Raw genomic sequence first — 144,179 nt, 5'->3', positions numbered from 1 at the left:
AATGGGTTAAGTTTGTTACCCTTAGCAAAATGGTGATACAACACTTCCATACTTTGTTTAAAATCTCTCCATTTATTATTGCACTTTATGGGTTTTATCCTCCATCATTCACATCAACATTGAGAGGGAAAGCTAAGGTTCAAGTAGTGGAGGATCACATAGAACAACAAGAGGTTCTCCAACTATCCATGAAAAACTTGGTTATAGTACAAAGCAAGACGATACAAAAAGTTGATCAACATCGTTATCAAATGAAATTTTAATTGGGTGATTGGTATTTTTAAGTTTGCAACCATATAAACAAATGTCTCTTAAGCAACCAAAAAATAAAATAAATGGTATGTAAATGAGGGATTTATAGGCCACTTTGTCAACATAGATGTTATGTAGGAGTTTCTTATAAGCTCTGTTCTCAAACTTGTAGAGTGTTTTATCTACAAAAAGGTCATTATTCCTTTGTCCTCTGCCCTATACAAGGATCTTTGCTCTTCTATACTTTTTTTATGGTTGCAAAGATTTTGTTCATAATGGAAATTACATACAACAACAAGCTCTACTCCAAATTAATTGGTTGGTTATTTTCTTGGGTAACATGTGTTATCACTCTCATAATTCTTTTGAACTAAAAAGAAAGAAAAACCAAAGGTAACCACAAACCACTTTTGGAGATCAGGACCAAACCTTCCTGATGCTTAGAGAGGGCTCTCTCTTTAAAATTTCTTTTCTGTCTCCCTCAACTGATCATTTAGTTTAAGGACTAAGTCCATCAACTCTTCATGCTTTGTTTGGCTTTCCAAGACTTCTGTGTCTGGGGGTGTTGTAGTTGAGGTATCTTCAATTGATTCTTGAGGGTTGCATTGTCATCATTCTTTCTTTTGATTAATTGTTCAATGACCTTGATGTCTTTGGGATCATGTCCCAATTCAATTAGCAAGTCTTCTAAAGACTTGAGCCTGGTGTATTTGGCCTGTGAGGAGGCCTTTTTCAACTAATACTAGACTGAAATGTTATTCAGTGAATTCTGCAACTGATGGGCAGCTATGGCTTTTCCTGTAAGGGTGGAGTAAATCATTTATCCAGCCTACTTGAAATTCAATTTGGTCAATGTGATGAATATTCCTTGCCAATACTTCAAATTCTATCTTCTTGAAATCTGCTGATGTTCTTGGTTGTTGTACAGTTCGCTTTATGAAGGACATTTGCATCTTTCCTTCCTTGATGTCAAAAGCTGACATCAACCTACTTTGATTAGGGGGTGTAAGTTTGAGATACTGTGCATAGGATTGTGCACTCAGTTTCTCATTTCTCATTTTAATTTTGTTGACCTTGTCCTTAATGTCCCTATCTCTATCAGCGGGCTTATTGAGTGAGGAGACTTATACACTGAGTTGTCTTTCTAAAATTTGAGTTTTTGATGTAGATGGCTCCTATGTTTCTCCAGATGGAGTTGTGCCTTTGCTCATGTCTAACTCAGCATCAATTATTTCTATTGAGCCTTCTGTGTCTTCCTGTTCTGAAATAGGATTGAGCCTAGGCCTTTTGCTCTTGCTGGCTTCATATTGTACATTGGATGTGTCCATACCTGAGTTGGAGGCTCCCTCTCTGTTCCGTTTGGGATTCTTTTCCTCATTTTGAGGAGTCTGCAAAACAGTTGGGGTACTCATGGTTCCTTCTTGCTTTGGTACCTGCAGGAATGAGCAGCTGTCTCTCTAAATCAAACAAGGTATTTTCAACATCTACCTTTGTACTATCCCTGTCTATGAGAGTGTTTTCCAACCACTCAGATTGGTTGGCATATATTTCTATTTCAGGTATAGGGTGATGAATGTAAGGTCCCAATTTGACCTTTTGTCTTAGTTTGGTCATAAAACCTTGAGGGTCATACCTCCACATGAAACTGTTCTGAAACTTCATTTGTTGCAGAATTTGATTTTCTTCCTCTCCTGCCTCTCTAGAATTGCAAATAAAAGGGCCTAACTGATTTTTGACCTTGAGCTGAATGCTTTTCTTGGCTGAGACAAAGTTGATATTATCAGAGTTCATTATCTGCCTATAATATTCCAGAGCAAATAACCTCATGGGGAAGTATTTGGGCAATTTGTATGGGGCAAGCTGGCAACCATTGATTCTTATTTCGGTGTGATTTTGGTAAAGGTACCAGTCTCCCACCTTACTTTGCTTGGACAATTGGAGCACTCTCTTGATTTCTTGGCTTATTCTGGGTGGAGGGCTTCCTGTTAACATGGTTATGATTGGATGGACAAAAGAATCAATGAAGTCTATGTAGGTGTATGGTGATGAATACCTATGAAATAGTGGTGTCCAAAACATAACAAACTTGGGCTAGCCTTTAGTATCCAGCTTCTGGATGGTGAAGGGAAATCTGTCTGATTGATAATACAAAAACATGTGGTGAAGTACAAATGAGTACTTGAATACTCTCTCATTGTGCATTATGGTAAATTGTTCATGCATCCTTTCAGCTATGAACTGGGCATAATTGTACAAAGTAGCAGGAGGCTTTCCTGGGGTGAAAATGGACATGAAGGCCAGGATGAGCTCATCAACGAATTCATCTGTGGTATAGCCCAGAATACATGATATCATGGTTACAATTTTCTTGCCCCTTTCAGAGAAAATGGCAGAAACATATGGAGGGGCATCTGTAGGAATGTGTTGCTCTTCTACATTGAAAGTTTGGAATATTTGGGCCAATCTAGACGGACTCAATTTGGTGTACTGGTCTAACAAATCCCCAATGGAGAGTGGGGTTAGGTTTGGACCTAGTTGGACTTGCAACATCTCATTGATTAACTCAGTTGTAATAGTAAACAAGACTTTTTGGTCTGGGGACATTATAGCTCTCTAGTTGGGAATGTAACAAGCATGGCACATATGGACAATCTCAGGAAAGACATGTACTTGTGGAAACTAGTATTTGGGCAAATTGGAATCCCAAAGGCCAATGTCATCAGTACGATTTAGATATTTGTCCTTACTCAAACAATAAATTTTGAGTAGGAGCGTATAGGCACTTGTGTCTTTGATTTGAAAATCCTTGTCCGCCAGGGAAAGGTGGTCAAGGTCCAAATGGGGGGTTGTCACTGGTCTGACATCCATGGTGACGGGGGTAGCCATAATTTAGTTCTTGTGGATTTGAATTTGACAATATAGGTTTATATCAGAGGTTTGAAGGTAGTTTGGAATCTTTCAAAAGGGTTTGGGAACACACTTCAATTTTAAAGTAATTGCAATTAATTTTGCTTAATTAAAACACTTTAAGGACTAAACGTTTTCAAATTGAAAGGGTGTCTGGTAATTTCTCTTCAAATACCTAGAATTTGGGTGAATTAACTTCAAATTTGGTGTTCTCGGCAATTATAGAAGGTTGAATGGGCTCTGGTACAGACTGAGAGCTTGATTGGGGTCTCTACAACTTCTTCAGGAGTAAAATTGAGGTCAATTGGCGATTTTAGCGTTTGAAGGTGTCACAATGGTTTGCAGAGGTTTACAAAGAAATTGAGTGAAAAAGGAGAAATAGGGCTTCTCAGCCTTTTTATTGAACAACGGTCACTTTTTGGTGAGTGAATTATGAATGAACAGTGGGTGGTTTTGGGGTTGGGCAGGGAGGTGGTTTCCCAAGCCATCGCACCGCTTTTATGGAGGAGGCGGTATATTGGTGAGGTCACCTGATCTATCTTAGCGCTTGACATGTAGTAGATGGGGGCCTGGGCAATACCACTTTATCAGGCGGGTAAAGGTTGGATGTCCGGTGAACCCTATATGGCTGTGAACCGTTGGATTTTGGCGTTGAAGATCGGATGAAAATCGGGTAACAGATTTGCATGGATGAAATGGGCAGAGGTTTCGGGGGGCCCAAGGCTTTAATCCTTGGTGGTTTGCGATTATTTATGAGTTAAACAAGGATTTAAATGATCGGACAGGCTTTAGGAAGGGATTATCTTAACTTTACCAAGAAGTGGTGAGTTAAGAGGGTTTTGTCGGGGGTATGAGATAAAAATATAGTTTATAGCTAAACTCAGGGTTGGGGTATTATATACAGGATTTATTTATATATGGGAAAATGTATATCGGGAGCTATATTATTATGTTAAACGTCAATATGAAATGAAATGAGCGGAGTGGACATACCACTAAGCATAATGTAATATTTGTGCATTTTCTTCACATACACTTATACTTAGGAAAAAAAAAATTTGTGGGTATTTTGAATGAAATGGAATTTAGCATGGGGTTGTTTACATTTCATAGGCAAATGGAGTTTAACCTTAGGAAAAGGGGTTTTATTAGGGTAATGAAGGAAAATGACTTTTTTGAAGGGAATTCTAACACTTGATTTCCATAATTCATTAAGCCGAGGGTCCGGTCCCACCAAAAGTAAGAGAAATGCTCTGAGCCTTTATGACTTGAAGGATTTTTAGTACTAGAACATACTTGTAGATGGGGAAATTAGTAAGTATAGGGATGAAATGAATGAGGGGGAGTTAATTAAATCAACTTGTAAACCATTGTTTTTGCTTTCTTAACTACTCATGCACATTGAAAGATATGATTAAGCATGATAAATGTGCTTTTGTCCAATCAACTTTATACTTCAACAACCTTTCTTCTACTTACCCATTACTTACCCTAACATTTTTCCTTCATTTATTTGGGTACATTTATTCTAGCAAACCCTTATCATTCTTTTTTCTTTTATAAATTAAACTATCTAATTCTAACCTTATATCTTCCAAGGGCTTAGATTAAGTTGATGAGCTCCTTTTATTTTCTCTACCTACCTAATGATCTGCCAAGATTAAGTTATTTGGTCAGATTTTATTCTCTAACTATAAATATAAAATTCAAAGCATGAAATAGTCAATATTAAGTAGTTTGACTACCATGGGTTGTGGCATGTATGACAAGCTGCATACAACCATTATTTAATACAGTAAAGCAATAAAATAGTAGTGGATTTTAAACTTGCACACTTTCATGATCTGTTTTTGTGTTTGGGGTTCATATATTTTCATTTTTTGATATTTTCTTATTCTTTTTGTCCTTTGATATTTCTTTTAGGACACACCCTCTTTATTTTTTTAATTTTTAATATGGAAAACATTTGCAGAATGCAAATGTATGTACACTATTACAAGGCTTAACCTTAGCCAATTCAAAATTATGAATCCTATCACTATAGGACTATAACAGTGGCTCCACATGGAGATGGCATTTCTTAGTGAAATGTCAAGAACTTTAAAGATCAGTAGCCTTTGAATTGTGGCTGAAGTTACCTTGCAAGGTGTCCTTCTGTGAATCTGCATTATTGATACTTATGACACTAAATCTTTCAAAGCTTAGGTCCTTCTCTCTGGGCTTCAACTTCAAAGGATTACCATCCAATCCAATCTACACTAAAAAATTTTATGTACAATGATGCAAAGTAAAATGAACTATTGTAAGTCAATGGAAAAGTAATGCTTCAACATCCTACCATTAACATGTCCTTCGGGTAGATTTGATCCATCTATGTTTCTCAAGAAAAAGGCATTGTTGCCTCTGTAACCATAAATGACATAAGGCCCCTGCCACAAAAAATCAAATTTTCCATGCTTGTCTTTGTCTTCTCTCCTTGAATCCCACTTAAGGACATTGTCTCCTATGTGAAAATCATCTGCTTTAGTCTTTTTATCCACTTTCTTGATCTTTTCCTGGATTATCTATGATTTTACATATACTTCTCCTCCGTTCTGTTGCAGGTGTATTGTCTAATTTATTCTTCTCTGAATATCATTTGGTTCCACTTGTAATTCCTGAAGGATCTTCATGAATTGCACTCCCAAGGATGATGGGAAAACTGCATCCATCCCATAAACCCGCTGATAGGGTGATGTTCCAATGGACTTCTTAGTAGTCAGTCTATCTGCCCATAAGGCATTGACTAACTTCTTGTCCCATGTCTTTTTGTTATCCTCCAGTAACTTTTTTATGATATTGACCAGAATTTTGTTGGATGTCTTTTCTAGTCCATTACCTTCAGGGTAATAGGCTGTGGAATGACCAAGGGTGATATGGTATTTGTTACAGAAATCTATCATTCTTTTGGATTTAAAGGCTGCTGCATTATCAGTAATGAGCTTCTAAGGACATCCAAATCTTGAAAGGGTATTACTCTCTAGGAAGGTGATTATGACAGTGTCCGTGGCTTGCCTAGAAGGTATGGCCTCTATCCATTTGGTAAAATAGTATGTGGCTGTCAGTATCCACTTGTGTTGAGCTGAAGAGGTTGGGTGTATTTCTCCAATGAAGTCTAACCCCCATTGTTGAAATGACATCTTAGTGGAAATTGGTTTAAGAGGCAAAGGTAAAAGTTTCCTCTTTCCCTAAAAAATTTAGAATTTATGATAGGAGGTCACATGTTTTTTAACATCTGCAAACAAAGCAGGCCAATAAAAACCAACCCTTAGAATCTTGTCGTTAGTACTCTTCCAGTACAAGTGTCCTCCATAATCCCCTGCATGAAACTCTTGCAAAATCTTGTCAGCTTCATCCTTTAATAAACATGTTAAGAGAATACCACTACTGTCCTTCCAAAACAATGCATTATCTATAACAAAATATCTTAATGACTTCATTTTTAAGAATCTAGCTTTATTTCTTGTCGATCCAGGAGGATCTTGTAAGTTTAGTAATACAACGTAATATCTGCATACCATGGTGAATCAGTAAAAGGTTCACTGATATATGGAGTCGCCATCTCCTCTTGATCATCAAGGGCAGTAATGAAGTTGCTATCAAGGGCCTGACAGTTTGATTCAGCCATGAGTTTGGCTAAACCTTGGCCTTTGATGAGCTTGGTGGGTTTTATCTCTATGTCATATTCCAATATTGTGGCAATCCATTTGCCTCTTTTTCCTTCAGGCCCATTTTGAGTCAAAATGTCCTTAACTACAGAGTTTGGAACATAAGCAATAATAAAAGAGTACAGAATGTATACTTTGAAATCTTTGATAACCTTAACCAAAGCTAAAGCCTATTTTTCCATGATATTGTATTTGAGTGTGGCATCTCTTAAGGATTTACTAAAGAATGCTATTGGTTGTTCATATCCTTGATTGTTCTTTTGCAGCAAGACTGTTGCAATGGTGTGTTCTGAAGCAAAAGAAAAAATTATAAAATCTTTATTAAAGTCAGGACTAATCAGGACTGGAGTCTTGGTTATGTTGGCATTATGATACAGGTGTTGTCCTTGATGGAAACTCATACAGATGACAGTTCACAATTTAACAAGTTAACAACAAAGGATTACAGATCAGACTCCAGAGATTGAAGAAAGAGAGGTATACACTGGTTCACTTTGTCAAAGTAGCATATACACACAGGAACACAGAACAAAAAGATCGTATATGTACATACGCACTTTCACAGAAGGAAAAGTGTGTATGGAAAATCAAGTTTTTGGTCCAAGGTATTTGGTCCATGGTATTGACCCTAGGTATTTGGTCCAAGGTATTGGTCCTAAGTGGTTTTGGTACTAAGTGTTTTTGGTCCAAGGTATTGACAAAGGGCCTAAAGCTATATAAGGAAGAGAAGATCATAAGGCCATGAGTGCAAGCAATAAGATTCTAAGGAATACTTCTATCTACAGTATAATTTATGTTGCAGGGTTATGTTTGGGGCTAGATCTGAAATATTCATGTGCACCTTGAGTTCAATATTGGATCAGGAATCATGAGACTTGAAATGACTTATTTTTTAGTGATATGATATTGGTTGAGACTAGATATGATGTTTTGTGCCTGTTCTATTTGTTACTATCATGATCTAGGTTTGTTTGAATTCTAGAATTGCAACAAAGTTCCGAGTCAATATTTGCAGATCTGTACGCATGTTCGTCTTGGCCAAAGAGCGTATACATGTAGGTTCAGTTCTTTCAAGTAGTGTATACAAAAGAAAAGCTTCTTCTTAGATCTGACTGATATATCTGATCAAATTCTATTATTTTACTATTGTCTGACAATGAAGTCTTCTTAGATCTAAATGTAAAATTGAATGCATAAGGAGGTTGGCATTTGATTGATTGATTGTATAAGTGAGAAGAAGTGATCTTTGTCCCTGCCTATGTAAAACTTTGTAAGTTGACAGTAGATATTCAATATATTTATGGTTGGTTCAGACTTGATTCAAAAGTTTATGTTTGCAGTAGTTTTGAAGGTATACGTAGGTTTAATTCACTGAAGTAGCATATACACGCAGTTTGGGTTTAGCCAAGTAGCGCATACACTCTAATGCATGATTTTTGAGGTTACATCTGGTTATGAATGATGATGCAGGGTTCTGGGTTCAACACAATGTTTTGGTGTCAATGATATGATTGTTTAGATTAATTGAATATTGGTTGATGCAGTTTAAGTTTAAAAGTTTTAATGGGTCTAGTGTGAAAATTTGATGAGACGTGGCCTTTAGATTGTGGGGTTGTGATCCAGGAGTATCCAGTCTGAAAATTCATGAAACGTGGTCCCTGGTGGAAGAGTGGAGTTTTCTGTAGGCTAGCACCTACGTACTAGTAAACATATTAGCTAGTACAAGAGCTAGGGGGTTGTAGCTCCCTTCCAGTAGAAGCTGGAGAAAGAGAGAAGGTTGTAACCTTCTGCAGGTAGAAACCTACATACTGGTATGAGTCTGCACTAGTACAAGATTGTAAACATAATTTCTTATTATTAAAAGATGACATAGATGACAATAGCAGGTGGTTCTTACCCACATTGGGTTTCCACCTTAAATATTGGTGTTCATGTGTGTTGCTTATGTGTGATGTTTTATTCTGTTGATATTGAAACAAGATGATGGAGCTTAGTGAAAAGAGTCACCTTCACTAAGTGGGCCTGCAGGCAAATTATGGCGCAAGTTCTATTTTTGGATCCCAGCAGGGATGATCATAGCAGGAGTGACCACAACAGGGATGATCACAGCAGGAGTGATCACAGCAGGAGTGACCACAGCAGGAGTGATCACAGCAGGAGTGATCAAAGTCCATTTTTAGACTGGTTGTCCAAAATAGAAAAGTCAAATATTATTGTCTCATAATAATATTTGGACTATAAACTTGATCTTATTCTCTTGGAGCACTTCAGTTTGAGCTACAGATGTGGCACATGCAGCTGTCAGAAGGAAGTACACTTTCTTTTTGGGTCAGTTGAGTTGTTTCATGCATGACTTCAGTTAGAACTCAATCAGTTGAGTTTGGTGGAGTTGATTGTGGAGTTGATGGAGTTGTGTTCAGTTTGACTCATAATGCAACTATAGAATACATCAGCTAACTCAGTTGCATGTCAGTGCATGTTCAGTTCAGCAGGGACAGGTGTTAGAGGATCAGATTGCTATCAGTTGTGACTATAGTTGTGCATGAGGATTTGCACAATCAAGGGATTGAGTATGCCAATGAGTTTTCCCAAGTATTATGCCTAGTATTATAGCCTCTGCTCACGTCTTTCCCAGTGTGAGTGATTCTTTGGAGGTAAATACGAGTTTGGTTAATCCATTCTCATTCATTCTTGAGCAGGTATTGAGCAGTGGAGGCAGGCGAGCAGTGGAATAGATTTGGAGATCAAATCTGAGTTGTATTGTGTGTAACAGGTGGAGCTGGTACTGGATTGCTTGTGATAAGCATTGTAATTTGTAATGTTACATGGTCTCAATCATTAATATACAGATAGTTGGGGTTTTTAGCGAGATGATTTCCTCGGGTTACATACTGTGTTAATGTGTGAATTCTCTTGATGTTTTATTGTTATTGATGATGCTAAATTGATGATCAATGTAGAGGAGCTTATGTATTGTGTATGTATTCCACAATAGTACATGATCAGGAAAATCTCCATTGAATATGTGTTTATTATTCAAAATTTCTACATGGTATCGGAGCTGGTTGATTTGTAGAAAAAGTTCTACAGGATATGAAAGCGAGGATTGATCATCAGATCTACTATTCAGTAAGTGTTTACATTCTATTTCTTCAGGCAGAGTCTGTAATCGGGCCAGGTAGCCTCTGGATTCATCCTTCCCGTGGAAGGTGATATATCCATTGAATGCCCATACAGTCAATCTCTGTACGAGAAATATTGTGTTCTCACAAATTTTAGATCGGAAGCGATTGAGTTTGAGCTGGTGGAAATCGAATTTGCAACAGTGCTGTTGAAATGTCTTTCAATGGATTGCAAATGTTATTTCAAAGCAAGAGCGACCTGGTGCTCAAGGATAAACTGAGAAACAATAAGTGTGACAATGGATCTTCATCAAAGCTATCTGATGAAGAGAATTGCGCTTTGGCTGCCAAAGCAAAGAAGGGGAAGAAAAAGAAAGCTTCTCAGTCTGGTGCGAAAGGCAAGAAGCAGGACATGTCCAAGATGAAGTGTTTTCACTGTCACTAGCACGGACACTATGCCACTAATTGTCCGTAGAAGAAGAAGAACAAGCAAGCTGCTGGATTGGCAGCAAGAGAGGCTCTAGCCTCGCAGTTTGAGCTTGATTTTTCATTGATCACATGCTTGGTTTCAAGTGTGATGGGATCAGTGTGGTTCTTGGACAGTGGTGCGTCTTTTCACATGACGGGAGATAGAGATTTGTTTTCTGATTTGGAGGACAAAGATCTTGGAGTGTACATCGAGATGGGCGATGATGGTAGATACAGTGCAATCGGTATCGGTACCATTTCCTTTGAGAGGGAGTCTGGTAAACCCTTCGTATTGAAGGAAGTCATGCATGTTCCAGGGTTGAAGAAGAATCTTATCTCAGTGGCGATGTTAGAAGACAAAGGGTATGATGTTGTTTTCAATGAGGGAAAATCTTTCCTGCGTAGCAAGATAACTGGTGAGACTCGGAAGATAGGGGTTCGAGTGAGGAACCTTTATCAGTTGCATGTAGATGGATGTGCAACAATGGCAGGCAAGGCAGAAGGATTGGTGAGCCGGGATGATGGCGAGTTGTGGCACAAGAGATTGGGTCACCTTCACCATGGAGCCTTGAAGATACTGCAGCAGATCACTACAGGGCTTCCTAAAGGCACTCTTGCGTAGTCAGATCAGTGCAAGGGGTGTACTTTGGGGAAGTTTGTGAAAGCCACCTTTCACGAGAAGGATAGTTGCGCCATGACGATCCTTGAGAGAATTCACATAGGCGTGTGTGGACCTTTCTCAGTTGCTTCGAAAACAAAACACAGGTATTATGTGATTTTTGTTGATGATTTCTCTCATAAGTGCTGGATCTTCTTCATGCAGAAGAAGAGAGAGACATATTCAAAGTTCTGTGAATTCAAAGCACTGGTCGAGAAGGAGTCGGGGAAGAAGGTGAAGTCTCTTAGGAGTGATAATGGTGGTGAATACATCTCAGACGAGTTTAAGGATTTATGCAAAGCATAAGGGAATCGAAGAGAGCTCATAACTCCCCATAACCCACAGCAGACGGGGTAGCTGAGCAGAAGAACATAACGATTGTGGGTGCTGCACGGGCAATGTTGCATGATCAGGGCCTACCCCTTCACTTGTGGAAGAAGCATGCAATACAACAGTTTATGTGCAGAACTGTTGTCCTCATAAGATACTTGGCATGAGTACACTCGAGGAGGATTATTCTGGTAAGAAGCCTGATCTTTCTCATTTGAGGATTTTTGGTGCTAATGTTTACATGCATGTGACGAAGGATGCCAGGATGAAGTTGGAGCTGACCGCAGAGGTTGGGATATTTGTGGGGTACAATGATACACCCCACAACTATTGTGTGTATTTGCCAGACAGTGGTAAAACTATTGTGCGACGGGATATAAAATTTCAGGAGGAGAAATCCATGAAGTGTTCGCTTGAGAGGGAGCTACACTTACATGCAGATGAGGAGCTATTAGTTCCTAAGGATGAGCTTCAGGACGTGGATCAACCACAGGACGAGGTTCATGGAGTGGAAGAGACCACTCATGCAGTGCCAACCATCAGAGGGCGAAAGCGCTTGACAGAAGCTGAGCGACTGGCTCAAGATGCAGAGAAAGTTGTAGGACCACCTACAGCCCAACGCAGGCAGAGACAGTCACCTGATCAGTACATTGGATACATGGCTCTTATGAGCAAGTGTGTTGTGACTGAGCCATCCTCTTTCGAGGAAGCTGTGGAGGATCCCGCATGGGTAGACGCCATGGTGGAAGAGTATGATTCTATTGTCAGAAACAGTGCATGGGAGATTGTTCCTAGACCGGAAGGGAAATCAGTGGTGGGTTCGAGATGGATCTACAAAGTTAAGCAGGTAGCTGATGGGAGTGTGGAGAAGTACAAGGCAAGATTTGTTGCCCGAGGCTTTTCACAGATAGAGGGGATCGATTATGAGGAGACCTTTGCACCTGTTGCAAGGTATTCTTCCATACAGACGATTCTTTCTCTCTCAGTGCAGATGGGATGGCACATTCATCAGATGGATGTGAAGACTGCATTCCTCAACGGAGTCATTGAGGAGGAGGTGAACATTGAGCAGCCCGAAGGCTTTGAGGTCTTCAGCAGCGAGTCGCATGTGTGCAGGCTCAAGAGAGCGTTATATGGGTTGAAGCAAGCACTACGTGCTTGGTACACATGGATAGACAGCTATTTCACAGGACTTGGATTCTCCAAGAGCGAGGCGGATCCTAACCTATACCAGATTGTGGTGGAGGGTAAGTTGTTTATCATTGTACTGTATGTTGGTGATTTGATTCTAACGGGTGATGAGCTGTTGATACTGTCATGCAAGAAGGATCTTGCTACAGAGTTTGAGATGAAGGACTTGGGCCTCCTTCACTATTTCCTAGGATTGGAAATATGGCAGAGCAGTGGTGGACTATTTGTTTCTCAGGGCAAGTATGCTCGGGAGATACTGGAGAAGTTCAAAATGCATGGCTGCAAGCCTGTTGATACTCCTCTTCCTGGAGGTTGGAGGAATGAGGATGCCACTTCGGGAGAAGAAGTGGATGCCACTGTTTATCGACAGTTGGTGGGGTCGCTGATGTATTTGGTCAATACACGACCCGATATATGCTATGTAGTTAACCAGCTTTCACAAGCTATGGTTAAGCCTACCAAGCTCTTCTAGAAGGTGGGCAAGCATGTATTGCGCTACTTGAGAGGCACATCGGGATATGGTTTGTGGTACAGATAGGAGGATGAGGTGAAACTATGTGGCTTCACGGATGCAGATTGGGCAGGGAACCCAATGAACAGAGAGAGCACATCAAGAGGGGTCTTCAGTATTGGATCGACAACAGTTTCTTGGTACAACAGGAAGCAGAGATCCGTGGCACTCAGTTCAGCAGAGGCCGAGTATATGGCAGCAAGTTTGGCTGCATGCGAGGCTATATGGATGAGGAAGATCTTGGTTGGTTTGTTCGGTTCTCATTTGGATCCTACTGTGATTTACTGTGATAACTAGAGTTGCATTAAACTCTCGGCTAATCCTGTATTTCATGATAGATCTAAGCATATTGACATCAGGTACCATCATATCGGAGATTGTGTGCAGCAAAGGATCATGTTGCTTTCATACATCCCAACGGAGGATCAGGATGCTGATATCTTGACGAAGGCACTCACCAGGAGCAAATTCGAATACCACCGAGGCAGGATAGGGGTTGCTGATAATCCATATCTTGTTGAGAGGGAGTGTTGAGATTGCAACAAGATGATGGAGCTTAGTGAAAAGATTCGCCTTCACTAAGTGGGCCTGCAGGCAAATTATGGCGCAAGTTCTATTTTTGGATCCCAGCAGGGATGATCATAGTAGGAGTGACCACAATAGGGATGATCATAGCAGGAGTGACCACTGCAAGAGTGATCACAGCAGGAGTGACCACAGCAGGAGTGATCACAGTAGGAGTGATCAAAGTCTATTTTTAGACTGGCTGTCCAAAACAAAAAAGTCAAATATTATTGTCTCATAATAATATTTGGACTACAAACTTGATCCTATTCTCTTGGAGCACTTCAGTTTGAGCTACAAATGTGGCACATGCAGCTGTCAGAAGGAAGTACACTTTCTTTGTGGGTCAGTTGAGTTGTTGCATGCATGACTTCAGTTAGAACTCAATCAGTTGAGTTTGGTGGAGTTGATTGTGGAGTTTATGGAGTTGTGTTCAGTTTGACTTGGTTAAACTAGTTGTAATTAGTCTAACTGCAAATAGACTAATGATGAGTTGTTAAACTTATTATTAACTCATAATGCAACTATAGAATACATCAGTTAACTCAGTTACATGTCAGTGCATGTTCAGTTCAGCAGGGACAGGTGTTAGAGGATCAGATTGCTATCAGTTGTGACTATAGTTGTGCATGAGGATTTGCACAATCAAGGGATTGAGTATGACAATGAGTTTGCGCAAGTATTATGCCCAGTATTATAGCCTCTGCTCACGTCTTTCCCAGTGTGAGTGATTCTTTGGAGGTAAATACGAGTTTGGTTAATCCATTCTCATTCATTCTTGAGCAGGTATTGAGCAGTGGAGGCAGGCAAGAAGTGGAATAGATTTGGAGATTAGATCTGAGCTGTATTTTGTGTAACAGGTGGAGCTGGTACTGGATTTCTTGTGATAAGCATTGTAATTTGTAATGTTACATGGTCTCAATCATTAATATACAGATAGTTGGGGTTTTTAGCGAGATGCTTTCCCTGGGTTACATATTGTGTTAATGTGTGAATGCTCTTGATGTTTTATTGTTATTGATGCTGCTAAATTGATGATCAACGTAGAGGAGCTTATGTATTGTGTATGTATTTTGCAATAGTACATGATTAGGATAATCTCCATTGAATATGTGTTTATTATTCAAAATTTCTACATATTCTGCTTTTACTGCACTGTCTAATAAGTTTATGATGTATTGGTTTAAGCTCAACACATGACAAATTGTCTAGTTCTCTGGATATATGTTGTTTTCTTTAATCACAGTTGCGTGTACACGCTAGTTCACTTCACTGAAGTAGTGTATATAAATCTATTTGGGAAATAAAATTATTGATCTGATAATACTGATTCACCCCCCTCTCAGTATTATTTCCAACAGGTTAATGTTTCCTTAATAGCTTCAAAGGATTTTTTGGCCTCAAATGTCCATATAATTGCTGAGTCCTTTCTTAGCATGTTATTTAATTCCCTAATTAATTTTGCTAGATTTGAGATGAATCTCCTAAGAAAATTAATCTTACCTAGAAATGATTGTAGCTCTTTTATGTTTCAGGGATGGGAAATGGTCAAAATGGCTTCTATTCTAGTAGGGTCTATCCTAATCCCATCTTTAGATATGATGTGTCCTAACAACTTTCCCTCTTCTAGACCGAAAAGTGTCTTTTTAGGATTTAAAGAAATCCCAAATTCCCTACATTTGATAAATACTCTTCTGAGGTGGTCTAAGTGTTCATTGTCAGATTTAGAGAAGACTGTGATGTCATCCTGGTATACTACTAAGAAATCATGGATTTCCTTGGAAAAATCTATATCCATAGCTCTTTGAAATGTGGCACCTACATTCATTAATCCAAAGGGCATCTTCATGTACTTGAAGGTACCCCAAGGAGTAGTAAACGCAATTTTGGCTTGGTCCTTAGGTTGGACTAATAGTTGTTTATACCCAGAGAATCCATCTAACAGTGAAATCCTAGATGAGCCCACTACCCTTTGCAATATATGGTCCATTTTTGGTAAGGGGTAGTTGTCTTTTAAAGAGACCTTGTTTAAGTTTCTAAAATCTACACAAACTCTAATTTCACCTGTCTTTTTCCTAGTTGTAACTAAGTTTGAAATCCAGTCTGAGTATCTAATGGGGGCTATTATTTGGGCATCAAACATTCTTTTAACCTCTTTTTCTATGGATGGCATAAGGACTGGGTTTATCCTTCTAAGTTTCTGTTTGAAAGGTTTATTATCTTCTTTTAGAGGTATTTTGTGTTGGATTACGCTAGTGTCATGAGATTTTAAGTCTTCATAACTCCAGGCAAATACATTCTGGAACTCTTTAAACAGATTGATATATTTCACCTTTTCCTCTGTGGGTAAGGCTTTAGATATCTTAATGAGTTTTGGATTATCTTCAGTTCCTATATTAACCTCTTCTATGTTAGCTCTTAGAGATTCCATCTTGGGTTTCCTAGCTACATCATTAGAGTCAAACAAATCCTCTAAAGGTACTAATCCTTTAGGAAAAAAATTATTTTTCAAATTAAGAATCTCTGGATCATCATCCATTATTTCATCTATCTCTACATTCTCTAAACTATCTATTTCTACACTAGTAAATTTAGTTGGTTTAGCTATATTGAAAATATTTACATCTAAGCTGCTTTCTATATTATTATCTATTGTACAGTCAATATCTATCTTGCAATTCTGAAATTCACCTTCATTGTTCATGAAATCGTAGATCTGAGAGTCCTAGGAGAAAATCTGCCAATACTTAAGGTTGTCTGGTATAACAGGCCTATGTTTGACTTCTGTAGTGTACTGGTGGTTTGGTTGAAATGGAAATTTACAAGTACTAGCAAAGGTAGCCAGACTGTGGGCCTACATGTTTTGTTTTCTAGGAATGGCAGCAAAGTTTGATTCCAGGAGGTCCTTAATCAAGTCTAAAACAATATCCCTATATCGACCAAGCCTAGGGTTGTTGACAGAATATTCACCACTGATCTGTTTGATAATCAGCTCTGAGTCTCCCATGATGGAAACTCTTTTGGCTCCCAATTTCCTAACCAATTGTAACCCTAGAATCAGGGCTTCATATTCGGCCATGTTATTGGTACATTTGAAATTCAATCTGAAGGCATGTCCCTCAGCAAGGTTATTTTCCATATTATGGATCCACACTCCTGCACCAGCCCCTAACCTATTTACAGACCCATCAAAGTCTAAATGCCAAAGTGACTCATGGAATATATGCTCACTGTCAGCGGTTCTGTACTTAAGTTCTTTGGCTATGATTTCCTTTTTATCACTTTCTGCATTGTATAAGATGAAAGAGTCCATATTTGAGTGCATGGAGTATATGGGAAAGTTTTTTGGCTTTTCCTCACTACTAACCATGTACTTCATCAAGGTCTCCCTATATAATTTTCTTGGTTGGCCAAAAATGGATATGGTGGCATAAGACATATCCAACTACAAAGATCCCTACAGTTTTTCTCCCCATGAGCGAGATAGTAGCATTCCATATTTTGGTGGGATGTCTGCAACTACAATGTCCATCAGAATTCTCTTTGCAGGGCACTGGGCAAGAGTCACACATAAGTATTTGATTAGACCAAGGCATTTAACCTAGCTAGAGTCAAAAGAAAATAAATCCTTATAAGGCCTGGTAATATCTAGGTTCAGTCTTTCCATTATTGCCTTTGGCATGAGATTGTGGGATGCTCCTGAGTCCAACATAGTGTTATGCAAAATTTTATCATGAATGTTTAGGCTGATGTAAAAAGGAGGAACTCCCCCTTACTGATGAATTACATTGGCCTCAGGGCCAAACAACAATTCAGGCTCATCATCATTCAAATTAATAGAATCCTCTCCCTCTCCTATGTTCAAAGTCTTAGTTATCTGTGACCTATAAGATTCATTCTTTACCAATTCGGTCAAAGGAATTGATATCTTTAACTTAGCTATTTCATTTTTAACATTGAAAGGGAGATGAGGTTTGTTTGTTTGATTCAGATCTTCCTTAATGTGTACAGTTTGAGTATCTTTATTCTGTTTCTCAGTGGTAGGCATTTCAGTCTATGTTTCTACTATTTTGCCTTGATTTCTTTTATCTTGATTGTTTTCAATGATTGGCTCTATTTTTGTTTCAATGGAGGTTTTATCTACAATCCTAGGGGTTGAAGTCTCTGGTGTTCCCCTAGGGAGAATTTGCAACACCTTGTTAACTAGAGCTTCTTTTATTATCTTAGTCTGGGTTTGGATGGATCTTTTAATGGGAGTTTCGTTATTCTTCTTACTTCTCAAGCTATATTTTTTATGTACCTCATATATAGCTGACTCATATCCCTGTTTAAAATCAAAAGATTCACCAAATTCTAACTGCAATTGCTGAAGCATATTTAACTCCTGTTCTTCTTGGGTAAGAAAAATAGTGTCCTCTTCTGTGGTTTCCAATAAGCTAATTTGGGTATCATCCTCTACTTCTTGGTTTTGTGAATCCTTAACATAATTTTCTTGGAAGGGGGGCCTAATGTATTGGTCTGGTGTAGCATTTTTTGCAGTATTAGGCTTCTTCCTAAAGTTTGGGTTTCTTATTGGGGGTTGTTGTTGTTGATTCTCCCATTGGTTTTTCCTATCCATGTTATCTAACCTATCCATGATTCTTTCTAAACTTTTAGCTAAAACATCTACTTTTCCATCGGAAGTTGAAGCTTCTTCTTTAAATACAACTTTCTTTTCATTCCTCATTGGTGCTTTCTTAGCTAATAGGTTGGCCTCTACACTGACATCATTACTTTGCATTTGCTCAAGTGTTTCAGGATTTCTCTCCGTTAGCTGGTATGACATGTCAGCATCAAAACCATCAGGGAACTTAATTAATGCTAAGTCAGGTGGAGGCTTAATTTTGGTTGGTATTGCATTATAGATATTATTAAACCTAGTGCAATAGTCCTGAACTGACTCATTGGGAGCTCTCCTAATATTGTCATATTCAAAAAGTATTTGCAATGGGTTCTTCTTTCTCTCCCATCTATCAATGAATAACCTTTGAAAATTGGCTAAGTCTGCAATATGGTTGGCAGGAAAGGCTTTGAACCATTTCTTGACATCACTAGTTAAAGTTTGGGCAAACAATCTCATTTGGACATCTGCTTCATCTATTTCATGCAATTCAAAAAAGTCAGACATCTTGTTTACATGTTGCTGGGCAGTGTAATGACCAGTAGCATCAAACAGGAAAATCTTACTCTGATAATCTGCAGGCATGGGATGGAGTTGGGTAGGTAAAACAAGAGGAGCATATCTGTTTGCCATTGCTGTGATTCTGGTTTGACTTGGGGGTAAAGTTGTGGTGGTTGAAGAAGGGCTTGAAACTGATGGAGGTGAACTAGATGATGATGAAGATGATTGATTAATAAGTGGTTTAGGTGATTGAATTGTGGTAGATACAATTGATGAAGTTGTGGTAAAGGAAGGTGGATTTACAACGAGTGAAGTTTGTGAAGAAACTCCAAGGACAACAGTAGTAAGGGTAGCTAGTTCAGTAGATTGTTGAATGTAAGAATCACCTACATTACTTATCAATTTAGAGGCCCAAGCTTCTAATTTGTCAAAAGTCTCAACAACTAATTTATCTAAATCTGAATGAATAACCCTTTTTGATTCAATGAGTTGAACAAACTCAGGATCTAAGACTGTTTCGTGGATTTCATTCTTAGATTTACTTCTAAATAATGAGAGGTCAAATGACAAATCGAAAGGGATGTCCTCTAGAGTTGACAACTCCTCAGGGAGTGAATTGGATCTAACTAACCTCCTATTACTTGCTTGAGTTTCTGATGTTTTGGGTTGTCTTAAAATCCTCTCTGGGTCATCCACTATGGTTGCAGGGTTCGGATCTGGGTTTGCCCTAGTATAGTGAATCTTTTTAGGAGCCAGAATTTTAAGTTTTTAAAATGTTTTTATGAAATTTTCTCAAAACTTACTTTAGGTAACGACCTTAAGGGGCTCAAGATTTAATTTAAGGTTTCCTTAAAGTTTTATGAGATCGAAGTCCCTAGTATGGTTGCCAGAAATGTTATCACTCTGATAATTCTTTTGAAGTAAAAAGAAAGAAAAACCAATGGTGACCACACACTACTTTTGAAGAACATGACCTAGCCTTCCTAATGCTCAGAGAGGGCTCTCTCTTTAAAATTTAACTTTGTTTTAGTTAAGATGTTTTTAGGCTAGCTATGATTGTTCAAGGGGTTTTTCATTTATATTTGAGATTGGTTGGTGGGATTTGCTTAGATAGATGGATAGAATGATGTCTTTTAGACCATTGGGCTATGGAGTCAAACAATAAGGAAGCAAAACTGGATTAACTCACTAAAGGGAATTTTCAAAGGGCAAGATAGCAAAGTGTTTTTCAGATCTTTGAGACAAAGGGGTGAAAGGGTTTCACTCGGGGTGAGAGAGAAGTTAAGGGTTCTCAGACCCAGATAATGAATGAGGAATGAAGGGGTAATCAAGATCAAAGGGCAATTAAGAATCCTTTAATTTGGATATTCAAGAAATCAATCTAAACCAAAGAGAAATTAAGAATTCTTTAATTTAAATATCAGAAGAAAACATTTAAATGCATAACTGTTAAGACAAAGTGTAATTAAACAAGTTCTGAAGTATTATTCCAGTTATAACATTTAGATTTGGAAAAACATTAAAGATTATGAATAACTTGAGAAAAATGACAACAACACATGAGAATACTTGTCTGAAATTCGCTTAACACATGAATCCTTTGAAATGTCTGATCTTTATTCATGAATCCTTTGAAATGACTGGATGCTTCATTTACTTTAGCCTTTCATCTGATACGATTTGACTCTACTGATATGCCAACATTCTTTTACCATGTTGTTTTACATTTACTGTACATTAACCTTTTTATTGCATATTTCTATAGTAAATCAGTTAATTTCTCCCATGTTTTAGCATCAAGTAATTGGATTTTAGCATCCTCCTTTATGTTTCATCTACCTCTGTGTATTTGGCAAAAGTAGGCTTATTGATCAACAAGTGTTTTACCTCATGCTCGAGGAAAAACAAGTTTTCAAATGTTTGGTGGAGTAATTTTCCTGTTGGCAATGCCTTCATTGATTATGTATTCACCTAATATTTTTCTAGCTCTCTGATTTTCCTGTTGTAATCCTCCTGTGTCATCAACTTATCATTTATCACTAAGGGATTGGGTAATCCCTTTTCTCTCAAAATATGGAACTTATCCATAAATCTATTAATGGCTAGTTGCATATTCTGACACTTATCCTCCAAGTTTTGCATCAAGTTCCTCTTGGAGAGGACCTTTCTTACCTCCAAAATTGTCTCTATTCTGTCCTCTATTTCCAATTCCTGAAGCTCATACTTATTCTTGTTGTTAAGGAATTGGATAATTCTGGCAGCCTCTTCAGGCATTTGTCCCAATTCTGCTTTTACTTTCTGGATGGCCTTTGTAGCCAGATTTATCAAATATATTTGCTTCAAAATTACCTGAATAGATGGCCAAATATCATTGACAAAGTCAATGATATTGGCCCATAGTTGTTCCTTAGCCTACCCAAGGGGTTATTTCAGTGTTAAGTCCTTTTCTAAGGCTTTTAATCTTTCACTCATCCTGGTAGCCTTTTGCATTTCTTCTTTGCATAATTTTGGCAAGCTTGTGATTAGTTTCCAAGCTTATCACTTTCTCTTTGAGCTTATTCATATTTGTTGTCTGTATGGACATTTCTTCCATAGCTTTAACCAGTTTTTTTGCTTCTTCACCTGATGTACCTGTTGCTGATGTAGATGTTGTAGAAACCGGTTGCGTTGTGGCCATTGGAGCTGTGGGAGCCAATGAGGCTACCAATGTGGAAGGAACAGTCATGGTAACTGTTGGGATGACATTCACCGAGGTAGTGCCAAGATCAGTTTGATTTGATTGGATTAAGTTGTCCAATTCCTTTTCTGTCTCCCTCAACCGATCATTTAGTTTAAGGACTAAGTCCATCAACTCTTCATGCTTTGTTTGGCTTTCCAAGACTTCTTGCGTTTGGGGATGCTGTAGTTGAGGTATCTTCAACTGCTTCTTGAGGGCTACTATGTCATAATTCTTTCTTTTGATTAATTGTTTAGTAGCCTTGATGTCTTTGGGATCATGTCCCAATTCAATTACCAAGTCTTCTAAAGACTTCATCCTGGTGCCTTTGGCCTGTGAGGAGGCCTTTTCCAACTAATACTGGGCCGAAATGTTATTCAGTGAATTCTGCAACTGATGGGCAACTATGACTTTTCCTGTAAGGGTGGAGTAAATCATTTCTCCAGTCTGCTTGTGAAAGTCAATTTGGTCAATGGGATGAATATCCCTTTCCAATACTTCAAAGTCTATCTTCTTGAAATCTGCTGATGTTCTTGGTTGTTGTACAGTTGGCTTTATGAAGGACATTTGCATCTTTCCTTCCTTGATGTCAAACACTGACATCAACCTAATTTGATTAGGGGGTGTAAGTTTGAGATACTATACATAGGATTGTGCCTTCAGTTTCTCATTTCTCATTTTAATTTCCTTGAACCTGTCCTTAATGTCCCTATCTCTATCAGCAGGCTTATTGAATGAGGAAACTTCTACACTAAGCTGCCTTTCTAAAATTTGAGTTTTTGATGTAGATGGCTCCTATTTTTCTCCAAATGGAGCTGTGCTTTTGCTCATGTCTAACTCAGCATCAGTTATTTCTACTGAGCCTTCTGTATCTTCATGTTCTGAAACAGGATTGAGCCTAGGCTTTTTGCTCTGGCTGGCTTCATATTGTACATTATATGTTTCCATACCTGAGCTGGAGGCTCCCTCTCTGTTCCTTTTGGGATTCTTTTCCTCATTTTGAGGAGTTTTCAAAACAGTAGGGGTACTCATGGTTCCTTCTTGCTTTGGTACCTGCAGGAATGAGCTTTCATCAAGCTGTCTCTCTAAATCAAACAAGGTATTTTCAACATCTACCTTTGTACTATCCCTATCTATGAGAGTGTTTTCCAACCACTCAGATTGGTTGGCATATCTTTCTATTTCTGGTATAGGGTGATGAATGTAAGGTCCCAATTTGACCTTTTGTCTTAGTTTGGTCATAAACCCTTGAGGGTCATACCTCCACATGAAACTGTTTTGAAACTTCATTTGTTGTAGAATTTGATCTGCTTCCTCTCCTGCCTCTCTAGAATTGCAAATAAAAGGGCCTAACTGATTTTTGACCTTGAACTGAGTCCTTTTCTTGGCTGAGACAAAGTTGATATTATCAGAGTTCATTATCTTCCTATAATCTTCCAGAGCAAATAACCTCCTGGGGAGGTATTTGGGTAGTTTGTATGGGGCAAGTTGGCAACCATAGATTCTTATTTCGGTGTGATTTTGGTAAAGGTACCAATCTCCCATCTTACTTTGCTTGGACAATTGGAGAACTATTTTGATTTTGTGGCTTATTCTGGGTGGAGGGCTTCCTGTCAGCATGGTCATGACTGGATGGATAAAAGAATCAATGAAGTCTGTGTAGGTTTATGGTGATGAATACCTGTGGAATAGTGGTGTTAAAAATATAACAGACCTGGGCTGGCCTTTAGTATCTAGATTCTGGACGGTGAAGGGAAATTTGTCTGATTGATAATACAAAATCATGTGGTAAAGTACAGATGAGTACTTGAATACTCTCTCATTGTGCATCTTGGTAAATTGTTCATGCATCCTTTTAGCTATGAACTGGTCATAATTGTACAAAGTAGAAGGAGGCTTTCCTGGGGTGAAAATGGACATGAAGGCCAGGATGAGCTCATCAACAAATTCATCTATGGTATATCCCAGAATACATGATATCATGGTTACAATTTGCTTGCCCCTTTCAAAGAAAATGGCAAAAACATATGGAGGGGCATCTGTAGGAATGTGTTGCTCTTTTACAATGGAAGTTTGGAATATTTGGGCCAGTCTAGATGGACTCAATTTGGTGTATTGGTCTAACAAATCCCCAATGGATAGTGGGGTCAGGTTTGGACCTGGTTGGACTTGCAACATCTCATTGATTGACTTAGCTGTAATGGTAAACAAGACTTTTTGGTCTGGGGACATTATAGCTCTCTGGCTGGGAATGTGACAAGCATGGCACATATGGACAATCTTAGGAAGGACATGTACTTGTGGAAACTGATATTTGGGCAAATTGGAGTCCCAAAGGCCAATGCCATCAGTACAGTTTAGATATCTGTCCTTACGCAAACAATGAATTTTGAGCATGAGAGTATAGGCACTTGTGTCTTTGATTTGAAAATCCCTGTCTGCGAGGGGAAGGTGGTCAAGATCCAAATGGGGGGTTGTCACTGGTTTGACATCCATGGCGATGGGGGGTAGCCATAATTCAGTTCTTATGGATTTGTATTTGACAATACAGGTTTATATCAGAGGTTTGAAGGTAATTTGGAAGCTTTCAGAAGGGTTTGGGCACACACTTTAATTTTAAAGTAATTTCAATTAATTTTACTTAATTAAAACACTTTAAATACTAAACGTTTTCAAATTGAAAGGGTGTCTGGTAATTTCTCTTCAAATACCTGGAATTTGGGTGAATTAACTTCAAATTTGGTGTTCTCGACAACTGCAGAAGGTTGAATGGGCTCTAGTACGGACTGAGAGCTTGATTGCGGTCTCTACAAATTCTTCAGGAGTAAAATTGAGGTCAATTGGTGATTTCAACGTTTGAAGGTGTCGCAATGGTTTACAGAGGTTTACAAAGAAATTGAGTGAAAAAGGCAAAATAGGGCTTCTAAGCCTTTTTATTGAACAACGATCACTTTTTGGCCTGTGAATTATGAATGAACAGTGGGTGGTTTTGGGGTTGGGCGGGGAGGTGGTTTCCCAAGCCATCACACCGCTTTTATGGAGGAGGCAGTATTTTGGCGAGGTCACCCTATCTATCTTAGTGCTTGACACATAACATATGGGGGCCCAGGAAATACCACTTTATCAGGCGGGTAAAGGTCGGATATAGGGTGAACCCGATATGGCTGTGAACCTTTGGATTTGGGTGCTGACGATCGGATGGCAATCAGGTGACGGATTTGCATGGATGAAATGGGTAGAGGTTTCAGGGGGGGGTGGAGCTTTAATCCTTGGTGTTTTGCGATTATTTACGAGTTAAACATGGATTTAAATGATTGGATGGGGTTTAGGAAGGGATTATCTTAACTTTACCAAAAAGTGGTGAGTTAAGAGGGTTTTGTCGGGGGTATGGGGTAAAAATATAGCTTATAGCTAAACTAAGGGTTGGGGTATTATATACAGGATTTATTTATATATGGGAAAAGGTATATCGAGAGCTATATTATTATGTTAAACATTAATATGAAATGAAATGAGCGGAGTGGACATACCACTAAGCATAATGTAATATTTGTGCATTTTCTTCACATACACTTATACTTAGGATAAAATCTTTTTGTGGGTATTTTGAATGAAATGGAATTTAGCATGGGGTTGTTTACTTTTCATAGGCAAATGGAGTTTAACCTTAGGAAAAGGGGTTTTATTAGGGTAATGAAGGAGAATTACTTTTATGAAGGGAATTCTAACACTTGATGTCCATAAGTCATTAAGCCGAGGGTTCGGTCCCACCAAAAGTCAGAGAAATGCTCTGAGCCTTTATGACTTGAAGGATTTTTAGTACTAGAACATAGTTTTAGATGGGGAAATTAGTAAGTATAGGGATGAAATGAATATGGGGGAGTTAATTAAATCAACTTGTAAACCATTGTTTTTTCTTTCTTAACTACTCATGCACATTGAAAGATATGATTAAGCATGATAAATGTGCTTTTGTCGAATCAACTTTATACTTCAGCAACCTTTCTTCTACTTACCCATTACTTACCCTAACATTTTTTCTTCATTTATTTGGGTGCATTTAGACTAACAGACCCTTATCATTCTTTTTTCTTTTATAAATTAAACTATCTAATTCTAACCTTATATCTTCCAAGGGCTCAAATTAAGCTGATGAGCTCCTTTTATTTTCTCTACCTATCTAATGATCTGCCAAGATTAAGCTGTTTGGTCAAATTTTATTCTCTAACTATAAACATAAAATTCAAAGCATGAAATAGTCAAGATTAAACATTTTGACTACCATGGGTTGTGGCATGTATGACAAGCTGCACACAACCATTATTTAAGAAAGTAAAGTAGTAAAATAGTAGTGGCATTTAGACTTGCACACTTTCATGATCTGTTTTTGTGTTTGGGGTTAATATATTTTCATTTTTTGATCATTTTTTATTCTTTTTGTCCTTTTGTATTTCTTTTAGGACATACCCTATTTACATTTTTTAATTTTTAATATGGAAAACATTTGCAAAAAACAAAGGTATGTACAATATTACAAGGCTTAACCTTAGCCAATTCAAAATTATGAATCCTATCACTATAGGACTCTAACAACATGCACATAAGAACCAAATGGGAATGCAGAGGCAAATAAACCTTATTTCTCAATGGAATAATGACATGTATCCCAGTTGTCTAGTATGCCAATGGGGTCTTCTGAATTCTAGATTCTTTGCTTAGTATATTGTGAAAGGTCAAAACCATTGTCCCTCAACACTCTACAATGGCTAGTCTTTACTCCTTTCTTCATTTACTACCATTGATATAGAAGCATACAATAACTTTTGATAATTCCAAAGGCCTCTAATATTTGAACCACTACTCTAATTCGATTCTTGATCTTGCACACCTCTAATCTAGCCTTCATATGGAATCCACTTTTTTTGTGTCAATTAACTAAATCTAGATTCATTCCTTCCACTGATTCAACTTCACTACTCTAACTAGAATGAAATATTTAATTGGTTAATTCCTTCCTAGATGGACTTATCATACAACTTGTTCTCTCCAAAAAAAAAGAAAACTAGGTAGCAGGATATTTCACCCCTAAGTTAGATGTGGAAGGAAAAACATCCAATTAACATCTTTAGTCACCAAATTAAACTTTACTTGTCCAAGCCACCACTATTGTGAGCTCTTATTCACTCTTGTAGCAAAATAGGGAGAAACCTCATATTACAAGAAGATCTTGCACTACTAGGTGTTTGTTACTTTTGATCATTTCAATTTTTGTGTGATGGATATAATGTCCCTCTTCGAATGATCACTGCAAGAAAAAAAATCATAAACGAGATATCCATGGTATTTTGATGATAAAAGAGAGATTGGAGTTCACTCTTTGGGCATGCATCATCATTTTCATCATATTGATTTCGAGAGATCTTGTGCTTTGGAGTGTTAAGGGTGAAACCCTTGAGCAAATTGGTTTTGGTGGTGAAACAAATCCACCCTAATTGATCAAAACGAAAGATCACCCAAATCTTTGAATAGTATTTATTGTTGAAGATTCATTGCCATGTCATGGGTATAGCCAGAGATCATGGGATATTTGGGACATTTCATCATTGTCATAGTCTCCTATTTTCCCATCAAATCATGCCATTATCCATGGCTATTTATGGACTTCCAGAAATCTATTTTTGTAACTCAAAAGGTTTCTATAGCATGTAATTCTTGGTCATATTTAAAAAATAGATAAGAGTATATTGGCTAAGTTTGTTTGCTTTGATATTTTTTCTCGTGGTATGACGGTTAAGTTATTTTTTTAGCAAGAAAGGATTTCACAGTGGTATTAATAAACATAAATTTTATATTGCTTGAATTTATTCGCTATTATATTTTGTTTTGGGTATATTAGTTTAGTTTTGTAGAAATTCTGCTCTCTACACATCTTGTAGAGAAACTGTAGATTAAACTGATTATGAAATGTACTAAAGAAAAATACTCAATCTACTTCTATTATCAAACTTGTGGAAGGTTAATCGATTTTGAGCAAGATCAAACAGAACACATATAACAGAGAAGAAGATTCAATCACACATGAAACACAAAATAATACTCTAGGGAAAGCCTCAGCTAAAAACCCCACTATATGTATTATCATACAAGTGGAAATATCTCAGGATTACACAAATCTTTAGCTCTCAAGCTATCCAGCTCTCAGTACAATCCCTCACTGCTACTCATAGACAAAATAGACAACACATATGCCTTCCTTCAGTCCTCCAAGCCTCCTATTTCCTTGCGCAGTGTCTCTTGGGTCCTCCAGCTACAACTTGTGTGATTCTCACCTCACCACAACACTGACCTCTGAAATAACTGCGCAATCCTGAAGGAGATGATTCCTTATGCATGGATGAGTTTCCTTTATAGGAAAAATCCTCCAACTGATAGTACAATGTCCCTGTCTTTAATCTCAATTGGGTCTTTCTCTGAACTGACATACATTGGTTATTTATGAGAGAATATTCAGTTATCTGGAGAACACTAGTTGCATGCATGCATGCATGCATTAACTGACTGAACTCACAATTAGTTCCTCCAACTGTTTGGAACTAATTTAACTGGACTTAACTCCGTTAGTTGAGCTAACTAATTACAACTCAAATACAACTCATCCTTATCTCCTTAATTAAGGGATAACTTCCTCAATCAAAGGGATAACTGTTGCATGTCTTCACAAAGACTTCATGTTTGATTTTCTCCAACTAATTAACTCAAGATGAATTAATTAATTATTTTTCAAACAGCTAGTGAGACTAAATTCGAATTTTAATTCAAGGACAAATTAAAATTGGAATATATCCCGAAATGCTATTTATAGCAATGCTATTTTTAGCATTTCTATTTTTTGCTATTTCCAACAGAGTTGGAGTATATCCTGAAATGATATTTATAGCAATGCTATTTTTAGAATTTCTATTTTTAGCATTTCTTGTTGCTATTTTCAACACTCCCTCTCAACAAGAAAGGAATTCAACTCGAACCCGATCCTGAACCTTTGGAATGTTCTGCATGCAACACTTCTCTCAAGTGTTGTTGCTCTAGCAACTCTAGAAACAAAAAAAAATATCCAACCTGAATCAGAATGATGCCTCTGTCATCAAAGTCTCTAACTGTTATTACCTCTGTCGACTGAAAACTCTGCACCTCTGTGCTCTTCAGTATCTGACTGCTCTAGCCTCTGTCACTTTGATCTCTGACTGCATCAATCACACTGATTCCTCCTGCTGCATCCGTGCTACTGCTGGTCCTATCTCCTAGTACTGCATCCGCACTGCACCTCCTCTCATCATGTTGCATCGTGTTGCTCAATGTTGCACTGTAACTCAGTTATTGAGAAGTAAGTAACTGATCTCCCAACTGACCTCCCTGTTGGGCTAGAAACACCCTCTGATGTTGAAGCTCCCTCTACTGCTGACAAGTGCTCCCTCTCTGACCTCTGTGCTACTACAACAACTCCCTGCATCTCACACCATTGTACACCTCTTTGTGCCATCCTGCACTAGTGCAACACTCCTATGCCTCTTGCATTGTTGTAGCCTGCTAGCTCTGCGCTGTCTTGGGACTCCTGCGTTGTAGCTCTCTCTGCCGCTCTATCCGCATCTATCTCTACCCACTCAGCTAGTCCTGCTACTCCTTGTTAGGGCTCCCATAGCAAGGTCTAATCAAAGAGGCTAGGTACCTCAAGGATCTTGCCCCTATTTCAACCTTCTTGGGACTATCACTTCACATCGCCCCACCTCACACCTAGAGGTATGGCTGCATGTGATCCCTCTACCCACTTGGCTCGAAATTTCCCCCTACTGGAGGTCTCTGCATGTGTGGATGCCTCCACTCGATCTGCTCTTGGCTTCTCCAGTTGTGGCTACTCCACAACCTCCTGAAGCTGCTTCACCAATTGTGGCTCCTCCACAATTGTCTGAGACTTCTTTTGGTGCTGCATTTTGAGAGGTAATGTACTCTCCCTCTCAACCGCCAAGTCTCTAACAGTTGCCTTACTCCTCAAGGCCTTGCATGCATCTTGAACCTCAAGAGCATACAGGTTTTGTACCCATGAACCGATCTGTTTCACCTAACCCGTGGTGATGTGTCTAAGGAAAACCTTTCCCTTACTGAAGACAACATCGTAGCCTTTGTCCTCCACCATCGTGATCGATACCAAGTTTTTCTTCAGTCTAGGCACATACTTCAAATCTATCAAGGTGATGGAAGCTCCATGCTCCCTCTTAAAAGCAACCGTGCCCACTCCTGAAACACTATACCTTTCATCGTCACCCATCTTATGAGTATCTTGAGGTCTTTCGCCTCCAAGGTACTAAATAAACTCTTATTGCTGGTCATGTGGAATGAGGCTCCACTGTCAAGAAACCAACCACAACCCATCTGTAGAAATTTCCACTGTAGATCAACAGATTATGCAATATACTAAAGCAAAATACCAGATCTGCTTCTACAACAAACTTGTGGAAGCTTAATCGAATTTGAGCAAGATCAAATAGAATACATATAACTGAGAATGAGAAATCAATCACACATGAACACAGAAGAATACTCTGGGGAAAGCCTCAGCTAAAAACCCTGATCTCTGTATTATCATATAAGTGGAAATATCTCAGGATTACACAAAGCTTTAGCTCACAAGCTATCCATCTCTCAGTACAATCCCTCACTGCTACTCATAGACAGAATAGACAACACATATGCCTTCCTTCAGTCCTCCAAGCCTCCTATTTCCTTGCGCAGTTTTCCTTGGGGTCCAATGCTACCACCTGTGTGAATTGGCCTCATAACACATTCATCAAACCCAAAAGTAACTGCGCAATCTCCAAGGAATGAATTCCTTCTGCATGCAATAGATATCCTCCATGGAATATTCCTACAACTGATAGTACACTATCCCATCATATGATCTCAACTGGTTCTCTGTCTGAACTGACATGCATGAGTTATTTATGAGAGAATGTTCAGTTATCTGAAGTGCAGTAGTTACATGCATGCATGCATTAACTAACTAAACTCACAGTTAGTTCCTCCAACTGTTTGGAACTAATTTAACTGGACTTAACTCAGTTAACTGAGGTAACTAATTACAACTCAAAGTACAACTCATCATGATCTCCTTAATTAAGGGATAACTTCCTCAATCAAAGGGATAACTGTTGCATTCTTCACATGGACTTCATGTTTGATTTTATCTAACTAATTAACTCAAGATGAATTAATTAATTATTTTTCAAACAGCTTGTGAGACCAAATTTGAATTTTAATTCTCAATTTTAATTCAGGGACTAATTAAAATTGGAATCTATCCTGAAATGTTATTTATAGCAATGCTATTTTTAGCATTTATGTTTTTTTCTATTTCCAACGGAGTTGGAGTATATCCTGAAATGCTATTTATAGCATTTCTATTTTTAACATTTCTTGTTGCCATTTTCAACACTCCCTCTCAACAAGAAAGGCATTCAACTCGAACCTGATCCTGAACCTTTGGAATGTTCTGCATGCAACATTTATCTCAAGTGTTGTTGCTCCAGTGACTCTAGGAACACAAAAATATCCAACCTGAATTAGAATGATGCCTTTGTCATCAAAGTCTCTGACTATTATTTCCTCTGTCGACTAAAAACTCTGCACCTCTGTGCTCTTCAGTATCTGACTGCTCTAGCCTCTGTCACTTTGATCTCTGACTGCATCAATCACATTGATTCCTCTTGCTGCATCTGTGCTATTGCTGGTCCTATCTCCCAGCACTGCATCCGCACTACACCTCCTCTCATCATGTTGCATCGTGCTGCCCACTGCTACACTGCAACTCAGTTACTGAGAAGTAAGTAACTGATCTCCCTGTTGGGCTAGAAACACCCTCTGATGTTGAAGCTCCCTCTGCCACCGACAAGTGCTCCCTCTCTGATCTCTACACTACTGCAACAACTCCCTACATCTCGCACCGTTGAACACCTCTCTATGCCATCTTACACTGGTGCAACACTCCTGTGCCTCTTGCATTACTCCAACTTGCTAGCTCTGCACTGTCTTGGGACTCCTGCACTATATCTCTCTCTGCGCTCCATCCGCATCTATCTCTACCCACTTATCCATTCTTGTTACTCCTCATCAGGGCTCCCGTAGCAAGGTCTAATCAAAGAGGTTGGGTACCTCAAGGATCCTACCCCTATTTCAGCCTTCTTGGGACTATCACTCCACATCGCCCCACCTCGCACCTGGAGGTATGGATGAATGTGATCCCTCTGCCCACTTGGCTTGAAATTTCCCCCTATTGGAGGTCTATGCATGAGTGAATGCCCCCACTCGGCCTCCTCTCAGCATCTCCAATTGTGGCTCCTCCACAATTGTCTGAGACTTCTTCTGAGGCTGCATGTTGAGAGGTAATTTACTCTCCCTCTCAACCACCAAGTATCTAACCTTTGTCTTGCTCCTCAAGGATTTGCATGCATCTTGTACCTCAAGTGCATACAGGTTCTTGGCTAGCACACCAATATGTTTCATCTTTCCCATCGTCACGAAATTTTCTAGAAAAAAAAGAGCTAATTTTAAATCAGCGATATCTCCCTCATCCGAACTCCGATTCAGCTTACTTTTTTTTTTGAATTTGGGTATTTTTCGCAAGGAATCTAGTTCTGCTATTTGTTTTTGAAAATTTTGCACAAAAAAATTTATATCTGCTTTGCAAAATCGCGACCCAATTTATTTTTTACTTCGAATTCTCTTCTTTGTATACTGTTCACTGTTATGATAACCTTCGCTCCGATACCATGTAGAAATTTCCACTGTAGATCAACAGATTATGCAATATACTAAAGCAAAATACCAGATCTACTTCTACAATAAACTTGCGGAAGCTTAATCAAATGAGCAAGATCAAATAGAACACATATAACTGAGAATGAGAAATCAATCACACATGAACACAGAAGAATACTCTGGGGAAAGCCTCAGCTAAAAACCTTGATCTTTGTATTATCATACAAGTGGAAATATCTCAGGATTGCGCAAAGCTTTAGCTCACGAGCTATCCATCTCTCAATACAATCCCTCACTGCTGCTCATAGATAGAATAAGCAACACATATGCCTTCCTTCAGTCCTCCAAGCCTCCTATTTCCTTGTGCAGTTTTCTTTGGGGTCCAATGCTGCCACCTGTGTGAATTGGCCTCATCACACACTCATCAAACCCAAAAGTAATTTCTCAATCTCCAAGGAATGAATTCCTTCTGCATGAAAGAGATATCCTCCATGAAATATTTCTGCAACTGATAGTACACTGTCCCATCATCTGATCTCAACTGGGTCTCTGTCTAAATTGACATGCTTGAGTTATTTATGAGAGAATATTCAGTTATCTGAAGTGCAACAGTTACATGCATGCATGCATTAACTAACTGAACTCACAATTAGTTCCTCCAACTGTTTGGAACTAACTTAACTGGACTTAACTCAGTGAACTGAGCTAACTATTTACATCTCAAAGTACAACTCATCATGATCTCCTTAATTAAGGGATAACTTCCTCAATCAAAGGGATAACTGTTGCATGTCTTCACATAGACTTCATGTTTGATTTTCTGTAACTAATTAACTCAAGATGAATTAATTAATTATTTTTCAAATAGCTATTGAGACCAAATTTGAATTTGAATTATCAATTTTAATTCAGGGACTAATTAAAATTGGAATCTATCCCGAAATGCTATTTATAGCAATGTTATTTTTAACATTTCTATTTTTTGCTATTTCCAACAGAGTTTTTTTTTTCTAGTTAAGACTAATCTAAGTACCCACGGGGGATTTGAACTGGTGACCTATCGCAAAGAGTGCCTTAACAACGCACCCATTCACCATCAATCCAAAGCCCCGTGGGCTATTTCCAACAGAGTTGGAGTATATCCTAAAATGCTATTTATAACATTTCTATTTTTAGCATTTCTTGTTGTCATTTTCAACACCATCATCGATGAAACCATGCATGCGATGAGGGTAAAATCCAATTCGAACAGAGAGGCCAATGCCTCACCTTCAGATCCTTCCGAGGATCCCTTCTTGGATTTCTTCAATGGACAATTAGTTTCATAATTGCACACCTCATGATAATTAAAGCATCTCACTTTATATTTATCAATCTTCTTCCCACTGTGAGAAGAACTCGATGTGGGATGAGAATCCTTCTCCTTCCCTTTCCTTGCCTTACTCGCTAAGGCTATATTTGCTTCATCCTCCTTGGATGAAGAACCCTCTCTGGTGCTTCTCCTAATCTCCTCCTACATCAAATCTGACCACAGTCGCTCCCAATCTGGCAGTTTCTCTCTTCCATTCACTAAGTCCTAGTAGCTATTCTAGCTCTTAGGAAGACCGAGGAAAGAAAGACTCACCATATCATCATCAGCTGTCGTGATTCCTACAGTTCCAAGCTCATCTCTATAGGTGGTGAGCTTTTTCAGATATGTAGAGATTGTGTCACCCTTTTCACACTTGATTTTCCGAAGCTTGTCCTTCAGCGCCAGCTTCCTTTGGTCATTGTTGTTCTAATATAGATCCTTCAATGTCTTCCACATTGAAAATGGAGTCTCCTTCCCATGGAGACTCTAGACAATATGGTCTCGAACTCCCTCCAGAAGAATCCTCCTCGCTCTTGCCACACATTTCTTCCATTCCACCAACTCTTAGGCATTAGTTGCTGCTGGCTTGGGGACTTCTTGATCAATGAAGTCCTTCAAAACTTTGTCCTCTAATACCACTTCCATGTGATCCTTCCAGGCTATGTAATTCGAGCTGCCATCCAGGGCATACTCGAGTCTCAATCCATTGAACGCCATTGGTGAACTTTGAGATGTGATAGGAAATCGATTCTGTACCTACAATCAAGAACTTCAAACTTCAAACTTCGAACTTATTTGTATATTGTTCACCGCTTTGATCACCTTTGCTCTTATACCATGTAGAAATTCTGCTCTCTACACATCTTGTAGAGAAATTGTAGATTAAACTGATTATGCAATGTACTAAAGCAAAATACTCAATCTACTTCTACTATCAAACTTGTGGAAGCTTAATTGATTTTGAGCAAGATCAAATAGAACACATATAACAGAGAAGAAGATTCAATCACACATGAAACACAGAAGAATTCTTTGGGGAAAGCCTCAACTAAAAACCCCGCTATCTGTATTATCATACAAGTGGAAATATCTCAGGATAACACAAAGCTTTAGCTCTCAAGCTATCCAACTCTCAGTACAATCCCTCACTACTACTCATAGATAGAATAAACAACACATATTCCTTCTTTCAGTCCTCCTAGCCTCCTATTTCCTTGTACAGTTTCTGCTGGGTCCTCCAGCTGCAACCTGTGTGATTCTCACCTCACACACAACACTGACCTTTGAAATAACTGCGCAATCCTGAAGGAGATGATTCCTTCTGCATGGATGAGTTTCCTTTATAGGAAAAATACTCCAACTAATAGTACAATGTCCCTGTCTTTAATCTCAACTAGGTATTTCTCTGAACTAACATGCATTGGTTATTTATGAGAGAATATTTAGTTATCTGGAGAACACTAGTTGCATGTATGCATGCATTAACTGACTGAACTCACAATTAGTTCCTCAAACTGTTTGGAGCTAATTTAACTAGACTTAACTCAGTTAGCTGAGCTAACTGATTACAACTCAAATAGAACTCATCCTTATCTCCTTAATTAAGGGATAACTTCCTCAATCAAAGGGATAATTGTTGCATGTCTTCACAAAGACTTCATGTTTTATTTTCTCCAACTAATTAATTCAAGATGAATTAATTAATTATTTTTCAAACAGCTAGTGAGACTAAATTCGAATTTTAGTTCTCAATTTTAATTCAAGGACACATTAAAATTGGAATATATCCTAAAATGCTATTTATAGCAATTCTATTTTTAGCATTTCTATTTTTTTTCTATTTCCAACAAAGTTGGAGTATATCCTAAAATTCTATTTATAGCAATGTTATTTTTAGCATTTCTATTTTTAGAATTTATTGTTGCTATTTTCAACAAGTTTCTTGCCTAGAAAGAGGGTATTTTAAAGTCGTATTAGAGCGAGGGTTTTCCTGTTAGCCTATAAGTGCATGTTATCTTGATGTATCAAGAGAATAGGGAATAAATCACTTACAGGAAACAAAGAAAGGGTAATAACAATCTTCACTTAGAATCAAAAGAAGAAGAAGACATGGGGGAAAGGAACAAACAACCCGAGGGAAGCACTATGAATATTCTAAATGTCCTTACAAGGGGGCAACAACAATTGGTTCAACTTATCACCTGGTATATAGAAAATAATCAAGGGAACCAAAATAATGTTAGCAACAATGGCTCAAGCGGGTCAAATGGTAACAATGGGAACCATGCTTAAGGGAGAAACATCCATATCCTGGTTTAGAATAACCCTCAGACAATGAGTAGAGAAACTCTTAGACCTCTCTTACCTAAGTTCTTGGAAGAACAACAAGTAAGAAATCAAGGACAACAAGGATAAGGTGGAGAGTTTTCTAATAATTTGAGGGAGTATTAGGTTCTTGGTGAAGAATTTCATGTAACCATGTCCTTACAATATTTTCTTACCATTAAATACAAGAACGTTCCAAGAGAGTACAATGAGGATGCTCAGAATTTTGATCTTCCATGGAATTTGGGGAAAATTGTCCATTCCTTATTTTGATGGTTTATCCAAATGCATTGCTAGAGTGTGGGTTCAAAAGTTGGACACATATTTCAAAATCAACCCTATGTTGGAGACAAACACCATCAAATTTTCTAAAATGCATTTGGATGGAGAATCTCATGAGTGGTGGTACCATGGGCTAGTCACTTCGGGGCATTTGAGAATTACTTCATGCCTGGACTTCACACATATGTTGATTGAACGATTTGATAAGAAGGACCCAAAGATACATTTTAGAGAGTTGGAATAGTTAAAACAAATAAATACAACAAATGCTTACATTTTATAATTTCAGAGGCTCATAGCCATGGTGATAGATGTCTCAAAGCACAAATTGATTATGTTATTTGTTAAAGGGTTATCCAAACCCCTATGTGGTTGGGTTAAGGCCTTAAAACCATAATCTTTATAGGATGCTATCATCAAAACCAGAGACATGGAGGACACAGTACCAAAGAATAAATTCTCTCCCAATTCTTTCCTACCTCAAAAGATATAGACAATAATCCCTTCTAGAAGGAGTGGACTAGAAAGGAAAAATTGGATGATGTGACTTAGAAGGAACTAAGAAGGAAAAAAATTTTCTTTCGTTGTAAGAAGCCTTGGGAATTGAGTCACAGGTGCATGGGGAAGGGCAAGGTGCATTACATGGATATGATCTCAAACAATGAGGGGGAAGAGGAGGTAGGACAAGCTCATGGTGGTCAGCATAATAGTATGGATGATGAGCAACCATTGTGGAGACTAAGGGTGGAACTATAGCCACTATATATGACGTCCCTAGATATTCCACTTTCAAGGTCAAGGGAGTAGTACATAGACATTGTGTCAGTATCTTGATTGAAGGTGGGACAACCCACAACCTCATTGACGCAGATTTGGTGGCCAAGAGAGGCATTCCCAGATAATATTTTGAGGTATTTGATGTTGTGGTATCTAATGGGTATGGTATGAAATGCACAAAAGGGTTCTGTAATTGGATTCGACGATAGGGTAACTGCATTATGATCAATGACTTATATGTGGTTGAACTAGTAAACATTAATGTCGTATTGGGTATTTAATGGCTTTGTTCTATAGGGAACTACTAAAATACTACCAAACAGTGGAGATGGAATTCACTGCAACAGATGGTAAGAGGGTACTTCTTAGGGGCACGTGCAATGGTGCCCCTAATATTTCTACAACCAAGTAAATGGAAATCATATTCAGGTATGGTGATATATCTTTGCCGATAGAGTGTCTGATTATGACACATAAACCATCAAATAGCAACCAAGGTTATCATGTAGACATTCGGTCGTTATTGAGAAAACATGATTAGGTTTTTGGGGAGATAGACCAATGCCTATGTTTTTCTTCCATGGATGATTAGATCCAAATAAGAAAGGTTATTGAGGTTTCCCTTATTTTCCACCCAAGGAACCTATACATTGCAAAGGTTCCTCTAACAAGGGCTTCTCCCTTCTATTTTCCACAAGGACATGTAGTGAATAACTTGTTAAATGAAATAATTGTTAACAAGAAGAAATAAGAGTTTTACCTATATGTGAAGTTGTCAGATCTCTATACTACTAGTGTAACCCCTTATTGTTATTAGTGCAACCCCCTTATTATATTGTTGTGCCTATGTAGTCCCCATATTGTTATTATAGTTCCCATAAAATCCCACTATTGTTATTATTGTGCCCTTAAATTATTATTGTTATGTCGGCTCTGATTATATTACAACCCCTTAGATTCCTATAAATAGAAAGGAGGTCTTGTCATTTGTATCATCCAAGATTTTGATTTTGGTGTTTTTAACTCTAAAATATGGATTTTTAGAGGTGGAATTCTTGTTTTAAGGTCAAATTTCTTGTCAAGATGGTAATAAGGGTGACACCCAAGGAAAATACTTTAATTTGATTTATATGAAGAATGATATAATGTACAATATAGGAGTGCAACCAACTACCTATGACTCATTTACAAACTACAATTAGAGAAGGCACATCTACCTACATGAATAGTCAATACAACCCTTGACACAATCCTAAACCTTGTTATTTTTTAGTAGTTCTCCAATCTAATAATTGTTTTTTATGATACTTTCGTAGATTGATTGTTTCTTATATTTATTGTACATCATAAAACAATTACATAGAGAACTTCAACAATAAAAAAAATATGCTAGAAGGATCATAAAGAGACAACCACACAAGAACACAACATTTTATCTTGGGAAAACCCACATGGGGGAAATCCCCAACAACCTTTTGAATAGATAAATCTTAAATTCAATAGAGATTCATCTTAGTCAATAACTAGGTCAAACCTGGTCCATCCTCCTAGTCAGTCATTTGCCCATAGAACTTTGATCTTGCCTTAGAAATGCTGCTTCACTGGCCCTCATAGATGACACTTTGTTGGCTCAAAATATGCCCTTCAGTGACCTCAAAGTTGTCCTTCTTCCCTTCCTTAGAATAGGCCCTTTGCTGGCCTTCGAGATGACATAAATTACCTTCGCTTGTTTCCTCATAATAGGCTCTTTGCTAGCTACAAACTTCGTTCTTGCCTCAGACTAGGCTCTTTTTTCCTCATATATATGTGAGCTTCATTCATGCCTTGAGGGAGGTTGAATTTCCTCTTATTTATAGGATTTTTTGGTCTGAATGGGTGTGTCCTTCAACTGAGGCAACTTGAACATTTGAGGGGGTGACATTACTAGGAGGAGGTTGACTTAATTTTTTTGGAGCCAAAAAATTAGCTTTTACAAATTCAAATTTTCTTCTTTTTCAACCAACATGAAGAACATGTCTCTTAAATTTTTATTTTGTTTCTGACATGAATAACATGCGTAAAAATATATAGAGACTAAAATATACATTATGAAGACTGCCCATAGTTACAAAAATCAACACTCCCTCTTAACTAGGGAGGATTTCATAATCACTATCTAGATGTTCTCATTTTGACATATTTTCTCAATGAAAAAGTTATAACAAATCATCATCAACCTTGATATCATCACTAACATAAGGTAATTCATCAGCATCATCATGTCAACATCTCTGACATGAATCATCAACATCATCATCATAATCATCCAGGTCAACACTTATGACCTATAACAATCATAGCATCCACTCGGTACCATTATTCAGGTTAGCAGACCTAACCTATGGTACATCATCAATATCCACTAGGTACTATCATCCAATTTAACACACCTAACCTATGGTAAAACATCAATATCAACTATTCATCATGATCTAGTCAATACCTCAACCTCATGGTATACAAACTAGTGTAGGTTTTCCATCACCACAGTCAAAACTTAGGGAACATCCATGTTCCAACTTCATAGGGTTGGTTAAACCCTAGAGGGCATATGAATCCTTACTCCACAAGGTTTTCTATCACCACAACTAAATGCTAAATAACAGCCACATCTCGATTCCACAGACCTCACTCTAGGCCACATGCCTCACTTAAATCCATTAATGCTATTTGGGCTCACTCATCAAGCAACTGAGCATGATGTTGAAATATGCCCACTCTTATAGAGTGACCAAGACAAAACACTAAAAGGAACCAACTATTTCGAGTGACCGAGAGAAAACATTGAAAGCCACCCACTCTTTCGAGTGACTGGGATTTGAGGACCATTATTCATAATTTGGGTCAACAAACTTGACCTAGGAAGAATGATCATCCTCTACTATATCATCATCACTCTCTCACTAAGAGAGGTATTAACAAGTCTTAGCTTGTCCATGAAGTACACAAACTTTATCCAGGACAGAGGCTTCATCATAATATTAATTATCCACACATCAATAGGAATATATCAGAGCATTACAGTCCCTTTTGCACTAAGTCACACATGTAGTGGTACTTGATCTCGATGTGCTTCGACATGTTATGAAACATGGGGTTGTTATAGTGCTTCACATAGTTTTGATTGTCACAATATATCACTGTCGACTCCAACACATGATCAAACTGTCCCTCGAGTAGTTTCTGAAACCACTCTGCTTCACTATTCACCAACTAAGCTACAATATAATTTTCCTCTTCTTCCTACTCATTCAAGAAATCACAACAGAGTCTAAACTAAAGAAATATCCTTATAAAGTATTTTTTTTCAAGACTTTGAATCTTCATTTTTTTCTTCTCAAATCATCCGTGACCAATTGTTCCATACTAGTACTCCTACACATGTTGAGCAACATACCTTGGATCTACCATAAACTATTTTTTTCCCTTCACATGATCACAAATGCTTTTAGGTCACACATACTAGGTGCTCCCCCTTAGAGTGAGACATATCCTTCTATGGTAATTTAGGTTTCTCCCTATACCACTGTTGTCTTTTAGTATATCATCCAACAATGACAATCCATCATCTCAAACTCATAGGTCAGCGCCATCTAAAATTAAAACAAGGTTCCTAAAGAAGTCTTAACTTCTCCTTCAATGGGCCCTTCTAATCACAAGCTTGAGGTAGCTCTTATGTACACTTCTTCCTCCTCAATTAGTGAGGAAAGTAGTTTCTGCATCACCTTGGTGCAATATTCAAAACAACTAGGACAAATGTCTTGTCACTATCCTCTCCCTCTTACTCGGAGAACCTTCTATTACTAGATATTGTACACACCATGATAAAAGAATACTTCAAGCTTGCTTAATCGCTCACTCTAAGTTCATATTTCATCTAGTACAATATCTGTCAATGCAAGTCATGATTGTAGGAAAGTTTTCTTGCTATTCTTTGTTCTTGCACTTCTTCCATCTGCTTGTTAAAACCTTGGAAATTTTTACTATGTACCTAGAATCCTCACTAGGAGGCCATGGAAGAACAATTACAACCAAGCAAAGAACTCAAAGACAAAGGACTAACTAATAGTAAAATAACAACAATGGTAATAATCAAACAAGAGAGATATAGAATACTTATCTTTTGAGGATTATAGTGGTATTTCAACTCCCTATTGATCTTAGCTTCCTTGTATTCATTACCAACTTATCAGCCTCATCCTCATCACGATGTCATTTTATCCTTTCTAGGGTCAGGGTTTCTTTTTTTAGAGGAAACATACAATCCTAGGGTTTTGTTCATAAACCCTAGGATTTCTTCTCCAAGTCCTTTTGGCTTTCTAGGGTTTACTAACCCTAGATATTCAAATGTCTAAAAACATAGACAAGACTTTCAGTGTTCTAAACCCTAGATTCTCACTTTTACATCTTGTTTCAAATCCAATATCCTTTGAAAGATTTTCCTTTTCATAAACAAACGATCAAATACCATAAAGTTTTAATCTCTCAACAAAATAATGAAGGATACCATACTATGTCAAGACCAGAGATCTTCCAATGATATATCTTCATCTAGGGAGACATATTATAGCCCCAATAGATACCCATTAGAGAAACGTTGAGGTCTAAAATGGGTCTCCTAAGGAGTATTATAAAATAATAGTGGAAATAATAAAATAAAATTAGATTACATCATCAAATTTTAGAGGGAAAATATATATATATATATATATATATATATATATATATATATATATATATATATATATATATTCAACTCGTATTTTTACCCAAATTTTGCGCTGGAGAAATACATGAAAAAGTGTGATTGCAATCATGTTTTTCATTTATTTATCATTTTTCTTGTAGCATGGCCCATCAATTGTATGAAAAATGGGTCCTCATTGGATAAGGAAAGAAATTCCACATCCAACAAATTCCCCTTCTCAAAATTTGAGTAAAATCGTAGGGAGATAAGTTGAAAAAATAGTTTTTTTATTTTTTAATATTTTTACTTTCTTACTCCAAAAATGGTGAATCATCTCCCATAGTTGACATCATCATCTTGAATCCTGTTGGTTCTTATGAAGTTGATTTTGGTTGTACATTTTTGTTTTGAGGCCCATTTTTTACCTCAAAATTTCTCTAATGGATGCAACGTTTCTAGCAACACATTGATTTCGAGTCTTTCATCTTAAGAGACTATTCAGTTCTGCAGATGACTTATTTTTCTTAAGATAACTTCAGTATTTAATCTTAAAGAGGAGCTTGGAATTTTTTAGACAGTAGCAATAGGTGTACCCCTTTTATCCTGTCTCCAAAACAAGTATCTTGACATAAGGGATTTCTTTCAACTTTGTTAGCCAAACAATTTCCTTTAGCTTAAGAAGGAACTTTAAGGATTGCCTACTTGAAATGATATTTTACAAAGTAGACATATTTTTACACATGTTCATACAAGTCTTCAACTCATCCTTAGGATGACAAGCATTCTTGGCACATATGTAATTTTTTTATTCTTCTTGTTTTGCCTTTCAGGGATATCAATCTTGAACTATATTGAGACAGTAAACATAATTTTTTTTCTTTCACACAAGGTTTTTAATGAACAAGGATTTTCCTCTTTTTGAAAAAGATTTCAATTATATTGTTTTATCTTGAGATGCATTCGCAAACTAGCTTGTACTTGATATTGAGGGAAAAACACTTTCAATTTCAAAATAATTACGATATTAACTTTTTTTAGATAATGAACACTTGCAATGCAACCAAACTTAGTTGGATTTGACTTTGATAGAACTAATTACCTTCTGATATTCAGTGATCCTTTGAGGACTATTTTATTCCTTATAGCAGACCAAATAGATTTGGCTTCTGAAAGGTAATCTTCCTTGGTAATGAACATTGGCAAGTTCTCCTTATTTGAGAACAATAGATTTGATTACTAGATTTGAGATCTTTAAAATTTAGATTTGTTTATATTTGATAACAACAAGAATGTTATCAAAACAACAATGTCTCTAGGTGACTTCAGTTAATGTTTCTTTATGAAAAGTCATGGTCACCTTCTTGACATAGCCAAGATCCTTTGACCTTAGTCAAAACACCTTTTTATGCTCAGGACTTTTCCTTGAGAATGATGTATGTTGCACCTTCTGAAACGTTAATCACATCACAATAATATTATATACCAGACAAATTGTATTGGTTGTGGATTTTTCTGAGAGGTTACTCAACCTTCTTATATAAGTGATTGAGGTATCATTGATTAAGGTATTTCGGTCCCTTAAATTGAGGCTCAACCTAAGGTATTTTGACCTTTGTTACATTTCTGAGATCTTCGGTCCAAAACAAAAATTGTAGGCAGACTCTTTCATACAATTTAAAGTTCCTCGAACCTCCTGAGGCTTCTCAATCATTGAAGACGTCTTGAGGTTATCTCTTTAATATCTAGATAAACAATGTTGTTCTTCTTTCTTTCCAACAATGATTCATATCTTTTGAGGTAATATTTGGCCCTACAAGGATAATAACTTCAGCCTTTTGCTATGTCTAAAGCTTTGAGATTTTCGGCATGAGGTTTTAGGGATTTTTCCTTCCTAGACAGATCTTGAGGCTTTCAGAGCTATGATCTTCTAATAAATTCAGCTAGGGTTTCATTGATGCTTTGACCTTATATAATAGGGCAGATTTAGGCTAACTTTTGAGGTTTCTCTTCTACCCATCCTCAGATACAATGTCGATTTTTTTAGTAGTTCTCCAATATCATAATTGTTTCTTATGATACTTTCATAGATTAATGTTCTCTTATATTTATTGTACACCATAAAACACTTACACTAAGAAATGCAACAATAAAAACAAGATGCTAGAAGGATCATAAAGAGACAACCACAAAAGAACGCAACATTTTACCCTAGGAAAACCCAACAACATTTTCAATAGAGAAATCTTCAATTGAACATACATCATAATCAATAACTAGGTCAAAATTGGTCTATCCTCCTACTCAGTCATTTTCCCGTAGAACTCTGATCTTGCCTCAGAAATGTTGTTTCCCTGGCCCTCATAGATGACACCATGTTAGCTTAGAATATGGCCTTCACTAACCTTCGCTTCCTCAAAATAGGTCCTTCACTAGTCCCAAAGATGACATAGATTACCTTCGCTTGTTGCCTTAGAATAGGCTCTTTATTTTCTTTAGATATATTTTGTATGCCTCACACATTCATTGTTGGCTACATACTTTGTTCTTGCCTCAAACTAGGCTCTTCTTGCCTCATATATATGCGAGCTTCATTCATGCTTTGAGGGAGGTCAAATTTTCTCTTATTTATAGGCTTCGTTGGTTCGAACCGGTGTGTCCTTCAACTAAGACGACTTGAACAGTTGAGGGGCCGACTTGACTAGGAGGAGGCTGACTTCATCTTTTTGGAGACAAAATTTAGCTTTTATAAATTCAAATTTTCTTCTTTTTCAATCGACATGAAGAATATGTCTCCTAAATTTTTCTTTTGTTTCTAACATGAAGAACATGCTTTCAAATATATTAAGGACTAAAATATACATTATGAAGACCGACTATAGTTACAAAAATCAACAAACCTACCTCCTATAAGACTTATCTTATTCTTCTTCTCACTTAGCCGTTGCAACTCACAATACCATGCCAATATTAAAATTAGCATAACCACAAAGGTATTTTACAAGTGTGAATGAATAGAGTGCTTTGTTTTTTATATGAGACTTGCCTTGCAATTACAAGGTTGTTCACTTTAAGATGGACCCATGTATCATCCATCAACTTTTCTACCTTTGGTGTCATATATGTTGACCATCCTCATTCAACAAGTGCATCAAACATGTGCACCAAATTGCACCAATTGGGCGCAATAGTGCACCCAAGTGTGCCTAAAGGTATCGTTAATGGCTAAAAGATGTTCTACCACTTAGGTTTGCACATCCAACTCATGCACCCAAGAGATCCCAACTTGTATAAAGGAAACATGAAATGGTTCAGTACTCCATCCATTGATCAAGTGGCCAATGCGTGACATTACAACCTTTTGCGACAACCCTCCATGCCCACCCAAGAAATGCACTTATTGTAATTTGCAAGCAAATGCCTTACAACAAATATCTTACATGATTCATTGAAGGATAAAAAATGCATAGATAAGGTCATGGAGATCCTTGCAAATACATGAAAGAATGAAGGAATCACGTGGAAAGTACAAGGTATGAAGAACATAGGGTAGAGAAGAAGCTCAAGGTAGGAGACTTCCTTTGGTCACCTTTGAATAGGGAAAAATTACATGGACAAAGAAAACTCAATGGTTTTGAGATATGGCCCTTTTGAAGTGTTGGAACAAGTAGGAAACAACACTTAAAGGCTAAGTTTATCTCCATACATGTGATTTTACTTAATAAATATGAAATTTGAAACATCATAAACCATCTATACTTAATGAAAAGAACAAGGTGTAGTGGTTCCAGCTAGGGTACTAGACTGGACTCTATATTTAATATCGACCGAGGTGCGTAAGCTTAGAGGCGTGGTCTAAAATATATAGACATAAAGAATTACCGACCAGGTGATTATGAGGTAGGTTACAAGGCTTCTTTACGGAAAACCGGGATTTGCAGCCTATCATTCACACACCTAGATTACCCTACTGATATACTTGATTACAATGCTGGCTATGAGATGTATCTATCAAATCAAATCATGAATCTAAGTACTGTGTATGACTGTGGCAATGATTCTAACCTCCTTACAGAGGTATCACTCAGAAAACCCTTGCTTGGTAAACACACACAGCATGCAAGATATTTACACTATTAAACTATATAAAGAGAACATAAATGGACTGTGAAATGAAGCAGAGTTTATGAGAATGCATCTATAAGTCACACAGGGACTGAATCCCTTACAAGACTCCCTTCCAGATCCTAGTGCTGACCATTCAACATAACCATAAACCGTTCATAAGCACACACCATATCTATGTAATGAAATTCAAAGGCTGTAGGAATCGAAAGCTTATATAAATGTTATGCAACCCGTATGCTATGTAAATCAACAGCTATGTAAATCGAAACTGTGATGCAAACCATGTGATATAGAAATCGAATCGAATATAAATGCTGTGCAACATATAAGAACTGAAATGTAACAAAACGACAGTATACCAATCGAAGAACGCAGGGCCCGTCCGCGTCCTAAGGATATACTGGCTATCACCGTTCAGCAATCAAACCAATGCAAAGGGTATACACACTTCGTGACTGTAAATATGTCCTTGTATTAAACTAAAACTCTGTTCTGAGAAAACGATTCAACGATTAACCTTCAAACATTAAACTAACTGTATTTACATATGCGTACGCACAGCCATGTCATCGATACAATGAATGTACATAGTGCTGTTGCCGCGTTTATTACATAGCCTTTTCAAAATGTTTCCATGCTATATGTTTCAAAAAGAACAAAAATCAAAAATGAAAAATAGAACGATGCTATTGCTGCTTTTATTTGCCAGAGTACCCTGCTTTGACTTAAGTTGACCGCATGCATAGGAGGCTCGATTTGGCTGGGAGATAGGTGTTTGTCCATGCTTGGACATTCTGCTTTTCACCCATGCCTTTCGTTTTAGCTCATCTGCTGCGCCACATGTCAAACGGTAAGCTCATTACAGGATGTGGGTACTTCCTGTAACCATGTCATCAAAAACCTCTAATTCTGGAACATAAAACCCCTAAATTAATTTCTATGCAATTTAATAACTATAGAATGATTAATAATCAATATTCAAGGATTTTGAGGGATATATGATGAAAATGTATGGATAAATGATATGTTTTTGGGAAGGAAAAAGGGTCTTAGGATGATACCAACATCTCTCCCCGACTTAAGGACTTAGCATGTCCTCATGCTACCCCAGAAGTACTCCCCTTGAACTCTGTGCCTGCATGGATCTCTGCTGCCTTGAGCAAGGTATCTACATTCTTCTTCACCTGGTGATCCTTCTGTCCCTTGAGCTCCTGCTTTAACTTTTTATATTTCTCTTTAAGAGCCTTCTTCTGATTGTACCACTTAGTGGCCCAGTTGGAAATCTCAGATTGCTCAGTCTCTAACTCACTGATTCTTTCCTTTAGCTTTTCATTTGTCTTCTGTTTTTCTTTGCTTTACGCCCTGAGCATTTCATTTTCTCTTTTAATAACCTTTTCCAACATGTTAGCTTCCATGAGCTCTTCTTTCAATTCTTCAATTTGTTTTTCTAACTTCTTCTGTCTTTTGGTGGGAGGTGGTGAACATTTTTCCTGTTTGTTATGGCTTTCCACCTCTATGTCAACTTCTGGTGCTGGTGGTGAATGATCACCACTTTCAACATCCATTTGTGCAGGGGCATGAGATTCAAATTGGTCTTCTTGCAGCTGAGTTTTTGGTGTCCTCCTTGTTCTTCGGGAGTAGGTGGTAAAAATTTTGTCTTTCTCAGCCCTCTTGGCATCCTATTTTTGCATGTTCCTGGTCCTTATGCTGCCCACAGGTTGAGGTGCTCTGCTGGCCTTGGACACTGGAATTTCCTCATCTATGTCCTTCATAAACCCAGAATCTTCTTGCACTTCTTCTTTTTCCTCCTCATCTCTGATTTGGTTGACAGCTAGGAATTCTTTCCATGGCTTCCCTCGCTTCTGCAACTCATGTTCAATGAGGATTTTAATCAGGCCAAAATGGTACAGGCTTTTGTCCTCATTCCCTTTTTGTTTCTGGATAGTTTTGGCCATCTTTGTTAAACTTTGCAGCAGAAAATATGGCACACTGATTACACATTGTTTCTTTAAATGGAGGAGTAGCTTGATGTGGTATAGATAAACAATGTTGTATCTACCTTCACAGGTTATAAACTTCTGAAGAATGTAAACCATTTCATCCCAAGGATGAACTAACCAGCTTCTTGGAACTCCCTTCTTCCAGTTTACTGAGGAAACTCTAGATCTGGACATGAACTGTGTCCATGATTTCTCCTTGAATTGCTTGGTTTTGAAGTACTTCTCTCCTTCAGGACTAATTCCAATTGCCTGAGCTATAGTATCCTCTGATATTCTGAAGGAGAAGTTGTCTATTAGGGCCTTTTCTCCATTAAAGGTAAAGGAAAATTGTTTTGTGACTTCTTCATTACTCCCATGGAATTTTTCCAGAAAAGGTAGCCACTTTGTTTCTCTAAGAATCTCAATACAGTCCTCATGGTATTGTGAGCTATCGAATGTACTGGGTTCGACCCTATTAGTCATGGTGATGGCAGAGGGTTGTGCCTCTAACCCTTCTCTGTCTATACCCTTAAAATTTTAACACAGAAATGTCAAGTTGGTTACCTGGCATATATCGCTTCCTTCAGTCTTCAATTATGGTGCTTGGCTGGTCGATGTGACTGTGGTGGGAGTTAGAGATAGAATGGTGATGCTTCCCTTTTCGGCGCTCACCGGTTTCACTGTGTAACCCCACTCAAATGATAACAATCTCCTCGGCGTTCCTTGCTTCACTCTTTCACTTTGTAACTCTACTCGAATGATAACAATCTCCTCGCGTTCCTTGCTTCACTCTTTCACTTTGTAAGTTATGGGAACCGAGGGTGGAAAGGATGTGAAATAACCTGTACTCACCTTACAATGTAATCATTCATTTAAAAACAGAGTGTTGTACGCTTGTATGCATGTTAGCATAAGAACGCTGAGAGCGTACCCATAGTGCTGAGCTATAATGCTGGGTGGCGAGGTTATGATTCGGGTGTGTGTGGTGTAAAACATATAGGCCGCTTGTTATGATTTGACTGTATGGGGTGAAGAATATATATATAGGCCGCTTCTATCTCATCCTTTGTATTTTTTTTAAAAACAAACACACAGCTCACCACGTGCCCTTTTCAATTATACTCGGTCATGTAGAGAATGTTGGTATGCCTGTAGGGTATATGACATGGTGAATGTGTTGGTGATGGGTTTTAGGGATAGGTTGATGTAGGGAAATGATGAAACTTGGTGGGATAAGGGTGATAAGTGGATGTATGAAGGTGTCCTTGAAATCAATTACAACAGCTTATAGTCACCAAAATTACATTAAAAACTAATCTAGGAAATTAAATGCCCAAGAACAGAAATACATTACTCTTTTGTTGATCATTTGACATGCTGAGTTGCTAATCCTTTTGACTGTTCTTTTCGACAGGTCCTCTGAGGGAGGTTGAATACACAGGTCCTTTGAGAAAAGTTTTGAAAGATGTAACAGGTCCCTTTTTGAAGACTGAAAATGTAATCGGTCCCTTGGAAAACTGAAGATGCAATAGGTCCCTTAAGAAAATTTGAAGATACAGGTCCCTTGGAAAAACTGAAGATGTTCATGCAGCTCTTTGTATTGTTACAGGTTCACTGAGCTTGCAATTTTCTGGAAGTCTTGGTGCCCAAATCCTTGTAAAAGCTTAGTGGAAGTCTGTTGAAGTAGCCTTTGATGTCAAGAATTTTTTTAACAGGTCCCAACTGAATGTTTTAAACAGGTCCCTTTACTGCTGGTTGGAATGTCTCAAACAGGTGTCAATTGCTTTAACAGGTCCCTTCTGAATATCTTAAACAGGTCCCATTGCTGCTGGTGTTAATAGCATAGATGTCTTGAACAGAACAGGTCCCCCTGCAAAATATTTATAACCAGGTCCCTCTGAAAATCATGACAGAACAACTTATTTGTTAAAGTCTGGAATGCTGGTAACAAGCTGCTGTTGGAAATTTACAGTGAAATATAGAATAAGAAATCTGAAGAATTTACAAGGGAGAGATAAAAGTAACAGAACAGATGTCTCCCTCTCCCCGACTGAAAGTTTGACTTGTCCTCAAGTCATGATGCAACTAAGAAATGAAACAATGAACAACAGAAAGAGAATTCATACCCGCCAATAAATTGGTTTTCAGGTAGGAATTCGGGGTTAGATTGTGCCAGATACTGGTTTTCACATCTAACCCATTATTATTTTTTTTAGTTTTTGTTTTATTTATTTTTTTTTTATTTTTTTTATTTTCGTTTTTTTTTCTTTTTATTTTTCTTCTTGATTTTGAAATTGAAAGGAAATAAAACTAAGGCAGTGATACTGCAGCTGAGGGCTGCAGTACCTCAACCTCTTCTTGCTGAGATAGTGTATGCAGAAAATCTTGCTTGCTGATGGGCTTGTGGTACAGCTTCAGGCGATGACCATTGACTGTGAAAGAATGACCTTTGCCATCAATAGTTTGGAGTTTTACTGAACCATTGTCATAAGCCTGAACAATTTCATAAGGGCCCATCCAATGGGTGGTGAACTTAGCTTTATGATCCTTGAATTTTGAATCAAAAAGCAGAGCCCAGTCACCTTCCTTGAAGTGCTTCTTCTTAATGTGTGAATCATGCCATTGCTTCCTGTGCTTTTGCATGAGGGTGGTGGTTTGTTCTGCTTGCTGCCTCATCTCATCCAGCTGGTTCAACTGCTGGATTCTCTCTTTTTGTGCTTGATCCAAATCAATTAGTAAATCTGCAGCTAATTTAAAAGTGTGAATTTGGAATTCAATAGGAAGCATGACATCCTTACCGTACACCAATTGGTATGGTGTAAATCCGGTGGTATCTTTTCAAGTAATCTGGTAAGCCCAGAGTGCCTCCTTGAGCTTTTCTTCCCAGTTTTTGTGGTTCATTGCAACAGTTTTGGTAATGATCCCCTCCAAAGTCTTGTTGGTGGATTCCACCTGCCCATTGGCCTGTGGATGGTAGGGGGTACTTTTCCTATGCTTTATTTGGTACTTGTCTGTGATGTCCTTCATGAGCTTTGAGGTGAATTGGGTACCTTGATCAGTGACAATTTCTCTTGGCACTCCATACCTCACAAAGATCTCCTCAAAAAGGAAATTGACTACTGTGTGTTCGGTTGCTCTTACCAGTGCTTTTGCTTCTGCCCACTTTGTGACATAATCAGTACATACTAAGATGTACTTCTTACCATTAGAGGCTGGGTTGATAGGTCCTATGAAGTCCAGAGCCCACTTATCAAATGGTTCCAAGTGAACTTGGGGCTGAAGGGGCATCTGATCGGTAGCTGTGGGTCTGCCCATCCTTTGGCAGCTGTCACAACTCTTTACATACTTCTTGGCATCCTTGAAAATGGATGGCCAATAGTATCCAAGAGTAAGAACTTTGAAGGCTGTCCGCTTCGCTGCAAAATGCCCACCACACGGTTCATCATGGCAAGATTTTAAAATGTCAATTACCTCATCATTTCGCACACATCTCCTAATGATCATATCAAAACCAGTGTAAAAGAGATCGCCATTGAGCCATGAATATCTAACACTTTTTTTTATCAGTCTTTTCCTTTCCTTTGCAGTGAAATGTGGAGGTGTCCTACCTGTAGACAAGTAATTAGCTAAATCAGCAAACCAAGGAGTTACTATGGAAATTGCAAATAAGTGCTCATCCGGAAAAGAATCCTCAACAGGAACAATCTCACCTGGATTTTGCAGTCTAGATAGGAAATCTGCCACCTGGTTTTCTTTGCCTGGTCTATCTAACACTGTGATGTTAAATTCCTGTAACAATAGTAACCATCTGGTAACTCTGCCACTAGTTATTGGTTTATTCATGAGATGTCGAATGGCAGAGTGATCAGTATGTACAAAGACTTCATAACCAGTTATGTAATGGCGAAATTTATTCACAGCATAAATGATGGCAAGTGTTTCCTTCTCTGTAACTGTATAGTTTAGCTCGACAGGTGTGAGATTTTTACTAATGAAATGAATTGCATATGTACAAGATTCTTCTTTTTGGCCTAAGCATGCACCTATGGCAGTGTCAGATGCATCGGTAAAAATATGAAATGGTAAGCTCCAATTAGGCCCTCTCAGGACTGGTGCAGTAGATAGTTTCTTCTTGAGTTGTTCAAATGCATGTTGGCAGTTCTCAGTCCAATTGAAAAATACATCTTTGGCTAGAAGTTTAAACAAAGGTAAGGCTATCTTGCTAAAATGTTCAATGAATCTGCGGTAATAGCTAGCATACCCGAGAAAACTTCTTACCTCTCTCTGGTTCTGTGGAATAGGAAAATCGGCAATAATATGTATCTTGGCTGGGTCAACCTGGATGCCTTGAAAAGAGATATAATGGCCCAACACTATCCCTTCATTTAGCATCATGAAACACTTTTCGTTGCTGAGGGACAGGTTAGCTTCAATACACCTTTTCAAAACTCTCTCTAGATTTTCTAATGCATGTTCAAAAGAATTGCCATATACTGAAAAATCATCCATATACACTTCAACACAATCATGAATCAAATCAGCAAAGATAGCTAACACAGCTCGCTGAAATGTAGCTGGAGCGTTACAAAGTCCAAATGGCAAAACATTGTAGGCATAGGTGCCCCAAGGACAGGTGAAGGTGGTTTTGTCCTGGTCTTCAGAGGCAATCCGGATCTGGTTGTAGCCACTGAAACCGTCAAGAAAGGAAAATGATGATTTGCCGGCTAGGGTGTCTAACACTTGGTCGATGAATGGCAGTGGGAAGTAGTCTTTGAGCGTGGCTTTGTTCAGCTGTCTGTAGTCAACACAGATACGCCACTTGCCATTCTTCTTAGGCACAATAACCAATGGGGATACCCACTGACTGTCAGAAATAGGATATATAAAGTTGACTCTCAAAAGTTTTTGCAACTCCTCTCTGACAATGTCTTGGAGCATGGGGTTCATTCTTCTTTGTGGTTGCCTCACCGGTTTAATGGTGCTATCAGTGTAAATGTGGTGAGTGCATTTGTCGGGGTGAATCCCATGCATGTCAGTGTAATCCCAAGCAAAGGCTTTTTGGTACTTCGTCAAGAGCCTAATCAATTTTTCTTATTGAGATGAGTCTAGGTGGTTGCCTATGTTCAAAGTTTTGCCTGGACTGATCTCTATGACTTGACTCTGTGTATTGGTGATGGATTGAACTGGAAAGATGTCATGAAATGTAGATTGCAAGGAATGGATAGTGCATGTTTCTTGAAAGTTTTGAGCTAGAAGTACATCTGCAGCATTATATTGTTCATTTCTCAAATTTTCAGATATATCAGGCTGTGAGAGAAATAATTCTACCAAATCAGTATTGTCTTCATGGAAATCATAGATCTGGTCAATGCTAAAAACAGATTGTACCTCCTCTTTGTCATTAAATTTGTCATCAAGCCACAAGTTATGTGTCACTGCAGGTGATTGTGCCGATGGATAGAGGGTGAGTTGTTTCCTTTCGGTCCCTCTAGAGATAATCATGTTACCTGATCGGCATCCAATAAATGCATCAGCAGTCGCTAACCATGGTCTACCTAGAATGATAGGATGTCCTCCTAGATTGGATTTGGGTTGAAGGACTAGGAAATCCACCGGATACTCCCAAGAGTCCAGTGAGACGATGATATCTTCCAAAATCCCCTCAGGAATGACTTTGGACCTATCAGCTAGTTCAAGAACAATTGTGGTATGTTGCAAATTCATGAGTTGGAGTGTTCTCATAGTTTCAAGGGTCATGACATTGATTGCAGCTCCAAGATCTATCAAAGTGTTTGGGATCCGTATGTTGTTAATGATGGTGGTCACTTTTGGAATGCCTGGATCAACATACTTCTCCATGGAGATGGTATTGGTCATAAGGCCTGCTAAATTTCCTAAAACATGAATGGTCTGAGGATCAATCCTCTTTCTAGCAGGTTTCTTGAGACACATGTCTTTGATGGCTTTGGTGTAAATAGGAATGTCCTTTATATCTTGCAGCAAAGGGATTTTTATGTAGACATTTTTAAGTTCATCCAAGACATCAAATTGTGGTGGAGGCAATGGTGGTTTTACTTGGACCAAACGGTCTGGAAAAGGTGGTTGCAGTGATTGCATCTGTTTGTCTTTGGTTTCACTGCTTGGTTTTGTTTGAGTTGTCATTTCATTTTCTTTTTCTAAGTTTTCTTCTTGCTGGTCTGTTATTGGAGAATCTTTTTGGAGTACCCTACCAGACCTCAGATTAATGTTTTGTAAAGGCAGTGTGGAGTAGGAAGTTCCTTCCTCTACATTATAGGCTGGCCTCTCTGCTCTATTGTTAGGATTTGGGACAGTTTGAGCAGGTATTTGTGTGGGTCTGGGAGGTTGTGGATTAGTTGGAAATTGAAGTTGTGGTACATTTATTTGTGGAGGAGCAGGCAGAGTTTGTTGAGAAGGTTGGGGCTGATAAACAACTGGCTGAGGGTGCTGCTGATATGACTGTGAATGTGATGGATATGGCTGTTGGTACTGCTGATATGGCTGTGAGTAAGGTGGGTATGATTGAGGATACTGATGGTAGGATTGGGAATACTGTTGAGACGGTCTCCATTGATTTTGTGATTGGTTTCCATGCTGCCATGGCATAGGTATATTCCATGAGTTTTGTGCATACATCTGATCATTCATAGGAAATTGCATATTTTGATTAGGAAACATACCTTGGGGTGCTTGCCTTGGCTGCCATGGTCGCTTTGCACCCATGTAGTACACGTTCTCCATCTCTGTGCTGGCTGCCATGTTACAGTTCTGCACAATTTTAACTTTAGGACAGTTAAACATATCATGATGCTCAGTACAGAAAGCACATACTTGGATATTCTCTAGAGGACAGTCTTTTAATGCATGCTTCTTGCGACACTTGGGACAGAAAATAGCCATGATATTGTCTTCTTCCTCCTGTTTCTTTTTGGCTTTTAAGGTATCAATTTGGTTTCCTAGAGTACTCAACAGATCTGTTTTGAACTCTTCTAAAAGATTACCAATTTCAGCCCGGGTGACACTAGCAGAGGCAGTTTTTGTGACCCTAGATGACAAGGTTCTCTTTCCCATTTTGGCTTTACTTCTTGAATATTTTTCACACAGTTCAGCTATTTCTTCAAAGGGTAAGGCAGAGATATCACCTTTGCCCATTAAGTTGAGATCATACATGTATTCTTCCCGGATACCTTTCAAAAATATTGTGCGGACTAGATCAGGAGGCATTGTTCGGTGTTTAGATTTTTGCAAGTTATAGACAAACCGTTCTAGATATTCTTCTAAGGTTTCATCCTCCTGCTGACTCATTCTAAAGATGTCATCTTTAGAGTCTTTGGATCTGCAATAAGGCTGATATTTCCTCAGAAATATTCTCCTCATGCCATCCCAATCCACTATGGCATGCTCACCTAGCCCCATAAACCATTTCAAGGCTGCTGCCTTTAATGTGGCTGGAAACAATCTCAGTCTGTGAGCATCATCAGTATAGCCATAAGTTCGACACACAATATCGAACTCGAATAAGAATGAGTCCGGATCCTCTGAAGCCATACCATAGAAATTGGGTAGCACGGATGGGGGTATATTTTTCATTTTGATCTCCTCATCCTCCTGTGGTTCTTGTATAGGGAATTTAAAAGTTGATTCCTCCTCCTCTTGATGGGGAACTGATCCAGATCCCTCCTCAGCCATTCTACTTGGTCTCTTAGTGTCTCTTGGTGGAAAAGAGAGAAAGGAAGATTGTTTGGTAATGGTGCTACTTTTCCCTTGTGTAGAAGATTTAGGAAAGGGTTGCTGCTGTGATTTATGTGCAAACAGAGTTTCCCTCTCAACAAGAGTAATGTGCTGTCCTGAATAAAATTTCTCAGCTATTGTTTGAATATCCTCCTCAGTTGGTGTTGTATTCCCTGGAGAGTCTGCTCCTGATGATGATGGGTTAGTGTTGAGATGGTGGGGGGTTCTTACAAATCTCCCTTGATTGTCTCTAAGTCTAGGCATAAATGAACATGATTTCTAACTGTGTTTTTGGTTGTTTTTGTGTATTGAATTTTTTTTTCTTTTTGTTTGAATCCTTTACGTACGCCTCCCCGGCAACGGCGCCAAAATGTAGTGGTTCCAGCTAGGGTACTAGACTGGACTCTATATTTAATATCGACCGAGGTGCGTAAGCTTAGAGGCGTGGTCTAAAATATATAGACATAAAGAATTACCGACCAGGTGATTATGAGGTAGGTTACAAGGCTTCTTTACGGAAGACTGGGATTTGCAGCCTATCATTCACACACCTAGATTACCCTACTGATATACTTGATTACAATGCTGGCTATGAGATGTATCTATCAAATCAAATCATGAATCTAAGTACTGTGTATGACTGTGGCAATGATTCTAACCTCCTTACAGAGGTATCACTCAGAAAACCCTTGCTTGGTAAACACACACAGCATGCAAGATATTTACACTGTTAAACTATATAAAGAGAACATAAATGGACTGTGAAATGAAGCAGAGTTTATGAGAATGCATCTATAAGTCACACAGGGACCGAATCCCTTACAAGACTCCCTTCCAGATCCTAGTGCTGACCATTCAACATAACAATAAACCGTTCATAAGCACACACCATATCTATGTAATGAAATTCAAAGGCTGTAGGAATCGAAAGCTTATATAAATGTTATGCAACCCGTATGCTATGTAAATCAACAGCTATGTAAATCGAAACTGTGATGCAAACCATGTGATATAGAAATCGAATCGAATATAAACGCTGTGCAACATATAAGAACTGAAATGTAACAAAATGAATGGACAGTATACCAATCGAAGAACGCAGGGCCCGTCCGCGTCCTAAGGATATACTGGCTATCACCGTTCAGCAATCAAACCAATGCAAAGGGTATACACACTTCGTGACTGTAAATATGTCCTTGTATTAAACTAAAACTCTGTTATGAGAAAACGATTCAACGATTAACCTTCAAACATTAAACTAATTGTATTTACATATGCGTACGCACAGCCATGTCATCGATACAATGAATGTACATAGTGCTGTTGCCGCGTTTATTACATAGCCTTTTCAAAATGTTTCCATGCTATATGTTTCAAAAAGAACAAAAATCAAAAATGAAAAATAGAACGATGTTGTTGCTGCTTTTATTTGCCAGAGTACCCTGCTTTGACTTAAGTTGACCGCATGCATAGGAGGCTCGATTTGGCTGGGAGATAGGTGTTTGTCCATGCTTGGACATTCTGCTTTTCGCCCATGCCTTTCGTTTTAGCTCATCTGCTGCGCCACATGTCAAAAGGTAAGCTCATTACAGGATGTGGGTACTTCCTGTAACCATGTCATCAAAAACCTCTAATTCTGGAACATAAAACCCCTAAATTAATTTCTATGCAATTTAATAACTATAGAACGATTAATAATCAATATTCAAGGATTTTGAGGGATATATGATGAAAATGTATGGATAAATGATATGTTTTTGGGAAGGAAAAAGGGTCTTAGGATGATACCAACACAAGGTGCAAGTCTTACCTTCTCCACAAAAGAATCATCATGGACTTATTGTGCCAAGAAATGATCTCCAACTAGTATGGAAGAGATGTTGTATGTTTATGTTATATTATGTAAAAAAAAATGACTCGATAAAATTACACAAAAAATAAAAATAAAATGAAATAAAATAAAATTATAATTACAATTATAATTACAATTATTAATAATTAATAATTAAACCCCTCGATCAGGGTATGAGAGAGATGGAGGAACGCTTGAGATTGACTGACATGACATAGCTTTTAATGTTTTAGGATGGTGGGTGGTATCCCCCACACCCTCACACACATATTCACTATGATAATATGCAACGTCACAGATCTTGGCAGATCTATGACATGAAAGTTGGTAATCCTTGGTGCCTATAGGTAGTGGGAGTGAAGGTGGAGTTAAGACCACATATCTGGCTTATAAACTCGGGTCCTCAGCTTCTTAAGGAGCCTAAGTTTGTTGGTTACATATTCACAGTGTCGGTAACACAAGAGGAATACCCGGCTGTTTCCTGTCTCTACTCGAGGTTGGCATATAAATTCTGGTATGTTATAATGTTATCTCTGTATCCTGGATGGGGGCGACTACTTGGGATAAACTTCGCGCCTGGAGGGGAAAGGAAACACTGGTTAAATTAGCAGTTTCTGTGATTGGCAATATAGGCCTTCTTGATTATGTGATGTCGATTTCTATATTTTTTGGCAATCTTCTTTCTCGCATGGGCATGTTTACTGGTTTCCGGTTTTTTATCATGATGTTTTCTATGCATGTTGATAATTGGATTTCCCGATTTAAGATTGAATTGTCGGGGCAAGCCCTATGGAGAGCAAGGTTTTGGAAAATGATCAAGGCCAAGTCTTCAGACTCAAGGCTCAGGGGGGCATGGGGGACATTGTTCTTATTCTGATGATACCTCCCACCTCCGGAGGGTTATTAATTATATATGCGTGCTAGCTCACACTATGGAATTCTGAAGGGACACAACATCGTCTGGCGCTGCCTTTGTTTTTCCGACCATTAATTAAGTTAATGCTCATTTTTTAGGTGGTTCTCAGTACAAATTATATTCTATGTCCGCCTACGATGTCTTTAATTCTGGGCTCTGTATAGTGCGCTAGGTCATGAACACGGGAAAGTGAGAGAATGGTGAAGAAAGGGGGCCCGGCCTTGGCAGACATGGTGAAGTCTCAGCCTTGTAGTGAAGCCTCGGGTCGAGGTAGAAGAGGCAAAAGACACCAAGAAGATAAAGGAAAAGATGTAGATCCATCTTCCGGTTAGACTGAGCAGCAGAGAACCGCATGGCAGAGGACTGAGCAACGGGAGACTGCACGATAGGTGACTGCGTGGCAGGGGAATGCACAGTAGAGGACGATGTAGAGGGGGACTGCACGACAAGGGTCTGTGCAACGGGAGACTATGTGACAAGGTACTGTGTGGTAGGGGACTGCGTAGCAGATGGGTTGAAAAACAAATTCTAAGAATCTTCAGGCCACGGTCAAGGCTTACTGCGAAGGGACCCTGGCGCAGGTGAAACAATTGATTGTGAACTGGGAGGCAGAGTTGAATTCACAAGCTGAGCTTGAACCACCAGTCGAAGACTGGGGGGAACTAATCACAGACCCTGGGTACATGCACGACCATCTCACCCTATTCAAACAGTACATTCATCTTTACTATTTAATGAAGTGCATAGTGGCCAAAGCAATAGTTGCGACCACTAGCACAACGATGCACAATGAAGTCGAGCCAAGTCTACAAGACATCAAAATGAGCTCCAACTTATCCAACGTTAGTTGCAAATCAGAACACTCCTCTAGGCCGCATCAAGCGACATATCCCATGTCTGCCACAATTTGAATTACCAGGATCAAGTGCTAAAGATCGTGCTCCAATGGAATCGTTAGATGAGTAATGGGTCGAAGCTATGACTGTTAATTTTGACTTATTTTTTGTTGTTTATTTTGGGTAGCATTTATGATTTTCAGTCTAATGTTTATTAGTTAGTTTCCATATTATCAGCCTTATAAGGCTCAGTTAAAAAGCCTTAAACTATTTATGTTTTGGATGGCATATAATGCAATTCGGTGGCCAACAGACCTGGTTTCCCATAGGGCAGGTTGAGGCCACTGAACGAACCATATATTTGTAACATGCCTGTTTATAAATGAATGAATGAAAGGTATTGCTAAGCTTACCAAAAAAATAAAAAAATAATAATAATTAAACTAGTGTCAGATACATATTAACTCCAGATCTATCAAGGGCCGAGATGGATCCAATATTTTGAGATGCAAACTTTTTCTCAAGCTTTGCACTAAAAAAGAAATTTTCACCTGTTGTGGCCACAACAACCACCCTTTTAAAACTTTCCCTGGTAGAAATTTTGAATGGATCCCCTAGAAGTCTGATCTTTCATCTCTCCGAATGATCTGTTTCATCCCAATGACTTTAACTCTATGACGAGCCAAATTTTCAATTCCTAATGGTTGAGCCCCTTGAATAAATCTCTACTGCATGGTTCATTCATGACCCGGCCTAGCCCTTCTTTCATTCCCTTCATCAGGACTTTTCAAATCCTCATAAGCATCCATAGTACATTTATGCTCGCACGCATAATCACCCCCACCCTCACTATAGTCGTTTGTGTACTTAACACACAAAACCTTCTATCGCACCTCATTTCCATTTTAACTCTTTGCAATGAAAGACTTCACAAACATGCATAAATCATCCCTTTTTAGCTTATCGCACTCAACCTTGGCACATAAAGCACACCATAAGGCACCGGACCTAACGAAATTATAAACCACATATATATATATATATATATATATATGTCGGGTTCGAAGCCCCGTCACATATCGCAATCGGCCAAGGTCTAGGGCTTATATATATATAAGTTGCGCCGCTATACTCCGGAACCGATGGAACTATTAACCATACTTCATACAAATGTCAGGTCCGGGGCCATATCTCATATCGCAATCGGTGGAGCCCCAGGTTTGTGCATATTGCGATATGCGATATGTTGGACCCGACGATATTTATAAGCCCCGATACATAAAATTTGAGGTCCGGCCTAAGGGATAGGAGCGGGATTTTCTTTATATTCCCGTGTTTTCCAAAATTCCCGATATAACAAAGGGAGCTGGTTTTTAGTGTAAAAGGCGCACCTATGGAGTCCCGATAGTGTAATCGCACATTGGGGAAGTGGAAGGCATGGGTACTAGGACCCGCGGAGGGGTCAATACCCAATTGTGATTAAGTGAAGCCCTTGAAAACTGTGCCAAGCCATGGATTAAGCGGGAAAATTGTGTGTTCCGTGTGTTTTGTGCGTAAATATTTTTCTTTCACACTTGTTCCCCATAGTTTTATAAAAGTTAATGAAGGCAACATTTATGCTTTGTTTGAACATCTCTGTTGTATTATTCACAATCATGAATCTAATGATAACTATCTCTATAGGTGAGAAGTAAAGGACGCAGGAGTGGATTCGAAGAGTCATGTATGCGGAAGCATTGTGTTTAAAGATCCGGCCTTAGGCATTCCAAGTCCGAATCCCATGCGTTCACTGTGCATTCCGAAAGCAAAGTTGTCCCAGTTTTCATCATGGGGAGGTGATACATAGTCGCCCTTTTTATCAACATCTGTTCACTTCCTCAGGAAATGAAGCGCTCCAGCAGATATGCTTTCTACGTGATAGCGATTACGTTGGTGATCCTATCTTTGTATACTCGATTTGTATATCAAAAAAATTGGGGGAGATGAAGAGGCAATGAAGACCAAGAGTCACAGGCTTTTGCATAAGTATTACCCCTGAAGATGAGAAGGGGATTTTTGTTTGAGGAAGAACAATTTTGATTTATTGTGAATAAAGAGGACTATTTGGTTAAAGAAGGAGGCTTTAGTTTCTGATTTATTTTTCTTTGCTTTTATGTGTTTTGAAGCAGAGTGTTTCCGCTAGCATAAATATAAATGTGATTTGTGTTTGTGCATATTGATGGCATATTGTTCATGATTAGTCTTGTTTATTTGAATACGATTCAATCGCTTGGTTAGCTTATGAGCGATCACTGATTCAAAACCATATTAAACACCAGTTGTAAGTTTATTTGTGCGGAAAGGAATGTGTATTCCTGTATGAGTAATCTAATTGCAATCAAGCTCTAACACAGCCTTGTTCATCTATGAACTCAGTAATTGATTATTTTGGACTTGGAATTTATTTATGATGTTTAATCTCTTTTATTATGCTCCTGCAGGATAGACTAGAATAGTTAAGTTTAGCATAGGAAAGTAGAAGCAGTGTAGTTAGGATTTGATACATATAGGTTAGTTGTTCCTTTTGTTGATTTAAATGAAGTCTTCCTTGTTCCTTTTGTTGATTTAAATGAAGTCTTCCTCTGAGGAGCAATCTTTCAACACTAGTAACAGTTCACGGGGTCCTTTAAAACCCGTCGGAACTAGCCACTCCAAATGAAAGCATATCTAATTGGGGCCTGCGATCGGGTTAGTTCCCCTTGTTGGCATAGCGAAAATTCACCATCTCAACGAATTGGCGCTAGAAGGAGGGCCTGAACTGCCGTCCACAACTTTTCAAGATTTCATCTGTAAGTGCCACGCATGGATCCAAGAAGATTAATACATGGATTGTGAAGGTCAAAAAGACCCTTCCTCTCATTCGGAAAAGCCTAATTTCGAAGAAGAGACACTGTGGGAGTATCCTGTCACTCAGGAACAAACAGTGAGAAGACTTACTCGGGCTTACGCTCATTCCCTATCACAGCTCCCAATCTTTCAGTCATTACCTCCAGTAGCAAAAAGAAAGCCAACAGTCTATCACATAAATGAGGAAACGTCTGTAGCCCCTTCTCTTGAATGTATTGTGCTTGATTCTTTGCAAAGTATCAACTCTCCTTGGTAAGAAATCCCTGAGGATTCCCCATCTAAAGGTAATCCTTAGCCTGATTTAGAAAATCCTAACAAAGAAGCCCTCAACTAGAACATCCCTATCCTCAATATGGCTAATATTCCTCCACCGGGTGGAAACCAACTCCCACCTCCTCCGGGAGCACTGCCTCCTTGGCTCGCTTAGGATGTCGTGGCGATACTTGGGTAGCAACATCCCTTACCCAAGAATGCAGAAAAGGTACTGCCTAAATTCGACCCTGAGCGGGGAGACACCACTGAAAACCATATCAATTCGTTCTTCCTGGTCGTGCGCATGCTGGGGGTAGCTGATGAAGATATAGTCTATCGCCTATTCCCTTTTACCCTGACTGGTGTAGCTTCCACATGGTACTTTAGCTTGAGAACCGGATCGATCACCTCGTGGGCTACCTTTCAACAGGCCTTTTTAGACAAGTATGGCGATGACAAAACCCCTGCTGCCTTAGTCCTAGAACTATCCCGTTTGAAAATGGAAACCAAAGAAAAGGTTAAGGATTTTAATATCCGGTTCAACACCTTGTTCAACAAAATCCCGGCCACCACCAGACCTACAGAAGAGGTGCTCATGGAATTCTACATCACTGCTCTCCCTGTCCCTACTGTGATGTGGGTCAAAAGGAGTAATGCACAGACCTTACAAGGTGTTATCGATGAAGCAGTAAAAGTCGAGAATAAAATGCTCAGTCTCACAGCATGCCACCTTACAACCGGAGAAAAGAAAGCCTCTGAAGCATCAAAGAAGAATAATGGGAGTGATAACAAGGGGGCTAAAACCAAAGAAAAGGACACCACAAATGTGGAAGGTTTACATCGGATCATTAAGAAACTAACAAGCATAGTCATCGATATGAAAAGGAATCATGGAGAGAGTACTAATGGTAGTGAAGGAGACTATAACAACAGAAAGCCCTTCAAGACTTTCCGTCATAAGAAAACAGAAGGTGGTCATGGTCAACTTGCGCTGCCTACTCCACCCAATGAAGAGAATTTAAATATGGAAGAGTTGGCTCTTATTCGGTCGCTCCTTAACAAAGAAGAACCTATAGTGGAGCTGGAGCCAGAACAAGAAAATGAGGAAGAATATCAAGTAGAAGATCCCGTGGAAAAAAAATCTCAGATCAATGTACTGTGGGATTTCTATACGAATGAAAATGATGATGAAGAAGAAGATTTTATGGCAGAAATCCACACCAATGAAATCCACACATGAAGTAAAGGGTCGCTTCCAGGTGCGATGAAGCCTGTTGACCAAGCAAAGAAAGATGTCCACCCTTTGAAGGCACTCGCTCCCAAAGTTCCTGTTGAGAAGGGTAGACCAAGTGGTCATTCCAAGAATACCCTAGTGGCAAACCATCCAAAGAAAGAGAACACAACTCGCACTGTAACAAAGGCGACTCCAAATGGTAAACTCCCACCTAAGAACAACAAAACTGGTATGTTTACTCTGCCCTATCCTGTTTATAGCATTGATTACAATATTGTGGATGATCTTAAGAAATCTAGGGCCAATATCACATACTTTGATTTGCTGAAATTAACGCAGCAAAGAGATCTGCTCCTGAAAGCTATGAATGAGAGAAATTCCAAAACTCCCACCATCCCAAGCAGCCAAACCAAGAAGCCAGTGTCCAGACCTGTCAACACCTCCAATACAACCCAAATACCATCAGCTATGGAAGCCACTCTGTCTAAAATGAATCGAAAAACCCAAGATGTCAGTGCAGCCATGATAGGGAGGAAATAAAAATCCATGACTCCACCTTTCCTTATCACATTTGAAATCCTCAACATGAACGTACAAAATTTCTTGGTAGATTCTGGTGCCTCATCCACGGTGATGCCTTATGCTGTTGCCAAAAGATTGCATGTTATACCTGAGAAAACTGGGACTCGAATTATGCAATTAGACAGGACAAATGTGAAAGTGATTGGGGCATTGAAAGATGTGTTGATTCGTATGGCTGCTAAACCACAGTACACACAAGTTGTTGGTATAGTGGTAGTCGATATACCTGAGGCTTATGGAATGCTGCTTAGTAGGGATTGATCAACAAAACTGAATGGACATTTCTCAACTGATTGGTCCCATCTCTTGCTGCCTCAGAAGGGGAAGGGTGATATGCTGAGAGTTGACCGTGAAAGATACATGAAGTATGTGGTGACAGAGCTAAATGGTCCCAATGAACCTGTAATATTTACCAACTCTATCCTTGGGAATTACAATTTCAATGTTTGTGCCACAGAAACCTGTTTTGGAGAATCCCATGCTGAAACAAGTGAAGGAACTGCAATAAACACGTGGTTGGAAGCTCTCCCCCGTAGTCCAACTGATGAACCACCCTGTAATATAGTAGATGATAAAACTAGTCTCGTAGGAAGCAATTCAGTTGATGTAATATTAGACTCTAATTTTTGGACACTCTATTTTAATGGTTCTAACTGCCTTGAAGGTGCAGGTGCTGGGAGCATTCTTATTGACCCACAAGGGAACCAACATCTGATGGCTAGCCGATTGGAGCTCGTGTACACCAACAACATGGCAGAATACGAAGGCTTGCTGCAGGGCTTGAAAAAAGCCATTGATCTGAAGGTAAAAATTTTTAAAGCTTTTGGTGACTCGCAAATGATTATGGACCAGGTAATGAAGGGGATACACTGCAATGCGCCACACCTGGTAAGGTACTAGCATGAGGTATGGAGCTTAATTGACAATCTTGATTCTTTTAATATCACATACATACCTCAAGAGCAAAACCAAGATGCCAACCTGATGGCTGGTGTGGCTGCCAAACTTTTGCCTGATTTTATATTAAAGAAGAACAAATGCCATGTTGGATTGATTTTCAGACCTTCCATACTTGATAAAATCTCAAATTGTTAGGCATTCGAAGATGACGAGCAGAACCTCAAGCTCCTGCATTGCAAAAGGACATTCAAAAATGCACTCATTGATGAAAAAGAGCATGACAGGCCTGTGAATGAGAGTGAACACGAGGTAATATCTTTCATGGAGAAATTTATCCTCAATAGGTATGGCATCCCTGACATTCTCATATTTGATAAGGCTTCTTACTATAAAAACCCCATCTGCGTAACCCATGCATCTCTCGCCGACAACCAGAGGGAGTGGCGCAATGCTCTAACAAATGCTCTCTAGGCTGATAGGGTCACCCGAAAGGGTAAGCATGCGAAACTTCAACACTTATGGATGGGCCCGTTCCAAGTCAAGGGAAAAATTTGTTAGGGAACTTGCAGATTGAAAACTTTACAGGGAGACACTGGGAAACTCCCTGTTAATGACCAACCCCTTAAGAAATACTTCCAGTAGCCACCACATGGTGGTTACCTCCTGAGTAGGTTAGTAATCATTTTCATTTTTGTTGTTAGTTTAGTTAATTTTCGATCTTTTCCTTTTGTTTTATGCAAAGTTTATTTTCCTGCTGTTTTGAATTACAACCCTTTCTCAGCCAACTGATTTCAATCCTCTAGCCTCATTTTACCTCTCAGATTTTCCCTCATTCACCACATTCAACCTTTCCCTCCCTCATTAACCTGCTGATAATTCTGTTGTTTCTAAACCCATCATTACCTTGCAAATCAAACAAATTTTCAATTAGCCCATGAGAACTTGAAAATCAGCTGTGGAGTTCAAACCAAAGCCACTCATTGGCATCTGTTGAGAACTGGGTAAGATCCGTTGATAACCTGGGTATCTGGAGCATGCAGGGGCATCTTTATAAAACACAATGTGTAACTACAACTGGACTGGCATGGAGGAACGCTGCATTTTAATAAATCTCATTCAAACCTAGCCTATACTTGCCTGTAAGGTTTGCAGTTATTCTCCATTGGTCCCATCCACTACACTAAATTCTCCAATACTTGTCATCTACAAGTATACCTCCTTTCATGGGCTAAGTGCACTCTCATACACCTTGTGGAGAATCCAATTGTGCTCTAGTCCTTGTGCCTGAAGCTGGAAGGAATTATTTCAAAGAAAATGAAATGTCAAGTCCTTGTGCCAATATGGAAGGACAGGTTGTTTGGGAAGCCGGTTAGAGTAGGGACTTTTGCTGGGCTCAATGTAGCGGTTGACATAGCAAGCCCAACCTTGCTTAAGCAGTTTAAAAATATGGCATGATCCATGACTACGCCCCATTCAATCATATGAAAATATAGCACTGAAATTCTTATACAAAGTGCAGATAAACATATCTACATAAAGAGTTGAGGTACACACCTAAAACAAGTATTGGCAGACCAGTGATGGCCCTAAAAGGATTTTGAAAGTTGGAAACAGGTAAAGGAAGGTCAATAAATCCCATAATACTACCATTGGAGAATGCCTGTCAAAACCCTATCAGTCAGTAGAAGCTATTTGTCTTTATCCCACCTGAAGCAATTAATGTTGAAGTGGAACCCATGCCTATCCATCTGTACAGTTTGCATTTCAAGTTTATCTTAATACCCTGATGTGTTATTGATCCAAGGTCTATTTGAAAACAGAGATAACTGGTTCACCCAACGGTTCGCCATTTGTTGTGGCCACAACAACCACCCTATTAAAACTTGCCCTGGTAGCAATTTTGAATGGGTCCACTAGAAATCTGATCTTTCATCTCTCCGAATGATCTGTTTCATCCCAGTGACTTTAACTCTACGATGAGCCAAATTTTCAATTCCTAATGGTTGAGCCCCTTGAATAAATCTCTGCTGCATGGTTCATTCATGACCCAACCTAGCCCTTCTTTCATTCCCTTCATCGAGACTTTTCAAATCCTCATAAGCATCCATAGTACATTTATGCCCGCACGCATAATCACCCCCACCCTCGCTATAGTCGTTTGTGTACTTAACACACAAAACCTTCTATCGCACCTCATTTTCATTTTAACTCTTTGCAACGAAAGACATCACAAACATGCATAAATCATCCATTTTTCGCTTATCGCACTCAACCTTGGCACATAACGCATACCATAAGGCACCGGACCCGACGACATTATAAACCATATATATATATATATATATATATATATATATATATATATATATATATATATATATATATATGTCGGGTCCAAAGCCCCGTCACATATCACAATCGACCAAGGTCTAGGGCTTATATATATAAGGTGCGCCACTATACTCTAGACCCGACGACACTATTAACCATACTTCATACATATGTTGGGTTTGGGGCCATATCACATATCACAATCGGCGGAGCCCCAGGCTTATGCATGTTGCGATATGCGATATGCTGGACTCGATGATATTTATAAGCCCCGATACATAAAATTTGAGGTCCGGACTAAGGGATTGGAGCGGGATTTTCTTTGTATTCCCGTGTTTTCCAAAATTCTCGATATAACAAAGGGAGCGGGTTTTTAGTGTAAAAGGCGCGCCTGTGGAGTCCCGATAGTGTAATCGCACATCGGGGAAGTGGAAGGCATGGGTACTGTGACCCGCAGAGGGGCCGATACCTGATTGCGATTAAGTGAAGCCCTCGAAAACCGTGCCAAGCCTATGGATTAAGTGGGAAAATTGTGTGTTACGTGTGTTTTGTGCGTAAATATTTTTATTTCACACTTGTCCCCCATAATTTTATAAAGGTTAATGAAGGTAGCATTTATGCTTTGTTTGAACATCTCTGTTGTATTGTTCATAATCATGAAGCTAATGATAATTATCTTTGCTGGCGAGAAGTAAAGGACGCAGGAGTGGATTCGAAGAGTCATGTATGCGGAAGCATTGTGTTTAAAGATCCAACCTTAGGCATTCCAGGTCAGAATCCCACACGTTGCCTGTGCATTCCAAAAGCAAATTTGTCCCATTTTTCATCATGGGAAGGTGTTACAGAGTCACCCTTTTTATCAACATCTGTTCACTTCCTCGGGAAATGAAGTGCTCCAGTAGATACGCTTTTTACATGTCAGCAATTACGCTGACGATCCTATCTCTGTATACTCGATTTGTATATTGAAAATAGTGGGGGAGATGAAGAGGCAGCGAAGACCGAGAGTCACAGGCTTTTGCATAAGTATTACCCCCGAAGATGAGAAGGGGCTTTTTGTTTTAGGAAGAACAGTTTTGATTTATTGTGAATAAAGAGGACTATTTGGTTCAAGAAGGAGCCTTTAGTTTCTGATTTATTTTTCTTTGCTTTTATGTGTTTTGAAGTAGAGTGTTGCCACTGGCATAAATATAAAAGTGATTTGTGTTTGTGAATATTGATGGCATACTATTCATGATTAGTCTTGTTTATTTGAACATGATTCAATCGCTTGGTTAACTTATGAGCTATCACTGATTCAAAACCATATTAAACACCAGTTGCAAGTTTATTTGTGCGGAAAGGAATGTGTATTCCTGTATGAGTAATCTAATTGCAATCAAGCTCTAATACAGCCTTGTTCATCTATGAACTCAGTAATTGATTCTTTTGGACTTGGAATTTATTTATGGTGTTTAATCTCTTTTATTATGCTCCTGCAGGATAGACTAGAATAGTTAAGTTTAGCATAGGAAAGTAGAAGTAGTGTAGATAGGATTTGATACATATAGGTTAGCTGTTTCTTTTGTTGATTTAAATGAAGTCTTCCTCCGGGGAGCAATATTTCAACACCAATAACAGTTCACGGGGTCGTTTAAAACCCGTCAGAACTAGCCACTCCAAACGAAAGAAGATCTAATTGGGGCCTGCGATCAGGTTGGTTCCCCTTGTTAGCATAGTGAAAATTCTCCATGTCAACAACACCTTGAAAGATGTAATGCCACCCGACCCCTCATTTGACATTAGAGAAATGGGGTAATATATATATATATATCAACTAACAATTCTCGTTGAAGAGCCAACAACCTTTGCTTCTCACTCTAGCCTATGCCTTCCGAGTGGGTCCTTACAGGACACATCACCCTGCTTACCTTCTCCTGACGGTTCCCAAACTCTGCATTTCATCACCCATCGTCTTCTCTTTTCTAGGCATTCTTGGATTGCGGAACCCTTTACTATCTATGTTTCGTCATTTGAAGCACCTCTCTATATATATCTCTGAGCTCAAACCATCGGGCTGACCTAGCTATGGGTCACCCCTTCACCAATGAAAACCTCATTATACTTGCGGGTGTGGCCAACGTTGTTGGCCACATCATCTCGTTCAGTCCCTCTGGGCACACTCCCAGCAACATCCCTTTTCTATCTGTTGGCTTCACTCACTGGGCTTGCATGGATGGTGGGGTCATATGCTTTCCTTTCCCATTGGACCTTAGCGCTAACTCTCCTCAACCACTGTGTCCACTCTCATGTCATCCTGCTTCCCCTTGCTCGAATCTTCGCCGCATGTGCCCTTGGATTGCTCCGGTTAGAAATTTTGAGCTCTCACCTTTGGGCCATGTAATTTAGTGGGTCACACCCTTGCATAGCCCTCACTCCCGATTGGGATGTGTGGTGACACTAACATTTCATCATGCACTGCTCACCCTGCTCCCTTCTACCTGCACCCTATCCGAAGGCTCCAAGGTGAACCTAATGGGATGACCTGTTAGGTGGGTCTGCCTTTGGCCAATCATGAAACTCCTAGGCTGGCATAGTTGCCAAATCATCCTGGTTGGTCTCTTTGTGGTTAGTTCCTTTTGCCTCTCTTAACAGCCTTCTAGGGTAACCCCTCCAGGCCAAGTCAACATTTTCATGGTCAATCACGTAAGGTAAAAATATGTCGCGCCAATATGAGGCTTTCTTAGCTAGGGTTTTGATCTGCGAAGGACAAGGTTTTCCGTTTTTTTCTTATAAGTTTAGGTTTTGATCCCCTTACGGCGCAACAAGTTTTTCATTCTCTTCCTCTACCATGGATTAGTTAAGGGGCTAGGTCCTACCCCATGTGACATCTCATATTGGGATCTTCGTGATCGCCCCAAACGTGAGTTCTGCTATTGCTTAAGCTTCCTAGAGCCTGTCTTATCAACAATGGCTCTATCTCAGAGGTCTAACATACCTCCAGATCATCTCGACGACTTCATGCCAACATCAGTGACTTGTTAAGGTGTGTTGTGGTGATACCCCTCCCGAGCTTGGTCGAAAGGCTCTCCCAAAAGTTCTTAGCTCACTTGCATTCCTCGTTCTCAGACAAATAATTCGACACATGTCGACACAGGGGCTCTAGTGGCCATTACCTACCACAAGTTTGGCATGGAGTCCTAAGAGGTCTCCACCTCGTCCGCCATGCATTAACAATGTCAGAATCCATGAAGATCTTGGAAGCAGCTCCATGGTACTATACAAAACCTTCTGGTGCCTCATTGGAGGCACTAGGATACCAACGACATACATCTATCTTAATCATAATGCAAGGCTGAAGGCCATTTAGGTAAAGTTGATGGGCTCATCTGGTCCCAAGGGAATCAACCCTCAACGCTTACGCAATGCATGCCGAGCAGCAAGCAAACTTGTAACTTAAGCAAAATAAATGGATGTAAGTGAATGCAGACCCTCTTGAGCAGACGACATTCAATGTAAATTTTTCATATTAACAAAGAGTCTATGAGTCCACTATTTCAAGTTTTACTCCAAGCTCTTATGGGTTTTGTTCTGCAACATGGCCTTGTATTCCTCTATTATTCATTTATGTGTTGTTTTCATTACAGTGAATCATTTCATTCGACTTAAGGCTCATTTCAACGTTATAGCTTGGTTCTTATTATCATATGGTTTATTACACATTTTGTGCCTCTGCTATTATGTGATCAACACCAACAAATTATTCGCACAACATATTGTTTCTTGTTCAGAAGCTCGTGCTTAGTTTATTTAACAATACCATTCATTCTAGAGAACAACACACACACACACATATTCAACATGTTCATCCATATCGTATCAACATAAAATGCATCCACATATTCATACATAACAACACGAATACAGTCCCGAAATCCAAAACTATCACAGTCAAGAATGCATCATGGTTCATCGACAGATAACCAAGTACAAGAAGATACTTATCTTTAAACTTGCAGGGCAACTAATTCTTGGACAAGGACTCTCCACCTAACCGCAGACCATTGCAACAACATTTACTTGCAGTTGTCACCCCCAAGCCAGATTCCAGAGTCTGAGGGGGATGCTTGCTTGGGAACTTGAATATTAGCTGCCAACTAAAACAAGGACTCCAGAGGGCCACGTTCCTCAATCCTACCAGCTGACTACCACTTCTTTGTGACGTAGTGATTCAAGAGATACACACACAATGATCCACTCCCTTTTAGGGAGTCCAAAATCCATTGCAACGATAGTGTAGTCACACAATTCTTCAATTAGGTCTTCCTTTGATATTTCTTTAGCCTCTTCTCAAGTTGTTACAGGGATCCAAAGATTACATCCCAACCCACAGCCTCCAAGGACCCAAGCTATTACAGGGCTCTAGAGACCTCTATCTCAACCCACAACCTCGAGGGATCCAAGTTGTTATAGGGCTCCAAGCATCGTATCTCAACCCATATCTTCCAGGGACCCCAAGTTGTTACAGGGCTCTAGAGACTAGCAACTCAACCCACAACCTCTAGTGAACCGGGAATCAATCCCCTTCTCTTCTCTTCTCTTCATAAATGCCTGTTGATTTGCTTTCACTGGATGCTCGAACTCCTCTGCCTTCTTTGTTTGCCTCTAGCTAACATGGTTTTGAATGCCCTCTCCCCTAAAGCTTGTCAATGGTATCTTTTTGTTTTTCATTTGTTGTTGTGTCCTTGTTAACCTGCCATGCGCAGTCTCTCCACTGGACTGTTTGTTCTCTTTTCTTGTAGTTGTTTCTCAAGCAACAGGGGGTTGCGTACTTTCTCTTGTAGCCCATTTAATTTCAAGAACTAGTCTCTTAAATTCCTACACCAATCCATTTGAATGATTGTCCAACAATTCAGGTTTCTTGTACAAGAAACCACAACCTCCCAAGCAAGCAATCCTCCTCCCTAGCTCTGGAATCCATGTCCCTTGACTCAGTGTCCCTTTTTTCAAATTTCACATATAGCAAAATATTTACAATGTATTTTATGAAAAGGCCACAAGTGGAGTTGTCACAAAAAATTTGATCTCTCTTAATACTTGATAAATCTAAATTGGTAAAATTTTTTGTAACAAACAAAAAAGAATATCAAAAACTTAATGTATAAATGCAACTATTATGAAATGAAAACTAATTCTTTTCCTTATCTCATTCAAAAGTAAAAGTTTGGAACCAAAAACCTTTCAAAACTTAGAACATGATTAAAAATGTAGTCATTTATATTTGTTTTATAAATTTTTGGCACTTGCATTGGATGATCAGAAATGGTATTGTTGAAGGGGATTCAATATAAGTATCTATAAAGTTGTAAAAAATCCAAACAATTTAATTTTTTTTTTTAAGTTGGTGAAGATTTATTGTACTTTTGCATTATAAAGTTCTAAAAAATCCAAACAATTTACGATTTGAATTTTTTTTTTTTAAATGGGTGAAGATTTATTGTACTTTTAAATTATAAATTTAGTATAATTTTGTTTTTATTAAATTTGGATTAAGCAATCTCAACGAATGCGTGAAAACTTTCAAAATTATAAAATCCCGAAACCCTAAAGCGTAACACGTTTAAATTAAGAGTAGAGTTAATGTTCTTTCTTCTTTGCCCAAAACATAATCAGGGAGAAAAACAGAATACCGGGCACGAATTGGACCAATGGTTCATATCTTTTTCTTTTCTCGTGCTTGGCGATATAAATTTGAATTAAACAACTGTCACCAACATGCCACGACAGTTGCCAACAACCCACCAACAACGCTAGTGGCCAATAGAAAGATTGCTTAAAAGAGAACTTGATAAGCCTCCGTTTCTAGCTCCTGGACACGTATGAAGTAGTGGTAATCCATTATTGACAAACAAAATGTGAGGGAAATAGCGTAGTTTAACACGTTTTGTTTGTTTGAAGAGGCAAAATAGCGTCGTTTAACCTTTTTTTGAGTTGTTTATGGAGGCGGAGGAATTGCCTGGGCGGTCAAAAGTGGCCGGGTAAAAAAATTCAAAAAATCTTGTAGATACAATGTTTGAATCATATTTTTGATGGTGGAAATGGATTCAGCACCATCAAAAACCTCTACAGCACCTAAAATTATGAATTTTGATAGCTTTTACTTGGATTTACAAAATCTTGCTTGATTTTTTCAAAATATAATCCGAATTTCCATAATTTTTAGACTACACCATTTTTTTCCATTAAGTTGATAATAGATATGTATTTTTTTAACTAGTATAGAAGAAATGTTATAATTAGTTGTATTTTTTATTACGTAAATATTTTATTTCAGCTACATAAGTATTTTAGTTCAGTGAAATTACCTATGAATAAATAAATAATTAATTAAAATAATAATAAAAATAAAATTCAAGTAAAATATAAATTTATCATTTTCGGTTTTGTATTTTAGATGGTCTATATTCATTGTTTTGTTAGTAAAGAAATATATATATATATAACATTAGCCTAGATTTTATCTAAATAACAAATGTTTGAGAGATCAAATTTTAAGATTACTCATGTTTGAAAGAGATTAAATTTTTTAATATGTAATTTTTTTTAGCTGAAAAGAAATTTGATCCCTCTGAGTACTTAATAAATCCAAATAAAATAAATAAGACAAATTTTAGAAATTTTTTTTTTAGAAATTTTTTAAAATTGATAAGATTAAATGTTTAAAAAATTAAATTTTTTAATATGTAATTTTTTTTAAACAATTTTTTTTAACACTTCATACATCCCAGACAAATTTTAATTTAGAAAATTTCTAAAAATTTGTAAGGTTAAATGTTTTAAAATATTATCAGGGGATTAGAGTGAGTTTATTTATTTATTGAATACACAATTTGGAAAAAATAAAACCGCAATCAATGAAAGACAAAGTCGTTGAAACCCTCCGATAAAATATAAATCTATTGGATTAAAGCTTGGGTTACATACTTATCGCTCGCGACAATTCCGTTTGAATTGTGACGCGGAGAATAACATCAAGCATGAGCCGGCATCCCCTTCAATTACTATTATTTTATTCTTGACGAAACTTTAGTTTCAGTATTTCGATTGAAGACTGTAGACGGTTCTGTACATGGTTTCTCTTGGCAAATAGGGCAGCTTTAATTTAATCCTCAAATCCCTCTACGAATTTTGTATTATTGACAATTTAATCCTCAAATCCCTGTACAAATTTGGTAGTTCTTGATAATTTAATCCTCAACCCCCTGTACAAATTTTGTAATTCTTGATAATTTAATGCTCAAATCCCTGTACAAGGTATCGAGTTTACAAATGTCGATCTGTCACAAGAACGGAGAGAAACAATCTGTTTGTTGTTTTACGAAAGGACGGAGAGGACAGAATAGTTTCCGATGACTCTCACAAATCCCGCGATCTGTCGCAGAGACTCCAGAGCCATTTGCACCTGGCCTGGATGATCATCAGCTACTGGTGCCTCCAAATCAACGAAGAAAACGTACTCGAAATAACACTTGGAACTTTTCCTTTCTTGCTCTTCGTTTCTTACCATACGCAGGGGGTTCTCGCGCTGAGGGCGGGATTCGATCTTTGTCACTTTTATGTCTCTTGCAGCGAATATTGACAACGCCTTGCACAGATCGGCCGTTCCCTCTTTCAGCGAGAAAGCCACTGTCGTCTTTAACCCTGATACTGCAGAGGAATTGTTGTTAGGGTTCTTTTTGGTGAGAATGAGAAATCTGGTGGCGTTGGAGGAATCGTCCTGCATTTCTTCTTCCACCACTTCAAGACCGTATTCCCGCCCCGCAGCCGCACTGCCGATGACGGCCGTGTCGTCTATGCGGTTCTCCGCTACGAAACGAGCCGCGCTCGCAGCGTTGTCCACGGCCTCCACCTCCACGCCAAGAGCCCCGAGACACCGTTGGCAATGAGCCAGGGCCTGCGGATGGCTAATCACTCTCTTCAAAGTACGCCTCTTCTCCGCCCCTCTCACTGCAAGCAGGCAATGATTTATGCGCAACAGTACCTCGCCCACGACATGGAGATCGGGATGGCGTAGCATCAAATCGTAGTTCCTCCCGATGACTCCGTCCAGCGAGTTCTCCACAGGCAGGACTGCCCGATCAGCGGCGTCCGACTCCAGTGCCTCGAAGGCAGATTCCATTTCCCCTTCGCAGGGGAGGGCATCGCACCTCTGGAAGGCTCGAACCGCCGCCTCTTGGCAATAGGAGCCACGCACGCCCTGATACGCCACTTTCACCGGCTTCCCCTCAAACAACGGCCCTGTCCACAGGGGCTCCATGGGAAGCAACACATCGTTACTATCGCCATTAGAGGTCAACATTCCCTGCCTATAAATTCGTTCAAGCTGATCTAGTACCGTCCTCTCCGACTGCCCTACATAAGATCCAAGATCTTCAGCCGGTATAGGTTTTAAAGGGCTTTTCACTCGATTCGACTTTAGCGGACGGCGGGCGGCTCCTTTTGCTTGGCCATCACCCAACTGCCCGAAGACGCAGAAGGATCTACGGAAAGAACAGAAACCCTCATTCTTTACATCCAAGGGCGCCTTCCTCCCCTCCGGCCGGGCAGAGATATATGAATATCTCAAAGCCATGGAGTCAAACACAAAAGGAATCTATATATGAAAACCTAACAATCGCTCTGGTTTCAAGGCCGGTGGTTCTATTGGATCTGTTGTTTGAGGCTCAGATGAATCCAACCTTCACACACAGAGGGAATCAATGAAAGTAAAAGAGAGCAGGAAAGATGAGAGACGCAGAGATCGGCAAGGACCTCTGCTGATGAGATGTTGGAGAAATTCAGTATTTAAGCATCTACTAGGAAAGGGTTAGGTGGAGAGTTGGGCGCTTACACGTGGGAGATTGACTGTTGATATGTGGTTTACCTGCCCAGTCAAAACACGAAACTCTCGTGTTTGGAGAGGTCGCAGCCAGGCTGGCACAGGAACACTTCGTGTTTGGAAAGGTCGCAGCCAGGCTGGCACAGGAAGGTGTTCCTAATGTTCATTTGTCTCATAAATAATGGCACACACTTTCACTATATTAGCTGTCAAAGTTCATGTCCAGACGGTATCCATATCCACGTTCTTGGAGTGGTCCCCAGTTCGTGGTTTGTGTGTGGTTTTTTTTTAATTCTGTTTTTAATTTTTTTTTTTAAAGGAATTTTGGTTTTAGATTTTATTGAAATTAGGTTAGAAATTTAAATTTAATAACCGCGTAGATATATTTTAAATATTTAATTTTTTAAAATGTAAGAAGAGTTTTGGTCAAAATCACATGAAGAAAATATTTGTCGACACGTTTCGAACCAACTAGTGTGGTTTATCGTCAGGATAAGTTGAGGAGTCAGATTATGGCCGCAAAATAAATAGAGAGAGCAGATTTTCACCGAAACTCTTCTTATAAATGTTATGGATCACAGAAACCTCAATTCAAATTTTGAAATGTAATTTTTTATGAGTAAATATTATTTAAATATTTTATATATTATTTATTTATTTTTATTTTTAAAATTTTTATTTTAGTTTGATATAAACAAAAATTCAATTTTGACGACCGATAAACATCTTTACACATCATACTAAACTATAGAATTAACATCTCCCTTCAATAAAATAAATTTTATTATAAAATTTAAATTTTCATAATTTTCATTAATTTTAAAATATATTTTTTAAAATAAAAATAAAACTCTTAAATAACTCCGATCAAACAACTTAACCCATAATACCACTCCGTGATTATTTTAAAATGATTTGCATGATGGTAGCGGTCATTTTCGTGTGATGTCATAATAATGATTATATGAGTTGAGATGTGGGACTTCAGCGGTTATATATAGGTAGAAGGTTTTGACTATGCACAAGTAAAGTCCTAATTTATTATTTTTTACTTAGATTGTGATTATATGAGCTGTATGTTGTATTTTAAATGATAACAACCAACTACTTTCAAATGTTAAATTATTATAAAATTGCATATATAATGTAAAATATAATTATAAAATTAATTATTATTAATTAAATTATAATTAATAAATTTTATATTTTTAAAATATAATTATAAAATTAATTATAATTAATAAATTTTATATTTTTCAATGTTATTAGTGAAAATATGGAAAAAAATTATGTTCAAATTTAATATTGGTCACAAATGTATAAGATATAGGAATTTGCGGTATTCATTGTCTTAGTTCTATGTTTTAAGTTATAAGAAAGGAAAATATGCACTATACTTATTTCCTAAAATGCTGCAACATATATCGCCTTTGTAAACAAGTTTTCATTCATGAATATAGCACTCTTACCTAGCAAATAGATATAGTGTAAAATGCTGCAACATATATCGCCTTTGTAAACAAGTTTTCATTCATGAATCGAACCTTCTTACCTAGCACATAGATAGTGTGATAGTGTTTAAGTGAAGGAATTAGCATAGTAATGTTAAGAATAATTGAAGATTGAGTTTTTGAAACAGTATTTTATTTTTAAAAAATTGAATGTTAAAGTAAATGTTTTGAGAAAATAATAAAATAATTATTAAAATAACAAATTATAAATTATGAGTTTTGAAAAAATAAAAGAAATATTTTTTTAATATTTTTAATTTATTTATTTATAAGTTTACTCAAAGTTTAAGTGTAGGTATTTGTTGGAAACAAAATTACATTATGTATCTAATAGTATTTATTTTGAATATTTCTAATAAATTCTAATGAAATGAATTTGAAATATATTAGAAAAACATGTTTCTTGCAAGAATTCCTTCGATGCGATGATGATGATGATGATGATGATGATGATGATGGTGGTGGTGGTTATGATGGTTAACGTCCGCTGAGACCAAACAATGGTCTATCAGACCTAACGAAACAAATTATTTATTTTGATTTAAGATTTTATTCCTATGCTCAAAAAGCTTGGAGAGAAGCCTCCCGAGCTCACTATAATTTTGACATTGTAAAAGGCTAGGAAGGTCAGTATTGTAACAAAGATTGTGAAACTGAGATCTAATGTGGTTATACGCAGGGCATTCTAAGAGGAAGTGGTTTTCATCCTCGATGTTCCTATTCTCACATATATGGCAGATCCTTTCCATCCATGGCATTTTAGGAACTGCCCAACGACCTGTTTCACTATGGAGCTCATGAGAATTCGTTCTAATATTTGCTATATTAATTTTCTTCTTTGAGCTAGTTAAAATAGAGAGATACTTTTGATCTTCTAGGGTGGGGTTGATGACCTTCTTATAATAACTTAATTTTCTTTTAGCCGCTAAATCTTTCTCACACCACATTTTTTCTTTGAACTTAGAGGTAACAATATCTTTAATGTTATTTATGTTTTGCAATGCATCATTTTTGTTGATCTCCCAATAGTTTAACCAGGCCCTTGTGTCTTTATGCCACCCTCGATTGAGCCTTAGGTGCTTTTGGCTAGAATTTAAAGCTAGCTTAGGAAGTCTATGATCGTCTATGTTACTGATTTTGTGCTTGTACAACAGAAACCTAAGCATAGCTAGGCTCTCAATAGGGGAAAGACCTACTTCTATAAGGAGAATAGGATAGGGTGTATTACTTTTAATTTTCAGGTTATAAGTTATAAAACGCTTCTGGATTTGCTCAATCTTTCTCCATGATTCTCTGGAGATGCTGCAACCCCAAACCTTACAGCCATATAAGATAACAGGAGTGACTAAAGTTTCAAAGAGGAACTTCTTTTTATCCCACATTACGAGGTTTGCTATTTTACAATTATTTTCAAGACCAAAATAAGCTTTCCACCCCCCATTAATCCTTTTCTCAATGCTATGGTTCCAGTTGAGCTTGTGATGAATATCAATTCCTAGGTACTTGTAAGAATACACTTCCTCCAAGTTATTATTGTCATACATAAAATTAGCGTAAGTGTCCTTCTTGGATTTGATAATCATAACTTTTGTTTTGTCAGTGTTAACAGTCATACCCATGGTAGAGCAGAAATCCTTAAGAAGCTTGAGTTGCTTATTAAGATCAGATGGGCACCTTGCCAAAAGAACAATATCGTCAGCATAAAGAAGGATGACGACTATCCCAGCTAAGATCGTGCCATCACATCCTGCTTCCTCTAAATAGCCTTCGAGCTTATCGATGTAAATGCCGAATAGGGTAGGGGAGAGGGGGCAAACTTGTTTAACTCCGATGTTACACTTAATATCTTTCGACCACCCCTCATTGCTCTTTAGCTTGGCAATTACATTCTCGTATAACCTTATAGCGGCAGCTCTCAACTCAAGAGGAACCTTTAGCTCTTCTAATCTATTCCAAAGGTTGTATCTAGGAACCGTATCGAAAGCCTTTCTAAAGTCCACAAAGCAACAAAATAAATTGGATTTATCATTACGACATTCCTCTGCAATGATCCTAAGCGTAACAAGGTGGTCTATTGTTGAGTGATGCCTTCTGAAACCTGCTTGGCCTTTAGCCCGCTTACCTTCATTTTCAAGCCATATGCTTAACTTCTTTTCCAAAATACTACCATATAACTTGGCTAAGAGAGGGCTGATCATAATTGTTCGATAATTAGAGGGGTTATTTATATCCCCACTTTTAAAAATGGGGATAATGAGGCTCTCAGTCCAAGGTTTAGGGAACCCTTGCTTGACTGCTTGATTGAAAAGCTTGTGGATGTGGGGGATGAGGACTGGACCTCCAATTTTTAAGATTTCTGCTTGGTAGCCTTCAATGTCCTTAGCTTTCCCATTAGCGAGGCGATTAACCCCAAACTTAATGTCTTTTAAAGAGAAAACTTCTTTCGTTGTGAGAAGGGTTTCCAAATTATCCATGATGGAGATTCATAAAGCTTTTTAAGATAGGAATTCCAATCGTGAAGAGCAATTTTATTATTATCCTTAGTCTTCCTAGTTAGAATCTGCCTCCAAAATTTCTTAGGATCTACCTTAGAGAGGTGTAAGAGATTCTCCTGTCTTTGACGAATGTACCGCCTCTTTTTCCTTTTAGTTAGGGCTTTGTATATTTTTATCTTGTCCATTTTAAGAGATTCATCAACAAGTTCCTTAATTGCTCTCCTCACACTTTTACAATCTTTGTCATACCATGGATTGGTTTTGCTATTTCTTTTATTATTTGAAACTTCAATTGAGAACTTGTTAATAGAATATGAGAGGGTTGTAGTAAAATTATGATAGAGGTCTTCTATGTTGTCTATACTAGATAAAGGAAGAAAATTAGTTTTTAATTCATTTAGAAAGAGATCATTTTTATTTCTATCAAATATTAAGTTCTTTTGGCTATAAGTATTATTTTCTATGGGAACTCTATGCATGACAAAATTGAGAGTTATAAGTAAAGGCCTATGATCAGAGTCAGGTTCGTGGTCGTTTAAGATGTCAAAATTTATTATTTCGTTGTATAATGGGAGATCAGAAATAGTGTAGTCTACCACGCTGCTACCAAGTCCATGGATGCAGGTCATCTTGCTAGAATTGGGCCACTTCTTTAGACCGTTGCAAATTATGAAATCCTGAGCACTACAGAGCTTGACTAGCTCCGACCCAAACAAATTTTCCCCGAGATCTTCAGAGCTCCTTTTGTACCTGCTAGCCAGAGTAGGGTCTTTGTCTAACCAAAGAGGATTAGGGTTGGAATGATTTCTTAGAATAATAGCTTGGTTGTTTGAAGTTCGAGCATTAAAATCACCTATTAAAAGGATATTACCGTCATTCCTTAGGCTAGAAATATCATTCTCTAAACCATTGTAAGGGTTAGTTTTATCTAGATTCTTCTTCTTATAGAAGTTAGAATTAATGGGGGGAAAATAACATATTGCTATGTAGGACTTTTTATTATTAATGTCTTTGATCTCTATCCAACTATATTGGTTGTGAGGGTCGTTTTTATAAATCCTAACATGGGGGGAGATGTTCTTCTTAATGTAACAAGTTATTCCCCCAATGCCTCTACGGGAGGATCGCTTGTTCCAGGTAGACCATAGCGTAAAGCCATCTATGTTAGGGACCTTAGATTCTTCGTGCTCCCAAGTTTCAACAAGCAAAATAATATCAACATCATTTGAAATCCAACTTAGCTTGGGGCCTTTGTTCCATGGGAAGCCCCGACAATTCCAAGAAAGGATCCGGAGCATGTTCAATTGTTATTGATTACTATCTTTTTGGTTTCTATCTCGAATAAAGGCTTTTCTATTTCTGATTATTGCCATTTTCCTTCCTTTCTAGCTTCTTTTACCTTTTGAACCTCCTTTCTTAATTCTGCTTGATCTTCTGGAATGAGATCTTCATTTATGAATATTCCCGTTCCTTTTAGACTTGAGGTTTTACTAAGTATGTCGTGCTTATGATTAGTGGAGCTCACCTTTATGCGGATTAGTCTTCCTTTATTCTTGGTTAATTTCCCCAACCTTGTTGCTTCTGTGAGACACAATGTTTCAATTTGTAATCTATTATGTAGTTCTGTCTGGGCTAAGGCTAAAGTATCCTCATCTACTTCCTCTTTTAAACCGAATATTATAAGGTTTAAGGCCCTTTTGTTACGTTCGTGGTCTAATTCTATTAATTTTTTCATTTCATCTTTAATTGGTTTGATATCTAACTTATCTACCACATTATTTAGGGTGAGGCGGCTATTAACTTTTTCTTCTAGTTCTTTAATCATGTCTTTCATTTTAGGACTCTCTAAAGTATCAGCATCTCCTCGCTGGGATGGTTGGTTAGTATCTTGGTTTTGTTTTTCTATAAGCTGCAGTCTAGTCTCCATTGCCTCCATTTTATTCTCTAGTAGTTCTATTTTATTTTCTATTTGTTTTTGGATCGTGTCTTCAAGAGATGCAAATTTATTTTCCAGCATGGCTTCTAACTCTTTTTGTAGCTTGGCTTCTCTTTCTTCTCTACGTTTCTCTAAAGACTCTATATACTCATAAATGCCTTGTAGAGTAACTGTGCTAGGTCTTCCCTTGGTAATCTTTGGTAACGGTGGTGAAATATTCATACTTGAAATTATATGAGCAAATATGTATTAGAAAAAGAAAAAGATAATGAATGTGTGCACCTGATATCAACAAACCTGACTGCAGATCACCCGTTTGCCCTTGGTAATCTTTGGTAACTGACTGCAAATCGCCCGTGCCCACCGCAGCGCGTAGACTGAAGAATATATGCGAAGAATATATAGAGTATGTTTTTAATTCTTTCAATGAGCCTTAGAACTCTTTCACTGAAGAATATATGGGAAGAATATAGAAAGTACGTGTTTAACTCTTTCACCGAGACTCAGAACTCTTTCACCGAAGTATATATAGAGTACGTGTTTAACTTTTTCACCGAGCCTCAGAACTCTTTCACCGAAGAATATATAGAGTAAGAATATATGCCAAGAATATATAGAGTATGTTTTTAACTCTTTCACCGATCCTTAGAACACTTTCACCGAAGAATATATAGAGTATGTTTTTAACTCTTTCACCGAGCCTCAGATAATGAGTACTTATGCTACATACTTTTGATAAGCTTACAGTGAGATGAATTGAATATACATGAAAAGTAGTGTTATTTTTGAAAAACTTGGCGTATTTCAAGAAACATATGTTTCTCATATATTTATATTGTATTTCGTTATGGATCAATCAAAAAAATGTAGAGTGGGTATTCATTGCATGTAGAATTTAATTATGCATCCAATGAGTGCTTACACTTGAGATTTTGATGAACCAATAAGGAGATAAGTCAAAAATATAATATATACCCTTACAATTGACATCATCATCTTGAATCTTATTGGTTTTTTTAAAGTGTTGGATCCACCTTATACTGAGAGAATTTGTGGGGGAGAGGGGGAGAGGGGTGTTCAATTTCTTACTTATTTAAACCTTCAAACACCATAAAACATCAAATGCATAAGCAAAACATGAAACACAAGATCTACATGGAAACCATCTTGGGAGAAACCCACAAAACTTCTTTATACAAACTTTATACACACCAACCTACAAGACACTCCAATCCCCTCTACTACTTCACAGGCACCAACCTACAAGACACCAATCCCCTCCATTACTTTGTAGGCACCAACCTATAGGGGACACCAATCCCCTCGGCTTCAACATATAGGAGACACCAATCCTATCTAATATATTCTTTGAAGTCTGTTCTAAAATGATCAACTTTTCTTATCTAAGTTTTGCTATGTTATCTATCTTTATACATTCACTTTTATTTTATTACTTTAAACCGAACACTTCTAGCATAATACTTTTTAATTTGGCACTTCCTTCAACCCATATCTCAAAATTATGCCTTACAACATAACTCCTTCAGAATATGTACTTCCTTCAATCTCAATTTTCAAGCATGTGTGTTTACAACACCAAACGCTTCATAAAATTATACCTCAACTTTTCAAAATTCGATGCTTATACAACCTTGTCATTATATCAAATATCCTTATGATGTGTTCAAACACTTACCAGTTCCTTGGAACACTCATCACCTCAATTCCATGTTTCACTTTATATCAACATATAGAAAAAAAAATCTTGGAAATATTTAACAAAGAAAACGCTTGCCAAACAAGAATTTTTCGACCCTTTTGATGGGAAACATTTATGTCAAGAATTGACAACCTTTCTGTTAGTTGAGGATATGATCCATCATGATATTAGATATCGAAGGAATCAATGAGTGACGTACTTGTTTTCATAGTATTGATCTATCATGATTGACATACTTAGACCTATTGCATATTTTATTATCAAATGTCATGATCGGGGAAGTTGAGGCTCCTAACCACCAAATTTCACTTTATATTGGGATCTCGAGAAATCCCTAAAAATTGTAACACTAAAAATTCTTTAAAAACCAGGCTTCTTTTGTATGAGTAAAGGAAAATATTTCTATCTAGTGTTAGTGATTTTTCTAGTAGTTGATAGGCCTAGTCACTGAGATATTGGGATATTGAGGGATTCAATATTAAGTGCACCTCTATAACTCTCAGTAGCTAATATGTTGAAGGATTTAAGTCCCTAGAGCTATAACCAAGCACCTTTATGACTAGGTGTTGAGACTGGGTACTTACTAGGGCTCGAAATATAAATAAAATGTGAAAATGTGTATTTAATCAAAGTGTCGATATGGTGATATGCCAAGGGCTTAAGCCCTTAGATGCTACATCTTAGTGCTCTCATGAGTAGGGGATGTGACCTAGTGCTAATTGGGTATCGAGATATCAATAGATCCATAACTCTTTCCTTTTAATAAAGTGTCAATATGACAATATGTTGGAGGTCTTTGGCCCTTAGGAGTTACACCTTATCACCACGTAACTAGGGTTGTGACCATAATCTTAGAAATATTGAAATATTGAGAATAAACAAAAAAACACACCTTTAAAAAGCTTTGATATGTTGAGGGTGTAGTAGAGGAACCAATAACTAACGCCAAATTCTCTATCCTGTTAATTGAAGGAGAAACTCTGAAATGAGGTGATTTGCAATGTTTACCTATTATAAAAAAAATTGAGGTTTTCGCCTCTTTTCTCCTTTATTCTACTATGGTTCAATCCTTATTGCAATTCCCACTACTACATATAGGAATAATTTTTTATGAGATAGTATGACGATACGGCTAAAATATGTCGTATCATCAAACATTACAAGAATAAGGTTATTTTTTTTTTTTTTTTAGATACCATTTTTTGGGATTCAACTGCCTTAAGTAAGTCATTCATCTATGACCATTTCCATGAGAGGTAATCGTAACTGACTAATTTCTCATGATTTTTGAGTAGTCCACTTAGCACTCATTGCAGCGGGTGATGCTCATAGGGGTGAAGAAGTGGGATTGAAACTAGTGAAATGAATCACATAGCGTCAATCATCACTTCTGGGGCTTGCACCCGGTAACCAGGACTTCCCGGGAGGTCACTCATCCCACATTCATCAGTATTACGATGAACTGTCTCAAAATTGTCGTTCTTGCAATGGTTTTCCATGTTTATAGCAATACTAATGAAAAGACCAATTTGTCATAGTCATATCGAACTAAGCTAAGGATCAAATTCATATGGCAAATAATTCCACGTACATGAAGATGGCCACCCAATGCATATTGCTAGCCAATTCTATGTGTCATGAAACACAACCCAATGAACTACAACTGGGAAAGAAGAGACAAAGTCAAATGTGTTACATGCACCATTCGCCAAAAGTAACCACACCCTTTTCTTGTTTTGAGGTGATGATAAATACAAATTTTATTTCAGCAACGATATTGATAACAAATAATAGAAACATTATACCTGTATATAATACTAAGAACTCAATAGCAAACCCCAATTGATTATTTATCCCCCACATGCCACTCATATTTTATATTTGGTGTTTTTGAATCTTTGATGCCTCATCGGTAGGTGATAGAGCGTTCAATTAGGAAGGCTTATGAGATGCATCCTCAAAGGGAACCAATGGCCAAACCAAGTGGTGTTACTCTGTGGCCCATTGAAAATGTGGAAATCAATAAGTGCATATATGTATTCATTTCGACCAATCTTTCTTTTGATTCTTAGCCTCCATTTTTTTAACTCAAGCCACCTCCTTTTGGATGCATAATGTGATTCCTTCTATCAGTGGAGCTCTTTTCAAGCATGAAATTCGTGGGGGGGCACCACCGGGGAATGCCCTCTGGGCAAAGGGGAGTGAGGAGGAGGAAGATCCATTGTCACACATTGTATGGGTAGGTAATGTGACCAATAAGAGAATAGATCCTATGCTCATGGAAAAGTTCATTAAGTTTGGAGAGATCGACAATATAATGGTGTACCCATAGCAGAACTACACATTTGTGTATTTCAACGACATTGAAAATGCCAAAGTGGCCAAGGAGGGTCTGTAGGGCGTGGCCATGGGAGGTATCTCTCTCATAATCAAATTTTCTTATGCGGTAAATATTTTGTATTTCATTGCTCTTTGTTTGTTCCTATGGTGGAGGTTTTTCTATTAATTGTCCATAAACCCTTAGCTTGATATGATATTTTTTTTCAACTTCTTTAAATTTTTTATCAGTCTTCTTCAAACTTATTTAATTTTCCTCACCACGAGAAACACACCTTGACCGTTTGATCGACCGAAACCACATAGAGTTTACCTGAAACCCAACACTAAAATTCCATGAACGCCCTCCACTAATTATCTGAAAAATGACAGCATGTATTCTTTGTCTCTCTCCAAATATCTACTCGAATATGCTCCAAAAACCTATAGGTCCTCTGCAACATTATCCCCATAACCCCAGTAGCCTCCATTCGTACAATTTCCTCCCAACCCTTGGTATTTGTATTTCTATATTCTTGTCACATGCCCCTAATACCCATAAATGTTTCCCCTGAAAAATATATACAATAGGCCTAGGATCCCATGGAGGAAGCTCGATTTCATAATTTTTTACCCACGAAGAAGAAAACAATGACTTCTATTCGGTTGATTTATAAAGGAAGAATGTGGCGTGGTAGGAATTTATGGCAACCCAAAAGCGACACAAATTTGTTATTTAGCCCTGCACGCCCTACAACACCGTGGGTAGGAGGGTGCGGGAGTCGTAACTGCGACCAATAGAATTTTTCATACCATAACTAATGTGAGTCTCATTGCTAATGTCTTCGATGAGTCCAAGCTCAAAAATCTCCCGGGGAGCTTAGTCATCGATCATGTGAGGTACTCTATTGTTGGTTCTTCTATGCTTAAAAATGTCCAAACATTTGTGGTTGGCTATAAGTTTGGCTCTCTCGGCGTTGGGCATAATGGTAATTTAGTTAACTATTTGACCCTTTGAGCTAGGCTCGAAGAAAATGGTTCTATCTTCAATACTTATTCAAATACAAAGGTTGTGCTTCACTTGATTGCTATATCGAAGGCTAGGTCATTTTTTCAATGGATTGTCAATGCATATGAGCAGTTAGAGGGGGTTTATTCTATGGTTTTCCTCTCTGTTGATAAATTTTTGGTTGGATACATATGGCTTTATGCCCCCGATCATGGGGAGGAGGAAGAACGGGGTTGTTGTTTTCGCCTCTAAAACCTGTGCATTGGATCTCTGTTATGTAACTAGATCACATAAATAGAAGAAAAGATAGATCAACGACTTGAAAATAAGCCTCTTCGAGGGGGAAGCCTCCTTTTACATCACATAAATGAACAATTCTTGGATGATACAAATGACAAGGCCTCCTTGGTATATATAGGATTTTAAAGGGTCACAATATAATCAGGGCCTACATAACAATACTAATGTAAGGGGAAAACAATAATAATAGTCAGCTTCTATGGGGCACAACAATAACAATATGGGGTTTAAACTAGTATTATAGGGATCTGTCATGCGTCTCTCCTTCAAAAAAGTGTTGTCCTCAACATTTGAGTAGTTCTTGATGCTTATGTATAAAATTATCATCCTCCCATGTGGAATATTTAGCAAGTAAGTTCTTCCACTTAATGAGATACTTTAAAATTGATCCATTTTGTACTTGTCGAGTTCTTGTTCCCATGACTGCTTCAGGATCCAATATGATTTTTCCTTCCTCGTCAATTTATGGAAATATTGCTTGAACCAGGAACTTGTCACCTATAACCTTCTTTAAGCATGAAACATGGAAAACTGCGTGTACTTGAGAAGATGCAGACAACTCCAATTTGTATACCATAGTACCAATGTTTTGCAACACCTTGTAAGGACCATACTACTTGGGTGATAATTTATTACCCTTCTGGTGATAGTGTTGGATGTCACCAACATATAAGGGGATCTCCCCGTTGTGAATTCCCAATTAGACCTCACACCATTTGGTGTAGGAGTCCCATCCAGGCATATGGTCCGGCCACCGTTGGAAAGGTTTTAAAGATATGCCTTGGTTACACACACACACAAAAAATATCATAACACCTCTTTGGGAAGCAAGTTTGTAAGCTTTGTGAGACACCCAATGTAAGGTGCATGGGGGAACTTCCATGGATGGTGTAGGAATTTACAGGGTAAGTTCCTCAGAAAGAACACCAAAAGGACACCGCTCACAACCAGATCACAGATCAATACACCGGTATTTTTGACGTGGTTAAAACCCTCAAAGAGGGAAACAGTCCACGACCTGAGCCAACGCGGCCACTTCAGGCAATTTATTAATCAAAGAATGAAAATTTACATAAGCTTCTCTCATGCACAGATTGCCCTACAAATGACCCTCCATGCGCTTTAAATAGAATTCATGGACCAATCGGGTGTCAAGCCACGGATCAAGTGTCGGTAATACCGAGGAGAGAATGAACCGTCGGATCACTACATATCGTGACCATTGGATTGTAAGTTACAAAATGTACAACGGTAAAGAAACACACTTTACCTAACTCTATCCCTAACTCTACACTAGACCAAGTTGTACTTAACTATTTCCTATGTGTCGGAATATCCTAACATCCCCCCTTAAGAACAACTTGGGATAGGATTGAAGGATTTACAAATATGACACAATAGGAGAAGGAAGGAGGCACTACAGCCTATCCCCCCTTAGTGACAACTTCCTGAACTCCAACCATAAATTGAAGTTTAGTGAACTTCGCCTCTGTGAGAGCCTTTGTGAAGATGTCTGCAACTTGATCATCTGTTGAACAATATTGCACTTCAAGAATATGGTCGTGAATGAGCTTTCTGATGAAGTGCATGTGCAGGTCAATGTGTTTGCTACGCTGATGTTGGACTGGATCTTTGCATAGCTGAATGGCACTTTGATTATCACACCAAAGTGTAGTCGGATGCTGCTGCTCAAAGCCAAACTCTGACAGGATCTGACGAAGCCACAAGGCTTCCTTACTAGCTTCTACGACACCACGATACTCTGCTTCTGCTGATGAAAGAGAAATGGCACCCTGTTTCTTGCAAGCCCATGTAATAGGTCCTGAACCAAGAGTGAACACATAACCGGCAGTAGACTTCTGATCATCAGGGTCACCAGCCCAATCGGAATTAGTGAAACCAACCAATAGAGGAGATGCTTTGGCACTGTAATGAATCCCAAACTGAACTGTACCTCGAACATAACGAAGTATTCTTTTAGCTGCTTTCCAATGACTTTCACGGGGGTTTTGCATGAACCGAGCAACAAGGCCAACAACAAAGGAAAGGTTAGGACGAGTATGGGTTAGATACAAAAGTTTTCCTACAAGTTGACGGTATAAGGTAGCATCAACTTCAGGAGAAGTACAAGTGACTGAGAGTTTGACTCCAGACTGGAAGGGAGAAGGGGCTGGCTTACAGTATTCCATGTGAAAATGACGTAGAATATCACAAGCATACTTGGACTGGGAAAGGGAAATACCCTCCTTGGATTGCAAGACTTGAAGACCGAGAAAATAGTGTAAGTGTCCTAAGTCTGTCATTTCAAATTTCCTTTTGAGGCTAGACTTCACATGGTTTATAAGGTTGGATCACTACCAGTAAGGATAAGATCATCAACATAAAGAACAAGGATGATAAGAGAGTTTCCCACTTTCTTGGTGTAGACAGTATTGTCAGAATGACACCTAGAAAAGCCAGATTCTAAAAGAAAGCTATCCATTTTGGCATACCAAGCCCGAGGAGCTTGCTTGAGACCATAAAGGGATTTCTTAAGTCGACAAACAAGGCTGGAGTTTGTTTGTATGAAGCCAATGGGTTGTTCCATATAGATTTCTTCATGCAAGTCCCCATGCAAGAAGGCAGATTTAACATCCATCTGATGGACTTCCCATTTGAAAGAGGCAGCAAGGGAAAGAACAAGGCGGATAGAGTTCATTTTGGCAACAGGGGAGAAGGTTTCAGTGTAGTCAATGCCTTCAACCTGGGAAAATCCCTTAGCAACAAGACGAGCTTTATGTTTATCAACTTTCCCATCTGGTCCATACTTGGTTTTGTAAACCCATTTGCATCTAACAAGTTTTCGTCCCTTTGGTAAAGGAACAAGATCCCATGTATCATTTTCCAATAATGAATGATATTCTTCATTCATAGCTGCTTCCCAATCTAGATGGCCTGAAGCTTCTGCAAAGGTGTCAGGATCATAATTTACTGGAGCTTGAGCCAGTAAAGAAGAGGCTCTCTCGAACTGAGAACGTGTGCGTCGCTGATCTGTAGGATCACCGGCAAGATCACCTGCTGCATCTCGAGTAGCAAGAACCCATTTTGGAAGCTCAGGAGCTGAAGGAGGATCCTGAGATGGTGGGGGAGGATTGTCATCCTCACTTTCATCATCTGAAGAAGAAATGTTTTCAAAGGTAGAAGAGATAGGGAGAGGTGGCACATCCGCCGGACTAGGCTCGCAGGCCGATATATTTTCATCAAATTTTACATCTCTTCTAATGATAACATTTTTGGACTTAAATGGAATAAGTCTATAGCCTTTGACATCTTTAGAATATCCAACAAAAGTACATTTTTCACTCTTAGGTTCTAAAGCTTTATGCTTTTCATCTGGAATATGGGCCCACGCTTCACTTCCAAAAACACGAAAGTGACTTACATCTGGTTTGATTGAGCTCCATGCTTCTTCTGGAGTGATATTCTTTAAAGCCTTAGTAGGAGTGCGATTTATTATGTAATTTGCACAGTTAATTGCTTCTGCCCAAAAACTAAGACCAAGTCCTTTAGATTGTAGCATACAATTAGCCATTTCCTTTAAGGTTCGATTCTTCCTTTCAGCTACACCATTTTGTTGTGGAGTATATGGAACAGTATGTTGCATTTGAATTCCATTCTCAGTGCAATAGTTGATGAATGTGTTTTTAACATATTCTCCGCCATTATCAGATCTTAACTTAAGAATTTGATGTCCAGATTGTTTTTCAACAAAGGCCTTGAAGGCCAAAAAAGTGTTAAATACTTCACTCTTGAGTTTTAAGAAGTATACCCAAGTGCGTCTGGAGAAATCATCAATGAAAGTTAAGAAATACTTGCAACCAGAGAATGACACAACTGGAAGTGGACCACATAAATCACTATGCACAAGCTGTAAAGGGGCTGAGGCGTGCCAAGAGGCACGTTTTTCAAAACTGTCCCGATGATGTTTTCCGAGTACACATCCGGAACAAACACCATCTCTGCAAGATACCATAGGAAGACCTGTCACCATATTTTCTTTACATAGATGCTGAAGGGAGCGATAGTTTAAGTGACCAAATCGCTCATGCCAAAGTTTGCTCACTTCATCGTTATGAGCAACAAATACTGAGGGAAGATTTGATGACCCAAAGTTGTGAAACTTATACAACCTTGTAGAATCATCAGCAATGCCAGTAGCCAAAATCTGTTTAGGATATTTTAAGTCCTTGATTACAACATCATGAGGTGAAAATTCAATGATTTTACCTTCACCTGAATGAGTTATCTGATATACAGATAGAAGGTTGTAGGATAAGGTTGGAACACATAATACATCATTAAACTGACCATTGTCTAGATGAACAGTTCCAGTCCCTACAACATTAAGAGATCTATCATCACCAACATATATATTTTTGGTGTTACAATCATTTAAAGAAGAAAACATGGCTTTGTTTTTGGCCATGTGATAAGAAGCTCCAGAATCAATGAGCCACTCATGAGAATGAGAAGAAGAAGATACATTTAATGCATAGCCAGACCGAGATGCTTGACAACCACATGCAGAAAGTGCCATTCCTGAAGATGAAGTTGAAGTTGAAGATTGCCCCAAATGGATGTTATGCTTCTTCATTGCTGCTTCCAAGGCTTCCATCTTCTTAAAGCATTTTGATTCTAAGTGCCCATCTCGATTACAAAAATTGCAATGTCTATCAGTCTTCTTCCCTTTGTTTTTATTTGTCTTATCATTTTGTTGAAATGATTTTTCATTTTGGGGCTGAAATTGCTTAGGACCCTTGTTGGGTTTAGGACCATTCTTTTTAGGATATGACTTTTTAGGATTCTTTGAATTTGGTTGCTGCTGGGCGGCTAACGCTTTCTTGGAAGAGTTTCCAAGATTAAGAAGACCAAGGTGTAAGATTTTTTCTTGTTCTCTTATTAAAGAATCACAAAAAGAGTCAAAGGAAGGGGGCTTGTAGTCTTTTCCTTGAGAAATGAAGGCTTCTCTTGTAGAATGGAAGGTGGAAACAAATACAGAGTAGGCTGGTCCCAACTTAGTAAGAATGGAATAAATAAGGTTACTATCTTCTTTCTTAACCTTAACACCTTCCAAAAGATATCTAAGGGTCTTGAACTTAGACAAGAAATCTTCAATGCAAGAAAAATTATTAGGGTCCAATGTAAGCAACTCATTTTCAAGTTGATGGGCTCTAATTTCATTTTTAATCCCAAAAACTTTATTGATTTGTTCCATTGCTTCATGAGGAGTTTCAAGTTCTGCAATATGGAATCTAAGATCTGGAGAAATAGACATCCCTATCAAACCACGTGCTTGATCTTGTCTATTTTCCCATTTAGCAGCCTTGTCTTCATCTTTCGGTTTCTTTTCTTGGCCTATGGCTATTCGGTAGAGACCTTTACTTCTAAGTAAATCCTCCATGTAGGACAACCATTGGAAGTAGTTGGTGCTGTCAAGAGTAACTTGGTATTGACTTTCCATTTCAACATAAACTGAAGCTGAAGATGCTGAAAGTAAGTGTTCCAATGGATAGATCTCGAAAAATTAGGCTGGTTTAAAAAAACGGCTCTGAAAAAGGCTTCCGGATGAAGAAGTTATGGCTTTTGAAAAAAAGTTGTTGAAGTTGCCGACGAAGTGCGGGAATGTGCGGAAATGAAAAAGTCCGCCCCCACAAAATGGAGACTTGAACCCAAGACCTCTACTCTCTTAAAATAGCTTTGAACCAATTGATCTATACAAAAAAATAGAGAGAGAGAGGGGGGGGGGCTTTGGGTTGCGTGCTTGCTTTGAGAAAGCTCTTTTTCCCTACAAAACAAAAAACAAAAAACCCAACATGGACATGCAAAGAAAACGAACCTTGCGGCTCGAAGTTAGCTTTACCCAAAAAACTAAATATTTTCAAAAATTGAACCTTGCGGCTCAAAGTTAGCTTTAGCCGAAAAACTAAATATTTTTCTCAATGTTTCTGATTTTCCGAGATCACACTAAGGTGCAGGGAAAAGAGCATACGCATGAGAAAAATCCTTCCTTTCTGTTTTTGATTTGCCCAGATCGCACAGAGTCGCAGGGCAAAGAGCATACGCAGAAATGAAAGGTATAGATCCGGTTAAAAAAAAAAGCTAAATAAACCGAAACCGAAATAAGCAGAGAGAAAATAACAGTAAACTGCAAATAAACACTGTATACCTCCAGATCTTAAAAATGACGCAGCTAGGGCTACCGGAAACCTTTTCGCGTGAAACGAAAGGAGTTCCTCACTGGAACAGATGCTCCGAACACAACAGAGCAGTCCTCTCGGCCCGAAAGCAGTCAGAAACATCAGATCTAGGAAACGACAGTTGGATGCAGTTCTAGCGGCTTCAGATTTGGATCACCAACGAACGCGGCCCTCAAATAGCTCTGATACCATGTAGGAATTTACAGGGTAAGTTCCTCAGAAAGAACACCAAAAGGACACCGCTCACAACCAGATCACAGATCAATACACCAGTATTTTTGACGTGGTTAAAACCCTCAAAGAGGGAAACAGTCCACGGCCTGAGCCAACGCGGCCACTTCAGGCAATTTATTAATCAAAGAATGAAAATTTACATAAGCTTCTCTCATGCACGGATTGCCCTACAAATGACCCTCCATGCGCTTTAAATAGAATTCATGGACCAATCGGGTGTCAAGCCACGGATCAAGTGTCGGTAATACCGAGGAGAGAATGAACCGTCGGATCACTACATATCGTGACCATCGGATTGTAAGTTACAAAATGTACAACAGTAAAGAAACACACTTTACCTAACTCTATACCTAACTCTACACTAGACCAAGTTGTACTTAACTATTTCCTATGTGTCGGAATATCCTAACAGATGGTAAAAGAGAACGGACCTCTGATTAGAAAAGTAATAGTACTATCCTAAAAGGGGACCCGGGAAGGAAGAGAAAGACTTGTTGATTACCTGCAAATTAGTCCACATAATAAGGAACAATCATGAAAGCATAATAACACTTATTCAATAATAGCCATATCTAAGAAATGAATTAGTTCATTAACTTATTATGTAACTAAAGAAACATATACCATAAACATAACAAGAATAGTCCTATTATATCTAGGATACATGTATGAAGAAGTGTCGGCTCATAGTGATTTTGATTAAGAATGAAAGATCCAAAGTACACTGTTACACAGATGAAACACTGTATCCAATAATGGAACATGAAGCCACAACTTGCTTCTCCAAAGAATGATCTATCTCTTATGAACTACTAGAGAAGCCAAGCCACGACTCCAAGAACCCAAGCCTCTAGCTTAGTCAAAACACGAAAATTTCATGTTTGAGGAGGTCGTAGCGAGGTTGGAATAAGGAGGTGTTCCGAATGTTCATTTGTCTCATAAATAATGGCACAAACTTTCACTATGTTAAGTTATATTAGCTAGCAAAGTTTATGTCTAGATGATATCATCTTGGAGAGGTCCCCAAAGCATGGCTTGGTTTTTTTTTTTTGAATTTTGGTTTAGAATTTTTTGAAGGAATTTTGGTTTTCAATTTTATTGAAACTATGTTAAAAAATTAAATTTATTATAAGCCAAGTATTATTATAAAACTTGATTTTTCTTTATTTTTTATTAATTTTAAGATATTTTAAATTATTTGTTTAAAATAAAAATATAAAAAGTAAAACTCTTAAATAACTCAGATCAAACAACTGAACCAATACAACGCCGTAATTATTTTAAAATGATGTGCAGGATGTGATTATGACTGTGCACAAGTCAAGTCCTAAATTTATTATTTTTACTTACATTGTGATTAAATGAGCTGTATGTTGTATTTTAAATGATAATAACAAACTACTTTCAAATGGAAAGGAAACACTGAAATTATTATAAAATTGCATGTACATAATGTAAAATATAACTATAAATTTATAAATATAATGATGGCTAATTATAATTTAATAAATAAATTTCATATTTTTCAATATTATAATAAATATATGAAATTTTTTATGATCAAATTTAATATTTATCACAAATGTATAAGATACAGGAATGAAAACAGTTTTCATTCCTCTATAGTGTTTGAGTGAAGGGATTAGCACTGTCATTTTACGAATAATGGAAGATTGAGTTTATGAAATATATAATTTTTTTTTTAATTTTTTTTTTTTAAATTAAATTTTAAAGTAAATGTTGTGAGGAAAATAATAAAATAGTTTTTAAAATAATAAATTATGAATTATGAGTATTGAAAAAAAATGATTTTTTTAAAAAATATTTTTAATCTATTTATTTATATGTTTATTCAGAGTTAAAGTGTAGGTATTTATGGAAACAAAATTACATTAGGTATTTAAGAAGTATCTATTTTGAATATTTTTAATAAATTTTAATGAGATGAATTTGAAATACATTAAAAAAAACATGTATTTTTTTGTAAGAATCGGTTCGATGCATGATTAAATATTACATGCAATGCGTATTTATTCTATATATTTTTGATAAGCCCACAATGAGATGAATTGAAAATATATGAAAAGTAGTGTTATCTTTTATAGATTCAAGTGAGATGAACTGGAAAAGGTGAAAATTTACATTTTAAAGAACATGTGTTTTTCATATATTTTTATTTTATTTCATTTGGATCGATCAAAAATATGTAGAGTGGGTACTCATTGTTGTGGAATTTAATTATGCATCCAATGAGTGCTTACACTTGAGATTTTAGTGAACAAATAAGGATATAAGTAAAAAATATAACAATAATAATAATAATAATAATAATAATAATAAATATTTTCCTTTCTTTTTCTTCAAAGATATTTACCCTTACAATTGACATCATCATCTTGAATCTTATTGGTTCTTTTAAAGTGTTGGATCCACACTCATATTGAGAGGATTTGTGTGAGGGGGTGGATTTATTACTTATTTAAACATTCAAACACCATACAACATCAAACGCATGAGCAAAACATGAAACATGAGATATACATGAAAGCCTTTTTGGGGGAAAACCACAAAACTTCTTTATACAAAATTTTGTAGACACCAACCTACAAGACACACCAATCACCTTTGCTACTTTGTAGGAACCAACCTACAATAGACACCAATCCCTTCTACTACTATGTAGGTACCAACCTATAGGGGACATCAATCCCCTCAGCTTCTTTATAGGAACCAACCTACAAGAGACACTAATCCTATCTAATATTTTCTATGAAGTATGTTCTGTAATTATCAACTTTTCTTCTCTAAGTTTTGCTCTGTTATCTATCTTTATACATTCAATTTTATTGTATTACTTTAAAACAAACGCCTCTAACATAATACCTTTTAATTTGGTGCTTCCTTCAACCCACATTTCAAAATTATGCCTTACAACATAACTCCTTCAGAATATGTGCTTCCTTCAATCTCAATTTTCAAACATTTGTGTTTACAACGTCAAGCGCTTCATAAAATTATACCTCAACTTTTCAAAATTCGATGCTCATGCAACCTTGGCATTATACCAAACGTCCTTATGATGTGTTCAGGTGCTTATCAGTTCCTTGGAACATTCATCACCTCAAATTCCATGTTTAACTTTATATCATCATATCGAAAAAAAATCTTGCAAATATTTAACAAAGGAAACACTTGCTAAACAAGAGCTTTTTGACCCTTTTGATGGGAAACATTTCAGTCAAGAATTGACAACCTTTCTGTTAGTTAATGATATTATCTACCATCATATTAGATATCAGAGGAATCAATGAGTGATGTACTTGCTCTCCTAGTATCAATCTATCCAGAGTGACAAACTTAGGCCGATTGCATATTTTATTGTCAAATGCCATGATTGGGGATGTTGAGGCTCCTAACCACCAAAATTCACTTTATATTGGGATTTCGGGAAAACCTCAAAAACTGTAACACTAAAAAGCTTGCAAAAGAAAGCTTCTTTTGTATGACTAAAGAAAAATGTTTCTATCTAGTGTTTGTGATTTTTTTAGTAGTTGACAGGCCTAGTCACCGAGATGTTGGGATATTGAGGGATTCAATGTTTAGTGCACCTATATAACTCTTAGTAGCTAATATGTAGAGGGATTAAGTCACTAGAGCTATAACCAAGCACCTTTATGACTAGGTGTTGAGGTTGGGTACTTACCAGGGCTCGAAATATCAACAAAACGTGAAAATGTGTATTTAACCAAAGCATTGATATGGTGATATGCTAAGGGCTTAAGCCCTTAGATGATACACCTTAGTTCTCTCATGGCCAGGGGATGTGACATAGTGCTAATTAGGTATTGAGATATTAGCAGATCCAAAACTCTTTCCTTTTAATAAAGTGTTAATATGACGATATGTTGGGGGCCTTTGGCCCTCAGGAGTTACACCGCAATGCCACGTAACTAGGGTTGTGACCACAAGCTTAGCAATATTGAAATATTGAGAATGCACAAAAAAACACACCTTTAAAAAGCTTTGATATGTTGAGGGTCTAGTAGAGGAACCAACAACTAACGCCAAATTCTCTATCTAGGTTAATTAAAAGAAAAACTCAAAAATGAGTTGATTTGCAACGTTTACCTATTATAACGAAATTTGAGGTTTTCGCCTCTTTTCTCCTTTCTTCTGATATGGATCAATCCTGATTGCAATTGCCACTACTACATATAGGAATAAATACTGATGAAATATTATGACGGTACAGCTAAATCTGTCATATCATTAAAAATTACAAGAATAATGTCAATTTTTTATTTTTACTTTTGTCTAATCCGCCCGCAGTCGTTAGTATTATGACGAATTATCTCCAATTCATTGTTCTTGTGATGGTTTTCCATGTTTATCACAATACTAACGAAAATACCAATTCATCACAGCCATATCAAGCTAAGCTAAGGATCAACTTCAGATGGCAAATAATTCCACGTACATGAGGATGGCCACCCAATGCATACTGCTATCCAAGTCTATGTGTCATGGAACACAACCCAATGAAGTGCAAGTGGAAAAGAAGAGACAGAGTCAAACACGTTACATGCACCATTTACCAAAAGTAACCACACCCTTTTCTTGTGTTGAGGCTATGATAAATACAAATTTTATTTCATTGACGATATTGATAACAAATAATAGAAACACTATACCTATATATAATAATTAGAATTCAATAGAAAACCCCAATTAACTATTTATCCTCCGCATGCCACTCATATTTCATATTTGGTATTTGTGATTCTTTGATACCTTGATCGGTAGGTGATAGAGCGATCAATGAGGAAGGCTTATGAGATGCATCCTCAAGGGAACGAATGGCCAATCCAAGAGGTGCTACTCTGTGGCCCATACTATGGCAATCAATAAGTGAAAATATGGATTCATTTGGACCAATTTTTCTTTTGATTCTTAGCCTCCATTTGTTTAACTCAAACCACCTCCTTTTGGATGCATAATGTGCTTCCTTCTATTGGCAAAGCTCTTTTAAACCATGACACTCATGGGGGGACACCATAGGGGAATGCCCTCCAGGAAAAGGGGAGTGAGGAGGAGGAAGCTCCATAATCATGCAATCTATGGGTAGGTAGTATGACCAACAAGAGCATAGATCCTATGCTCATGGAAGAGTTCATTAAGTTTGGAGAGATCGAAAATATAATGATGTACCTGTAGTCGAACTACGCATTTGTGTATTTCAAGCACATTGAAAATGCCAAAGTGACCAAGGAGGGTATGTAGGGCATGGCCATGGGAGGCATCTCTCTCATAATCAAATTTTCCAAGATGGTAAGGATTTTGTATTTCATTGTTCTTTGTTTGTTCTTTTGGTGGAGGTTTTTCTATTAATTGTCCATAAACCCTTAACATAGATTGATATGAGATTTTTGATCAATCTTCTTCAAAATTATTTAATATTCCTCTCCACGAGAAACACACGTTGAATTTTAGATTGACCAAAACACATGGGATTTACCTGAAACCCAACACTGAAATGCCATGAATGCCCCCCATTAATTATTTGAAAAATGGTAGTATGTATTCTTTGTTGCTCTCCAAAGCTCTATTCAAATATGCTCCAAAACCCTACAGGTCCTCTGCAACAATATCCCCATAACCAAGTTGCCTCCATTCATAAAATTTCCTCACAACATTTGGTATTTGTAGTTTTATATGCTTGCCACATGTCCTAATACCCACAATTTTTTTCTCTGAAAAATCCATACAATAGGACCTAGAGCCCATGCAGGAAACCTGATTTTGCAATTTTTTACCCACGAAGAAGAAAACGATGACTTCTATTCAGATGATGTTATAAATGAAGAATGTGTTGTGGTGGGAATTTTTCGCAATCTAGAGGTGACTCAACTTTTCTTTTTAGCCTTGCATGCCCTGCAAAACTATGGGTAGGAGGGTGTGAGAGTCATAAATGTGACCAATGGGATTTTTCATACCATAACCGATGTGGGCCTCATTACTAATGTCTTTGATGAGTCCAAGCTCAAAAATCTGCCAAGGAGCTTAGCCATCAGTCATGTGAGGTACTCTTCTATTGATTCTTCTATGCTTAAAAATGTCCAACCATTTTTGGTCGACTATAAGTTTGGCTATCTCAGTGTTGGGAATAATGGGAACTTAGTTAACTATCAGACCCTTTGAGCTAGGCTCAAATAAAATGGTTTGATATTTAATACAACTTTCAATACAGAGGTTGTGCTTCACTTGATTGTTATATTGAAGGCTAGGTCATTTTTACAGTGGATTGTTAATGCATATGAGCAATTAGAGGGGTCTCATTCTATGGTTTTCCTTTCTGATGATAAATTTGTGGTTGAATCCACATGGCTTTAGGCCCCTGGTCATAGGGAGGAGGAAGAATGGGGTTTTTGTTTTCACCTTTGAAACTTGTGCACTAGATCTTTGTTATTTAATCAAATCAAGAGTGACGCAAGAATAGATAGATCAACGACTTAAAAATAAGCCTCTTTGAGGGGGAACCCTCCTTTTACATCACATAAATGAACAATTCTTGGATGATACAAATAACAAGACCTCCTTGCTATATATAGGAGTCTAAAGGGTTACAATATAGTTAGGCCCTACATAACAATAATAATGTAAGGGGACAACAATAATAATAGTGAGCTTCTATGGGGCACAACAATAATAATATGGGGGCTACATGGGGCACAAAAATAACAATATGGGGGCTACACTAGTATTATAGGGACCTAACATGCTCTTCTCCTTCAAAAAAGTGTTGTCCTCAATGCTTGACTAGTTTTGGATGCTTCTGTATAAAATTATCATCCTCCCATGTGGAATATTCAATGGGTAAGTTCTTCCACTTAATGAGATACTCTAAAATTGATCAATTGCATAGCTGTCAGGTTCTTGTTTCCATGACTTATTCAGGCTCCAATATGGTTTTTCCTTCCTCGTCAATTTCTAGATTTTTTTTTTTGAACTGGTAACTTGTCACCTATAACCTTATTTAAGCATGAAACATCGAAAATTGGGTGTACTCGAGAAAATGCAGAAAACTCCAATTTGTATGCCATAGTACAAATGTTTTGCAACACCTTGTAAGGGCCATAGTACTTGGGTGATAATTTATTATCCTTTTTAGCTTTCTTGAGGGACATTTATTTGTATGGTTGTAGCCAGTAAAGTACCTAATTGCCTATGTCAAAGCTTCTTTCACTGTGATGATGATTTGCCTATTGTTTCATTCAATTCTATGCAAGAGTCAAATTATCCTTTAAGAGTTGGAGAACTTGTTGTTGATGCTCGATGTGATCTTCCATTGCTTGAACCTTAGATTTTTATCTTAAAGACAATGTAATGGATGGTGGATGGTATCCATAAAGTTCCATAAATGGGGTCATTTTTATTGTGGGATGGAAGGAAGTGATATACCATCATTCTGCCAGAGGTGAAAACTTGATCCATTGTGTTAGTTTATCAAATACAATGCAACAAAGATATCATTTCAAACATTTGTTCACTATCTCAGTTTTCCCATCAAATTGAGGGTGATAATATGAACTATGAGATAATTGAGTACCAAGACAAGAAAATAATTATTTCCAGAAAATTCCAGTGAAATTGGGAGGTCCATCACTTACAATAATCTTTGGGTTTCCATGTAGCTTTTGAATTATTTCCATAAATTTAGTAGCAACTGTACTAGCTTTGAAAGGATGAGATAGTGCACAAAAGTGTACATACTTGGCAAGTGTATCAACTACCACCATGATGGCACTATTTCCTTTGGACTTGGGTAAACTTGTGATAAATTCCATTGAGACCTCCCCCAACCCTAACTTGGAATGGCTAAAGGTTGTAACAAACCTAGGGTGTTACTTGTCTCAACTTTATTTTGTTGGAAAACCAAACATTCTGCCACAAAACGTTGAATATCATATTTAAGGCCATCCCCAAAAAATTCCTTCTTGACCCTATCATAAGTTTTTAAATTTCCTAAGTGTCATCCTAAAGGAGAGGTGTGCAATTCCAAAAGAATATTTTGTTTGAGTTGGGAATTATTACATAGATATAAGCGATCTTTGTACCATAATGAATCATTTTTCTAGAAAAATATATCAGATGTATTAGGATCTTACTGCAAATTTTGAGTGAGTTTCCACACCTCTTTGTCATTCTTAGATTCATCCCTTGCTTTAGTTATCCAATTAGTTTGGATAATAGAAATGACACAAATCAATGCTTCCACATCCTTATCCCTTCTTGATAATGCATATGCAACAACATTTTGCTTCCCTTTTTTGTAGATGATTTCAAAGTCATAACCCATCTTCTTTGTAACCCATTTTTCTACTCTCCTGAACATAATCTTTGCTCCAAAAATTATTTAAAAGTATCATGATATATTTTTACCTTGAAGTGTCTTTCCATTAGGTAAGGGCACCATTGCTTCAGGGCATGTAGTATTGCCAACATTTCCTTCTCATAAATAGATTTTTGTTAATACTTTTCCTTGATTGGACGAATTTCCAAAGGAACGGGTCTTCCTCGTTGCATTAAAATAACAAAAATTCCATTTCCCAAGGTATCACATTCCACAATAACGGTTTTTGTGAAGTCTGGTGTAGCTAAGACTGGAGCTTGGCACATTGCCTCTTTAAGATGTTCAAAGGCCTTAGTTTCTTCTGGAGTCTAAAAAATTGCATCTTTATTCAATAATATTGTTAGAGGTGCTTCTATTTTCACATAATTATTAACAAACTTACAATAATACCTTGTCAACCTGAGAAATTCTCAAATATTCTTTAGGGTTGTGGGGATTTTCCATTCATTGATGGCTTTAATTTTTTTAGGGTCTACCTTAACACACTCATGAGATACAATGTGGCCTAAATATTCCGCCTCTTGTACCCCTATAAACATTTGGAGGGTTTTGCAAACAATTGTTTCTCCTATAATAGTTTAAGCACCCTATCAACATGTTGAACATGATATTTCCAACACTTGTTTTAGATTAGTATATCCTCAAAAAATACTAACAAAATTTTTCTAAGAAAGTGTTTGAAAGTGGAATTCATCAAACTTGAAATGTGGAAGTTGCATTGGTAAGTCTAAAAGGCATGACCAAAAATTCATAGTGACCTTCATGAGTTTTGAATGTTGTTTTTGGAATGTCTTTTGTCTTCCTTCTAATTTGATGATATATGAAATGAAGATCTAGCTTGGTGAAGTAAATTGATTCATGTAATTCATCCAATAATTCCTCAATGACATGAATGAGAAATTTATCTTTAATAGTGAGCTTATTGAGGTCTCTATAATTTGGACACATACGACATGATCCATCCTTCTTGTGCACCAATCCTACGGGATAGGACAAAGACCTTTAGCTAGGTTGAATTATACCCGCCTCTAACATTTCTGCAATGATACGTTCAATTTCACTCTTTTGGGCACAAAGATATATGCAAGGTCTGATGTTTGGAGGAACACTTCCTGGAATAAAGTGAATAACATGATCATGATCACGAATAGGTGGGAGGCATTTGGGAGTCTCAAATACCTTGGAACGATTGTCCAAGACTCTTTGGAGATATGGATAAATGGATGATTTCAATGTTTTAGCATCTAGCGAACATAATTGTGCAATTACACGTCATTGTTATTTCTTCAAAATATTTGTCATTCCATCAGACCTGATTATCTTTCTCGGTTTCCCTATGATACCCCTTAATTCAATTTTCTTTCTTTCCCAATTTTTTTTTAAGAAAAGTTCTTGAAAATTAAAAGCTATCGTCCCCAAAGATTGTAACCATTGGACTCCTTATACAGCATCAGAACCAACCATTGGAATGGAAAGCATTGGATTATTCAACAAATATTCCCCCATGGTTAGCTTGATATTATGGCACTTCCCTGAGCAATTTATAGTTCCTCCATTTGAAATCATCACTTGACACTCTAGTGTTGGATATAAGAAGCAATTCAATTCCTTGGCTATCTTGCAATAAATAAAATTGTGGGTACTACCTGAATCAATCAACACTATTACCTTTTTCTTCTTGATATGTCCTTCTATCTTGAGAGTTTGAGGAGTGGTAATTCCCACCAATGCATTACAAGATATGGTAAAATTCATTTCATCTTTCTTTGGGGTTGGTTCCTAGTGCACATACTCTTCTTTTGATGTTTCTTGTTCCTTTTCTTCCTCCTATTCATTATCTATGTAAAATACTTTCTTCTCAACACAGTTATGACCTTTAGTGTATTTTCTATCACAACTATAACAAATCCCTTTTGCTATTTTTTCGTCCACTTGTTGTGGTTTCAACCTTGTAGGTTATGGGAGGTTAGGAGTAACAACAATTGCATCTTTATAGTTGTGAGTGGTAGACCTCCTTGTTGCCATCATTTTTCTTTCAACTTTTCTTGCCACCCTGAATGCATTTTCCGATGAATTAGGTTCCCAAAGGCTAACTTCATGTTGGATGTTATCATTTAAATTCCATATGAATACATCAATCATATGCTCCTCTGGAATATCATTTAGCTTGATATTTAATCCTTGGAAGTCCTCAATGTGCCCACCATTGAACCCTTTTGTTTGAGTTTTATCACTTGGCTAAAGAAGGTATTTCTCTTTGTACTCTCATAATGTGCTACTGATTCCTCCATAAAGATTGTCCAAGTGACAATTGATTTATGAGAACACAACCATTTATGCCATACAAATTTATTGGGTTCTAAATATAAAGATGTAATGTGTACATTTTATGTGTGTGGCACATCATGTAGATCAAAGAATTGCTCCATGTATAGTATCCATGTTATTGAATCCTTACCATTAAAGTTCCTCATATCGATATTTGGAATGTGGTGGGTATTCAACCCAAAATTAGAGTCTCTAAAATCATGATTCACATTCCTTTTGTTCTCATCATGATTTTCATGGACTGCCTTATCACCATTAGGAAGCATTTACTCTAGTAACTTTGTCAAACCTTTCTTCAAACCTTCCATTTTTGTTTTTAAACCATCCTTTAAACCTTCCATGTCTAATTTTATTTTTTCTTCTAAATCATCCATCTTAAAATTCATCACTTCTAGTTAATCTTTAGTTTCGCTTTGTTAGAGTGAAAATTGTTGCACTTGGTCCCATGATTTTGATATATCATGTTGCATTTATTCTTCTTCATGCATCATAGTAGAGCCTTTTGAGGGATTAATGGGTGTAGATTTTTTTTTTGTTTGGGAGGCATTTTGGATCAATTAATGATATATATGCTTCATTATGCCCTTCGAATCACTTCAAACAAAAGTAATGCAAGTTTAAAAATACACAGCTTTTAGAGATTGATTTTGAGCTTGTTGATTGGATGATCTTGAAATTGTTGTTTCTCTATGATTTCAGCCTCCCAAGGTCTAGAATTGTGTCCTATGGTATCCCTATTTTTCCTCTTTCTAACCGCACTTGTTAGACCGAGATTAGATTCTTTAAGATAAAGTTTAGCCAAATCTCCCAAGATTACATGCTTATGGATTGGTTTTGTAGAAATAACTTGTACAAAATACCATGTGTCACTTTTTCAACCTTCAGAACTAAGAAGCATACCCAAGAAACTACAGTTTGTTTAATTTCCACCTCTTTTTACGAAATTCAATTTGGATTCCTGAAATGAAAGTTATGACAATTTTCCTTGAGACACCTGTTTGAGACATAATTCTGGAGCATACAAAAACCCTAATTCCTTGAACCATATCTTCGAGAATATAGCAAAAATTCCGAGACTACCTGTTTGAAGAAGTGAAACCTGTCACACGGAATAAGTCGATCTTGCGGACAAGATAGACCTTCCTAGAATCTAAAGAAGACCTAATGACAAGCAAAGCAACCAGACACTATCTTTCTCTAAATATGCTTTGATAAACAATGGCAAACAAGTGTTTTTAGGGCCTACCTTAGGTCCAACGCAAGCTTGTGGATGCCCTCGCTCCTTCGATCCAAATGAGCTCCTTTGTCGCGAATCTGCAAACACAAACAAGGCAAACAAATTAAATAGCACCTGAAAAACCAATTGCATAAACATATTTAACATGAAAGTCAAGGAGTCCATGAAACAAATAACATGAGATACTTGTTGAGAAAAATGAGTTTGATTGTATTAATTCAAAAGAAGAAGAACTTTACAACCTTTGCCTTGACACTGTACAAGCTCCTCCCAGGGTCCAGCAAGAAGTCTCCTCTACTTTGACAAGTTTCACTCACTCCCCAATGAAGCCAAAAAGGTATGTGATCTCTCCTCTTAAGCTCAACTAGGAAGTCTTGATTTCACCAGCATTTACCCTAAAAAATGTTCAGCTTCTAACATCTCTAGCAACCAGCCCAATGCCTATATTTATAGTGCAATGGAGGGAGGTTACTAGGTCCTCCTTCAAAGGGATAAAGCCCTCCTTCAAAGGGATAGCTCCTCTCATCAAGGGATTAGCTCCTTCTCTTTTGGGATGCATGAACCACCTCAGAGCGAACAATCCACGTCTAAATTCCTTCTAGAAACCTCTAGAATTAACCCAAAGTGAGTTTTTTAAGATAAAACTTGCGCCTTTTGACTTTCACAGGGGTCCGCACCTACACCATTAGGGACAGAGTGGGCAGGTCCGCAGTTTTTTTACACAGAAGGTGCGGGACCGCAGGTGACAGTGAGAGAAAGTGCGGAACCAGAGTTACATTGATTTTTAATGTCTTTCTCTCATTTTCAAAGGTTGACTTGAAGAGCTGAGGTTTGAGACTTGCTTAGGAGGACAGTACAAGTGATGATAGACCCATACTGACTGTAAATAATCATGGTGACGATATTTTTGTGTAACAGATTGCCCCCTAAAGTGCGAAGTCTGTAGTAGATGAGGATTTCTTATCATTTAGGAAGAGTGAAGTACTTTATCATTTCGAGGATCATCTTGTGGAGAGCCCGATTGGAACCTGTAAAAACATTCAATGCAAGATATATATATGAGATCATATCATCACTGAGGTAGGCATTCCCATACTCAGATTAAAACTGACTTAGAAAACTAACTACTGCTCTGATACAAGAATTATCTTGTAATACATCACAAGTATAGACTCAGGTGGACACAGTATGGACGCAGCCATCTGTTTATGAATCGTCCATTATATAATGAATACAAAATTCCTCGCAACTTGGATTGTGGAAACTAGATCCAGGGTCTTCATTTCTACTTCCCGAAACAGTACGATTCTATCCATGCAAATGAATGTGTTGATGTCAAACATGGTAGAAACCACTTGATTGCTAGTCAATGATGTAAACTGTTAACAAGTGTGAGAGAAACCACCAGTGATGTCAATGGCTCTCAAAGTACCCAGTACATCCATGAGATGCGAATAAATGTGTTGATGTCGAACATGTCACAGAATCCTTTGATCGAAAGTCAATGATGTACACTGTCGTCAAAGGCGAGAAACCTGCCATTGAGGCATGCAGATCTCAAGGTACTGACGATTTCTAGATCATCTTTCTAGATAATGAGCTGATGTCGATAGAAAGCGATCCTTCGTAGGCAAGCCCAGAACACAAAATCATAGATCAAGTTGAAGAAATTTAGTTGCAAGGACTGACTCAGGGATGGTCAAGATGAATGACAGATATTTTGCAGATGAATGGCTTATTGGCAGTGACCTCTTGAACACATAACGACACGGCAGATGGTTTGGTGACAATTGACCCAAAGTTAATACCCAGAAACTAGCTGAAGACTTTCAATGTGGTTTGATCAACTGTTAGGCAAAGGATTTCCCAACCCTGAATAAAAGTGTCGTGTTCATGAGTGGTTACAAAGCATGACAAACAGGATTTCTGGCAAGTACCTCTTTGACAAGGTTGAGGAGGATAACATTTGCTTGATTATAAGCTCATCCTTCGGATGAGTCCAACTTAGTTTAAATTCGAACCCTAAGAAGGAGTGGTTCGTTCTTGTTTGTAATTGAACAGGTCTTTACTGCGAAATTTTAATGAGTCCAGTATAGGAGAAACTCGGCGTTTTTCAATTTTAGAGAGTCTAAAAAAACTTAAGAAACTCCAGGGTTGACCTTTTTCGTAAATTTGTGTCTCGAAAAAGTATAAAATAATACTTGAGAGAACCGCTTGATCTTTTACGACCAAGGAGTACTTTTCGTCATTAGTGCAAGGACTGACTCAGGGATGGTCAAGATGAATGACAGATATTTTGCAGATGAATGGCTTATTGGCAGTGACCTCTTGAACACATAACGACACGGCAGATGGTTTGGTGACAATTGACCCAAAGTTAATACCCAGAAACTAGCTGAAGACTTTCAATGTGGTTTGATCAACTGTTAGGCAAAGGATTTCCCAACCCAGGTGAATAAAAGTGTCGTGTTCATGAGTGGTTACAAAGCATGACAAACAGGCTCATTTTTCTCTCTTTTCCCCCACCATTTCTGGCAAGTACCTCTTTATTTTTGACAAGGTTGAGGAGGATAACATTTGCTTGATTATAAGCTCATCCTTCGGATGAGTCCAACTTAGTTTAAATTCGAACCCTAAGAAGGAGTGGTTCGTTCTTGTTTGTAATTGAACAGGTCTTTACTGTGAAATTTTAATGAGTCCAGTATAGGAGAAACTCGGCGTTTTTCAATTTTAGAGAGTCTAAAAAAACTTAAGAAGACTCCAGGGTTGACCTTTTTCGTAAATTTGTGTCTCCCAAGCCCGAAAAAGTATAAAATAATACTTGAGAGAACCGCTTGATCTTTTACGACCAAGGAGTACTTTTCGTCATTAGTGCCCTTGATCCAAAAAAGTAAAAAAGTGATCAACGACACGTCGTTTTATAACCAATATCGAATTTGAAACGACAAAAATCCGGCGATCTTTTCATGTTTTTACGGTCGGAAAAGAGCTGTAAGTGGACCGCCTTTTAATTCCATTTTAACGAGTTTAAAAGAAACACTCGGCAATCTTTTCATGTTTCATGAGTCAGAAAAGAGCTTAAAGGTGACTCTAAATGTTTTTTCGACAAAAATGATAGATTTCGCCTGAATAATCCGTTATCCTGCACAAAAACACAAACATTACCCAGACCTGTTTGAAATAGATAAAAATGTCGCAAAAATACCTTTTCAAAGTGAAACATAAACAAATTTGCAATTTATTTACTCAAAAAACTTATAAAAAGGGCCTTTGTCAATTCATTTTTATCGTTTGAGTTTGGGTGAGAAAATAGTGCTTTTGCTCAGAAAACTTCCCGTGAAGATTGCGGGAAATCCAACCGTCGGAAATGAACGCCGTCTTCTCCAGGTAATCCACATCATCCCACTCTTCATTTTTAACCGTTTGATTTTTTGTTTTAGTCATTTATTTCATTTTTGGGAGGGTTTTTAGGCATAAAACCTGCGCGCGGGGGCCCGCAGGTTTACCACTGCTGGCCTGCGGACCCCGACTTTTTCTCCATTGGGAAAAAGCTCGGGGTCCGCACCTTCCATGTAGACAAAGTGCGGTCCCATGCACTGTGTCTAACCCAGAGGGTGCGGTCCCCGTCGCAAGGGTTTTTAACCCAAAAATTCTCAAAAATGGACCAAACAAAACAATTTCTAGCAATTTAATTTATCTTTATACTTGATGCAGAGAGTACATCATGCTAGATTGGCGTGAACGAGAGCATGAGGACGTGGATGCTGCCGCATGGAATCATCAGCCTTCACTTGATGCTTTGAGGGCGTGCGGCTTGTACAAATTCTGGGTCATTCCTGGCATGAGGGCTCAGGTGGATTTTTTACAGTGGATGGTTGACAGATGGAGCGTACAGGACCAATGCTTTTTCATTGGCGGCCACTAGCTCGAAATCGAGCTGGCGGACATATATTTCTTGACTGGTTTGCCTAAGAGAGGCGAAGACTTGACTCTGTTTGGGGCTAGGGTAGGTGGCTAGTCTGTCGATAGCCTCAGGCTAGAGTACTGCAACAGCCAGGCTAGAGACAAAGGGATAGACATAAAGACCATATCCCGTCCTGAGCTCATGGTGATTGCGTTCACTGTCACCAGACTTTGTGGAGCTATCACATTACATATTGCCACCGGATCCCAGATGCGTATGGCAGTTGATTACTTTCGAGGCACCATCTTCAACTGGTGCGATGCTGTGTTGGCCAATGTGAAAGGCCAACTGACCAGGGCCAAGAACGGATGACTAAAGACCTTTGGTTATGGGGCTTTGGTCATGAGTTTTGGCCTGGAGAGGGTTCCTATGCTGATCCCGCAGCACCTTACTGTTGGAGCTGGGCTTCCTCGAGATCCCAAACTGATGCGATGGGTTGCAGTTATGGCCCGTCACCCAGACGAGAGGACAGAGGTTGCTCGATTCAAACCTGAGTATTTCCAATGGCTGGAAAACTAGGTCTTTTCTATTCAGGACTTCCCATACGCTGGGATAGATTTTCGTGGTGACCCAAACATGGTTCTTCCACCAGGAGAGCAGTGGGATGAGTTAGGTAAAATCCTTTTAAACATTTTTCTATTTTATTTTATTTTATTTTTTGTTATTTTTCCATCGTCTCAAAACTGATAGTAAAAAATTTCAAATGCAGATGTAGGTCCACAGCGACCAGTCGCTCTCCGGCCTTACGAGAGGAAGCAACCAGTTGCACCCGCGCCAGCCCCACAGACGAATCAGCAGAGGTTTTGGCCGAGTTGGAGGGTCATCTCGAGCGCTTGACAGGAGATATTCTTGAGACCACTATAGATGACATTCCTCGTCGACTTCAGTGCTACGTGATTGGGGTCTCGGGACCTTTTAGGAGGTTCCTTTGCAAGGTGGCCCGTGCAGTGGTTTCTTATAGAGATCATCACCAGTGATAGGATGATCGCCTATTGTGGGCACATGTGACATTTTTATTTTTTGTACTTATCATTTTTGCCGATCATAAGGTGTTTCTCAACCTATGATCGAGGACGATGTATTTTTGACACACTCCTATATATATATATATATCACTATTACCGACTTATCTTGTAAATCATGTTATGGAATGGTTTTAAATTTACATGTATGATTATTGCAAATGTCTATTTAGCATTTGAGAAGCAACTGCATCTGCTAATATATTTAAAGATCTTGGAATATGCTGATATTCAATATAATCAAATTCATGTTCCAAGAGACGCACTCTCAAAAATAATCTTAATAACACTGGATTTCTAATGGCATACACTCTATTAAGCTGTAATACAACGAGTTCAGAATCTAACCTCACTATCAAACTCCGAATCCCAAATGAAATAGATTCAGATAATAACTCAATCACTGCACTATACTTGGCAATGTTGTTCGTTGTTTGACCGAGGCTTACCCCACGCATAGATACTAACTCGTCAAAGGGCGAATAGATAACCCAAGCTGCGGAAGAGATGTTCCGTGTATTACGACAAGCACCATCAGCGAAACCAATGTATGTTTGGAGAGGCATCGACATCTGCAATATCAAGAGTAAAACCAAGATAAGCAGGAATAATGACGAAAAACACTCTCTAAGCTAAGCACACTGTTTAAACTAAAACACACCAGCTAGAAAGAAAAACTATCCTAACTAAAAATCTCCATACCCATTCTTTTAAGCATAATACCTCTTCAAGTAAAGGCCATTTCTGGGTTTACCCAAAGAGTCCCCGTCAAAGTCTACCAATTCATAGGCCCCTTTGGCTAGCTTTCGCTTGACAACATAGGGACCATGCCACATAGGAACGAATTTTCCAGCGCCTAATTTATCATTAGCTTGATCATAAACTAAGACTAGATCTCCTTCCGAAAAATTTCGAGGGGTCACATTTCGATCATACTGAGCTTTCATGCGTTTTGCGTGAGTCTCGATTGCCAATGCAGCATTGCGTCGATTCTCATCTAATTGAGCCAAGTATAACAAACGTTTTTCCTCTTCGGAAGTGGCTGGAAGTAACTCGATGGCCATTTGCAGTGACGGGATTTTGCATTCAATGGGTAACACAACTTCCAAACCATAGACTAGTTGGAAAGGAGTGAACCCTGTTGATGTTTTTACTGAAGTTCGGTACGCCCAAAGTGCTGAAAATAGCATGTTGTGCCAATTCGACCGATGAATCCCAATGATTCGTCGGATCATGATAACTAAAACTTTGTTGATGGATTCAACCAGACCATTTTCTTGTGGATAATAAGGGGTTGAACTATCATGACGTAAACCAAGCTGGCCTGTAAGTTCGGTCATCATAACGTTTCGAAAATGACGCCCATGATCAGTGATTATTGCTTGCGGGACACCAAACCTAGCAATTATATGATTGAACACGAAAATTGCAGCTGTCTTGCTGTCTTCCTCAAATGTAGGCATCGCCTCGGCCCACTTAGTAAAATAATCTACCGCAAGGATGATATACGCATGCCCCCCGGCCGAGTGAGTGTTACATGTAATAAAATCGATACCCCATTTGGCAAAAGGACCAACGAAAATTATAGGGTGGAGAGGAGTAGGTGGAGCGCGCATCTTACGATCAAAAATTTGGCAGTTGTGGCATTTTCGGACCGCCGTAATACAATCTTTAAATAAAGACGGCCAGAAGTAGCCAGCGCGCAATATCTTTTGGGCTGTGGCAAACCCAGACATATGACCGCCACACGCTCCAGAGTGACAGTCATTTAGAACCCTTTCAGCTTCCTCGTGAGTTAAGCAACGTCGAAAGACAGAGTCCGCCCCACGACGATAAAGAGTATCTCCAATAATCCTGAATTGTTGGGACTGGAATCGAATTTTTCGACGTTCTGACCTTGAAATTTCTGGCCGAAAGGATTGGGTCTGGAGATAAACGATGATATCCCCATACCATGGATCTAAAGTGCTGATTAGAAACAAGGATTCGTCCGCAATGGGCTCCTCCGCCACAGTTTCCGTGTCAGCACGCAGGAAGTCACACATTAACGCCGCAAAAACTAAAGATTTCTTAGACTTAGATTTCTCAAATTCCAAGTCGAACTCCTGCAGGATAACAATCCATTTAGAGTACTTGCCCCCTAGCAATTGCTTGGTCAAAATGTAGATCATAGGGTTGCAATCCGAAATTACTGTAGTTTTACGTAGTAGAATGTAGTGACGAAAACGTTGGATAGCTTGAACAATTGCCAATGCCAATTTCTCCACATGTGAGTATTTTAGCTCAGTTGGATTTAAAGTTCGACTAAGGTAATATATCACATGTTCAGTTCCGAATTCATCTTCCTGAACTAAGACCATTCCAATGGTGGAATGAGAGGCGGCGAGATACAAGAAGTAATCTTGGTTGTAGTTGGGAGGATGCAACAACGGTGCATGGGTCAACGCGTGTTTGAGTGCATCAAAAGATTTCTGAGCTATGTCATCCCAATAGAATGGAGTATTTTGCTTCAACAACTGGGTAAAACCCTTTGTAACCTCAGCGTAGTTAGGAATGAATCGTCGTAAAAAGTATGCTTTCCCTTGCAAAGTTTGGAGTTGGCGAAGACTCGAAGGAGGAGGCAATTTGATGATAGCTTCGACCTTCGAGGGATCGACGCGAATGCCGGCTTTCGAAACTACAAACCCCAGCAATCGACCCGTTTCTATACAAAAGACATATTTGTGTGGGTTCAACCGAATACGATAATGCCTACACCTCATAAAGATTGCTCGTAAATGGACGAGGTGATCAGCTCGATGTAATGAATGAGCAGGCAAGTCATCGAGATAGGGTTGCACAATGTGCTTGATGTCATGAAACGCATAAGACATCGCCCTTTGAAAAGTTGCTCCGGCATTCTTAAGTCCAAAAGGTAACTTGCAACAAGAAAATGTCCCCCATGGACAAATGAAATCCATTTTTGGTTGATCGACAGGTAGAATATTGATTTGATTGTATCCGAAAAAACCGTCCATGAAGGAGAATATTTCGCTGCCGGCACAATCATCAATGATTTGATCGATATAGGGAGTTGGGTAATTGTCCTTTGGATAGGCTCGATTAATGTCCCTATAGTCGATGCATATTCTTATTGTTCCCTGTTTTTTGTTAACCGGAACAATATTCGATACCCGATCCGTTAACGAGATCAGATAAATGAAACCTGCTTTCAACAAATTTTCAACTTCTGCTTTAATTGTAGCAGCTTTTCGTGGGTGAATCTGACGCAAACGTTTCCGGACGGGTTTAGCGTCCGGATAAGTCTTGATATCATGAACAACAATCGCAGGATCAATTCTTGATATTTCCTCATAGGACCAGGCAAACACGTCGCATAATTCTTGAAATAGGGCCTTATATATTTGAATTTCGTCATCTGTACACGAGGCACCTATATGAATGTTCTCAACAATTCCGGGCTTAACCGAAATGTCAATAGGAATAGTTCGAGAGATGTTTCCAAAATTTAACTCTGAATCAGGATGTTTCATTGGATTCTGAGGTTCCTTGACATATTCAGTTGTAAAAATTGATGAGAAATCATTTTCAAAAAGATCATCCTGAGGTAAAAACGAAGATCTGTGATGGAGATCTTCCCATGGTAAATCATCTACACATAGGATTTCACGAATTTTCTCATCAGAGTGAACAAATTCAGAAAACGTGGTTAAATCCGAGGTTGATGTGAAAAGTGATTCCTCACAGACCACATTCATTAAGTCATTTTCGGTTGAACATGGGTCGGCAAACGACTGCACGACTTCATAGGCAATTTCATATGGACTCAAAGGCATGGCATTACCAAATGAGTCTATCTCAGATTCAGAAGGAACGATCCAAGGATCATCGTAAACAATGGTGTCTGATGTAATCATATGAATGGTTGCAAATGAAGACGATGCGTTGATTGGAGGAAAAGGAAAAGTTCCCAGTAAACCGACATCTTTAACTAGTCCTACTCCAACATCCTTATATGGGATAGTCGTTTTACCAACATGCTGAATACTCTCCGAAGAGGCTGGGTCAGATGAAAAGTAAGCCAACTGGTCTATTGTTACGATCTTTCCATTATGTGGAAACTTTATAACTCGAAAGACTGATGAAACGACCGCTGTCATAGCGTAAGACCAACTTCGACCCAAGAGAAGGTTGTAATCTAGAGGGGCATCAACCACCTCCACATCTAGACTAACGGTTTTTCCTTCAACCCCTATAGGCAAATCCTGTAGAATTCCAAAAGGATGAAACCCACGGCCATCAAAGGCCTTTAGAATCGTCGGGGATTGATTTAGCGAAGGAGAACCAAGCGATCTCCAACACTGTATCGACATAATACACGTTGAGGCTCCCTCATCAATTACAGTCCGATGAATAGGCCTGTTTTTGATTATCAATGGTATCTGGAAAGCCATTTGATGAGGCAAACACGGTGTACTATTTTCTAGATCGAAAATTATTAGGTTCAGGTCCTGAACATCAACAGCTCCTATAGCCGACAAAAGTAATTGACGTTGTACTGGACATGATTGCAGCACTTCCAAAGCCGACATTGCTAAGGGTGAAACAACTAAATCCTCAAAAATGTTATAATTCTGAGCCGCTCTTGCATGTGGATTGAAAGCTGACTTTCGAAGTATACCCTTGGCGGGCGGTTTGATTACCAAGTCTGGATTAGGTTTCTTGATCTGTAGTGGATCGGAACCGGGAGCTGAGGTTGATGGATTAGAATGAGAAGATTCTACTTCTTTACCATCAACAGGACTTTTACTACCATAATCTTGCGATCGAGTCGCAATCCTAACATGGGACATCATTAGTATGGGTTCTTCATTGGCATTCGAGGATGAACCTATCATCTAACTGTCTTGAGTCGGAAAAGGATCCTTCAAAACAGCAGGAGTTTGGGAACCTTTGACAATCTTCGCAACCTCTGCACAATGAGGGCAGTCTCTTGTAAAACGTTCATCGTCACAAATGAGACAAGGATAATGAGGTTTGCGCTTTTCTTCATTGGATTCCGCCTTTTCAGGTTTCTCCTTTGAACTTTTGTCCGTTTTATTCTTCTTCTTTCCTTTCTTCTTCCCACCGGATTTTGATTTGGCTGTAGATGACTCTACAACGTGAATATCAGCGAAAATATCTGCAGAAGAGTCTCCTGTTGGGGAATCAGGCAAGGTTATGATAGGGGAAGAATTCTTGGAAGACTTCTTCTTACTTTTAGTGTTAACCATGCCAATCATACCATCGGCGGCATGAGATCCCAAAGGAGCTGCAGTGATTTGATTTTGCTTGGGAAGATCGGGGATTTTTTCGTGTAACGTACCTGACTGAGTATAGACCAAGTCAAGGTACTGTGCTTGAGCAATCACTTGCTCCTTAGTAACGACTCCGGCTTTAGCTACATCTTCAGTGATCTTTGAAAACAAAGATTTTACAAACCACTCGGCCAAGATCTGATCCGAAATAAATACCTTCACTAAACGCCGTCGACGTCTCCACTCATGAATATGATCTGAAATGTAAGTGGATGTCGATTGTTTTAGCGAAGTTAACAATTCCGTGCCATTGTCATATCGAACTGGCAACTGAAAATGAGTTAAAAACGAGGTAGCTAACTGACTAAAATTATAAAAAGTGCCTCGCGGTAACTCAATGTACCACTTGGCCGCGAGACCAATTAGAGTGCGCTGGAAAAGTCTAAGATGGATTGAATCATCTGTAATGGAGTTAGACGCACACCAGAGGTGGTAAGTCATCACATGGTTCGACGGGTCCTCTCCTGATTTACCTTCGAACTTGGGAATGTCACTGGGCAACTTATTCGGCATTGGCGGCCAAAACGGAAGATAATTAATGGGATCGTTCATTAGGCGCGACAAGTCAGGTAAGTCCAAAGTTACAATAAACGGTAACTGCCGATTAGGATCCCTAAAACTCTGGGTCATGAGACCAGCCCCAGGAGGAGGATATGCAGGATAACTAGGAATAGGAATCGCATTCGGGATATCGTATCCTCCTGGAAAACCAGGATTAACCAGACCGTACTGGGGTTGTTGAGGTTGTTGATAAGTGTACCCAGGGTATGGTTGATACTGATAGACTGGCTGCTGCACAGCAGGACCGAATTGGTACTGTCCCTGGTACGGTTGATAAGTAAATTGTCGTTGACTTGTGACAACCGTACTTGAACCAGGTTGTCCTACAGGTATCTGAACCGAAGTTTGAATCGTAGATCCAGACGGTGGTAAAGATGTCTGAGGAGTAGATACAGGAACAGTAGAAACCGGAGCTATCGATACTCCAGAAGTAGGTGGGGTAGATTGAACAGATGTTGCGGTAGTTGTAGCAGTCGTTTGAGGAGGAGTATGAGGTGTACTAGGCTCAGGCTGAGAAACTACCGAAGGTACAAAAGTTTGAATGTTAGACTGGACTGGTTGTTGGGGTGAACCAGAAACTAAGGGTTGTCCAGTTTGAGATGACAACTGTACACTTGGCTGCAATACCTGTTGAGCTTGCGATGGATCCCACACTATATTCATTCCGGGGTACTGACCCATAACTGGTTGAGAATACTGAGGACCATAACCGGGTTGAGGGTAGGATTGATAATTGAAAGGTACATTTCCCGTTCCTTGAACATACGTTTGACCGGAGGGTGGTTGGAAACGTTGGTTCGAGTACTGACCTTGGGGTTGATACCCTTGAGGCACATACTGATACTGGGGTTGACCTTGAGGTATAAATTGATACTGGGGTTGACCTTGGGGTACATATTGAGTCTGGGGTTGACCTTGAGGAACGTACTGTCCCATAGGTATGTACTGTCTTTGAGGTTGCCCCCCAGATGCAAACTGTGTACCTTGAGGTTGCCCCCCAGGCGTTAATTGAGGCTGCCCCCCAGGCGGTAACTGGCCACCTTGAGGTTGAGGATTGGGAATAGAACCTGACATCATGAGAATGTCTTCTACGCTCAACGACTTAGCACCATTGTTTCAAGTTAATAACCCTTACTCAATGGGTTGAGGAGATGCTCCTGAAAAAGTACCAGAAAGTGACTGATACCCGGAGGGAACAGAAGGACCGTCGTACAAAAAAGATTCGGGCGATTGAGTAAACATGGATGACTGTCCTGACATATTTACGGGAGTATAAAAACCTCTAGGTGTTGGGTGATAAGGAGCGCGAGGTGGTGAAAAACTTAACCCTGAGTTTTCTAAGAAATTAGTCAAAGAAAGATACCAAGAACTGCTCCTAGGTGGACTGTAAAAAATTGATTCACGCTCCCTTAGCTCAATAACAGGTTGATTTTCAGGGATAGGGATTCCTACTTCTTCTTTCGGAGCAATTTCTTCAATAGCAATAAGTCCAGAAGGAAGATCTTGGGTGATTACTCTTTCTACCCTAGGTGAACCAGGACCACTAGAAGTTGGAGAAACAAACCCCGATGTCGGAGTAGCAGCAAATTCACTTTCAGGCTCGGATATTTTAGGTTCCTCACCTATATCACTAGTAGATGAAAAGCTACCAGTAACTTCGGAAACAGACACTGACTGTGGATTATAATATGCTACTAACGGTTGAAAATCAGGATGTACTATCAAAGAAGATTCTCCTTCTTCAGGTGACCCAACTCTACTGTCTCTAGGAGTTACGAGGACTTTCAAGCCTTCAAGATGGCTCGGTACTTTCTCATGAGGTTGACCCTGAAGTCTACGGGACTTCCTCAGTAACTCAGCCACGTTTACAAACTCAGGAGACTGGCCCCGAAGTCTACGGGACTGTCTTGGTAATTCAGCCACAGTTGAAAACTTTTAACTACTTCACACGCAAACAAAGTAAAATCTCAATGAAAAGCACCTAAAGTCTCTAAAGAACCAAACAAATTTGAATCACACGCCTAAAGAATCTAGGAGATCAAACACACACAAACAGTAACTTTCCGTACTGAAAACACTAGTTGGTGATGAAATCCAACGTCGCAGAGTTCAATTCAGAAATGGCGGTTGGAACAGTTACTCCGGCAACCTGCTTAATGAATAGACTAGCACAAGTTCCTCCACTTAACCGTCTCGAGTGAAGAGAACCCCCCAGAAAATCCAAGTGAGTCTAGCCGACGTCTGCTCCAGGTACAGTGGGATCTTCCCACCACTGTCACCTCAGGAGGAGTCCTAAAGAATATGGCCACTAAGGTTACCAACTGAGATAAATATACCTGAGGGAACAGTCTACAATCCGATACGCACGCAAGGGCAGAGTAGCAAGCTCAATCCCCTTGAAGGCTCCTTGACATAATCCAAGGTTTACCAACAAGTGACCCCAGGCTCCTCGACAGTGGTTAATCCGAGGTTTACCGTTTTTAATACGTGAATATTTGGCGTCGTTCCCAATGAGGAAGGATTGATTCCCACACTGGTTCGGACACAATCTCATGCTTCTCCTTTAAGAGGAGCTTTCCCAGAGCATAAATGCAACAATTGGATTTCTTCCCTACCACAAGATACAACTACTTGTTTGTTTTTACTGTCTTGGAGAGTTAATTACTCTCCTACTCCAAAACACTAGCCTAAGCTAAGTTGGTGTATCAGAGCCCTAAAAATAAAAACGTTACTAGGTGAATTTTACTTTAAGCATTAATTTTAGTGGTTTTTTTTTAAGTCCAAAGGTGTGGAGATGAAACTCGTGGTATGAAGACTCGACTCAAAATCACTAAAAATGCACCTAAGATGATTTAAACAATCTTTTTCTCTTCGATGAACGTCTAAACTAAGAAAGAGTTTGAGAATGCAAATACTTTGTAAACACAAATCTTTCTCAATCAAACAAATTAAAAGAAGATTTTTTGTCCTTTTCCAATGCACTCAAAACGAGACAACTAGTTATTTCACAAAAATTTCCTTTTTCGTTTCAAAGCACTCAATCACTACAAAACAAACTTTTTCCAAAAGAGATTTTTTTATTTATTTATATTTTTTAATAAAACACTCAAAACTATGAAAATGACTAACTTTGAGATCTACAAATTATAAAAACCTATTTGAAGTCAAAGCCTACTAAAAGTCTTTTTTAAGGATGTTTTACTTAGCTAGATGTAAGCTAAGGACCAATTTATGCAGAATCACAAATAAGTCAAGAATAACCAATTTTGTTTTCTTTTTGAAAATGAAAATCCAAACTCTCAAACACAAGCTTTTCGAAGTTTTGTAAAGAGAAAACACAAAGCGGATTCCTCAACAAGGGGAGATTTCATAAATGGTCAGACTCATAAGAAGGCTGGTAGACACTAAGGTGATCTGAAGTCCCTACAACTTCTAAGCTCAGAGCCACTACACAACCAAAATGAAAAACAAACCCAACAAGAAAAACTCCTAGGAATTTCACTTAAAACCCTGACACTAACGAAATCAATCTAAGGAAAGCTTCTGACAAGTTATATGCAGGTCTGGGCAGTGGATAACAATTTCTAAACAAAAACTAAGCTGACTAACAGAGGAAATCTTAGGGTTTTTCAAAATTTTGACAGGGTCCGCAGGCCCACAGTTGACACAGGTGCGGTCCCGCTCTGTGCTAAAAGCCAAGATGCGGGTAGGTACGCACTGTGTCAAACGGCTAGGGTGCGGTCCTCTCCCAAAGCTATGAAAAACAAAAAATAACCCTGGATCTACAAACTCTACCCAATTTTACACACAACAAGCCAAAAACAGAAACAAAAACACAGTTTCTCAGGTCAAAGTAAAAACAAGGAAAACAATCAAGTCCCCAGTGGAGTTGCAATTTTGTCACACGGAATAAGTCAATCTTGCGGACAAGATAGACCTTCCTAGAATCTAAAGAAGACCTAATGACAAGCAAACCAACCAGACACTATCTTTCTCTAAATATGCTTTGATAAACAATGGCAAACAAGTGTTTTAGGGCCTACCTTAGGTCCAATGCAAGCTTGTGGATGCCCTCGCTCCTTCGATCCAAATGAGCTCCTTTGTCACGAATCTGCAAACACAAACAAGGCAAACAAATTAAATAGCACCTGAAAAGCCAATTGCATAAAACATATTTAACATGAAAGTCAAGGAGTCCATGAAACAAATAACATGAGATAGTTGTTGAGAAAAATGAGTTTGATTGTATTAATTCAAAAGAAGAAGAACCTTACAACCTTTGCCTTGACGTTGTACAAGCTCCTCCCAGGGTCCAGCAAGAAATCTCCTCTACTTTGACGAGTTTCACTCACTCCCCAATGAAGCCAAAAAGGTATGTGATCTCTCCTCTTAAGCTCAACTAGGAAGTCTTGATTTCACCAGCATTTACCCTAAAAAATGTTCAGCTTCTAACCTCTCTAGCAACCAGCCCAATGCCTGTATTTATAGTGCAATGGAGGGAGGTTACTAGGTCCTCTTTCAAAGGGATAAAGCCCTCCTTCAAAGGGATAGCTCCTCTCATCAAGGGATTAGCTCCTTCTCTTTTGGGATGCATGAACCACCTCAGAGCGAACAATCCACGTCTAAATTCCTTCTAGAAACCTCTAGAATTAACCCAAAGTGAGTTTTTTAAGATAAAACTTGCGACTTTTGACTTTCACAGGGGTCCGCACCTGCACCGTTAGGGACAGAGCGGGCAGGTCCACAGTTTTTGTACACAGAAGGTGCGGGACCGCAGGTGATAGTGAGAGAAAGTGTAGAACTAGAGTTACATTGATTTTTAATGTCTTTCTCTCATTTTCAAAGCTTGACTTGAAGAGCTGAGGTCTGAGACTTGCTTAGGAGGATAGTACAAGTGATGATAGACCCATACTGACTGCAAATAATCATGGTGATGATATTTTTGTGTAACAAAACCCTAGGATCCAAGGCTCTAATACCAAATGTTGTGTAACAAAATCACAAAAATAGAAGAAAAGATAGATCAACGACTTGAAAATAAGCCTCTTCAAGGGGCAATCTCCTTATACATCACATAAATGAAAAATTATTGGATGATACGAATGACAATACCTACTCGTTATATATAGGAGACTAAAGGGTCAAAATATAATCATGGCCTACATAATAGTAATAATGTAAGGGCACATCAATAACAATAATGGGCTTCTATGGGGCACAAAAATAACAATTGTGGGCTTATATGGGGCACACCAATAACAATATGGGGGCTACACTAGTATTATAGGTACCTAACAATCTCATTGAGGCCTAGTATGAGAGAGAAGTAAATTCTGGGGAGGTGCTGGTGATGGACAAGAATGGGATAAGTTCTTTGTGTTTATTGCCTCATCAGCAAAGAAAAGCTTGTATCTTTAAGCATATTTATTTTTCTTTTCCAAATTCACTTGTCTTCGAGTGATCAATTTATCATTCCAAGTATATTATCGATGAAATCGTTGCCGATGAAGTTCCAGTGGATTATGATGTAGTCATTGTGGTACCCGACTCATAATTTTGGAAGAGTAACTTTTCATAATTGTCATAAGTGTAAACAAGGGAAACTCTCCATGTGGCACACCCATGTTGTAACTCACAAGCAATCCCCTACATGACTCATGTATCCTCGTTCACTAGTGCTCCATTATCTTAGGAGAGTAATTTAGAGCAACCAAAAACTAATGCTCCCTCTTTGTGAGGAAGGTGTTCTCCACCATCTTGACCTTCTTTCTTAGACTATTAAAATTACCTTTTCTAGGAGTTTTGTTAGAATGTCAACAACTTGAAATTAGTTATGAATTAGAATGTAGTCATGAAAAATGGATTCCTTTTGTACTCTATATTTTGGGAAATGATATTAAATATCCATGGGCTTGGAATGATAATGAAACACTAGATTCTTTGAGAGCTTAATGCAACTCTACAATGGGCTCCAACATTTAATCTATCAAGTCTATATTCAATTGGTGAAGCCAAATGGTTTGGTAAAAACTAGATAATGATGCCATATGCTCTAATTTAGTTGAATTGAGTGAAATTATTGACTACTTTGTATTAAAATGAGGAAATTATATGTGATCCCAAGTTGAAGCAATAACTTGAAGTACTCTTCTTTATTCTTACATCTATTGTCTAATTTGAATATACAAATCCATTTAATAACTACTTTCCATCTCCCACATATCTCATGCCATAATGAATTGTGCCCTTCAAAAATTTGGGCACTTACTTGAAAGCTTTCCAATGAATTTGTCAAGGTTCAACCTGAACTAGCTCAAAGTATATATCCTCTACAAAAAAAACATCATGCTTGGTATTCACTAAATACATAAAGGAACCAATTATTTTCCTATTAAAACATGGATCTACCAAATTGGAATCAAAGTCAATAGGTAACTTCAAATTTGGCACCATAGGAGTGGCTGGGGGTGCTGGAAAATGTAACTAGTTTCGTTCTTCATAATTGTCATTGTACTCATGTCATTATGTATATCTTATGTAACAAACAAAAGAAGAAAGAAATACATTATTTTGAAGCATGGGTTTCATGGTTCTTTTGATTGGTCAACTAGGTTAAGCATGTTCTTCATGCTTATATGGTTTGTAATGTCATAAGAATAATTTTCATGAGTCAAGAGAGTCATTATAAGTTGTATAAACCCTTTATAGAAAGTTGTAATATGAAAAAGAGTTTATTTTTGTGTTTAGAAAGTCAAGAAAAACCTCCAAGGCCAAGTTGGACCTAACTATGAGAAGTTGACCTAGAAGAGGACATTTGACCTCATGAAAGGCATTTATATAGAAGCAAATTCAATCTCATTTGACACGCATTCCATCCAAAAGAAGGAGAAATAAGAAGAAGAGTGAATAAGTCTAGAAGCAAAGGACAAAATAAAAACGAAGGAAGGAGACCAAAATTTGATCTTTTCTACCCACACGTGCAAAAATATGGTTTTTGATTGATAGTAGGAGGCCGAGAATTGCAGGTTTGAGCTGCAAGGGGTCAAGAATTGTAGTTCCAAGCTGCAAGAGGCCAAGAATTTTAGGTTTGAACTACAAGTCTTAGATAAAGAGGCCGAAACTATGATTGGAGTAGATTTGAATTTCATTGACTTTGAAGACTTTGACTTGCTAAAGGAAGGATTTATTTGAGGGCCGACTTGGTGCTTGGAAGAGGTCTTGACTTTTCTTTGGGTCTTGTATTTTTCATTTGATTAGATTCTATAAGAAGAGAAGAGATTATTTCTAAGTTTTTCCCTTGGAGGGGATTTTCCCTAGCTTGGAGCATACTTCTTATGTCTATTGTCTTTATTGTTTATTATCTTGATAATTGTTTGATGAAAATAATATAACAAAGAATAATAAGAAGCTAATATAAGTTCACAAGCTTTTATCAAGGTTAAGGAGAATTGTTTAAATAAATTCCCTACTAGATTCTCCAATAGGGATTTTGTTGTTTAGCATTTGAAATCTCTTCACATTTTGTCTTATACTTTGCTTTCCCAAGTTAAAGTTTATTGACACCCTGCCAAACCTTTAGATCCAAATAAATGTACAAGGCCAATGTCATTCATGGCATGTTTTCTTTCTAACCTTTTATTTTACCATGTAGTGATTTTTTCCTATAAATGATTTACCATATAAATGATAAATTTTTGGATCTATTATAATGTTGGTGAAGCCCAAATTTAGCAACTACTCATTAATTATTGAGTACGCGCACGTGGTGCATGCTTTAGCCCATAAATGAAATTCCTTAATTTATGTAATAGTTATCTCACTCATGCACCTTAATGCATATTTTCCTGTAGATTTGTAACTCATGTAATGTACTAAAACACAAGACAAGAATCTAATGTACTCTTTAAACAATGAAAACCAAGAATCAATGAAAACAATAATCAACAAGAGGAAGATAATCAAAGACACATAACACAATTGTTTCTCTGGGGAAATCCACTGCTCAAAACCTCGACTATTATTGCATTAATCAGAAATATGAGTGATAATACAAAGCTTGTTCTCACAATAACAATTTCACACAAGTTGATCAACTCTCTACCTCGCAAGCTCACACTAACCAACACTTAGCCAATTTATTCTGTCTATTGAGCCCCTTATTTCCTTGCGCAATTCCTGAGAGAATCAACTGATATTTAATGTGGGAAATCCTTCCTCAAAACTGTGCAATCCAAACTAGGTCCTCCATGATTTCATGCATGATCTGTACAACTCGGATCACTCTACAACTAATAGTACATTGTCCCTGCACTCTAGTCTCAATTGGGTCTTTCTCTGAACAGACATGCACATGTTTCTCATGAGGGAATCTTTAGTTAGCTAGAGTAACAGTAAGGATGCACCAGTGCACCAAATCACTACTAGTTCCACAAATAGTTAGAACTAGTTTAACTGTCCATAACTCAGTCAAACTAAGTTATCTAATTACAACTCAAATAAACTCATCCTGAACCCTTAAGATTTAGGAAGAACATATACATGACTATAGAAAGACTTCCAACTCAAAGTTTTCTAAGCTAATTAAGTCAATTAAACTTAATTAACTATTTACAAGTTGCTATGAGATTAGAATTCGATTTTCATTCACGGTTTAATTCAAGGACAGATTAAACTAGAATTTCTCATTGCCATTTCTCAACACTTAAAACATTTCGGTGATTAATTTAAACTTCCTCTTCGATCAAGCCATTTAGAAAAGTAGTGTTTACAAGTTTACATCCATATAGTATAAAGGCTAGCCAAATGTTGATGTAATAGACATGATTTCTTTAATAGAGGTATACCTTGCAACTGGAGAAAAAGTCTCTTCATAGTCAACATATTTGAAGTCTCTTGATATTTCTCAGAAAATCCTTTGACTCTAAATTTAGATTTTTACTTCTTTATGCTTTCATTCATTGCATGCTTAATCTTGAACAACTATTTGGAATATATCACAAATTTCCCCACTAGTCTTAGCACAATGTTCCATATATCATTTTTAAGGATGGAATATTAATTTACACTCCATACCTACTCTACTTTAGCCTTCTCAAAGCTATAAGTTTCTGCATCAATGATAAACGACATCAATGCAACATTCAAAGGATATCTTCTAGGTGGATGGCTCACCCAAAAAGTAGATTTGGGTGTTCCCACCTGATTTGTTTCCTTCAATGTTTAGGAAGTTATTTTGGTTTCATTAATGAACCTAAGGGTAATAACCCCTCTTCCTCTCCACTGGGATCTTACTAATTTGAATTTGATTATGATTTATCCTCAAGATTAGAGTTTGGATCAACCACCTTCTCATCTTCCATAATATTTGTGGAAGGCTCTTAGGAACTTGAGGACCATGCATCCATATTAAAATTTACATTCCTGCTTACCATTTTCTTCCCTTATACTGGAATTTAGGTCTTCTCCTATGCTAGAATGTAGATCCACTAAGCCTTGGATGTTTAATTGTACCCAACAAACATGCCCTTGATACTCGAGGATTTGAACATAGTTCTCTTTTCATCAAACATAAATATAAATAGGATAAATAAACATGCATAAGTGTGATGCTTATGGTTTCTCATTCCTGATGAAAACATTGATTCATAATGTGCACAATTATATTAGATTCCTTTTCCCAATGACACATGGAAATATCCAAGTCACGTATGATGACCTTGGTTGTCCCTATGATAGATCAATTCTTTGTTTATACAACCCCATTATATTGCATGTTGTAAGGTATTGTTAGTGCCCTCTTGATTCTCCGTTCCTTTTAAAATGCTTCAAATTCTTTGGAAGTGTACTCTCTTCATTATTAGGCCTCAACACTTTGATCATTTTACTTGTCCTATTTTCCACTAGAGCTTTAAACTATAGAAGCTTCTCAAAGATTTCAGTCCTAGTCTTCATAAAGTAAATGCATAGTCTTCATATTGTAAATACAAATGTTTAAGGAGGAATCATCAATAAATGAAACATAATAAACGTCACGTGTCAAAGAAGCTAAGGACATAGGTTCACATACATTTGAACCAAACAAATGAAGAATCTCTTTTGATATATTCACATTGATTAGAAAATTATTCTTAGCATGTTTTTTGAGGGCACAACTCTTGTAGACTTCTAGCCTATGGCTCTTGAAGTTCGAAATCCTTGCACAATGCTCTTCAAGAATGGCAATGCGCTATAATGTAGTTATTCACTAAAGCTCTCCTTTCTTGTTTTAGTTATGCACTAAAGCACTAGGTTTTAATGGACCACAAACAACCTATATAGGTCTCATTCTCAAACACCTTCAACCAAGAATCGACTATCCTTTTGGTTGTGATCTTTTACGGTGATTTGGTTATCATCAAAATTAGCCACACACAAATTTGTCATTTCTAAAAACGAAAACATTTGTATCCTTTTAATATTTGTTATATACACTAATATTACTTGATTTTTTGTAATTATATAGGAAGGACCCCCTAGGGAATTGCTCTTAGAGGAAGACATGGTTGTACAAACACCTATTCATGAATATGGAGAATATTGAAGATCAGTTAATGATCCTATGGAAGAAGATGATGATGCTAATAACAGTGTTGAAGAAAATGGGACAAATATATTGATCCATGAGACATTTAATAATGTTGGAATAAATGATGATGACAAAAATCTTGAGGGTGTTTTTGATATACCTATACTTGAGAAGGCAAGATAACTTCTTTATGAAGGCTCCAAAACAAGTCTTCTCTCTGCTATATTATTGTTGGTGAACTTAAAGGTTATGAATGGTTTTTCAAACACTTGTGTCACATAGCTCCTAAGGTATGTAATATATTTTGTCACGTTTAATACATGAAGATAAAGATTTTCTTTTTTCCTCTATTTTTATTGCTAGTTGATCATCTGTATAATTTGGGTGCAATATGTACGATTGATATTCTTTACATTAATCAATATTGTTTTCTTAATTATGTTGTAGATTGTTAGGTGAATCTATGGAGGTATACATATTTTATCTCTCCCTGGATTTTAATATGCAACCTCTTAAAAGAAAACACACGTTCTTAACCATTAGGCCCAGTCAAGTTGTACAATTAAAATACTTGGTGAAATATGGCCAAAAATTATTAAATCTATGAATTAATGTACCTTTTTTTCTTCCCAGAAAAATCTTGTAAGGAAAATTTAAGGATACTTCCCTACATTCATGGATGACATTTCTAATAAACTCATTAACCTAAACTAGTGTGCCTAATCCACGAAGATCCAAACCTATAACTACTAACATGAAACTAACCAAATGCCCAACAATATTGATAATGATTAGTTCAACTAACCCCTTGAGCTTAATGCCTCTCTTTTATATCCACCATTATAACGCTTAATCACCTCTAATGGAAATCATAAATCTACAATAGATCTACCAATTTGAGAAACCTTCTTTTCTCGAGGATGAGGGGATCTATGCTAACTAATAACTTCATTAATGACTACATATAAGCACCTAGTTGAGTGAATACACTTTGTCGAGGGGAGGTTTATCATATTTATTATTGGGAAATACAATATCAATGAAATTGAAATTAGAATTAGAAAAAACCTAATGTGAAAATTATTGTTGAAATATATTGAAAAACAATCTTAAAAGCTCGACAAACAATAATATTATTAAGTGTAAACAATTTTTTTTTACATGAAATAATCTTCTAATAATATATAAAAACAAAACTTTACCATTCTAAATAATCCACAAAAGAAAAATTTTCACTTTTCCTTAACTACCTTTATTCTTCTTTAAAACTAAATTTGAAAGAAAGTGGGAAGTAAGTCCTAAAAAAACATTTATATAACAAAATTCTTCTTTAAAACTAAATTTGAAAGAAAGTGGGAAGTAACTCTTAAAAAAAACATTTATATAACAAAATTTAAATTTTAAATATTATAATTATATGCTTATATTAAATTATTTTTTCCCCAAAATTCAAATTTTAAATAAATATAATTAGATGTCTATTAAACAATCCATGTTTGTGGAAAGGGTCTGTCGGCCTTGGAAGGGTCTGACCTCTATTTGGATGGTGTCATAGTATGGATGCAATTGTAACATGTAAGAAAGGAAATTGCTCTTCTACGTTCCCGAATGGGCATGAGGGCGTACTAAAATCCTAAGCCAAGGGCTAACAGCTAAGACCCGTTAATAACAATTCCTCTCAGTATTCTCGTTGTCTTAGATATCGATTTAGCTTCTGTAGTGTCTTGGGGTTTGTATTCCGCAATACCTCGATTGAGTTGTTGAGGCGCTTAAAAATAGCTCGATTGAGTTGTTTTCTAACCTGAGTTAACTACTCGAGCAAAAGTTATGGCTCGATCAAAAAATATAACTCAATCAAGCGTTATTTCTACTTCAAATACTCCATTCGCGACTTGCGCAAGTCATTTTGCTCAGACCATGAAAGGAAAGGGGATTCAACAAAAGATTTATAAGCTTGATCGAGATGGATGAACTCAATCCAGCTACGCATCAATGCTGCGAACGACCCAGAGGCTCAAGCCAAGGTAAGTTTCTTATCATTTTTGCCTCTTTTTTTTTTGTAAGATAAAACAAATTAATTTGAAAAGAAAAACCTAAGATATAAAAACCACAAAAAAAATCCTGAAAGTCAACATGAAAACCACAAAAAACCACTAAGAAAGCCCTTGAAAACCACATAAAAACAACTTAGAAAACCGCCAATAAAACTATTGAAGCACAAAAAAATACTATGATTTAGGTTTCAAATATTTTTTGTTTTTTAAATTTCATTGTATAAGTTATCTGCAATATTAACATGTTTATTATAATTTTTTTCTATGGTAATTTTATTATTATTATTATTTTTTTTTAGGATTTTGGTGAAATAAATTTTCAAAATAAAATGATTTATTGTTATTAAAAATGCATTTTAAATTTTGAACAAATTTGATTAGAAATATATCCAAAAATATTTCAAAACATAAAACAATTAAATTATAGAACTCCAATAAATAAATAAATTATGAACTTTAATTTGACCTAATGAATATGATTGTTCATAGTAAACTTCTATTAATTCGAATAAGAAATTTTATTTCATTTTTTATTTTATATAATAATAATAATAATAATAATAATAAATATAAATATAAATATAAATATAAATATAAATATAAATATAAATATAAATATAGTAATTTGTTTTATAAAATTAATTTTGCTTAAATAAAAGATTTTAACTAAATTAAAGTTCAAAACAATTTTTTTTGGTTTAATTAAATTTTATTAACAAAATATATATATATATGTGTGTGTGTTAGTTATGTTATATATAACTGTATGTTTTGATATATATATATATATATATATATATATATATATATATATATATATATATATCACGGGAGATGGTAGATAACACCTTCAGCAGGAGATGGTAGATTTGCGTTCTGATAGATCTGCGGCTTCTCATGTAGATCTGCGGCTTCTGATAGATCTCCGGCTTCTGCGTTCTTCTATTTATATTTTTCTTATGCTTTAAGCATTTTATGGTCTCTGCCGTTTATGCGAGTTGTTTATGATTATTTATTGACTTTTAGGGTTCATAATATTATTTGCGGTTATGTTGTTCTCTTATTTGCAGTTTTGCGGGTTTTTGCGGTTCTGCTGTTCAGTAATAGTGATCCGGGTTATTGGGTTGTCTCTGCTGTTTATGCGAGCAGTCTCCGTTGGATATGGGATAATCAGTGCCGGATATGAGTTGTCCCAAATCGCATTTTCCTGCAGGTTCTTCTCTCGCAGGTTTAATAATTCTGATCTGCACTCGCTATTTAGGTGAGATCTGGTTAGTCACCGGCATCTGAAAATTTTGAGTGAATAAGTCTGTTTGCACATTTTGGGTTCTAGATTTAATCTTCTGCAGCTAGATCTAAATCTAGGCGGCTATCTTCTATGGCTAGATCTAGATCTAATCTTATCTTCTGCCTTATTTTTCTGCGGCTGGGTTCTACGGGCAGGTAAAATATGGCTCCCAGCTTCGCGAAAATAGCTGCTGGCTCATCCGCTTCTGGAGGGCAAGCTCCTACCCATATTGTCAGTGAAGCCCCAGCTCCCACTGTCCAGGTGGTCCAGGCCTCACTCGATGAGGCTTTGAAGTTTTTCGAAAGTGCCTTAATCTGTCAGTTCAATGGTTTTTGGTCGTGGCTAACAACGCTCTACAATTGGATCACAGAGGTATGGAAGCCTGTCATTTCTGATGAAATTAATATCTACCCCTGTGCTAGGGGTTTCTTTATAGTAGATTTTGAAAATCCTGAAAGTGGACAATGTATTCTAGATTCCGGCCCTAGGTTTTGGGAAAAATCAGGCCTATTCATGAAGCCATGGAACCCATCATTCGATCCCTCTACAACAGTCATAACCTCAGCACCAGTTTGGGTGAGATTGCCAAGCCTACCCTTGCATCTCTGGAATCTCTCCTAGTTAAAAGCCATTGGAAATGCAATTGGGAAATTTTACTGCAGGTTCCTAGAAACTGAGGAATATGCCAGAACCACCTATGCACGCATCTGTGTGGAAATGGACTTCAGCACCGGATTCCTAGCTGAAATAAACCTAACAAGTAAAGACTATGTGTGGAACCAGAAACTTGATTATGAAAGTGTCCTCTTCAGATGTCTATCCTACTTTGAGACAGGCCATCTAGCCAAAAATTTCCAAAAGCCTCCTAGAAAAATTCTGCTAGAAAAAACCACCACAGATCTACATGGTGGGAAGGAGCACAAAAAGAACACTACACTGTCATTAAGGAAGAATACTCTAGAGAAAACTCTGAATCACAAGAAATCGGGCAAGAAAGAAACAACTCTCAAGACAAGTAGGGAGAAAGCCCCACCCAACAAATCAACAGTTATGAGGATTTGAATACCGCACAAAATAAATCTTCATTTAATAGCAAAGTAGATCTCCTAGACCAAACTTCTTCTCCGACTATCTTCAAAAAGACGAACACAATAGATCGCAAAGCTAAGAAACCAATGTCCCAAGAACCAGAAGAGATGAAGGAGATGCAAGATAAAGGAAGTTGGAAGACCGTAGAGAAAAGAAAGAAAGCTACAACACCAATCTCGCCAAGAAAGACGAGGAGCTAGATAATTAAAAACTAAGAAAATTATAGGTCCGATAGACCAATTTGGTCTCAGTGGACGTTAACCACCACCACCACCACCACCACCACCATCATCATCATCATCATATATATATATATATAACACTTTCTTTATATATATATATATATATACAAAGTTGTAAAGTATAGTATAACTATAACTATTATATATATACAACATAACTAGATATATAATTATATAATATAACATAGCATGTAACATAACTATATAATTAGATATATAACATAGTTATAGTTATAACATTTCTCTCACACACACATATATAACATTTAACATAGTTTTATAATTATTTAACATAATGTGCTCTTCATAATTTAACATAAGATGGGTGATGCTCAACAACTTTTTTAAGACTCGAGTTGATCTATAAATTGTAATTTTCCTTAAAATTTTCATTACTCATATTTGTAGAATTATTTAATATAATGATATACATGACAACTATATATCTCTTAGTTCCCACCCTTATTAAATTTATTAGTTGAGTAATGATTTTGTAACTTACACTTCCTATATTTTTATTTAACTATATAATGCAACATAACCTCTCTCTCTCTCTCTCTCTCTCTCTCTCTCTCTCTCTATATATATATATATATATATAAGTTTCAACAATGTATCATTGATACATATATTAAATCCATGATGAAAAGTATATTTAAAGTTCAAATATATAAGCATTTTTCTAATTTGTACCATATCGTTTCATTATGTAGTGTGTTGCACTAGAAACATTGTTTTCATGTGCTTGCATCTAATACATGCCATGTGTCAAAATCAAATATTATAAGAACTTGCCTTATGGAGTATTTGGTTGGCATGAAATTTTATTAGTTTTGCAGATAGGTTTATTTCAATTTTTTACATATATTTACATATTTATGTTCTATGAATAAAATGCATTATTTACAAACGAGAAAAAGTGTAAGTTAGATTTTCAAGATCACATTTTTCGATTGTATTTACATATAACTCAGTACTTTGGTTGATAATTTATCAAAATAAACACTCTATTTAGTTTAGGACTTTAGCCTAGATTATTCTACTTAAGTTTATAAATGGTTTTGTTGTCAACATTCTTTCTATGTCAACATTTTTTTCTTGGATTAATTTATATGTGTTATATGTAATTTGTAGATTCATCTCCCGTACACTCACCAACTGCAGCCTGTCAGAGTGTTGGGGGATCTATCACACATGGTCAGACTAGATCACATAGCCATACTAGAGCGTCTGTTCCATTCATAGATCCTCACTCCGACACAAGTCAAAGTGTCAGAGGAAATGTTTCTGTCTTTTTTGATGATATTGCTACAAATAGTGGACCTTATTCACCTGTTGCAGGTATACATATTGCATTTTAAATCCTCTTTAAATACTATTTGTTTATGTATTAAAATTATCTTTAATTTTTAAATCATCTTCAATTGATGTATTTGAATTTAATGGATATGTTATTATGCTTCTAGCTATATATATATATATATATATATATATATATATATATATATATATTAAATTATGTTTATGATTTACAGACCCTTAGCAGGGTGAAGGCGAGGATCAAAGTGTAGCGTCGATCCATTTGTGGAACAACGCTATAGCCAGTATCATAATTGAGGATGTTAGGGCCCATCATACATGGATCACACGAGAGCTGGATAAAATCTCTGTTAGTTCACCTACTAGGTGTATTTTGTCTCTGATGCTGGATAGCATCAACAAGTTGATCGAGACATGCCAGAGGGAAAGCCCATAAAGCCACCTCCCATATTCCATACACAAGATTAGGAGGCTAGAGGTTAGCGTCCCACATAATTGGAAGGTAATGAAATATGCCACCAAGAACATTGATATTCGTGGGGAATTGTTTGACATCACACTGAAATGTCGTGCTAGACATGCTAGTCCGATTCTGCTAAAATATTTAAGAATGTTGATGCAGTCCCTTTTGTCTATGATCGATTCATTGGATCTTGGGGCCAATTCCCACATCATGAAAAGGTCCCCATTTACTTTGCAAAGCATATATATGCAAAATTTTTGCTACATATGAAGCCAGATTACACCAACACTAGATCTAAGTTTTATGGACCCGGTTTGGGACATAGTTATGAACGTGTCGGGGCTCGTAGGGACCCTGCACATGTAGCACCACCTCCGAGATTGTTTCCACGACCATCTCAAAGCGTGGTATTTCCGACAGAGTTGGAGCAGTCGTCATAGATTGGTGCTGAGACTAGGCATACCATTATAGATAGCATGTAGAGGACATTGACCATTAAACATGTCACATTGCATGGAGAGACGAGCATACCACCTTTATTTCCTCATGGCCCACCAGTTGCATTACATGATGATTCATATCTTGAGATTCTAGGGTATGAACAACTTTTGTCATATGCATGTATGTGTTGTGATATGATTTGTGACACTTAGCATTAGGGGAATTTTGAGGTCTAAAATGGGCCTCCTAAGAAAAATGTACAACCAAAATAAAATTTATAAGAACCAATAGGATTCAAGATGATCATGTCAACCATGGGGGATGATTCACCATTTTTGGAGTAAAAAAGTAAAAAGATTAAAAAATAATAAAATAATAAACTACTTTTTCAACTCTTCTCCGTATGATTTTACTCAAATTTTGAGTGGGAGTACTTGTTGGATGAAAAATTTAATTCCTCATCCAAGGAGTACCCGTGTTGCATACTTTCGATGGACCTTGGTACATGAAAAAACATGATTGCAATCACGTTTTTCATGTATTTCTAATTTTTTGTGTAGTAGGATCCATAAAAAGTATGCAACATGTACTCCTTGAATGAGGAATCAAATTCTTCATCCAAGGAGCATTTGCACGTGAAATTTGAGTAAACCCATAGGGAGATAGGTTGAAAATACAAGTTGAAAAATTAGTTTTTTCTTTTTTCCCTCTAAAATTTGATGATATAATCTAATCTTATTTTATTATTTCCATTATTATTTTATAATTTCCTTAGGAGGCCCATTTTAGACCTCAAAAATCCCCTAATGAGGGTGCACGACCCATGTGACACAAACCAGGTACATATATATGAAACTTTTGACTCTTATCATCATTTTTTACATTATTTATATTAATATGTTTGTATCAGAGTGCATTTATATTAATAATTTCATGACAACATGCATGCACAACCCAACTACAAATATGATCTTATGAGGTCATATGAGGGGGAAGTTGACAAACCAGAGAAACCTCCTCTAGTGCATGTTTCCATGGCTTAGTCTCCTCCACCTCCACCTCCACCTCATAACACTCATGGATTAACAATTCCAATATGAAACATGTGTGTAACTCTTTCCATGATTTATATTAAAGTAACACATGACATATTTATTATTAATAACATAAAAATACTTAAATGTTGTTCATAACTTACATTGTTGAATTTCCATTTTAAGTAAAATGGACCATATCAACTTGGTTGTTACATACTAAAATGGATTTTTTAGAAACCAAATATGTATGACATGTATATAGATTTATAAAATTTCTTGCATGCTCAATGTGTATATTATACACGTGACATTTAAAAAATTTAAGTTGACAAATTTTAATTAAATCTAAATCTAAATCCCTATTGCTTCTAAAGAACCTCCTTGAAATTTGGTATACTTTAGAAACTTAAGCATCTAAAGGAAACTAAATCTTATATAACATACATGCACACCATTATGAATCCATCCTAGATAAGAGGGAAACATTTCTCTATTCAAAATTACAAAATTACAAGAGTATTCAACTATCACGTTTATAGATTACAAAAATCACACATTTGAGATCTATTATACTAGATTAGATTACACTTGACTAATATTGACTCAGCTTCGGGGCTTACCATTTTCATCATCTACTCATCTGGCCAATGGATCATAGGAATGAAAGTCTCCATAATACATTCATGGTCTGATTCTGTCATCTTCCATCTCCTTGGTTCACCTTTCTTTGTTTTGATTTCTATGAGATTGATTCGAGATGCTATGACTAGATGAATATATTGACAAGATATATATTCAGGCATAAAATCTCTATAAATGATGTGATCAATATGTTTTTTAACCTTTTCAAAAAAATGGCCCATCACAACCATGTCACCAATTTGGTATGTGAATTGTCCATCTTCATATAGTCTCACCAACCTACTTTTCACCTGTGTGCATCACATCAAATAGTAGGCCGCATTCTCTTCATTTCTTGTGGGGGAAATGATAGCAAAAACATCACCTTCAACCAAAACACAAAATACGTATTAGTTAAATACCTTCAAGATTTCAATTTATAAACGAAATTGTTAATGATAGATGAGCCACATACCTTCCCTTACAAGATCAGAGACTCGATCATGATCAAGTGAAATGATGGCCTCTTCATTGTGCATCTCTTTCCACGTCGGAATTGGATGAGGTCCCTTTGGATTAAGAGGGACATATTTCCATCCTTTCACGTACCCATGTTTTTCATAGTGATCAAGTCTACATCCATTAACACCAATGAAAAAATCACAAAAACATGTGAGTTTTCTTGTCTCGATGGCAAATATTTCCCCCATGTCTTTGCTCCACACTAAGTGTAATTATCTTGTTCCTTCTACAATAGCACAATACCAAGGAATTGATCTACTCACATCGCCAAGTTCAATAATCTAGAAGAACCTACACATACGCTTTGTAGATTCATGACCTTCATGTCCTAAATGAGATTTGCACCAGTTGACCACCTCTAGTGATGATTTGACTCAATCTACATCATGATTCATTAGGTACCTCCTAAGTTTTTGCTTCACACAAGGACTTGCACCATCATGCTCACCCTTTCCATGTATTTTTTTAAGGAAGCTCCAAGTAAGTTGATTTTTTGTCTTCTTGTGTAGTTGGCTCAAACAATAAAAAATGCGCACTGATTTGAACTGCCCTGCACAATCATTTGACCATATCCAATGCTTCCTGAACGATATTTTTTTTTTTTAATGATTTATAAATAATTTCAAAGCAATGTTTCACAAACAATGTGTCATGCTCACGGTCATTGCTGATGTAAAAGTGATACTCCTTAATCACAGCACGTGACTTGTCAGTGTTATCCCTACCATCAGTGTTCAATTATTCATGTTTGTTCAGAACATGTACTAACATGGACACTTGGTATGAGTGATAATACTCACTCTGTATCTTTGTATGAGGAGGAAATGTGTAATTCTCAACAAAGTCCACCATTGATAATATTGTGCCTAGGTGAAATAATTTGTGAGAATGCTTAAATTTAGACGCTTGCCACCTGGACTTGTGCAACTGTTTGATATATTTATAGATCTAGTTTTGAAACACCCCCATGAATTGTGTAATAGGAATGTCATCCTCAACATAGTTGATACTCTTAGGTGATAGAGTTGAAGAAGATGATTGATTTCCCACGACATACTCATAATGCTTCCATGTGACGGTGACATCTGACATCCTAGATGTAACAACCCTGGTGAAAATTCCATGTAAAAATATATAAATACCACAGATGATGGGACATGTATTCCAATTGGAATGGTGGGAAAGACATCCTAGGGGGTGTTAATTTGGTTGTTTATGGCTAAGAAATTGGCAAAGGCAAAAGGAATTTATTGGCATTTTATTTATGAAAATAATGGAAATTAGGAGAAAAGGAAGGTGAAAGGTCACAGGTTGCATGTGAGGGGTAAATTGAAGGAAAATAATGAAAAATGAAGAAAAGGGAGGCCTCATTAATAAAAAAGCTTTTGAGGATCAGTGAGGGGGATTTGATCAATTTCGTTTTAGAGCTCTCTCATTATTCTCTCTCTCTCTCCCATACTCTTGGATACTTAGATTTTTCTTGGAGCACACTTGGAGGGTGTGACATACTTGGATTTTTGGAGCAAGAAGGGAAATGAAGAGGAGGAAAGTACGAGAAGGCATCAACATCAGCAACTACATCAGATTTGCTTGTAGGTACTGATTTGGATGTATGTTTTCTTCACTAGTTTTGGGCATGCATAGCATATGCATGTGGTTTCTTTGTTGTGATTTGTCATTAGCATAGAGGATTTCCTGAAGCTAGCCTTGCCACTCCTTGGATAGCCATGGTTATTGTTGGTTTACTTTCATTGTTTCGTTTTGGTTGGTTCTCATGTTTCCTTAGCTTGGGTTGAGTTATTAGTCCTAGAAGCCCTGGTTGAACAAACGATCTGGAAGCCTTGTAACATCTTGGGTTGAGTTACTAGTCTTGGAAGCCCTCGTTGGAAAAACTCTATGGAAGCCTTTGGTGGATTGAGTTACTAGTCCTGGAAGCCTTGGTTGGAAAAATGCTCTAGAAGCCCTGTATAAGTTGTGGGTTGACTTACTAGTTCTGGAAGCCTTGGCTGGACAAACACTTTGGAAGCCTTAGAAGTCTTGGATGGAGACCAATTTGATGATGGTTTTTACTGATGTTCGACTGTGAGGCAGAATCACTATTTGATGGGTTGAGGTGGACGACCTCTGGAAGCCTTGGATGAGTTTTGATTGATTTGTTCTATGAGATCCCACATTCATACTTGGAATATGGCACAAGGGTGAATGGTTGAAGAGAGATTTAGGTCAGCCATTCTACGGTTGGGTGGAATGTGGTAGTCCCATCTCCGGTTGGTTCATTGAATTCATTAATGGGAAATCAATTCCCTTGATTTTAATTTGTAAAGTTATTGACGTATTTATGGATTTTATGGCTGATATGTTTATTGTATTTATGTTCCTATTATGTTGGTTATATGCGCATTTTATGACAATAACTATGTATGGCTCTCAGGATGCTTTTACTTGTATGTGAATGGATAATGTGTCTATGACTTAATGGAGGATAATGAAGCAAATGGCATGAGGGAACAATGGTTCATAGCGATTCTCAGATAAGTATGATATCACTACACTTAATTCTGTTGTTTACACCTGTAGGTTACATGTTGATGATATGTTTGACGAAATGCCTATCATGGCTAGCAGGGGTCTGGTTATGGTCTTGTTCAACTTATTGGCTTTGCATCCTTGTTTCCTTGTATTCTTATCAATTTTAAGTGATCATTCCACTCTAGGCAGTGTCCCGGGCTCTGGGAAGAAAAAGGTGTCTCAAATCCCGAATTCTAGCCAACAGAGTGTTAGTTTAGAGACTAACACACCTGGGCAGTGTCTGGGGAGCGTTATAACTCGCCTGGGCAGTGTCTAGGGAGTGTTACTTTGCACTAAGTTTCTCAAACAACAGTAGGACCCAGGGAAAAGTTGTCTGAGTGGTTGGCTTGTCTCATGAAGGTTCTGTGGATGATGTTGGATGACTGTGTATGATGTTTCATTGATTCCACTTCCTTAAGGTCACCTAGGAGGTGAAATATGATCACAGTAGCCTCTCGTCTCATGTTTACCCTGGTTGTCATGGTTGCTTGGGTATATGTGGGAGGAGGGTGTTACAAAGTGGTATCAGAGTGTGGTTGCGCTCTCCTTGGGCTATGTGTTGATCATGCTTTCATGTGGATTTCATATGTGTTCCTTAAGCATGTAGTCCATGTGCTTGTTGCATTTGCATGGTGTTGATCATGGTTGTAGTGATGTCAACATGTGAAGGTTTAAGGTGTTGTCATGGAGTATGTCTTCATTTGTGTATAGGGTATTATGCATTGTTATCCACGTCAGTGATCACATATTATCAAGTGCACATGAGGTGGTTGTTGTTGTCATGCATGAGGTCATGGTTTGTGTAGTTTATATGGTCATGCATTGATGACTGGACTCTAGCTAGAATGGTGTGTATATGGTTTTGCACTCATGTGTTATATGTCTATATGCAGTTGTTATGCATGTATGGTCTTGGTTATAGTTATGCATGAATAGTAGGTCAAACATGCATTGTGAAGTCATTGTATGCAATTTAGGTCATCATGATGCTATTGGTTGTTATGATGCTAATGTGTTGGCAGTTATAGAGCAAGAGATGCAGATCATCATAATGAGGCTGCAACATTGGACTTTGGGGTAAGAGAAGATCATCATACATGTACTGTATGTTCGACATGTTGGTATGTTAGTTAATGGATTTGCATTAGGGTTATATACATTAGGTTTATGTACATGTCTTTTGATGTTATGGTTACATACATGATAGATGATAGTTGATTAGTATAGTTATATGCACATGTGTCAGAGAGTCATGAATGATAGTAACATGTGACCGTATGCATTTCTATTATTGTGTTATGTTAGATAACTTGATGATTAGGTTATATGATGTTGATGAGTATGCAAATGTTAACTTCTTGCTGTTATATGCTATTAAATTGATGATTATGGTTATTTCATTGAGATCTTGATGTTGTCATATGTGTGATGGTTATGTTCATTGCTTGAAGATCTTGATGTTATATGTATTGTGCTAACCTGGTTTTACCTATGCATATGGTTATGGTTGCGATACTCAGGTATGAGTTGACATATTTGTGATATGGTGTCGTACTAATCTAGACTGATCATACATATGTGATTGTTATGCATGAATGACAAATTCTTATGAGATTATGGTGTGAACATGTTAGTTAGTTACTGCTATGGATATCATGATTTATGTTTGAGTTGATATGTTGTGAAGTTGTATCATGCTAACCTAGGTTGATTGTGCAGACAAGATAGCCTCCCTTTAGGTACACTAAGGTATGAGGTTGCTTATGTAGTATACTTAGTTCTTCATTCTTGATTATTTTGTCTATTGATGTTGAATGTTTTCTGTCTATTATGTCATCTAGTTAAACACGGTATGTTGCAAGTTGGTTGAATGTTTGATGAATTGCATCATATGAGCATGTGATCTAATGATCTTGTCTTAAGATGATTGTACTAACACATGTGTTGAGACAATTGATATGTACTTGAGTATAGTAGGTAATAGTTGATGTGTCTATATAATTAACATTTGGGTGGTGTGATAGCACATGGTAACCTTGATTCTAACAAGGTAAATAGGCAAAAGAAAGGAATTGGGCAAGAATTCCTTTGGCTATGTTTGGAAACCCTAATTTCGAACAAATGAGTGCTTTGCATACAGGAAGTATTCTTAGCCTTAATCTTGTTTGACATTATGTGGTTATGTGCTAGATTCATGAAAATGTACCTGACAAATATATTAGCTAGTCTCTAGTTACGGGTGGATCTATCAAGATAATTGGAGTCCCTTCAAACATGGCACAAATGTGATCAGATATAAGGTAGCGTGCTTGGCACAACAAGATAAGGTAACTGGTGTATTGTTATGTTATATATGCACTTACAGTTATGTGTTTATGCCAGTATGATGCAGGGGATTTCATGGAAAAGGAAATTACCATGAAATCTTGAAGAAGGCTTAGGTTGAGCTTTCCTTGGGAACCATGGGGATTGAGTCATGGTGTTTGTTTTAGTCTTGTGATTTTGGTATTTTGTTATTTTCTTGTGCTTGATTTGCAGTTTTGTTATGTCTAGTGCATGATCATGCCATTTTGTTGCGAAGCTGTGTTCATATTGGTTTTCATGGTTTTCTTCTTGTTTGTTTATTGTCTTGCATTTTACGTTTGAGTCTTAGGAGTTGGTTGGGAAAGAGGAATGTTAACAGAGTTCGGGGAGAGCTGTGCGGTACCCAAAAGGTAATGTAAGATTTAGATGAAGCTCTGTGCATGAGTAAGCACAACGGAAGGTAAGACTATGACATTTAGTTGGACTAGTTAGGTCCATTGTGGTAAATGGGCGGTGGCAATATAGACATGAGAAGGGTGACCAAAAAAGGTAAAGTAAATGGGTATGATGTGTTAGATGCCTTGGCTATGTTGAGAACTATTGTTCTCAATGTCATGCATGAATAAAGGAAGTTCTCTTAACCTTGACCTTATGATATTCGGTAATTATGTTGTGATCATGATTATGTTGATGTCTATATGTGTATACATGTATGTATGTATGTATGTATGTCATGTCTGACAGGGCCATCATGGATCATGGTTGTTTAAGGCTAATGTTTATATGTATATATGCATATCGTTGTCTAACAAGATCATGATTGTTTTATGCTAATGATTATATATGTATGTATATATGTACCCATGTCACTATCTGATAGGGTTGTCAAGGATCATTCTTGGCAGGAATGATTTCCTATGCAGGAGAATGGCATGAAGAGGTTCCTGGTTCATGAGGAATCAAGTGGGCAGAGTATTCATGAAAAATATATGAGGTCAGTATCATGTGGTTATGAGTTGATATTGTGTGATTATAGTGTCTATGTTATGGATAGGTTATACCAAGGGATACATCAGCAAAGTGAAAGTAGTGTGGTCTGCGACATGCTAGGTGTTACACTAAAAAATGTCACCATGACTATTTGCAGTTAGTATGGCTCCATCCACTGTCATACTATCCTCCTTGGCAAGTCTCATGCCTCTGCTCTTCATGTCAAACTTCAAGAAAGAGAGAAAAGTCATTAAAAGTCAATTATCTCTGGTACGCAGTTTCTCTTAGCCTGACCTGCGTGTACGCGACCCAAGTTCACAATACCTGCGTACTTGTACGCTCTGTATGTAAAGGGGTGGGTGCGTACTCCTGTAAAGGTCAAAAGGCGCAAGTTTCACTCTAAAAAAGTTACTTGTGGTCATTTCTAGAGTCTTCTAGAAGCTTGTTTGACGTGTATGAAGCGCCTCCAGATGGTTCATGTATCCCTACCAAAGAGGAACTTATCCCATCAAGAGGGGAGCTATCCCATCCAAAGAGGGGCTTATCCCATTGATGGTGGACCTGAATAACTTCCTCTAGAGCACTATAAATACAGGCATTGGGCCAAAGGGAGGGGAGGTTGAAAGTTGAATATTCCTAAGGGTAGATGCTGCTGGAATTAGGACTTCCTTGTAGAAGCTTGTGAGGAGAGATTACCATCTTTGCTTGTTCTATTTGGAAGTGGGTGAGCTGATCAGAGTAAAGGAGAACTCTTGTGGACCTTGGGAGGGACTTGCACAACACCAAGGCTCAGGTTGTAATGGTTCCTTTTGTTACCTTTTAATACAAATTAGTCCATTCTTCTCAACAGTTTGTTATTGATGAGTTGTTTCATATACTCCTTGGTCTATATGTTAAATATATTTTATTTTATGTGATATTCAGGTGCTATTTAATCGTTTGATTGTTAGTGAATGCAGGTTTCGAAGGGAAGGAGGAGCTCATCCGGATCAATGAAGCTGGACTACTACAACAACGTTGGGTTACAGGTAGGATCTAAACACTTGATTTCTCATATTGTAAAAGCATATTTAGAGAAGGATTGCTCTTATTTGTCTTGTTTGTCACTAGAAAGTCTTAGGCTTCTAGGGAGGTCGGTTGTGTCCGCACTAACGACTCATTCCGTGTGACACTAGGATAAGCATAGATAAGACACTAGAAGCAAGGTTTCTTGGTAATGTAGTGTGGTTTCAGATGTGTGGTATTACTGTTGTGCATAGGTTGTATATGTTGTACATGTTGCAGCTGTGATGATTGTGTGCATGCAATATTGTGCTTATGTAGTGTGTGTACATGTTGTTTATGCAATATTATGTATAGGATGGTAGTATAGATAGTGTTGTATGAATGTTGCATATTCAGTGTTGGGTATAGATGGTATTATGTACATGTTGGATATACAGTGTTGTGTACATATTGTACTGTGTGCATGATGGTTATGTGGTGTTGTATGAGTATGGTGCTCTGTGCATGTTGGATATGCGGTGCTGTGTATAGATGATGCTATGTACATATGGTGTGGTGTTCATGATTGTACAAGTGGTGCTATGTGCATGTGGTGTTGTGTACATGTTGTACAAGTGAAACTTTGTGCAGGTGGTGTTGTGTACATATAGTGCATGTGGCACTGTGCACATGTGGTGTCACG

General features: G+C 37.8%; 2 pseudogenes; one reads left to right on the top strand and one right to left on the bottom strand.

Moving 5' to 3' along the window:
- Nucleotides 1-74,405: 74,405 nt before the first annotated feature.
- Nucleotides 74,406-76,286, bottom strand: LOC149248234 (arogenate dehydratase/prephenate dehydratase 2, chloroplastic pseudogene; annotated as a pseudogene).
- On the top strand, nucleotides 76,235-122,543 carry LOC149248233 (amidophosphoribosyltransferase 2, chloroplastic-like; annotated as a pseudogene).
- The last annotated feature ends 21,636 nt before the right edge of the window (nucleotides 122,544-144,179 follow it).

The sequence above is a fragment of the Pinus tabuliformis genome, chromosome 7 (assembly GCF_031772625.1).
Source record: "Pinus tabuliformis cultivar Carrire ecotype Pingquan chromosome 7, CPIR1, whole genome shotgun sequence".
NCBI classification, from domain to species: Eukaryota; Viridiplantae; Streptophyta; class Pinopsida; order Pinales; family Pinaceae; genus Pinus; species Pinus tabuliformis.
The sequence above is the reverse complement of the archived record's forward strand: the minus strand, read 5'-3'. Positions and strand labels throughout refer to the sequence as shown.